General features: G+C 46.1%; 2 protein-coding genes and 1 non-coding gene across 4 annotated transcripts; 1 reads left to right on the top strand and 2 right to left on the bottom strand.

The window, feature by feature from the left end:
- Positions 1 to 443: 443 nt before the first annotated feature.
- On the bottom strand, positions 444 to 27,644 carry Hal (histidine ammonia-lyase). Its single transcript, XM_051206306.1, has 20 exons — positions 27,398 to 27,644; positions 26,791 to 26,851; positions 26,661 to 26,688; positions 26,290 to 26,364; positions 26,128 to 26,200; positions 25,956 to 26,022; positions 25,528 to 25,565; positions 24,662 to 24,787; positions 22,420 to 22,559; positions 20,497 to 20,544; positions 19,749 to 19,896; positions 17,335 to 17,430; positions 17,172 to 17,230; positions 15,697 to 15,777; positions 13,225 to 13,290; positions 12,936 to 13,101; positions 8,753 to 8,887; positions 2,642 to 2,750; positions 2,478 to 2,547; positions 444 to 807 (listed from the first exon to the last, which is right to left on the bottom strand). Exons 1-20 carry the CDS (start codon positions 27,642 to 27,644, stop codon positions 667 to 669), a joined length of 1,974 nt encoding a protein of 657 aa, XP_051062263.1. The 3' UTR covers positions 444 to 666.
- Positions 27,645 to 31,617: 3,973 nt separating this feature from the next.
- Lta4h (leukotriene A4 hydrolase) lies at positions 31,618 to 63,040 on the bottom strand. 2 transcript variants are annotated; one of them, XM_051206288.1, is made up of 19 exons: positions 62,803 to 63,038; positions 56,488 to 56,618; positions 54,565 to 54,685; positions 50,967 to 51,035; positions 49,429 to 49,533; positions 48,542 to 48,594; positions 46,555 to 46,627; positions 46,178 to 46,318; positions 44,357 to 44,380; positions 43,843 to 43,913; positions 43,301 to 43,412; positions 42,642 to 42,786; positions 41,892 to 41,995; positions 41,377 to 41,447; positions 38,285 to 38,339; positions 35,219 to 35,314; positions 33,302 to 33,384; positions 32,497 to 32,601; positions 31,618 to 31,950 (listed from the first exon to the last, which is right to left on the bottom strand). In XM_051206288.1, the coding sequence occupies exons 1-19, from the start codon at positions 62,959 to 62,961 to the stop codon at positions 31,833 to 31,835; spliced, it is 1,836 nt and encodes a 611-aa protein (XP_051062245.1). In that variant the 5' UTR covers positions 62,962 to 63,038; the 3' UTR covers positions 31,618 to 31,832. The 2 variants fall into 2 exon arrangements, with proteins under 2 accessions (XP_051062245.1, XP_051062246.1); XM_051206289.1 differs by lacking the exon at positions 33,302 to 33,384 and having other exon boundaries at positions 62,803 to 63,040.
- Positions 63,041 to 63,414: 374 nt separating this feature from the next.
- Positions 63,415 to 63,486, top strand: Trnad-guc (transfer RNA aspartic acid (anticodon GUC)). Its single transcript has one exon. It is a non-coding gene; the product is annotated as a tRNA-Asp (tRNA).
- Positions 63,487 to 113,299: the final 49,813 nt, after the last annotated feature.

The following is a 113,299-nucleotide window of genomic DNA, read 5'->3' as shown; positions in this document are numbered from 1 at the left end:
AGCTCCCCTTGCTCAAGCCTCTTTTCTATGATTTGGTTAGAGAAGGGGGAGAGGCTTGAGAACAGATTCTGACTTGAGGCATATTTGTCAGGTTATGGTATAGTCCAATCAGCCAAAGAAAGTCAACTAGTGGACAGTTTCTCAAGACAACTTTTTCTTTAAAAAGTTCACAAAAAATCTAATGTTTTAAAGAAGATCCCTCTGAATTGATTTTCTTAACTTTAAGAGTAAAAACAGACCTATGGAATTGTGGCCATTCTTAAGAGTAAGTAGTCTGGAGGGATGGTGGTGGCCCACACCTTTGATCCCAGCACTTGGGAGGCAGAGGCAGGCAGATCTCTTGTGAGTTCGAGGCCAGTCTGTTCTACAGAGTGAGTTCCAGGACAGCCAGGACTACACAGAGAAACCCTGTCTTGAAAAACCACTAAAAAAAGAAAAAGAAGAAGAGTAAGTATCCCATTTATATTGTCAAGAAAGAAAACAACTCAACCCTAAGACAGCCAGAACTCAAACCACAGCAACAAGAACAAGGCTCTTGGTTCAGGGACTGCACTGCTGCCACAGGTCTAACCAGAGCATGGTTGAAAAGAGATGAGTTCTACAGAACACGGCATCTCCTGTTCCGGGTTCAGGCATGTCTAAGGTGCCCGACCACAAGGAAGCCCACTAGAGATCGTCAGATTCTGGGATTGTGGCTGAATTCTTTCGCAGCAATTCCAATGAAAATGCAGTTGGAGAAAGTGGCCTGGATTCTGGGATGTGTTCCATTCTGTATTTCTCGATGTACGGTGCAGCAACTTCCCAAACCTGAGAGACAGGAGGGAACAAAGTCAAAATACAGACAAGGTTGTTTCCACATGCTGTGATGAAACATGAGCTTCGCCCCAAATCAAATCACTCTCCCTACCTGGCCAAACAGCTTGCTTGCTTGCTTGTATTTTGAGCCATTTGACACAGAGTCTGTGTCAATTAATTGCTTGATACATTAAAGGATTTAAAATACAAAGTTCAAAAGCAAGCTCACGTTGTAAAGGTTTTTTTTTTTTTTTTTAAAGCTGCTTCCTACTCCACAGCAAAACAAGCAAACCCACAAAAAAACAAACAGAACCTTGGCAGCTCAGAGCAAAAATCTGGATGGATGCTTACTCTGGGGCATGGTGGATATGACAGTGCACAAGGCTTGGAAGCTAAAAGGTGGCACAGTGAATTAATTCCCCAAGGTTGTGTTTGTTTCCATGGCCACAAGTATGCAAATACGGTCATAAGTACCACCTGGGATAAGCCAGAGTCACCCGAGAACTATGGGATGGAAGCTGAGTTTGCATACGATGCTGAGGCTGTCACACACATGGCCGGGTTTTCTTCTTCATCTGCCAAACTATTTTCTTAAGTCTCCTTTTTTTGGTGTGACGTTTCCCTTCTTTATGCTAATGGCTCCTGACAGCCAAGGAATATTTCCCATACTACGAACTCACAAAATTTACTCTTAGCTAGTGTGGTGGCTCCCGCCTGAATCCTAACACCCTTGGTTCTGGAATATTCCTAGGGAAGAAGATTTCCGTGAGCTTGAGGCCAGCTGGGACTGCTCAGGGAGTCCTGAGCTAGCCTGAGCTTCATACCATACTGCCTAAACACAAACTCGGAAAAAGAACATGCATTCTTCACAAGCTAGCCCCTCACAGACAATGTGTCCCCTCAAAGGTATCGAGGGTGCACTTGGAGATCAGAGATGTGAAGTTTAAAGGGCAAGTTTGTTCCCCCAGAAAAGAGTCGAGGCTCAAAGGGAATCAAGTAAGTCCAGGAAATGGGATGCTAATGACTCAAAGATTTAAAGCATTGAAAAAAATGTGTGAATATCTATCTATATATATATGTGACCTATATGTAAAAGGTATATTTGTATTACATACATATGCATAATCTTCTATATTAGACACATATAAGTATATATACTTATATATATATTAAAATATATACATGTATTAATTTGCATAGGACGTATGCACATTTTTTATGTATGTATTATTTTAAAATATGTCCCAGTCTCTTATGTATCTGTATCAATTAGTTAATATAACCAAAAGAGATAAGCAGTAAAGAAAACTATCTCGCCAAGCCAGGCAGGTGGAACCCTGGGACCTCACAGTGTCTTTACTTGCTGGTGACAGCTGTGGTAGTATCAACCTGAGAAAGGTATGTTGGCATGGCAGACAACATCTTAGAGAAGGTTAATGAGCTGCCACCCTCATAGTCTCCCCATGAATCCTGTCTCCACACTCCACTTAAAACTCACATCCACTTCCAATCCTTCCATAGTCAGGATCTAGGTCCAAGCTGAGCCTTTGGGGAACTACCTTGCAAATCAGCTCTCTACCTCTGTGTTCTCCTAGGAGCCATCAGGAGAGAATGGCTAAGAGGGCCACACTCCACACCCGGCCACACTTCACTTTTCCACAGCCATAGTGTAGTCAGCTTGCCTTTTGCTCCAGGAGTAACCTGTGGGCTGCTTCGATGTCCGGGGCCATGAAGCGATCTTTTATCCAGGGCCTACAGAGAAAGCAGATCAAGCCATCAGCCACAAACCTGCCTCTGCAGAGACCCACTGTTCTGGAAATGGGTAAGTTCCCATTTCAGACCTTACCTGACTACGGAGCGCACCAGGTCATACACCTTCTCCAGCGGAGTGGTCGTTTTCAGGGGGCGTAGAAACTCTATGCCCTGGCAGGCAGCAAGAAGCTCAATGGCCAATACTAAAACAGTATGGAAGCAACAGTCGGTTAAAGCCTGGCTTCATCCTCGTGGGGCTGAAACCACCTAGTGGCAACTATCAGGAGCCGACTACACAGACAGCTGGTTTTCCGTGTATTGATAAAATAGCCTTATCGCCATACTTTCGGCTTTTTGTTATTGTTTTGAGACAGGATCTCAAGTATCCCTCTCTAGCCTCCAACTCATTTTATAGCCGAGGATCCACCAGCCTTCATCTCCTAGTGCTGCCATCACAGGTATGCACCTACCTATTACAACCGGTTTATGTGGTGCTAGGTTCAAACCCAGGGCCTGTGCATGCTAGGGAGGCAAGTACTCTCCCAACTGAGCTACATCTTGGGTCATCATTAGTCCACTTACTAGCCATGCACTCCTTATCTCTGTGTTTGATGTCACATCCTATTGACAACCTTGTGAAACCCTCTGGGATATATTAACTTAGCATATCCCAAGCTAAGCATGGCTCCAAGTAGCCCCTGGGGCTAGGGCAGAGAACTCCCTGCCCTGCTATAACCCACCTACCTGATGCTCCCACCAACGTGCCTGGAAAATGCCTGGCTTGAGGACCGAAATGACCTAAATCTGTGTTCCTGGGCTACGGCCATTCACAGAATAAACCGTCTCTGATCCCCTCTGAAGTGAGAGCTGTTGCTTATGTTGACAGGGAGCATGAAGATAGTGGGCTTGGACCTGGGTTTAGATCTCATCACGGACATTGAGACTGTATCGCTTTGGGAACATTGACTTCTGCTTTCTTTGGCGGCAGATCTGTCAGATGGGACTACAGTGCATGCCTCCTTAGGGAGACAATACTATATCATTCTATCACAAATTAAATGAGTCACAAGGTCAGGAGAATGTATGGTACACATTAGTAACGTACTATGACCTCCAGAGAGCAGTGGTGTTGTGACAGGAACAGAGGAAGACAGGAAGTGACAGGGGAACACATGTTTGAAAGGTAAGCATGACACACTTAGGAAAACCCTAAACTACTACTTGTGACACATTTCGCTCTGCAATCAGCACACACCCCCGCCAAGTCTACCAACTGTGCAAGCTTGGGCTTTGGCACATCTGGGTGCATTTACACGAACCATCCGAACTGTGCAAATGGTTATTCAAGCACCCTGAAAATATCTGGTGAATCCTGGCAATGCCATCTAGTCTCAGGATTGATTTCACCTTAGTGGAATTCACGTGAATGCAAACTATCCGAAGCATGCAGCCTTGAAGCCTTCAATAGGCATGCTACTATCTTTATAACCACAGAGGTTAAGTACAGAGTTAGGGTGGCAGGAGAGGGAGGGAAATCCTAAGGCCGGGGAAATAAAATACACAGTTATGGAGAGACAGGCTGAAGGGACAACAATGGCAGGAAATATGGGGATGTCAGCAAACACTAAGGGCCCTTTGGGGGGGTCATATGGAAACAGTACAATAGAAGTTTCTTAAGATATATAATATATGCGCATCTATAATACACACATAAATGAAAGGAATATAAATGGAATCACCAAATAATGGGAGAGATAATGTCCCAACTGGACTTCTCATACCAGCAGGTGAAACTTCCAGTGCCAGGAACGGGCCACATCTAATTGAGTTGTTGGCCAAAGGAAGCCCTAAACAATTCAGGCCATTTCGAAGTCTACTGGTAACTTTCCATGAGAGAGAGAGAGAGAGAGAGAGAGAGAGAGAGAGAGAGAGAGAGAGAGAGAGAGAGAGAGAGAGAGAGAGAAGACACAAGCCCCCATCCCTAACCCAGATGCTATCTTTAATTAACAACTGCTTGCAAAGGAAAAATGAGTTTTCTTTAAGGGAACATCTGCTGGCTTTGCTTTGTTTTACTCTGGCTTGTTATTTGTTTTATTGGCCTTTCTGTTTTCTAGGGAGAGAGAAAGAAGGTGCCTTGTTGGATGGGTGGGGAGGATCTGGGAGGAGATGAAGGAGGGGAAACTATCAGAAAATACTACAGTGGCTCACAACCATCGATAATGAGATCTGGTTTCCTCTTCTGGCCTGCAGGCATACAAAGCACTGTATACATAATAAATACATTTTTAAAAATTTACTTTGAATTAAAAAAGACTACAACTGTCCTAAGCAAATAAATAACAGCTGTCCTTAGCTATATTGTAAATGTATATGTTCCTTAGATACATTGAAAACATTCTAGTGCTTTTACCGACCACTGGGCTAATTTAAGTGCATAGCCTTCTCTCTAGAATTGTCTTGACTTCATACCCCTTCCCTCCCTTCAGAACTCTGCTGCTCTGTGTTCTTAAAGGCATTCCCTTTGACCCAGTTTCCTTCCATCTTCCAGTCGCCATTATACTTCAAGTCCTCTTCCATTCCCCACGCAACTTCTTCATCAAGGCCTTGCAGCTGCACCTCATACTCCAGCTACCTCTCCACAGAGCACTGACCGCCAGTCACCCAGCAGCTCTTCCCTGAGCTCTGGTATCTGTCCTTGGATGTCCCATGTCACCCCTGTAATGCATCCTAAAACAACTTACTTTTGCATACCCCTTCCTTCTCCCTCACAACAGTAATTTACACACACGCGCGCACACACACACACATGCACGCATGCACACGCACGCACGCACACACACGCCTGGCCATATGCTATTCAGTCTTACTCATGGGTTCTCCTTCGGAGATACCATTTCTGGTCCCTTTAGACTTGATCGGATTCTACATTTTCCTCCTGTAACTCTGCCCTTCAGCATTTTGTTAATTACCACAAAGAGTTACCAGGTTGGCCATTGTCCGCTTCTCTGAACAGACATTGGTTTCTGTAAGGGCAAGAGATGGGTACATCTTGCACACTATGTTACATACTCTGCTCAAGTGGCAGGTGCCTTTCTACACTTCCCATACTCAGATGATGGTTACTGATAGTGAGAGGGCATGTGGCAAGCAGGCTCGCATCACACACAGCCAGCACTACTGGATTCCAGAATTTGAAGGTATTTGCTGGATATTTGTAAGCAAAACAAACATAAGTAACGAACCTGTTTGTAATATAGCTGGTTCTTACTTACTTGTTGCTGATTTCCCTTCCGTTTTATAAACACAGAGAGAAGAGCACTGATGAACTAGGCAACCATTTACTGCCACGCAAACATTTGAGCCATATATCTGAACCAGGTGCTTCTATCAATATGACCAAGGTAGAGGAGATCCTTGCCATTGTGGAAAGACAACCCAGCCTAGCTGTACCAGAGTCACTGAGCACTATCAGAATAAAACAGAACAGAACAAAACAAAGGAAGGAAAAATGCCAGCTGCTGTTCTAACTGGAGCCAAGGAAGATGTGTGAGGCATTTGGGCAGCTACATAGATGGAGCAAGAAGGGACCAGGAGTCCTTGGAGTTGGAGCTGCAGGTGATGTGTTTGCTGGCACCACGGGACAAAACTGTGGTTCTGGGATGGAGAGGGCACGAGAGAAGGAGCATTGAGAGGCAGATGCCAGATCTTGCCAGGCTTCTGGGCCTAAGGAAGTGGGGTGGATGTGGTTTTGAGTGCTGGAAAGTAACCGGCAAGTTTCCAGCTGGGGCATGGTGTGGTCTAAATATGTTTGCAAAAGGCTCGCCCTGGTAATGTGTGGCAACTGCATAAGATAGTAAGCAGAAGGAGGTGATAGGCTTGATCTGGTGTGTCTGCAAGACTGTGCTGATGGTTTAGATAGGAGAGGTATGGATAGATAAGGGCAACACTTCAGACTTTTGGTGAGAGCTATGTGTCCAGTGGGGAACTATCCAAGGTGTGGATGTTTCGATAAATACTATGATAGACCGGAAACAAGAGCAGCTGATGATATGGAGAAATGGGTGTCTTTAACCTCTGCTGGTAGGCACATAACATTGTGCATCTACTGTGGAGAGCCATCTCCAGCTCCCATACAGATGGGTGGAGAGCTACTGTATAGCCCAGACTACTGTATAGTCCAGACAAACAAAAACATCTGTCCCCACAAAAACTAAAGCCTATCAGCCAAAATGCACAAACAAACCTGCTTTTCCACCACGAGTGCATAAAGTAAGTGTGCTACTCAGGACAATTAAGCCGAAACAGAATCTCTGCCAGCACATGCTAGGACAGAAATAAGCCTTGAAAACAGTGTGCTAGGTAAAAGAAAAAGGAACACACAGCGCGCGGTTCCATTATAGCAAATGTCCACGGAAGAAAACATCTATAGGGACCTAAAATAGTGGCTGCCTAAGGCTGGGGGAAACAGGGAGAAGGGGGCGTGATGATCTAAAGACTAGGGTTTCTTTTGGGGTGAATATGTTCTAAGATTTACGGCTATTCAATTTAGTGAATCTACTAAAACCATTGATCCATACATTTTAAAGGGGTGAGGTGAATTGTAATAGAAAATAACTCGATAAGAAAATCAACTCACTTTATCTTTAGCCTATGTTACTCTTTCCTCATGTGACAGGGCTTGGGCGATTCTGTGATAGCTCGGGAACTTAAGGAGACTATGTTTAAAGGAAGGCTATTGTACTCTCACCAAAGATAAGCCGCGATCGGGAAGGCAGAGAGAGGGTGGCCTCACACAACCCTCCCAGTGATTTATCTCTGACATCTGGATGAATCTAAATCTCACTAAATCTTTCAAATCCATGTCACTACATCAGAAATGCCTAGGGAAAAGAAAACGTGGAAGCGATATATCACAAAGAAGCTTCCTGAACATCCATCTTGCCACAGGAGGGCTAGCCTGCCATCTTGCTGATGAGTCAAAAGCCAGAAGAGAAACAAGGGAGAGGGGATGACTTTACGGTAAAGGGAGCTCAGGATCAGGACTGTGGACTTTAAAACAGGGGCCGGGAAACCCCGTTGGAACAAACCCAATGGGATGAGCTGAGGCGCTCCAGCTGGGAGAGTCCGAGTTTGTATTTGCTGCTGATACCAGGGCTCAGCTGTTTAGTTTTGCTGGGTGTGTACGGCGTCCTGGATGAGAGGAAAGCGCTGATAACACGAGCTGAAGGAGGACGACGCCACATGTAAATGTGGATAGAAAAGCCTACACGAAGAGCTACAGACAACTAAGGAATGCTGAGAATGGGAGGAATAACCCTTCCCCACGGAGAAACACCCAACTAGCTGGCTGCCCGATACCCAACACCCCTGAAAACATACATACAATTAACACTGTACAGACCTGGCGGCTATACGCAGGAATATATATGTATATACATATATGCATGTAGTAACAATGAGAAAAGAGACCTTGAATTTAAAAGAGAGAAATGAGGGGTAGATAAGAGGGTTTGGAGGAGGAAAGGGAAGGGAGACATGCTGCAATTATCTCAAGAAAATATGTATTATTATTTATTCTTTAGACTGTGCGTGTGTGCGCGCGCGCACACATAGATGCTGGTTCTCATGGAAGCCAGAGGTGACAGATGCCTCCAGAGTTGGAGTTACAGGCAGTTACCTGACATAGGCTCTAGTAACTGAACTTAGTTCTCTACAAGAGTATTATATGCTCTTAACCACTGAGCGATCTCATCTCTCCAGCCTTGGAACTATTTGTATTGTAGAGAGAAAGTATATATGAACAACATGGAGATTTGCTTGAAAATAATTTGGGGAAAACAAAAACCAGGAAGCAGATGTTTGGGCTTTTGAATCAGTTGAGGCTTGCTAGGGCTCATGGTTCCTCTTCTCTTCCCTTTCAGATACAAACCAAACAAAACCCTGCCTCATTAGAATAAAGCTCTACAAGGAGCCAACTTATCTCTGCATGGCTGCTTAGTTCTTCTCTTCAGTAAGGGACGGAGTCGCCCAGAAAGCTCTTTAGCCACAGTCCCCTCTTCTCCCTAGTGTTTCTGGGAGTGGCCAGAGGGCCTGCATTTCAAATGAGTTTCTGAAGAATACTGATTTTGTGGGCAGTGATTCCATTCTGAGAATGACCCAGAAAACTAGTTTACCAGTGAGGCCTGCCTCCCAGTGCAGGCTTTACCTTGTTCGACATGCTCGATGACCCTGAGGGCCTTCCTGGCTGCCCATCCTCCCATGGAGACGTGGTCCTCCGTGGCAGCGCTGGTGGAGAGAGAGTCCACGGATGAAGGATGACACAGAGCTTTGTTCTCAGACACTGCAAAACACCAGGGCAGGTGAAGTAGCAACCCCAAAGAAGAAACGCTGCCGAAATGGTGCACGGCTCCCCCAAAGTGTCCACAGCGTGGGGGGACCACTCCAGGGGCTCTGGACCATGACCCCAGCTCCAGGTGGTGCAGAGCCACAGTGGAAAGACCGGTCAATGTTCTCCCAAAGTTCTCCTAAGATCCGGGTGAGTTCTGAGATAAGGTAGGGATGAGAATGTGAGAACGCTTATACTACAAAACCATGCCAAAAACTAGAAGCATTTGGCATGCCTGGAAGATGGGTGGGGCTGGGGTGGGGTAGAAGTGTGATGGATGCGTTCAGCTACTCAAGAACAACTTGCTTACATTGGGAGAAGAGCCACATTAGCATTTAGGGATGGCAATGAGAACCGATGCCCGGCCTGCAGATCTTGGGCAATACTGAGGAGTTGAAATGGTTCCAAGACCGTGCAAGTAGGTGTTCTGGCCTTGAAGGTGGTCTTCGTGATAAGCAGTGATGTCTAGGAAGTGAGGGGCACCTATACTGGGGTCTCTCAAGCTTGAGTTCCCACATTCGTCAATAATCTTGCTACATTGCAGACACTGAGTTTGGAGTAGGTTCTGAGTCCCCACGTGATGCCATATGGCATGCTTCAAATGCCTACTGACAACTATATCTTAATGAATGAAGACCCAAACTACCAACCAAGTTCCTTGTTCCCAGTTCTAGATGTGAGGAAAGGTCAAACTCAAAGTCTTTTCTCCTCTTCTGTGGACCTAGAAAATAGCTATGATGTAAGGCACTGGTTTCTCAACCTGTGGGTCGTGACCCCCGGGGATCAAACAATCCTTTCGCAGGGTCAGCCAAGACCATCAGAGAACACAGATATTTACATTGTGAGTCATAAAAGTAACACAATTACAGTCGTGAGGTAGCAATGAAAATAATGTTATGGTTAGGGGGTCACCACAACATGAAGAACTATATTAAAGGGTTGCAGCATTTGGAAGGTTAAGAACCATTGACATAAGGGGTCCTACCCTTCCAGGATCTAGGTTTAAACTAGGGGACCAGCTTTGTCCTGACTTGTCCAAGATATCTCAGGTTCTGGCACTGAAAACTGTATCCTGGTACAATAAGTGTGTTGACAAGAACCTTTATAGAAAGTTCAAACTTACAAGTAAGTGATGACTAAATAAATAAGTAAACGGAGCATCTTCAGGAAGAAAGTCTGTCTTCAGTGGCAGCTTACGAGGCTGAACTCATCCAAGCCTCCTTCTCCAAGGTCATAATCTTCTCTAGAAATCAGTTGCTGTTGCCCCATGACAACCATAAAGTGAGAGGTCTTTGTGTTAGGATGTACTTTGGGGACAATTTGACTGAGCAAATACATAATACCAGGCCAGGGGAGAAGGGAACTAGTGCATCTTTCTTGGTTGTATTGAGTTTTAGAGAGAAGCATTGAACAGGGAGGAGCCTTTAAGTCCAGCACTGGGAAGTCAGAGGCAGATGAATCTCTGTGAGTTCAGGTCAGCCTGGTTGACCTCCGAGTTCTCTGCTGGCTAGGGCTAGCTAGCTGGATAACCTGTCTCCCTAAAAAGGACTATTGTCAAGTGGAAATTAGTATTTAGTTAGTGCTCATGAGGCCAAGCAGAGACCCAAGACTTTGTCAGTATAATTAGTCCATTTAACACCCAAGGCAGCCAGATTTAGGATACAGTTATCATCACATGCTCTACGTGCAGCAGAGACCTGAGCAAGTATTAACAGATGAAGAGGCCTGACACCACACTAATTATAAATGGCAGATCTGGGGTTTAGATTCCACCGGATGCTTTTAATTAATCATGTTACCTAGTCCTTTGAGGCAGGATTGTTAAAGAAAATACAGGATGCTCAGCTAAATTGGAATTTGGGATGAAAAATAGCTTTTTGGTCGATTCTGTTGTTGTTTTGGTTTTGTTTTAGCACAAGTGGATCCCAAGTAATTCAAATAGAGATGGACATCCTACATTTTTGTTTGTTGAATCTGACTACTCTATTTTAAGATTTTGTACTGATGAACATAAGATTCTTGGTATCAACCAGCAGTCAGGAACAGAGAGAGTGGACTCCTGGGAACCCTGAGCAACCTGTCCAGTGACCATCACACCCTGCTAGGAGCCATGGCTGCTGCGGCACATCCAAGCCACCACCATGGCAATCACAGCCAGGACTCATACCCATAGCATCTGACTGGGAAGGAAGGTTTTTCAGAACAGTAAAGTAGTTCATTGTAAGAAATGGGCATGGTTTAATTGAGAAGAGTAACACCAAGAAAGATGTGCAGAGGCAGGAAAGGTTACAGGCCCTGGTGGAATCCAAGCCCCAGGCAGTCACTAGGTAGCCTACCACAACCATTGTAGACCCTCATTATACCGTAGAGGACCTCCATGCAGTTACCATCAGGATTACCAGAATAATGAGAGTTAGGGAAAGACTGAGGGATCAGAAGGCCAGGTCCAACAATGCCCATGCTGTTCTTGACAGAGCCCTCCTCCCCCTTTCTACATGCTAGAACTGCCCTATTCCAACCACGCTGTGCGGGAAGACTAGCTAGAGGGTGCTTGACAGCCATAGAGCAAGACAGCAAGGTAGATCAGTGGGACAGGCTGTGTTTGGGGTTACACACCGTGAATTCATGGGGGCCCTCATCCCGGGAGAGAGCCTAGAGCAGACAGCAATGGTGAGGGTAAGGAGAACCAAGGAGATGAGACCCAAGGTCGGTAGCCACCTCCAAGTGTTGCAACTTCAATCACAAACCAGAGAATCCTAAACCACAAGATGGCAAAGAGATGCGAGCAGGCGATCCGCCTACGGAGGACTCCTCTGGTTATGCTGAGTAGGGTGGGCCTGAATAAACAGCAGCTTATCAGCCGTTCTATCAAGCATTTTAGTCATCCAACAAGGAAAACATGGCAGGGCATTGCAGCAACAGGAAATAAAATGATGGGAGCTGGAGACCTTAAGGACTTGTTTTTTGTTACTTGACCGGATAAGATAGAACTGTCTGCCTTGTCTATGAAGCATGTGGTTAGATAAACACTTCTACCTAAAGATGTCTCTTTTGGATAATGACTAATATGGGTTTTGTCGCTTAGTTTATTTATTTACTAATGTCTGGTTTTTCTCAATATGCCATTGAAGATTTTTAACTTGTTCCACATATGGTTGAGATTTTTTTTTAAAGTTTCCTTTTTAACTTGTTCACAAGCTTACAACTTGATTTAAGTCACCAAACTGAAAGTACCTGTTACTAAAGTTCGTAAATAATGGTGGTGGTGATAAAAAAGCGTTCCCTGGAGTGCGCAAAGCTGGGTACCAATATGGCTGTATTTGAGTTCTGCTCTACATCCAACTACTGTGCAATATAGGGAAAGACACTTAGCTTCTGGGGTCTCCGATTACTCACCTGACCAGTGGAGCCAGCAGTACCTCCCTCCCTACTGGCATTGCTGTGACTGAGGAGAAATAAGCCAGGCAACTGGAACTAACTCTGTGCCAGGCATTGTTCTGATGCGTTAGTTACCTACTCCTTGCAATCTCAAGTCAGAAACCACCTACACTGAAGCTCAGTTTCCAGAAGGCTTGCCGCTTCTTAGAAGTGTTGTTTATATGTTTTGAGGGCATGTTAATCTAGTGGATAGAAGATCTCCGAAGTTTAATCATTTGGTGTGGCTCAACTTTTGCCATCAACTATCATCATCTCTGTCTTTATCTTCCTCTGATAGTTTTTGTGGAAAAAAGCTACATAAACGGAGTCCGGATTGCTTCCTCTGGGGCAACTGTCCATCTATGCCTCACCAGCATTATATTATTTAGGTTTTATTTTCTTGAAGAAAGTGTTAAGATTCAGCCTCCTTGCTGTGCTAGGCGTGAGGGGCGGGATGCCCACGAAAGTGGGGACACTTCAGAGGTCACTTGAAGGCAGTGGCTGACACTTTCAGAGAAACTTTCAGGGAAACTGGGCAGGCCTGTGGGGGGCAGACTTGTGTTCTGACTAAGGGTGCTGTCCTTACCCAGGGCTGCTGCGGTGCAGTGGGCTATCATGAATCCAGAGTTCAGCCCTCCTTCAGCCACCAGGAAGGCAGGCAGCTCGCTGAGGGAGGGGTTACACAGCCTTTCGATTCTTCTCTCACTAATTGCTGCAAGTTCATGGACGCCAATGGCCAAATAGTCCAGGGCCTGAAAGAACAGCTCAGTTCAGCTGGCCCGCATTGGAATGTACTTCCGGGGTCCGGAGCACCCCCAGGAAGCCTTGGGATGTACTTCCAGGTAGGAGCACGCACACACTCAGAGAAAGCTTACTTTGGCTGGGTATTCACCGTGGAAGTTCCCTCCTGAGATTGTCTCTCCTCGACTGGCAAAGACCATCTTTCAAAAGAGGTTAAGGCTTGAACATAGCACTGTTGGTCACGTAAAGGTAACTGCTACCTCCATCTGCTTATTTTTAGTATTGAAGTGGCAGTCATTGTACAGATATATAAAATGTCAAGTCTTCCCACAAGCAGTTGTTGAGAGGGACACACACAGACACACACACACTATACACATATCCACACCACACCACACTCTGAAGGTAAATTGTGTGCAAGTAATTTCTCTTGAGATCAGAGATGTCGACTCCTATAACTTTCCTAATCTGCCAATTTAACATTTGTAGTCAGAGGCTAAAACTATGAACATAAACCGCAGGCTTGAAATCAAATTCTATTTCCTCCGTGAAGCTGTGGGCACATGTTCTGTAGGAGAAGCTTCTAAGTAGAAGATTTGGCTGATAGAGTACCCATCAAAATGTCTGGAATAATCAGTGTGGGGACTGTTTCCCAACTCTGTCCTCTGAGATCTTACATGGGTGTTCACTAGCCAACGTGTCCTATAGACCCACTGCAGTGGAAGGCAACTTTGGACTCATGGAGGGTGATCACCCCAGTGATAGCTCTAGTCTGTCACACACTTTGCTTAAGCCGGGAAGCACGAAGGTAAAGATAGTAAAAGACCCTCCATCTTGGTTCTGCAAGCTTATGTTTTTTCTCTCCAGGCTATATAAACAACATATTTAGCTATTCATTGCCAGAGTTTGCATCTGTGGCATGAGCCAACCTCTGAAGGACAATATTCAGAAGAAATATGTGTCTATATTGAGTGTGTGCAAGGTTTTTCTTATCATTATTCCCTAAATAGTACAATAAAACAACTAACTTATGTAGTGCTTACATTGCATTAGGTGTCACAGGTAATCTAGAGAGGACTTAAGAGCATACAGGAAGAAGGGTGTAGGCTAGCCACAAGTAGATTAGGGACTTGAACGCACACAGATTTTGCAATGGGAAGAGTGTCCTACAGCCAACCCCCCATACAGACACAGAATTCTTTCTGCCCTCTGAGTTCCTACATCGACTGATTGCTGCTCTAATTTAGAAGTTAAGCATGTTGTATTAGTCTCTTGTTTCCCAACCTTGTTGGTTATCAGAATTCCACCAACTCCCAACTTCCTAACACCCAGTATATTGCACTGAGTACTCTACACTTGTAGTGAAACCCAGAGAAGTCTTTTCCTTCGAGGAACATCAGTACTAGAGGCTCTCCCAACTATCTGAAAATTCATCTACAACCAAGAGTCTATTATTAAGAAAGTAGGGGACTTTGGGCCAAAGTTATGGCGAGGGGGTGGGGATTAAATACAAAACAGTCATCTACATCCAGTAAAGTCATGTTACTCTCTTCCCTTTAACTCTTGAGTTGCCTTTAAAGGTCTAACTGTGGGAGTACAGCATCGCCCTTGGGCCACTGAGGAACAAATTCATGAGTCAGACCACACAGCACGCAGGAAAAGCACAGTTCCTTCTGGGGTGAGTGAGACTCATAACCCCAAGGATTATCGACTGCCGGTTTGAACTCACCCTGAAGCGATCACAGAGAACATAAGGTGAAATCCTAAAGTAGGGCTTGCAAGAACAGCGCACTCAGACGTGGGGTGAGCAGCCCGCCCCGCTGCTGGGTGACCCGCTGTCTGTTCAGCCAGGGCCATGAGCCGCCTCCCACAGCTCCCTCCTCAGCCTTTTCTCTGATAGTGAAAAAGAGAGCAGCTGTGGAATGGGAAGGAAGGGTTCTTAAGAGGCAGCGAGGCCTCTGTGAAGACTGCACCCTGACTAATTTTCTCAGCTTCAAAGGAAAACCCCCCCCTCACAAAACCAGAACACACGCTCTCTAGGGGAAAGTGACCCTGCTGATGGAAGTAAAGCGCCCTCCATAAAGAATGAAGGCATTTTTGCTGCTGTACAGATACCTACACTGTGGCCCGAGTCAAGCCCACACCAGAAAGAAACCTGAGGATGCAGAAGCCTTACGTCACCAGAAATATTTTGATGTGTTAGTCGGTCGTTTTCTGCTCAATGCATCCTGTATCACTAGACCCAGGCTGCCAAAGGGAAGACCAGCCTGGAGCCTGCAGAAGCGAAGGCCAGACTAGGAGGCTCTAATCACACCCTCGGCAACTTCCCCCAGTGGGTTTTCAGTCAGGGTCTTGGTGAAACGTATCCACAAATGCTGCTTTAATCTTTTATGGGCCAATTTTAAAAGCATAGCATGCTAGACTCAAAACCTAGGAATCAGTTCACGTGTCTGCTTCTACCACTTACCAACTCTGACAGAGAAGAAGCCACCAAGTGCTCAGCCTCAGGGACTTACTCATCTGCCTACAAGACAGACTAATTCAACACAGGTCCTAACACAGCCAGCTAGAGAAGACTTCAAATGCATAGAACATTCAAAAGATACAGGGTTGTCTGTAGCACTGTTCAGTTCTGTAGTAATGATGTCCTTCACAAATGCTATGGTATCATTCACCACACCGTGGACCTAAAGCACAATGAAAGTTAGGTATGTGAGTAATAGCCAATAAGAATGCCAACATCGTCAGGCTTTTCCTTGTAACCACCTTGCAGTTATGATCAAAAAAAGTATAATTGGTTCCTTTAGGAGATGAAGACAACTGGTAAGTTCTCAGTAAAGCAAATTAGAATAAATATATTAAGACAATACATAACATAAATACAGAAAATCTATTAGACTGATAATGCAAAACATTGTGATCTAGGAAAAAGTGCCAGCCCTAGCCACTAAGAAGCACACTTGCATGCCAGCGGTAGGTTGTAGGCAAGTTAGGTTTCTGGTTGAAACAGAGATTTGGAAAGTACACAATGGAAGGTACCTTTCTGTTCATAAGAAGTAAGTAAGATACTCTAGGCATCTCTTGGACATGATTCACAGAGATCACCCAGATGGTACAAGGGTCTGATGTCACGAATCATAAAATCTCACATTAAAGATGCTCACGGGGAAAGTAGCCACCTTGCACTTTGCCCCAAAACAGCTGTGATACACTTTCTGGCTTCTCCCAGAAATCCAGGAGAGAAAGATTTAGTGCTATGATCTTGGGTAAGGAGGGTACTGAACCCTGTTCATCAGGTCCTGAACGCAAAATGGGAGAAAGCACCAATTTCACAGTTGGAAAAATCCAGCGAATTAGTATTTGGAAGACACCAATAACAGCGATCTTCATCTGGAGGCAGTCATTGCTCTTAGAGTATTGGGGGCTCTTAAATCAGAACTTACTCTAATGGTTCAGTTAAATTTGGTAATTCTTCCCCATAGAAGTTTTTGAATTATTGTTTAATAAGCTCGTCAAATAGGACCAAGGAATTTACTCTAGGGAAAACACCCTTTTATTCTCTTGACTAGAACTTGAGTGACAAATCATTTCTTGAGATGATTGTAATTGCTCATCAGTCAGATTATGTAAAAAAGCTGTACCCATTTCTTACTTAAGGATTGTCAGAGATTCACTTATAATGTTTTATATTTGATCATAGGATGAAGATGAGGTGCGCCCCTCGGGCATTTGAATTCTGAAAGACAGGATTCAGTGTTCACTTTGCTGTTAACATCCCTGACTGGCTGACTGTAATTTTTCTCTACAGGAAGAGCCAGTGGGACTCTTCAATGCTACTGAGCCATTATAGTACATCAGCACAGGATGTACTGTTCTGGGAAGTCTAGCCAACCCAGCAAGAAGTTGATAATGACAGGAGAAATATGAAAGTATAAAATACACTATTTTTAACAGTAGCAGCAGAGAGATTTGGATTACATTTGGCCATAGCATCATTTTCTAAAAACCGTCCCCCTTTTCTATTTTTTCCCTCTGGATTTGAGGAAAGAGCGTTTGTTGTTCTCCCGATTCTTGACTTTACCTGTGGACAGCAGCGTAAGGTGTATGCATCCTGGACGCGGTCACAAAACCTGTGGCTTTCTGTGCAAGGACGGGCGGGGGAAGGGAAGAAAACAGGCAACACATTACTGATCTCCCCCAGGCACACAGCACCAGTGAGCCCACTCAGACAAACTTGTCCAGACCTGCGATTTCTGATGGGTGGTGATCTGAGTCCAAGAGTGACCGGAACCGAAAAGCAACTTCAATTTGCCCGCGGTGAGGGCGGACAGCGTGGATGTCTAGAATTGAGGAAGGCAAAACAGTCTGAGCAATTCTGGTATTAGAACGAATCCTGCACAGGGGGTGTAGGATCATCCGTGGTGCTGGCAGAATCCTCTAGACTCCTGGGGGTTCTCACCCAGCCTGCAGAATTAAATACTTCAACCCAAAGGTTAAATTTTCCTGTGTGTGCTTGATTGTCTCTATTGTACATGTTGGAGTGCAAACTGTTTGCAGAACACACTTAGAAACTTAATTCAAGACCCCAGGCCCACCCTGAAAGGAACTAGACTGAAGACCACAGAGACGATGCATAGGGGCTGAATTTGATCGAGTCATTTTTGGACATTTTCTGCTCTACTTATTATTAACATGGAGCCTTTGTCATTCATTCTGACTTCCCAATTTTCTTATCAGGGCAATTGTATTCTCACTCCCTCTCTCTTTCTCTCTGTATGCATACACATGCATGTGTGTGCATGTGTGTGTGTGTGCGCCTGTGTATGTGTGTGTGTATGTGTGTGCATGTGTGTGTGTGTGCGTGCCTGTGTATGTGTGTGTGCATATGTGTGTGCGTGCCTGTGTGTGTGTGCATGTGTGTGCGCCTGTGTATGTGTGTGTGTGCCTGTGTATGTGTGTGTGTATGTGTGTGCGCCTGTGTATGTGTGTGTGTGTGTGCGCCTGTGCATGTGTGTGTGCGTGTGCGTGCCTGTGTATGTGTGTGTGTGTGTGCGCCTGTGTGTGTGCGTGTGCGTGCCTGTGTATGTGTGTGTGCGTGCCTGTGTATGTGTGTGTGCGCCTGTGTATGTGTGTGTATGTGTGTGCGCCTGTGTATGTGTGTGTATGTGTGTGTTCCTGTGTATGTGTGTATGTGTGCGCGCCTGTGTATGTGTGTGTGCATATGTGTGTGCGTGCCTGTGTGTGTGTGCATGTGTGTGTGTGCGTGCCTGTGTATGTGTGTGTGTATGTGTGTGCACCTGTGTATGTGTGTGTGTGTGTGCGTGCCTGTGTATGTGTGTGTGTGTGTGCATGTGTGTGTGTGTATGTGTGTGCATGTGTGTGTGTGTGCGCGCCTGTGTATGTGTGTGTGTGTGTGCGCGCCTGTGTGCATGTGTGTGTGTGTGCGTGCCTGTGTATGTGTGTGTGCGCGTGCGTGCCTGTGTATGTGTGTGTGTATGTGTGTGCGCCTGTGTATGTGTGTGTGTATGTGTGTGCGCCTGTGTATGTGTGTGTATGTGTGTGTGCCTGTGTATGTGTGTGTGTATGTGTGCGCGCCTGTGTATGTGTGTGTGCATATGTGTGTGCGTGCCTGTGTATGTGTGCATGTGTGTGTGTGCGTGCCTGTGTATGTGTGTGTATGTGTGTGCACCTGTGTATGTGTGTGTGTGTGTGTGCGTGCCTGTGTATGTGTGTGTGTATGTGTGTGCACCTGTGTATGTGTGTGTGTGTGTGCGTGCCTGTGTATGTGTGTGTGTGTGCATGTGTGTGTGTATGTGTGTGCATGTGTGTGTGCGCGCCTGTGTATGTGTGTGTGTGTGTGTGCGCGCCTGTGTGCATGTGTGTGTGTGTGCGTGCCTGTGTATGTGTGTGTGTGTGCGCGCCTGTGTATGTGTGTGTGCATGTGTGTGTGTGTGCGCCTATGTGTGTGTGCATGTGTGTGCATGTGTGTGTGTGTGCCTGTGTATGTGTGTGTGTGTGCGCCTGTGTGTGTGCACGTCTCTGTCTGTCTATGCATGCATGAGCACATGAATTCTGAGTGTATATGATGTATGATGAAAACCAGGGAACAAGTGTGGATGTCATTGCTTAGGCTCCGCCCACCTTCTCCTCCCCCTTTGTTTTCAATATGAGACAGAGTTCCTCACTGGCCTGAAACTCATCTAGTAAGCTAGGCAGGCCAGTGAGCCCCAGGGGTCTGCTTGTCTCCATCTCCTGAGCTCTGGGATTACAAGCACACACCACCACACCCAGTTTTTAAAAAGTTAGTTCTGGGGATTGAACTTAGGTCCTTGTACTTGCAAAACAAGTACTGAGCTCTCCCAATCACCCCCACCCCCTTGTTTTTAAAACCAGAGTTTCAAGTCTGACTCCTAAACCAATGCCTAGTTTGGCATGTCTGGATCACCGGGTGACCCGGGGCATGCCACTTAGCTCTCCAGGTCAGTGTCTGTCTTCAGAATACAAATGTTACAGGACTGAGTATGTCAGAACTCAAGTGAAACTGTGACAGTACTGGGTATACTAGAAGCACCTGGGTCTTCTCGCTCTCCCCCTCCACCTCTGTCCCTAAAAACCAAGTCACCCTGGTTGAATGAGTAACCAAACAGAACCTGCTGACCAGTATCGAAGGCTTTGGTGGTACCCTTCAGAACCTCAAGGGTCAAGGCAGCCACAATGTCAGCCTGCCGGGCAATGGCGATGGCTCGTTCTACAGCTTCACAGCCCAGGGAGGTGATCATCTGTGTGCCATTAATGAGTGCCAGGCCCTGTGGAGAAAGGAAGAAAAGTTTCTTGCAGTGTTCATTGTAATGAACCCACAGACAAGCCGATCTGATATCTTCTGCTTTTGTAGGAGAGAAATGAGCCAGCCAGCTGAGCTGGGGGTCTGTGTGTTTTCACAAGTGTGGGCCAGTCATGCATGTTCGTGAGCTTGAGTGGCATCATATCTGGACTCATCAGCACAGATCTGGCCAAAGGGTACCTGATGACTGTTCCCAAAGAGACAGTTGTGTGACCACACAGTACAGAACTCATGTAGCATCCTCAGGTCTCTGTGTTATGTTGTTTATTAACTTCTCACTATCATAGACAAGACATCCTAAGACCATCCTGGTCCAAAGTTAAGGGGTTGACTGAGCAGATCTTATCAAACTCCTTAGAAAATTATATTTGAAATTCATGTTCTTAGAGAACCCTCAGGGACTTGTGGCATGACTAGTCTTAAATATTTCCTTCAGTGGGCAACTGTTAATCAACACATAAGCTGTGTTTATTTTAAGGAACACAATAAGGCTGGCATTCAGGATAAAAAACGGTGCATATATGAAGGTTTGTTAACACAAACAGCGTTTTCTTGACTGACTTACCTCTTTGGGTTTCAGAACAACTGGTTTCAACCCGTGGGCTTCTAGAACCTGTTGAATGATTAAAAGCATGAACATGGTTATTACTTGAAATACAAGCTTATTTTTCATTTTATTTGGAGCCCAGTGAAATACTTTCAGTTCCAAAGTTTGTCTTATAAAACATTATGCCTACATAAACGGGTTCTAGCCAGGTTCTTAGGGCCAGCACCTCTACTTCTTTAGTCAGAAAGTAGGCTTAGTGTTTGGATAACTTGTGAACTTTTGAATCAAGAACTCAGTTGCCTATAGAATGCATTTTGCTTCAAAGTTCCTCTGTGTTGGGCCTCAAACTTCGAGATTCACCCAGCTATACCCACTTGCAGTTAAGACTGGGCTCTGGGCTGCTTGTCCATATGCTTCTGAATCAAAAGCATGGTCCCCAATCTTGTCCTCCACACTGTGTCTGCACCCTCTGTCATCGACAGACCCTCAGAGTAGGGCTTGGAAACAAATGTGTGACACCAAGAAAGAGGAGATTATGACATCCTCTCAACTAGGTAGAGCCAGAACCCTGAGAGCAAGGGGACAGACATGCTTTCTCTCAAGTAACGGGGGTGCTGTGACACCGAGGGTCCCCTGGAGGGGACGGGAGATGAAGGTAAAGCAGGAGAAGGCAGACTGGGGTCACTTCGCTCTGTCCATCTCTGAGTCTGGGTGCTTCTCTCTGCAGGGTGTTGGGCCGGGCTGGGTGTGAGCAGTAGAGACTGTCAAGCTCAGGGAAACCAGGCCACTCATAGGCTGAACGCTTGAGGACATGTGGAGGACACACATAAAACATAACCACTTATGTGTGGTGACCTGGAAAGGAGCAGAGTTGATTCCTAGAGGAATCCTAGCAGGAAAAAATAAATAAATAAATAAATAAATAAATAAATAAAGGGAAGGTGTTGAGCCATCTGCTAAGCCCAGAGCACATTCCAGCTGCAGGCTAACTTGAGTGTCGGCCATGGAGAGCCTTGGGTAGGAAGGAATGTGGGGATCACATGGAAAATAACACTGGTGAAACCACACTATGACTGAATTTTATCCTAGAGAGGAGCGAAATGCTAGAAGTTTAACTAGAATGTGTTTGGATTTGATGTTGACCAAGGTCGGGCTGGCTGCCTCCATGTAAAGGTGGTTAAGGAAACGTCCACAGAGACAGAACCAAGATAGACTGCATAGGAGAAAGATGACCTGGAACCTGGATCCCCAAAGGTCGATCTAGTTTCTTCTTCCTTCTTGGTTTTCTGTCTTTTTTCTTTTCAACTCTTTTTTATGTTCATCGGTGTTTTGCCTATGTGTCTGTGTGAGGGTGCCAGGTGTCCTGGAACTGGAGTTACAGACAGCTGTGAGCTGCCTTGTGGGTGCTGGGAATTGAACTCAGGACCTCTGGAAGAGCAGCCAGTGCCCTTAACCGCTGAGCCATCCATCTCCAGCCCCCGTCCTCTGTCTCTTTCACTCACTGTTTGGGTACCGTTCATACCTGCTCATGGAGGACAATTCAAATGATGTGGTAGGCTGTTCAGCTGAGCTTTGCTCATGAAGAAAACACCAAAACACTGTGTAAAACATGCTGCTCTGAAGAACTCATCAGGGAGAACAGATGCACTGTCTTGAGGAACTCAACTCCCACCTGTGAGATAAGCTCCCCAGTACAACTGTGACCTCCCCGGTGGGCAGCAGCAGTCTTGTGAGTGCAGAATAAATTCCTGAAACTGAAAGAGTAACTATATGTTCCTGTCTAGGCCCACATATCTTGCATGCTGCCAGGGGAATGCGGAAGCCACTATCCTTTCCTGGTTTGACGCCAAGGCCTGAGTTGTAACTGGGCAACCATGAAGGCTAAGCGACGGGACGCGTGTGAGGGGCCCCCTATGCATGAGGCCCCTGTGTGAGGCTTACATATTTAGCATCAGCCCAGCCACTCTTTGGGGACCACATCTTCCCTTCTCCAATGAGTCCCAGGGCGAGATGAGAGAGTGGCGCAAGGTCCCCACTGGCTCCAACAGTTCCTTTCTCTGGGACATACGATAGGCAGGAGGCTGCAGGAGAAGTAGGCATCCGTTAACTCAAGAGTGCTTATGCCATTTTGGTTATCTTTGCTCTGCCAGTGAAGACAACCCTCACTGCTGACAGGGCCCAGAGTCGTTTTGTAGCGTACAAATCAGGGAATGATATTTTCTCAGGTGCAACTAATGTTTCAGAGAAGCCAATGAGCCGGGAGCTGGTTCACGCCTTTAGTCCTAAAGTCAGGAGGCAGAGGCTGGTGGATCTCCCAGTTTGAAGACTGCCTGGTCTCAGCGAGTTCAGAATAGCCAGGGGCTACACAGAGAAACCCTGTCTACACACACACACACACACACACACACACAGAGAGAGAGGGGGGGGGGAGAACCAGCTGAGTTGTTATGAAAGAAGTGTGGAGGGAAGAAGAAGAGAGAAGAAAATAAGAAGGAAGAAAGGAAGAGAGCAAGGAAGGAAGGAAGGAAGAAGGAAGGAAGGAGAGAAAATGTGTTTATAGGGGGCAGGCATCCAAAGGGAAGGACATGGTGCTAACCCTGCCGTGACCCAACTCCTAGGATTCTACCACATTCTATCTCAGAAACGTAACCATAAATTAGCTGTTGATCATCACATTGTGGCTTTTAAGAGCAGAAAGTTAGGAATCATCAAAATACAGAATTAAGGGACATTTACGTGATTCTATGTAGTCATTAAAAACTGTTGGAGAATGCTTAAAAACTGTGTTTACTTTTAAAGCCCATGGATTGTTCTAGAAGGACATGGCACACTGAAGTACTACTAACAAAGTTCTTTAACAAGAAATTCAAAAGTAAAACTCCCTCTCTCCGTCCAGTCAGTTGCCACCCTACACACTATGTCTACACATGCATACACATGTGCTATTTTTTTTAGAAATTTCCCCAAAGGTTACCCCCAAAAGGGAGGCTTCTGTTTGCCAAAATAAAGTCCTGATGGTGTTTGTTTCCACAGCTGTTGCTAAGTAATGTGAATTAGACACATCAGTGCCAACCTGGGCTAGATTCCAGACTATAGCTGACCTGGGGAATTCCCAGAGCAACAGAAACCCAGACATGCCTTAAACGCCATCCATCATAGCACAGGTTGGAGTTCTACTGTCTTGGGTTTGAGGCTTGGGGTGGAGCAGAGCTTGTAGATGGGTACTGTGTCACTATGGATCTGTGTAGATAGCCCTATGGCCTGTAGACTGTGACCTTTACTGGTCAACGTGCCCCCCATGCTGTCTGCATAGGAGCTCAAGCATCTGGTCTTCTCTGCATGACTGTGAGACCTTATTTCTTGTATGTTTTTGGTTTTTGAGACAGGGTTGCTCTGAAGCTTTGGAGCCTGTCCTGGACTCGCCCTGTAGACCAGGCTGGCCTTGAACTCATAGAGATCCATCTACCTCTGCCTTCTGAGTGCTGGGATTAAAGACAGGAGCCACCACTGCCCTACTGAGACCTTATTTCCTTTCCCATCCCTTCCCCCCAAGGATCCCTGGGGTTCCCATTGATCTCATGTTTTATCCTTTGCTGTGTGAAGGGACAGCTTCCTGAGACTTTCAAATCTGGCCTCCTCTTTTAAAGGACTGAGTTGTGACGCATCACAGCCTATACCACAATGGCTTCATGGCTAAGTCAATTATTAACCTCTCTACATTTTGACCTACCTTTTTACGAACTTAAATTTCCATGTGCAAGTACAACTTGTCCCTCATCTGGGGGGGGGGGGGAGGACATTAGGAATTCAGATTCCCAGGTACCAACTGGAACCACTGTCTTAGGATGGACATAATCCAGGAATTATGTTCATGGATGATTTGGTGCAATATCTCTGATCATATATGGGCACCATTGACTAGACAGCTCTGTGTAGGCCTCAATGTACTGGCATGTTGGTGGGACTCATGCTTATCTTAAAAGTTACCACAAGATGGGTTGGCATTTATGGGACTAACTAGAGCTGCCATTGTTGCTACCTAAAAACTGGTTCTCCTTCTGGCCAAACCCGTTTTATACTCATCTTGGTTGTTTTCTAGTGTCGGCAGCATCTAGTCATCCCAATCGACTTTTGGGGTGTGCCCACTTCTCTGAAAGGCCAAACTAAGGATTCACTGCCTCACCATTAAATACTTCAATAACTTGTTTCAGGGTCTCCAAGGAAATCCCGCTGTATCCTTTGGCTAAAACATTGATCCTCAAAGCCAAGAGCATCCGACACCTCTCAGGACTGAGTGGTTTTCCAACACCTACAAAGCAGAATTGTCATTTTCTTCAAGCAACAACAAATCCCTCACTCCCTGCCTGCCCCACCTTCTGAAGCTTTCCCCATCATTGCCATTCTTCCCCTGGCTTTCTGAAGCTAGATGGTGCTCCCCGTTGCCTGTCTGGATGGTGCTCCCTGTTGCCTGTCTGGGTGATGCTCCCATTACCTGTCTGGATGGTGCTCCCTGTTGCCTGCCTGGATGGTGCTCCCCGTTGCCTGTCTGGATGGTGCTCCCCGTTGCCTGTCTGGATGGTGCTCCCCGTTGCCTGTCTGGTTCCTCAAAGCCTTGTCCAGACCAAGGTTCTCCTTCTCAATTCCTTCCTTACAGTCCTCCAGTGAACCTCACCTGCCCAAATGCCTTCAGAATACCTTAGAGAGGCCTTGGCGAAGGCTCCTTCGGTGTGATGGGCCCAGGGCTCATCCTAGTCCATGTCCCAAATGCTAGCCTTCATTCTCTTCCCTAGATGAACCACTCTCTTCATAGGATTGGATACATGCTCCTACTCAAGCCCATCCCTCCACCAGGCCCATCCTGCTTTCTGAGTTGTAGCACGAGGCTGGTCTGGGCTGATGCTATATGCTCACACTCCTGGGTCCCCAGTACCCAGCCCTTGGAGTGCATTTGGCACATACCAATTGATGTGGCTGGTAGCACTATGCTAGTCACCCACATGATCTGCCGTGACTTAGCAGGCACCCAGTATTGTATTAGGAAAAATTTACCTGAAGAATGGGAACGAACTAAGTTGACCTGAAGCTCCCTGGAAGAGAAGGATGAGAACCCTCTTAGACACCCTGGGTGAGCATGCTCCCTCAGCTGGGATTATAAAGGAAACAACAGTAAAGTCTTTAGATGGGCAGCCCCATGCAGTGACCGAAACAGTAGGCCTGGTTCTGTCAGGATGAACGTCAGCTATCATGCATACCAGCTGTTTATGTTATGATTCACAAGGGTAGCAAAATTCCAGCCACGAAGTAGCAAGGAAATAATGTTATGGCTGGGGTCACCACAACATGAAGAACTGTGTTAAAGGGTAGCAGCTTTAGTAAGGTTGAGAACCGCCGGTCTAACGTGAGTGCTCAGTGACGTGATCTCCGTGGATGGGAACTCTCTAAGTTGGGGCAGATGGGTGATGGGTGCACAGACTTACTGCAGTTTGTGGACGGGGATTACAGTTCTGGCAAATTTCCCAAAACCTGTGGTGATGCCATACACGACTGAAATAAAAAACAAGCAGACACCCACATGATTAGACTGAACCAAGGCTTCATTCTTAGGTTAGTCTGTAAAAATAATGTTGGGGCACCCCGAGAAAAAGATACCTGTTTGCTCTTTTATGATGCTGTCAATGACTTCCCTGGACTGTTGCACTTTCTTCTCGGCGGTTGAGGTGAGCTAGGGAAGCATTGGCCAGAGCGAGCATGTGAAAGTGTTGCACGCGGGTGGGAATGGAAGGGACTGTCCTTCTCCCCCATCCCACACACCTTTATCTTGTAGCGTCCCTTTCCCAAGTTGACCAGATCCTCGGTGCTCAGACTGTCCCCATCTAAGGCAATGTACTGCACAAAAGGAGTGAATCTCAGTGAGCCAGGGGTGTGGGGGGACCCTAAGGGGTGGCCCTGGACACAATCTGACGGCGACAAAGCTATTTTATTATTGTTGTGCTAAGAACACGCCCGGCTTACAAGGAGACCGGGCAAGGAAAGTCAGGAAAGCTAGGCCAGGTCCCCTGTATACCACTCTGCCCTTACGTGTGGTATTCGCTCGGGTTGCACCCTCTCTTCTTGAAAGGGGAGGGGTATTGTGGTACCAGACCTCGCCTTCCCCACAAAAAGAAAAGTAGCTTGCAGCTTACCCTTTCAGGCTCCCGGTATTTGCTGTATCTGAAGCCAGGTAAAGGATCGTACTGGCCGCGTGGAAAAGCCCTGTCCCACCATGGCAGGCCCAGCCCCCAGTGCTGACCAAAGCCGAGTCACAAAGGATACAGGAAAACGCCTTCTGGCTGCGAAGGAATGAAGTCTGGAGACATTACATCGCCTTCAATGACTGAAACAAGAATGGGAAAGAGGGGGCCTTGCAGACCACAGGGAGCCACATTTGGGTGGCTGCCAGACCCAGGAATGGCTCCTCGGTGTTCTGAGCTTGCATTGCATAGCCATGGCTGCTGACTTCCTACATTTATTTCCCCACGGCCCGAGCATCTTTATACAGGAAAGCAAAAGGCAGACAGGTAGGCGAGGGACATCGGTGGAAGATCAGTTCTAGTCTGCCCTCACTCCCACTCTGGCAGTCACTGCTTTTAAATCTGAAATGTCAGCACCCCTGTGCTGCTGGCTGAGCCTGCTGAGGCTTACCTGATGGCGGAAGGATTCTGTAATTGGCAAAGGGATTCAGCCTTGGGTTCAAAGGCAGACTCTTGTCCCTTACCACCTGCCTCTCTACATCTATTGCGGGCTGAGGATAAGGTGGATGAGAACCTTTAGCTTGAGGTTCCCCAAGTCGAGTACTCAAGCCTGTTTTTCTCCTCATTCTCCCTAACACGAGGGCTACTTCCTCCAGGCAGTTCATCCCGTTCCCCTGCGGGCCACTCACCCACTTCGACGAACTCATTGTCCTCCAAGGCCACCTCCAGCAGGTCCTCGTTGTCCAGCAGGCCCAGGCCCTTGCAGCGGCGCACGAGGAAGCGCACTTCATCCACAGAGGCAAAGCCACCATTGTCCGGCTTATTCTTCATGTAGCGTCGCACAGCTTCGCGGCCCAGCCAGCCTACAGTGAGCTTCCCGTCCTGGCAGGGCACCGCCAGCCATTCCCCTCGCACGTGCACCGTGTACCTAGGCATGGCCCGGCTACTCTAACAGCCCCTCTGAGCAACAGGTCCCTGCAACCAAGTGCTGGCTCCTGCCTTACTGGGGAGCCTTTATCCCTTCCCGGGGAGGGGAGTGCCTGCTGGGGTGTGGTTGGCAGGGAGACTGAGCATGGATTTTCAAAACACACCCCTTCCCTCGCCTTTACTCATTTACACTTTGAACAAATATTTATTGCCGTCTCTGATGTTCCTTTGGCCTTTTGGGAAGTTGAACTGGGGGCTGGGGAGAGGTATCTGGGTAGGCGAGGAGCCCACCTCCGATGCGATGCAGCCCTGCAGGCAGAAAGAGTGAGTTCTGAGCTCTGCCAGTACTCCTCTTATCTAGGGTCCCAGTTCTCTCTCCCTTTCTGAGTTCTGCCTTGAGAGCTGCTCATAAACACCATGTTCCCCTCTACAGGGAATTACTCAATTGGTAAAACACATCCTCTCGGTCAACTGTGACACCCGGGAGTGTGGCAATCCTCATTCATTTATTTATTGAACCCACGGACACACACGTGTTGAGCAATGCCTCCCCGGACACGGTTTTGTGCTTCTGAAGCTGCCACTCCACAAAAGAAGGCCAGAGCTCATTTCCAAAACTACAGGTGTGTCTAGCTGCATGAGCAGCTTGTTGCCCCGGGGTGAGTGATTTATCAGCTTCTTTCCTCATCCAAAGGCAAACTGTTTACTGCTGTGCTTTGCAGCATCTACCGGGAATAAACCCGGGCTCTGTGATCTGTTTGACTTCTCTGGGTGTCAGTTTTCTCACCAATAAAATGGAGACAATGCTACCTATCCCAGTGGGCTGGGAAGACAAAGTGAACTAACTCATGTGTGTCAACCCTAGGATCAGTGCCTGCTGATTGGGAATGCCACAGAATTACTCACAGGGGGGGCTTGGACATTAGCATCCACTCATGACCTCAGTTCTTTTGGGAATATTCCGTATCTTGGCACCCTGATATCCCCAATTTAACTAACCTTCTTCACTGCAAATAGCTGCCACCCCCGTCCCTACCCAAGCCCCCCTCCCCCCAGTGTTAAGGAAGGGATGCAGGGACGCTGATGGAGTGAAAAGGGACTCAGAGAAATGAGCTACTGTGGCAGCTCAGAGAAATCCGACCATTCCAACAGAAGCCCTGGCCCGTTTCCATTTTAGAACATACAGTTGCTTCTGCCAACACCCACACCTGAATCCGGTATCTCACCCTCAACCTAATCCGAGTGTGTTCATCACCCCGACTGCGCCCTGCAACTGGCAACATCAGTTTGATAGAGACTTACGGTTACCTTCAGTTCCAGTATCCCAGCTTCAGGACACGGCCCTGACCAATTCATCTCCTGCCGGTGAATCCCACTTCTGGCTAACCCTTTCTTCTTCTCTTGAACCCCGGGGCTTACGAAGTTACCCCCAATCGCTCATGTGGTCATACTTAGCAACTTCAAGGTCCTTGGTGAGCCTGAATCTATGCCTATATTTGGGATTAACCCATGCCCCAGGTCCTTATGCTGGACTGTCAGCTGCTCACCCCAGCAGACTGTTGTAACATGCAGACGATGCGCGGCCCCGCCCTTTGACTCATGCCTCCTGCAGGGAACTCCCCACATCTTCCTTTCTCCTCAACTTGCATCTAATTCCCAGACACACGTCTCAGACTTTTGCATTTCTGGGAAGACTGTGGTCCTTAGGTGTGAGCCACCGCCATTCTTCCCAAGTCCTTCCAGAACAGCTGGTAGGTGTCAAGCTCTGTGCCAGGTGCTGCAGACGAAATGAGGTCCGTTCACACTCAGGCAAGAGTGAGAGGCCCAGCTACCCCCAAACTCCTGGTGCTCCTGGTAGGCCCAGATTTTGAGTAATTCCGAGATGATACCAGTTTCTGGCAATTTGTCACTCAGCCACTTGAGGGCTCTGCACACAGGCCCCAGACATCATGGTGGCCAATTCGTCACCCTTTCTTCTCATACTCTCCAGTTTCCTTTGCTTCGTGGATGACTGCCACTCTATTGTTTCTGCTGAGAATCTTCTGAAACCACCTAAGGCTAGGTAAGTGGAATTCTTTTCCAGCCCATGTTAGCATAACCAGTCCTTTTGTGTATGTGCTTGCTTTTTGCATCCTTTAGAAACTTCCTACCTTTTAATTCCTCTGGTGATTTTGTGTATTTGATCTGACACAGAGACAGCTCGGGACATAACTTAACAGCTGAACTTGAGCCAGTGCGCGAAGACTTCCTTGGTCTTAGGTAAGTAAACCTGTAGTGGGATGTGTCTTTGGCGCCCTCTGCCCGTTCCAGAGAAGAACTACAAGAGAGGCGAATGAGGGCAAACAGGATTACAAGGCAGCATAGGAAACCCGCCAAGGGAGCAAACTAAGACCTGGCAGGAATCCAGGACGGGGCAGGACGCCCGCACCATCTTTGGGGTGTTCTTAACCTTCGCATTTTTAAGGGGTACCCAGTGATGATACACACCCACCCACGCTTAGACTCCAAGACAACACTCCTCCCTTTGGCTAGAGTTTATTTGACCAGGAGTGGGCTCAACTGGAGAATTTGGAATTGTGCTGGTCCATCCATGCATAACACAGGGCGGGAGGGACCCACAGTGCATTGTGGGTAAGGGAGGCACACAAGACAGGAGGGCCGATGGCGTTGTGGTGCTGTCTGGCTGTAAGTCTTAAATATTCCTCAGCTCTTACTGACCTGGATTTTGTACCTGGCAGCTGAAACATCCTAATGCCCTGAGGTTCCCAGGGCGAGTGTGGAAATGGCCCCGGCCCACCGAGCAACACTGGTTCAAATTCAATCATCTTTCACTATGTGTCCCCACATGCCATGCCATCTGTGACAGTGAAGCATCTTCCTGGCCACTGAGGTGACGAAGCAGGCTGAATGCTGAATGGACAGGGAACCCTGGGAGGAACTTGTTCGGGGCAGCCCTGGCCTTCTGACCCGGGAGGAGCAGGGGACTGGCTGGAGCGAGGCTGGGGAGCACAGGCTCCAATCCTACTAGAGCTTACACGGCTGGAAGGAGAACCTATCCCATCACAACCTGCCCGGGGATAAGCAAATCCATGTGTTAAAAAGTAGAACTCTGAGCGGGGGGTGGGGGCAGTGCGGGGGGGTGGGTGAGTGGGGAGTGCGGGGGGGGGGGTAGGGGGTGGGGGAGGAGGTGGGGGAAGATAATGCAGCTGACAAAAAGCTTGCCTTGCAAAGATTTAAGTTTGACCCCAGAACCCACGTTAAAAGACTCAGTGGTGTCACATGCCTTGTAATCTCAGGGCTACTGAGGTCAAGGTAGCTGATCTTTGGGGCTTGCAGGCCCAGCTAGCCTATTTGTCCAGTTACCAGTGAGAGACCCTGTCTTAAAAAAGAAAAAAATGTGGAGGGTGCCTGAAGCCTTTGTACATGTGTACACATGTATACCTGCATATAGACACATGCACGCACGCGCGCGCGCGCACACACACACACACACACACACACTTTTAAAAAGCAAAATAAAGGGCTAGGGTCAATAGCTCAGCTGTTAAAGGCTAGGCTCACAACTAAAAGTTTAAGAGTTTGATCCCCAGCACCCATGGCTGTCTCTCTACCTAGCCACCAAAAAAAAAAAAAAAAAAAAAGTAAAATAAAAAGCAAAACACTGGTCATCTGATTGTCTTGGTCTGCTGGCAAATTCAAGTGCAAAAATAGTCAGTACGGTAAGAGAACATTAATACAGCGTTAGGTAAGTAATGTGTCCAAAATATTTTGTAATCACCCTGAAAAGAAAGACAAACCTAATATAAAAACTTGAAACTCCTATTGGGTGTGGTAGCATACACCTATGATCTTTGCACATGGAAAGCAGAGATAGGGATGGCAAGTTCAAAGTCAGCTTGGGCTATGGAGTGAGATCGCGCCTCTAAATAAATATTAAAACTTGTGAATAAAGTTGAGTAAGGTTTACAAAGAATATGCCACATTATTTTTAAAAGGTAGAGAATTTTAGTGAAATCATAAGAAAGTAATAAAAACAAAACAAAACAAACAAACAAACAAAAAAAAAAAACCCAAGGAAGGAGAGTTTAAATTACAACGAGAGCATTTTTAAATTTTGTATTTCTTCATAGGTTGGATTTTAAAAAAAGAAAAAGGGGGAGGGAGGGAGACGTCTTATAATCGGCACCAATCAGGTCCTTAATCCACTTTCAAATCTTTCCCCACCAGCATCGCAGTCACGGGATGCATACAGGCTTTATGCTCTTGGTAGGTGCGGACGGCTTGACCATGAGATTTGTCAAAGGCGGCAAGATCCCTGCAGAGAAAGGAGACAAAGGGGGAGATGGAAAGAGGGACAGGAAACTCGTGTCAATACCGAGGTTAAGTTAAAGGTCACGGCAGAGTAGCTAAGAATCACCCCAGTACCAAACGACACTTGACTCAAAGAGCTTGCTTTCTGTGAAAATTTCTTTGTATTTAATTTTACACACCTCCTTGTCCCTGCTCGCCAAATTTTCTGCTTTCTGAAATCTTTCTGTGCATCTAAGACTGTCTTGAGTTTATTTCCTTTTCATCTTGCCTAGCTCTATAGTAGCTAATCACAGATCATGCTTCTGTAACAGCTGATGACAAACATTATTTTAAAATTTCAATGGTCACAAGTATCAATTCCTTATTCATGAAAGTCAACTTGAAATAACACTTAAAATTATGCTATAGGTGGCATTTTGCAACGTTATTTTTCCCATTAGGCAGCACCAGGTGGTGAACCTAATGGCCTCAGGCATTTAACAAGAAATGTCTTCCAATTCTGCTTCCTACTCCTCAGGTAACTATGAGGTATGGTCTCATTTGGCCTTACTTGAATAAAGGTCGAGTAAATTTCATCCTTCCTTGTTCAGTTGCCATTTTTAGAGCCAAAGGAATGGCTTCCTCCCATCTCGATTGAATGCAGAGCCGTAACCATCTGAAAGAAGGATTTTTAGGGGTATGGGAGAGAAGGTGAGGAGGAAGGAAATGACTGGTACTCCTAAACATTCCTTATGCTGCAGAGGTGACAATCCCATTATGATCACATTGTACACTTCTATACCATCATTCCACACCTGCACACACACAGCTAACAACCATGTTATAATTGCATCGTGCACTTTTACACCATCATTCCACATCTGCACACACAGAGCTAACAACTGGAGAAGAAAAGGAGGAGGATCTGGTACTTGGGAAAGATCAAGTATTAGGCTTGGCCTACAGAAGTGTTTGTGTGGCTTATAAAGTCAGTTTCTGAAGGAAGTAACTTTGATTAACCCTTACACTACAAATCTGAATTAAGGGTGGTTGACATATTACAGAATCAAAGGTTTCTAGCCATGCCCATTCAGAGTTGACTTGGCTACTTGGGAAAGGAACCCTATTTACCACTGAATTCTCCATTCTAATTTTTTTTTTAAGTTGAGGGTAGCTTGGAACAAGGTCTAGCAAAAAGATTAATATCATCATGTTATACATCACAACTATCCTTCAATACACTACGATTATCAGTGTAGCTGGATGGGACAAGGGATTCTCAAGACTCAAAGGGCTCTCAGGCTGTGCTCTCCCTTTCTCCATGGTTTAAGCTAGCATTCTGCTTTCTTCCACAGAGACAAGTTAAAATGATGTACCTGAATCGTATTTCAGAATTGTTAATGGCATTGAAGTTGTACACCTCTTGCATGCGCTTTATGTGCCCCAATGGGAGAGGTGCCTAAGAGCAAAATGAAGAAATATGACGGATCATTTCAACAGGATTCCCTGGAAGAAAGGAGCTGGAGAGAAATTCTTAGCCATGTTAAAGTCCTAATACCTTACAATATACAAGTATGCTGGACAAGGGTAAAAGAAACAGCTGCCCACTAACACAGATCTCTAGCAACTAATTCCTGAACAGGATGTTCTCCTGGGGACATGGGGACAAGCTACTTTGTGGAGAATGTAGAGAAACAAAGACTTTCTAGATCGTTCCAGAATCCTTTAGTGTCTGCCCCCCATCCTACATAGCTTATATTTATCCCACTCTTTAGATAAATCACATTTCCTTACATTTTCGTCGCTGGTTGCCGTTGCTGATTGGCTTTATCTTTGTCTACTCCTCTAAGATCACTTTTAGATCACCTATACCCTTCTCAAATGGCTGCCCTTAACCTTTCATATCACAGACCCCTTTGGGATGAGTAATGTGGACTCTTGGCAGGGTGGGGTGGGTGTATTGACCAAATAAATGCGAATGCCTGGATATAATTTCAGGGAACACCTGACCCTCCTGCGCTCATGTTAACCCACACTAAAGGGGGAAACAAGTTTGGAAAAGGAAAGGAGATGAGTTCAATTTGGACAGACAGAATTTGAGATGTCTACAGGGAGGTGCTGCCCCCTGCCCCACCCCCACCCCGTTGACCTCCTTACCTGACAGGGCTGCCTATGCACCAGCCACCTCCATTCTCTCTAACCTCTAGGCCTATTCCAAGTTAGTATCTTAGCTCCCACCTGGACATTTCAACTCCCAACCCTCGCTGCTAGGCCAGCCAATGAAGGGCACCTCCCACACACCACTACTGTTATTTTGCCACACCCCTTCCCACTGGTCCAGGCTTTCCTCTTCTCCATCCTAGGTCACATCAGGAGCACTACAGAAAGCTATACAGCTGATGCCCAGTGCACTAAAGACAAACTCTCCCTTACTCTACGGCCTCAGTATCGCCTGCTAGGTCCCACGCCAACCCCAGCGTAATTTCCCAAAGGAAACTACGGTTCAAATCCCCACCCTTCTCTGTGTCCTTGGACAGCAGATTCCCCTGAAATTCCATGTATTCTTCTGGTTCTCTGGGTCTGAACCTAAAATCTACTTGGATTCTTTCCTGTCAGCCTCCAAACCCAGAGAGGCAAAAGACACGGCATTTTGTGCCGTGTGGTCTCTCTCTTCCCGCACCACTAACTCTGCCCCACCCTGCAGCCTTCACGTCCCCTGCTGGCTCATTTTCATAATCTAATCTGATTTTCATAAGCTAATCAAAATGACTCTCATTTTAACCCCTCTGACCGGCCAGAACAGAATCTAAGTTTCTTGCCTTAGGATTTGATACTTATTACAGATGATGCCCCTGGGCTCTGTGAATGTCCTCACCCAGCCCTACCGTTCGTTTAACTTGAAGGACTACCCGTCTGCTAACACCAAATCAGGTCTCACCCCTTGGGAAGTCCTTCCTCCATGATGACCCCTGTGAGAACAGAGCCTTTGACTAATCCCTTCCAAATGGCATCTAGAAGGTACCTCCTGTTATTACCAAGTCACACACCTTCCCTTTCCAGTGGCCTGTAAGCTTTCTAGAACAAGGAAGAATCTTCCTTCACATTTTGATTTGGCACAGTACTAATCACATAATAATGCAACAAATGCTTTAAAACAATTATTTTTAAGTGGACTATGTAATTTCTTTTCCCACGAGTTTCCTCATGAGTAGTCCCTCTGTGCTGGGGACAGCACCCACACTGAGCCTCTGCGTCCGTCCACTTTCAGCCCCAGCGTGGGAGCTGGTACTCACCTTCTGAAGCACTTGCGCCAGGAACTCATTCAACTGATGGGACGAGAGATCTTTCAGGTCCGAGATGCTGAACGAACTTAAGTCCTCCTCTTTGGCCTGAAATAAACGTTGCCAGGTTACTCCTGTTCAGGTGTACTTTCACGATATTGTTAGTCTGACATCAAAGTGACAATTAAGAAAAACAAATAAATTTACATCTGAGCTTACACAATCCAGCACTGAGTTACTACAGCCTAAAAGGCGGAAGATTCCTAAAACCCACGCTCCTTAGGAAAAGACAGACTATGCACAGCAGGGATGCAGGGGCTGTCACCCTGTTTTGCTTTCCAGACATCGTGATTTCCGAAGCAGAAAATATCACGTAAAGCGTGCCAACTCGCTAGTAAGTCAATTGATAAAGAGGTGACATTTTATAGGCCAAATGAGAGTGGGGTCGGTGCTCCAGGGACCTCTCAGATGTGTGGTGGCACACATCCATGGATCACTTGTTTTCTATGTTTCTATTCCTTTGTATTCTGACATGTGTACGTGTGTGCATTCCAGTACATGTGGTCGTGTGTGTGTGTGTGTGTGTGTGTGTGTGTGTATGCGCACGTTTGCACGCGCACACACACATATGTGGAGTCCAGAGGTCAGCTCTGAGTGTCTTCCTGCTCACTCTCCACTGTTCTGAGGTGTGTTCTTTCATTCAGTCTAGGTAGCGAGCATATCCTGGGGGTGCCCAGCTTATCCTGGGGGTCCCGTCTCTGCCTGCCGAGGGCCAAGATTACAGGAGCAGGGCCACCATGCCTGCCTGTCTTTTATGCGGGTGTTGGGCATCCAGATTGGAGTTCTCACACTTGATCGGCTGGTGTTCTAGCCACTGAGCCACCAGACCCCCTATGTATTCAGTCCTTTAATATTTGGGAAGACCAACCAAGAAAGTCACGGTTAATGTCCGCACCGTTACCAACTCTGTCTGTCCCCTGTGATAAATGTTTAGAACCGCCTGTCTCCCTCTGCTGGGCCCAAAGCGGTAGCAGAGCAGAGAACAGCAGCGTTTCTCCAGCACCGGGCAAGCGGGACGGATCTTTCAAAGGTCGTAAGAGGGTTCCAGGAGACTCAGGGTAAGGATCCTGGCCCTCACTCTGGAACATCTGCGAGCTAAGGCAGGTGGAGTGTGCCAGAGTGCGTGACCAGCTTTTTCTCCTGGACCACAAATAGTTAAGCCCTTTGAAACGGTATTAAAATCCTTCCAGCTGAATGCAACACCACTCTGGGTAAAATAATCACCGCTGCCAAAGTATGTATGTGCACAACTGATGGGAGGTGCCATTATGTGTATACGTTTCTCATATGTATATATGTTTCTCATATGTATATATGTTTCTCATACGTTTCTCATACTGGTTAATAATAAAGCACTGTTGGCCAATAGGAAAGGAAGATAGGAGGGACCAGGAGACAAGGAGGAAAGAGGAAGTAGTAAGGAGGAGCCAAGATGGAGAGTCGGGAGAAAGCAGTATGCCGCCGGCTCCCCGGTAAGAGAAATACATAGATCAGCAGAAATGGGTTAATAATTAAGATAGAGCTAGCCGATAAGAAACAAGTAACCGGGCCAACAGAATTATATCTAATACAGAGTCTCAGTGTATTAATTGGGGCTGGCGCGGCGGCGGGACAAGACCAGCGGCGGGAGGAAAAACCATACACCTTATACACAACCAACCAGTTCTCCATAGAAGACTTCATTCCCATCTTTTCCTTTTGAGAAGCAGCGGTCAGGGAGCCCCAGCCAACACCCAAGAAACACGAGATGGACTGAAACTCAACTACTCTGCCTCTGTTTGGACGTGAGTCTGCAAAGAGCTTACAGTTTACAGGATTTCAGGCGAGACAGCCTTCCTTTCCTTCCGTCTGTCTTTTCTGCCTTCCTTCCTTTTTAGACAAGTTTCCTGATGTAGCTGGCCCTGAATTCACAACCCTCCTGCCTGTCTCCTGCGTGCTGGGGATCACAGGGGACTCACAAGGCCAGGCTAAGTTAGAGAATAAGTCAGTGGTGTCTGGCTTCCTTTCCTCCTTATCGTTCTTGTGCTGTTTTCTTCTCGTGGGGAACGTGCACTCACAGTCTGACCCATCCCCATCACTGGTCCTGGCTCCTCCCCCCCCCCCACATCCTAGACTAAGCCATCCAGATGTGCTGCTAAGTCCCTATGCCAGCTGTGCTGGCATGATAGGCCCTCAGCACACAGGCTAGGTGATAAAAGGGCGCCGAAGCAGAAGACAGTTCTGTGTAGCGTGGTTTCCATGGTGCTTCTCAACGAAAATCTGTCACCCCTCCTGGACCCCAGAATGCCCCCCTCTACCTCTCCTGCCCTGCTCGGTGTGGGCGGGGGCCGCTCTGTTGAGTCCATAACTCCATCTGCCTCTTTCACACGCTGCTCACCACTCAGCACAAAAGTGATTTGTGCAGAAATCTAATTTCTTTCACTAAACTGCAGATAACACAAAAAAAAAAAAAAAAAAAAAAAAAAAAAAAAAAAAAAGGCAAGTACAGTCCATCTGTGTTTCCTTCTTAGTGTGAAGCTCAGAGTTCTGCATGTGGAAGAGTGCCAAGAAATGCCAGCCAAGCAAACTTTAAAGATACATTTCAGAGAGCAACATCAACACTTGTTGCAATTGTTAAGTTCGCTCTTGTTCTTGTTTCCATCAGACTACGTGGCCAGTTCGTCTTCCTAGGCATATGTTTCAGTACAAACACCAGTCTGGTTCCCCTAGGAATATATTTTAGTATAACTAGGAGGAAACTCCTCTTTAGGAAGTTTTGTAGAAAGGAACAACAGCTAGCAACCAGCAGGACCTCTTAGTTCCACAGTTGGCTTTAAACACTCGCCCACGATCACTCAGATTTACCCATAGGCATTTAACGCACATCTCATGAGTGATGAGGGTGAAGACAGATCAGCCCAGGGAAACAACTTTCACAACCACGATGACTCACAGTTTAAAGACACCCCCCCACACACACACACAAAGACATCTTTGTACAATTGAGAAAAGAGTAGAGAATCATGCATCACTACTTACAGTGACCCATCGTTGACTTAAGGCGATGCAAGCATTTGTCAGAGTCATATCATAACTGCAAAAAATGAAAAGACAGTAATGACTACGTTTTATAAACAAATCAATCCTCTAGCACGAACGCAGTTTTATGCTGTATGAAATGCTTAAGACTTTAAGTTTTCTTAAAGATATAGGGTTCCTAAGTGTTAGGAGCAGGACGTTTACTTGGCTTATCTAAGAATTCCCAAATCCAAATGGGTACCACACTGGATAGCACGTAGATAAAGCTCTGGCTGTCCTTCACAGTGAACACAAAGCATCTCACATAACTGTCACACACCCAAGAAGGATGTGGGATAGCACTAGCTGCCTGGCAACAGTCCCAGGTACTCACGACAGCACTAGGGAAACCCTGTTCCCGCTCTCAGGGCTTTTATGTTGGGTGGTTCCAAACCTTTCATCACCCAGCAAATCTACAAGCAGGCCAGGTAACAGGCACTGTTCCAGATGTCACACTTGAGAGTCCAAAGTCACCACGTGAGAACCTCGTCCCTTTCTTCACAGAAGGCGGGGTTAACCATGAAGCAAAGCAAGCTATGTCAGTATGTGTGTGCACTCCCAACTTGAATGTCATTTGTGCAAATGTCCCTCTGTCTAAACAGCAAGCCTCTTTGCCATGTTTATCAGTGACTGCTGTTGGGTTTTTCTATATTATTCTTCTGTTCTTTTCTAGGGAACGAACAGGGAGCCCATCCACCATTCTTTCCAGTCCATTCTTTGTCTCTGGCAGTAAATAATCATTGTAATTCGCTGCCTTTGGACCCTGGTAGGAAGTACATACTGAGTGCTCTTATGTTTGAATCTGAAATGGCCTCCAAAGCCTCGTGTGCTGAAGACTTGGTCCTTAGCTGCTGTGCCATTTAGAAGCGACTGGATTATAAGGATATTAACTTCATCCATAAATGGATGGGCTGTTAGAAGGGGAGGCCAAAGTAGAAGTGGGTCTCTGTCTCTCTCTCCCTCTCTCTCCCCTCTCTCTCCCCTCTCTCTTCTCTCTCTCTCTCTCTCTTTATCTCTTCCGCCCACCCCCCCCAACCACCTTCTCTTGTGTTCTACTTCATCACAGACAGAACCATGACCCCAGACAGAAATATGGCCAAACTAGGTCTTCTCAAACCATGTCAGGAATTTTGTCCAGCAAAGGCAGCTGAGTAACACCAGGGCCAAGCACTTTATCTTCAGTCAGGCTGTGGACTGAGGCAAGGGAAATCAGAGGCCCTCCACTGCCCAGGCTGTAAGACACCTCCTTAGCACTGATTTCTTAAACACCAATTCGGTAGGAAAGGCTTGGTTGATGTCTTTCTTAGTGTTCCAAAACTTCCTTCTAAGTATGACTAAATGAATACGTTAAGGATTAGCTCAGGGACAAGAAATAATTCCTCCTCACAAGAGCCCCAGGAAAAGTAACGTACAGACAGAGTCCAGCCTTGCTCTCATGGTGTGTACAGTGGAGCAAAGGCAACAAAGTTCAGTCACACGTGCAAATTGCAAAGCTGCAGGACACGGTACCAAGAATCCCTCAAATGCAAGATCTGACCTGCAGGGAGAGGTTAAGAGACACCTCCTTGAGGAAGCAGTTCCTACGCTGATGTTGGAATTATCATGTAGAGGCAAGTGTGTGTGTCTGGGTACGAAGCTTGAAGGAGTGTGCAGGGTCTGAGAGACCCTAGACTACCAGCCTGACCGAAGTAGAGGGTGTTGGATGTCGGGAGCTACACAGTCCCTATGAAAGAAAGGATTTGGCCTCAGTCCAAGGAAAGAGGTGCGCCAGAGAAGATGGCTAATGACTGGCACAGTCGTAGGTTTTTAGCTATTGTTTATTATGACAGGGTCTCTCTAGTATGCAGCCCTGGCTGTCCTGGAACCCATCCTGTAGACCAAGCTGGCCTCCAACTCACAGAGAACCACCTGCCTCTGCTTCTCTAGTCACACTTGTGTTTTTAAATGTTTATGCCAGCCTCTCTGTACACGCTGGTACAGAACGAGGCCAGGAACGTCCAGGGCCAGCCTGGAGGCAACAGCAGTCTTCCAGGAGGGAGAGCTGATGTGAGGAGGCGTGGGAAATGGGTTGGACCAGATGAGCCTGAGAGACATTTAAATACACCGGATGTTGGGAGCACTGTAAAAACCAGAGGATGTGTGAATCATCCCATCTCTTACCACCACACTCCTGGTTGCCACCTTTACACTATCTTCTCAACCCCAACTCTCAAGAAGCTTCTCAAACACATATGGCCACCACATCTTTCTGTCTCCCTCAGATTCTGATGCTCACTTCCCTACATCTCTTGAACTGGGCCGTTTAGTGGGAGAGTAGCTGGAAAGGACTTCTTTCCATGACTCAACGGAAGAGCAATCGAGAGCCGGAACACTCATCCTCACACGACCCCTGAAGTCTGCAGTGCAGCTCCCTGATTCCAGGAAGGCATTCAGTTTAAAAAACAGGGTAAGGTTCCAGGGTTTTAATGCTTACTACTTATGAGTTATGCTATCTTAACACTGGTCACCGCCAACTCCTAAGTTGTAATGATATAAGAATACAATACTTGTAAAAATGCTAGTTTTTTCCTTAATGAAGGTGTGTGTGTGTGTGTTAGAAAGGTCTTACTATACAACTCCAACCGGTTCTGAGCTCATAACCCACCTGTCTCCTCCTCCTGAGGGCCGGGTCAAGAGCAGCCATCACCCCTAGCCTTCACAAAAGCTTTAGGAGAACAACTTATTCTGTCCTTTAATCTCTCTCCACCCTCATGTGGGGACTCTACACCCATCACACCCAGTCATTTCAGCAGACCTGTCTGTAACCATGGAAATGGCTTTTGGCTTCAGGGGACGAGTCCAGAAATCTAAGCCCCTTGCTCTTTGCTGGCTGTAACTGTACTCTGAAAGTGTCAGTGTTAGGTGTGTTCAACCTGCGGCCCTCAGGCCACGTGTCCCCACCCCAGACAGCTACGCATGCAGCCTAACACAAATGCAGATGAGTGTGTGTGGCAATAACAGAAGGATGAATACCCTCGGATTAGGAGGAGGATGTGTAAGCACCGAGTACTTACTTTGGTTTCACTGGAGGCAGGCCAGGAGAATAGAGCCACGCATTCCAATCAACTTGATTGAGAAGATCCACCTGTAACAGGAAGAGCGTCCAGTCAGTAACAGGATGACTTTTCCTCAGGTCAACACAAGCGAACAGATGAGTGACTGAAAACAAACTTGAAAATGACCAAACACACAATTCACTCTACTGTGCCACATCAAGATAATGTCTAAGTCTCATTACTTTTAAAATTAATATTAAGCAACAGATTATCATCATGTCTTCTTCTGGAATACAATGTGACATTCTGACATATGTAAACAATGTAGAATATATATAGTCATTACTAGTATGCTGAAAGAGAAATAAAACATTTTTGGTTGTGAGCCTTAGCCTTTAACGACTAAGCCATCTCTCCAGCCCAAGAGAAATAAAACAGATAAACAAAATCTTGTAGCAAATTCTGAACCCGTGGTATGATTACATAATTCAAGTATATATACTGGGCATTAAAAATAAGAATTAAAAACCAACCTTATCTTTAAAGTGGGAATACAGGAAATCCTTCCAGTCGTCAGTGGTTACACTCTTGTAGGAAAATTCCTCAACATAAGCCTTTAAGAATCCCAGAAACACCTCTAGGAGTAAAAGAAAAAAAAAAATAATAAAGAAAGAAAGAAAAAGAAACCACTCTACAGAAAGGCAACTTTCTGAGGATGACTGTTTTAATAACCACAGAACGACTGAGAACACTCAGGAGGTGGGTGGGTTGCAAGCTGGGATAAAGCTTCCTGTAGGTGAATTTATCTCCATGCAATCTTGAAGAATAAAGAGAAAGGATGATCGCCGGTAGCTGTGGGAAGTGAAACCCACAGGTGAGTGAGAGTGACTACGGGATCCCTTACTTTGTTACTGAAAACTTTGTGTGTGTGTGTGTGTGTGTGAGATTAACTGCTTATCTACACCCAGAGTAAGATCTGGAGCCACACATGTCAATCTACTAATGGGGTGACCCTGGGGAGGGCATGAGATCTCTCATTTATCTCTCATAAACTTCTGGATGATAGGAAGTTTGCCGACGAGTATACAGATTTAGGGGTTGTGTAGAATATTATGGATAAAGGCAACAACAGAAAGCAATCAGCAGAATGAACTGGAAATATGAAACAAAGAGAAACAGTTTGAAATGCATCTCTGCTCCTCACCTCACCCTCCAAAAGAACAAAACAAAACAAAACAGATAAACAACAACAAAAACCTACCCACCAGACAGTGTCAACTTACCTGGTCCACCAAGAAGTTGCTCAAGGTAGAAGAGTAAGGCAAACCCCTTCTCATAGGGAATGGAAGAATAGGCTACATCGGGGTCTACATCCTTCAGGTCAACCACGAGCTTGGTGAAGGGGTGGGACTCCCCAAAAGATTTTATCTGCAACCCAATGAATAAAGTGCGTGTTCTCATAAAAAGAGGGCTATTACTATGCCAGCAAGCTGGCCAACAAAGTATTTCTTCACCCAGGGCTGTAACAGACTTTTAGAATTTCAGCTTCAGGCCTAGAAACACAGAATGTTGCTATTACTTGTGGAGTCTAACTGTAAGAAGGGCAAGGTGTGTCTCTGAGAGCTCTTGCCAGTAACAGGGTTTACTTTGATGAAAAGACTAGAAAGATTCAATGCTTGAGCTACAAACTTAGATCTGGGAGAGAGCATTTAAAACTTCACAAGTATGAAATAATCAGCCATGTCAATTGATGTGTTCCTCAGCTCCCAGTTTGGAACAGGTCTGGAGTGGCATGTGTCAACCGACCCATCATATGGTACCTGCTTCATTTCCCACAGCTGTGCTGTGGGCCCCTTGTTGCTTTAAAAAAAAAAAAGACACTATAAACCCAGTTTGTAATGACTATTCAATGCTGGAAAATTCTTCTAAAAGCTCATCTTACCGTATTCTGTAGTTCTCCCCATCCTCCCAAAGCATGGAAATGTCTGAACTTTTCCCCAAACAATCGTCCGCAAATGTGACGCTCCAAATAGACAGTATGTCCTTCGTTTAACCTGGAAAGGTGGGGAGGACATGGTTGGTCTTTTAATCAAGCAGGTGTTTTCCTTTGGTCTTCCTGGGGTGGGGTGGGGGCATACATCGTGGCCTGCACATCTCAGTCCCCTGCTGCTTAGAGGAGCCCGAGCAGTCACCCAAGGCAGCAGCAAGCCCACCCAGCCCAGGAGACAGCAGCACAGAAAGCTAAGTGTTAATTTTGTTTTTAACAGGGTTATGCGTTAAAATGAAGCAACGGCAGAAAGGTAAGCAGCAAGCAAGAATAAACCGCACACCTAGGCTGTAACTAACACCATGGAGAGCTGAAGAACTTTTGAAAGCTCTGGGTATCACAGTGACGGCAGGGAAGAGAGACTGTGCTGGTGGGGGAGGGTGCCCGGAGCAAAAGGAACAATAGCAATCAACGTAAAAAGGAAAAATAAATCGTACCAAAAGTGATCCCAAGTTTTGTTGGTCACTAGGTTTCCTGTCCAGCTGTGAGATATTTCATGTGCGATAACCTGAGGGGACAGCATTAAGTGATTAGTAGGGGACAGCTCGGTTACCTCGTCCCAGAACAAGTCCTCATTTAAATCCTTTCCTTTACACTCACATGACTCGAGCTTTTTAAAAGCATACTCAGGGAATTACTTATTTCAGGGGAAGATGCAAAGACCAAAAACGTATAGAATACTTTGAAGGATTAGGAACAACTACCACCAAGAAAGAAAACCTAGGAAATATTAAATTAAATGAACATGTAAGTCAATTAAAATATTTCATACACAGGAAATATTTGTTTTTATGATCATGTGTCATTTATATTTGGCTAAACTTTCCTTTAATCTATTAAATCTCATTGCTAAGCAAGAGCACAATGCCAGTTTTATTTAACAAAGAAAACTTCCAAATGATACAGTGGGTAGTTTAAAACCTTCTTGAGGGTTAAGAAATTTCCACTTACATTGGAGAGTGACTTGTCACCTGCCTACAAAAAAAGAGAAAAATAAAACCTTAGTACTTCTTCCATCATCAGATTGCAGCTGAATGACACCCACTTTACATCTCAGATGCTGGCCTGATGGGTGGACCACTGTCTACTGTGATAACAGGTTCAAGAGACGGGGGCTGAGACAGAGAAGTGGCCGGGCGGTGGTGGTGCACACTTTAATCCCAGCACTCGGGAGGCAGAGGCAGGTGGATCTCTGTGAGTTCAGGCCAGCCTGGTCTACAGAGTGAGTTCCAGGACAGCCAGGGCTACACAGAGAAACCCTGTCTCTAAAAACAAAACAAAACAAACAAACAAACAAAAAAAACAAGTAGAGAAAGCAAAAGTAGCACTCTTGTTTTCTTTCCCTAACCACAGAAAACATTTCAATACCAGTAAAGCCAAGAGGTTTCTCTCTAATTCCAGAGAACACTTCTCCATGTCCAGCTGGTATATCTATCCCTTTCTATCTGTCTTACTCCGTGTGTGTGTGTGTGTGTGTGTGTGTGTGTGTGTGTGCATACGCATGCATATATGTGTGTGTACATGTGTATATGCACACATGCACACTCATGAGGAGGCCCACAGCTCTTCCACGTTTTTCCCTTGAGACAGAGTCTGTCAATCAAACCCAGAGCTCACTGTTATGGAGCGTCTGGGTAGGCAGCTTGCTCGGGCATCTCAACTCTGACTTCTGAGGCTGGAACTGTAGACAAGCGGCACTGGTGTGGGTTTAGGAAGTCTGATCTCTGCTCCACACAAGGACTTTAAGCACTGACCAAACCACTATTCCCTCCTTTCTTATAACTCACAACACAGTAAAGAAAATGTATAGGGCCCAATGCGTTCTATGGTGTATGCCAGTCTAAGTTACTTAGTTGCTAGTAAAGTCCTTCTTTGATTCTCAGTAGGATTCAAGTACTTACCAGATCTGTAAAACAGTGATACGTGGTAGGCTAATCTTCCCCTAGATGCTGACAATGAGTTTTGGTTTGACCAGTACCTGTCAAGTATGAATGTGGCTCCTTTATCTAGACACATAATTCATCAAAGGATTGCTGTTGCTACCCTCAACATTTCAAAATACCCTGAAAATAATATCCTTTGAAAAATCAAATTTCGATAACCACAACCAGTAATAAAATTAGAAATGGGAGGGGGAGAGGGACTGGAGAGATGGCTCGGAGGTTAAGAGAGCTAGCTGGCTGCTCTTCCTGAGTTCAATTCTCAGCAACCACATGGTGGCTCACAACCATCTCTAAAGAGGTTTGGTGCCCTCTTCTGACATGCAGACATACATGCATGAGGAACACTTTATACATAATAAATCTTTTTTTTTTTTTTTTTAAATTAGAAACAGGGTTATAGAAACAAGAAATATGTCTTAAAAACATTACTAGAAATCTAAGGTTTTTCCCGTGTGTGTGTGTGTGTGTGTGTGTGTGTGTGTGTGTGTGTGTGTTCATATGTGAACATGTGGAAGCCAGAGGACAACCTTAGCTGCCATTACTCAAGTACTGCCTACCTTGGATTTTGAGACAGTGTCTTTAATTGGCTCCAGGCTCATCAAGGAGGCTAGAGTCACCGGCCATTGAGCCCCAAGGATCTGCCTGTCCCTACCTCCCTAGTCGAGGGTTACAAGTGTACAACCGTGCCCAGTCTTTTTACATGGCTTCTGGGAGGTCACACTCAAGTCCTGTACTCGTGCAGCATGCACTTTACCCGCTAAGCTACACCCAGCCCCTCATCTAGGTTTACATTTGACATCTCCATTTCAAATGAAGAGATATTTCTCACCAGTAGAGTCGGAGTCACGAATGTAAGGCAAGGGTTCTCCATGCCGCCGTAAGGGAAGGATGGGGGCAGGACCAACAGGTCGTACTGCCCCCACACATAGGGCCCTCCCAGATCTTCTGCAATTTTAAGCATAGACTCGGTCTGAAAAATGAATGTGTACACATCTTCTTAATGGTCACAATGGTAATTTCTTGAAAGCGCAAATAGCTTTTTGGGAAGCTTTTGAGTTAAGAATCTTTACTGAAACGGTACACAGAAAGGAGCAACTGAAAATGCTCAGGGCACATGCTTGCATTATTCCTCAAAGGGATCACAGTGCTCTCAAACCTTAAGTCTCCCGTCTACCGTAATTATTAGGAAGGCTATGTATGACAAACCTCAGAAAATTCATACGCAGATTTTTCCACCTGCTCCTTCTCGGACCACACCAGAGTTCTTGGACCAATTTGCCTACAAAATGAAAAAGCTTCATCAATAATAATAATCCAAGTCAATTATTCACCAGGTTCTAAGAAGGACCTAGACATCTTATAATAATAAACCCTTACAAGGTAAGACTGACTGACCATGTGCTCCCCCAGAGGGGTAAGGTCAGAGCTTGAGATAACCTGTTGTTAAACACACAGCAAGAGCTTTATCTGTTACTCTCCATGAGACACAGTCCAGGTTAAAGGGAAACTGAGACATGACATGCCCCTGGGGTTAGCTTCCTGGCTGTGTGCTAAGACCTCTGGGGATATGGGTTACTTTCTCAATCTCACATTGCAGGAAACCCAGTCAGAGATTGAGCAAAAACACTAATAATAGTAACAACAACAACAATGATAATCCTTGCTTATGCTGGACACCATGTTAAGAAACCAGCAGGAAAATCAAGAAACCATGGTGACTTCATGTTCAATGAAGTACTGGTCAGCAAAAGGCACACGGTGCATGACTCCAGTTATATAAAGTAACTAACACAGTCACATGGCAGGCATGGAGACGAGACAGTGGATCCCAAGGACTGGGGTGGGGTGGCTACGCCCAAGGGGGACATGGTTTCAGGCCTGCAAGATGAAATTCAGCACATCTGTTTCACAACAAGGTCGCTGTATTTCACATCACTGAACCCCACTTAAACACGGCTAAGACTGTAACAACTGTGTAATTATAGAAACAAAAAGAAATCATAAATTATAACTATGCATCATCACTTCATCTTAAAATCTGGTGACACCAAACCTCCAAAGAAGGTTTTACCACGGTTTTCTGTCACAGGGACAACAGTCTCTAGAATATTCCTTCTGACTTTACTCTCCTGACATTCACTGGGCAGACTGAGTATCTGCAGAATTCATTAAAATACAAATCTTGGTTTAGAAGGCTTGAGAGAAGGCCCAATCATTTGCAATTTTTACTTTTAAAATATTATTGTGTGTGTGTCTGTGTGTGCGTGTGTGCACGCGCACGTGCGTCCACACATGTCACAATGCACACATGGAGGTCAGAGGGCAACTTTGTAGAGTCGAATTTCTCTGTCCACCCTTACTCCAGGGATGGAACGCAAGACTGCAAGGCTTGCCTATAAGAGCCTTTATCCAGATTTGTATTTCTGTGAACTACAGGTTATGCTCTGTAGAGCGAGCTGTGAGTGATACCTAACAAAAATTTAGGAAAGGTTCACAAACACACATTATGATGAAAGTTGGAGTTTTCTGATAGCCATTAAAAATAAATAAATAAATAAATAAATAAAAGAAATTAATTTCAAAAATATTTATTTCACCTAGAAGATCCAAATTATTATTTAAACACATAGTCAGCATAAAAACTATTAATGAAACATTTTCAGGTAGTCTTCTGAAATCCAGCCTGTATTTTTACCTATGGAGCATTGCAGTTTGGACAAGTTATGTTTCAAATATTTCATGGTACCAGTTTCAGACAACACGGTTTATTCTACATGGGCTTAAAAGGAAAGAGACATATCTCTGCACTATTTGTAAGATTCCAAGGGTTTTAGAGATCTTCCTTGTTTCACGAAGCTACCTTGGGAGCTGGAGAGGCAGAATATAATTTCAAGAAGAAGGAAATGGAGACCATGAGACATGACTTGTTCAAGCTCACATCTGATTCCTGTTCTCAGCCTACACGTAAGACTGTGCTCATTTTACATTCGTAAAATTTACCATGCAATGTTAAAGACTTCATAATGAAAATTAACTTGTCTACAATTTGTAAGTCTATTTGAATTTCTCTAAAGCTGTCAGCCTGACATCTTGTGCAGTGTACAATGGTCTACCCATCAACCCTGCCAGGAGTTCAACTTGGCTGTGGTCTGACCTTCTTCTCACAAACCTCAAAGTTTGTGCACAAGCTCACCTGCTTTCCAAAGCTCCAACAACTAATGCAATCAGGTAGCACGGAATGGGAACCTAGAGGAGACACACACAGGCACATGCTGCATCAGTGGGTAGAAATGGTGTGGGCCAAACAGTTCGGTTTTAAAATTAGGCAATTGTCCTTTAAATCTCCAGGTGTTACTATGAAGCAACTTGCCTTTGGTCCTTCTCCAATAGTTCAAAAGTATGATACAAAAACACTTCAAAACATCCATTTCCCTTTTATCCTACAGAAGGGAAGACTACTAACATGCAAAAGCCAGGGCTGCACAAATTTATACATACAGTAAGCATTTGCAAAAAGTAACTGCCAAGGACCAGATACTTCTCCCTCTTATTTTTGGATTTTTGTTTTCTTCCAACTTGTAAAACATTCCCCCCCTCCACCAAATTCCTTCATGTTTTAAACCAGCAGATGCCAAAGCTATAACACAGGGGACCTGTGAAGACAAATTAAGAAAACACGTCTCACAAATCTACAGACAGGTCCATTCTGTCCACTCAAGGTCAAAGATACAAGTCCAGGTCAGTCCCAGCTGTGTCAGAATTCTAACTTACAGGGCAGTGACACTGTTCTTTTACACTGACTCCCCCAATGACGGATACTCTAGCCCGTCACAGTGCACACAGGGGTGAGGAGGCATCGAAGGAAGAAGAACTTCAAAGCAAGCCTCCTAGGACTGCATTCAGGAAGAGCAATCAGGTGCTCCCAGCCACGCCCACCAAGCAACCTTTCCTGAAGTGCGACCACAGGGAGGAGGGGCTGCTGTTTAAAGTCTACGGGGTTTCCAGCTTCCCTGGTCAGGAGCCGGGTCTTCGAAGTTCACTACCAGCTGAGGCCACACATAGACACTGCTCTGCTCTTACCCTCTGGTTGAATCTGTATATCTTCCTGCTGGGGTCTTCTGGGTCAGGCCCTTCACCGTCGCGGATTGCACTCATGAGAGCTACCAGTTCTTTCGGGACAGACACCTAGTCCAAAGGGGGAAAAAGTTACTTCTAATCATAGAGTTGGGGGCGTATGCATCTTAACCCAAACATGTAAATGGATTTTATTTACCACTTCTTGACTACCTCCACAACACACACACTCTAAACTTTAAAAAGCACACACATGTGAGTTTTGTAAACAGGACTGGCAACATGTGAAACCATCCTAACCATGAAATGCGATGAATCTTTCCACTGACCAGCAATACTAAGAGCACATCTGGAAGGGAACTACATTAGAACACCAGTCTTGTTGGCTACTAACTGTACGGACTTGGCTGGGTAACTTCTCTGAGCCTCAGGTCCCCATCAAACATGGGCAAAATGTCAGAGGTTTACTGCAAGAAAATCAGTAGTAAAAATGAAGAGGCCAGCAGCACCATGAATGAAAATGGCGGCCAACAACTTCCATGCCCCCAAAACAAACTCCAAAGACGATATACTCGTGGAAGGGCAGAGGATATGGCTTTGGCCATCTTACTTTTAGAACCTGGGGATACAAACAGTATTTTCAGAAGGGGAGCAACTACAACGTTGCCTGGAAACCATGAAACCGTTTTCTTCGGAAATCACAAAACAGAGGGTCACTGGTGTGTGTGTCCCTTGGCCCTGGAATCCTGAAAACCCCGAGTGTTAGTGCTCTAGCAAGCATACCCTAGCACAAATTTGACACGCCTGTTGTTGCACGGGTCAAGCCTCCCAAATACAACACAGACAAGTACTGAACAGAGCTCTTGAGCCAGAGTCAATCAGCAGAGGCCGGTTTCAGCTGCCATCATCATTTAGGTAATGTCACTCAGAGCGTGACAGGCGGTTCGTGACCACCATTCGGACTTGCCCAAGGTCACACGATCCGGTGGCAGAGAAGAGTCCAGAACATGAGGTCCCGTGCCTCCAAGTGTAATACTCTATAGCACTGGAAAGGCAGTCTGGTCCACGGAGAGACTGGGGAATGAAGCAGCTCCCGTGAGTAAACACGGGTTTTCATTTTATTTGCTTGGTCTGAGGAGAGCCAGTCTCTGGATTGATGCTCATTAATTATAATCCATCCCCCACTAAAAGGAGGAGTACCGTACCAGTGACCAAGGGGAACCACACACGCGCGCACGCACGCGCACACACACACACACAGACACACACACACAGGTCCACAGATGCTGCCAGGGGCATCTACACAAGGGTGCCATGGCTGCAGAATGCATTTTAAGGAAAAAAATGTCTTAAATTCTTATTTTTAGAATTTTAATTTTTTTCAAATGAGAATAGTATGATTTCCCTTTTTCATATTTAGAAATGTTTAAAACTACCTTTTTATTAGTAATTCAAAGTGAGGTCCATAGACTCAGTGGGCACCGATTAGAATACAGTATTTCCATCTCTGAAACTTGGCTCGGTTATCAGTTTGTGACGCCTACCTCTGCGGTGTAGGTTAGCTTCACAGACGGAGTGTCTTGGCACGGGAGGGCGGCTCTGCAGTGAATGGCCTGGAGGGAGAAAGATGAGAAACAGCTACTCCCTTTTCTCACAAATCTACTTATGTAGAAATAATTAAAATCACAGCACTGACTTTTGCATATCTTCTTTCTAAAGATCAATATAGTATTTGTATTTCATGGGATCTTTTAGAGTAGCAAGAAGAGTTAAAAAAAAAAAAAAAAAAAAAAAAAAAAAAAAGGTCTGTGATTTAAAACAATCAGATGTCAGGGCTGGGAAGCTGGCTCGGTAAGGAGAATGCTTGTTAGGCAAGTCTGAAAACCTGAATTTAGATTCCCCAATACCCATGGATTTTTCATTCTTTTCTCCCTCCCTCCCTCCCTCCCTCCCCCCTCCCCCCTCGTCCCTCTTCCCTCCCTCCCCCCTCTCCCTCCCTCCCCCCTCTCCCTCCTCCCCTCCCTCTCTCCCTCTTCCTCCCTCCTCCCTCCTTTTGGTTATTGTTGTTTTGCTTTTGTAAACCAGGGCCTGTTGCACACTCCTGTAACGCTGGTGCTGGGGAGACAGAGGCAGGAGGGTTATTGGACCTCCCTGGCCTGTCAGTCTAGCCAAGTTGGCCAGTTCCAGGTTCAATAAGACACTTTGTATCAACAAGAAATAATAAGATGGCAAGAGACAGAAGAGATACCTGATGACAACCTCTGGCTTCCATGCACATGTAAACAACACCCCCATGCGCGCACGCGCACACACACACACATGCACGCGCACACACATACACACCACACACATACCATACATATGTAAACAACACCCCCACATGTACATATATACACCATATACATATGTAAGCAACATCCCCTCTACACACACACACACGCGCACACGCGCACACGCGCACACACGCGCACACGCACGCACACACGCGCACACGCACGCACACACGCGCACACGCACGCACACACACACACGCCTCTTCTTTATCGCTGGTGAACCTTTACAATCCTATTGAAACATGACATAAACTGTTCAGCACTGTTAACAGTCACGTAGACAGAGAGACTCACAGGAGCCCTGGGGGAAAAGCTCTATTGTGAAATGAATCTGTAAACTTATCACACTGTCTAGGTGTGTCACTAGGAGCATGAGCCTCCCCAAGGCTCTAAAAGCCCTACAGTAAGCTATTGGATTCCTCACCTTCTTCAAGAAACCCATTTTCTCTAGTTAGAGTCTAATAGGACGCCAGTGTCCTCAGGGAAACAGCTTGGAGACAGCTATTGTCATTTGCAGCAGACTTGGGAGGGAAAAACAAGGAAAAAGCGAGAGAGACCAGCATTGCTCAGGGACATCGAGACAGACCTATTCTTACACGCTCTGGAATGTCGCTCTGTGCCCACATCAGCCAGTCAGAAACATGATTCCAACATGAATGGCCACAGAGTGGTCTGCAATTGTGTATGCTGCCATACAGGAAGCCAGGCATCCTTAGGGCACTGTGTTTAAGGGAGTATTTGTACTAACCCCTCTCTGAAGTGCTAAAAATCCTGGTCTTCCTAAAATCCCCAGATGCTATTAATATATTTTCTTTAAAAAGTGCCATCATGATATCTAATATATTGTATGTGTTGATTTGAACGATAAATATAAAAATTTGAAGAACTTCCCAGACTCTACTGAAGCACGATGTTTGAAAATGTCATAGCTAGCCAGGCATGGTGGCACATGACTTTAATTCCAGCACTTGGGAGGCAGAGGCAGGAAGGAGGATCTCTGAATTTGAGGCCAGCCTGGCCTATAGAACGAGTTCCAAGATGGTCAGAGCTACACAGAGAAACCCTGTCTTGAAAAACAAAGGAAAATAACAGAAAACAAAATGTCATAACTAATACTTGGCACGTTAATTTTGAAAATCAAAGTAAACTATACACACACACATACAAGAACACATAACAGTCACAACACACCAACAAATAGATGTCAAGTCTCTCATTCCGAATCTGGAGGATTCCTTAAAAACACAATCTTGAGGGACTGAGAGATGCATTAAAAAGCACTTGTCACTCCTGCAGAGGACACAGGTTCAGTAGACAGCACCTACATGTCAACCAATAACCATCTATACTCTAGTTCCAGAAGATCAAACATTCTTCCAGTGTCCATGAGCACTGCACACAGGCATACGTGCAGACACAACACCCATCCACATAAAATAATAAGCAAAGCTTTAAAATATATATAATACTGGGACAGAGCACAGCCAGACGAATGAACCGGTTCTGCCTCTTGAAGCAGTTTCTCAGAACACACTGCTTGAGCTTCTCACCAGGCTGTGGACAGGTGGCTTGGCAATCCAGCGGCATTTTTATACTCTTTTCACTGGGTAAGTCAAACTAGGGTAAAGAAACAGCTGCAGACAATAGTCAACTGCAACAAATTCTTAATCTACCCAGACTCTGCTTCCTGTCCTTCAAACTGCCAGGAAAAGCCTGGGACAAAACACTTAAAATTTACATTCTTGGGATTTACACGCATGACATTTCTGTTAGCTTTCCCATATGGACATTTTATGAGAAATATTGACTGAAAAATCAGCTATTAGGAAGTGATACAGGGCACATGGTTTGTATATTCTTGCCTAAGACTTTTTATCTTTTTCAAGTCAGTTTTTTGTGTTTTGTTTGCTTGTTCTGGGTGGGTGTGTGTGTGTGTGTGTGTGTGTGTGTGTGTGTGTGTGTGTGTGTGTGTGTGTGTGTGTGTTTTGAACAGGGTTCCATGTGGCCCAAACAGGCCTCTGGTTAGCTATATAGTCTTCCTGCCATCTTCCTGCCTCTACACATTTACCAAAGCTGGGAACCCAACGCAAGGCTTTAAGTAGCTATAGTCCCACCCTCTTCCAGAGAATATTCTTATATTAAAAAGCTATTTCAAGTAAGAGCATACAAAGTAAATATGCTTAAATCATGCTTTGTTATTTTATATATTTTAAATTAAATCTGAGCTCATGCAAAATATCTGACATGATGCCTGGAAACATGGTAAATGTTTAATGAGGGGCTTTCTTTAATCATAAACGATTTGATTATTTACAGAATTAGGACTTTTTCTTCAGAAAAGCTTTCTATTTATTCTTGTACTAGAGTATCTTTAATTGCACAGGATTTGAACTCTAGTTTTAAAAATGGAAAGTAGAAGTATTTGAAACTGTGTCATTTAAAAAGTATATTTAGTATGTTTTACAGTTAGGAGTTCAATCTTTCAGGATCCTCTTTTTCTCTAGGGGTACTTCTGCAACCAAAACACAGCTTTGGCTTATTAAGATTTCCTTGCATTTTAGGGCCACTCATTACATCCCATTCAAGGGCAGGGTGTATTCTAGATGCTTGGGGAGTATAAATAAACCTTAAATACTTCAATTTAGGTAAGTCATTTCCAAATCAAAGAAATCTGACTTTAAAAAACTGTACTAATAGCAAGATATAGGTGTGAGTATACGTTGTCTTACATACTACAAGACAAAACAGTGTGTCGAATGAGCCCTGCATTGCGGGGAACCTCCCATAAGTCTCTGGGCGCCCCTTTTACCTGGCACTGACTGAAGAGGTACGGGTGCTGCTTCCCAGAAGTCTGTTCAGGAGTGAGCCACTGAAGAGCAGAGGATGTGGGAGAGGTCTCATAGGAAATTTCTACAACAACCTCTTGATTTCTGCAGAAACAAATGCAGACATTAACAGAGTGTAATTACACCTCACAGAATTTGAATCCAGGATGCACACAGGAAATAGCATAAGCAATTTTATCCTGAGATCTCACTGACTTAGACTGATTTCCAGAGACACAGCAGCTTAAGTGAATCTGACTCTTACTTTGATACCTGAATCTCACTCTGTCTTACTGATGAACACACGATGGGAGCTAATACCAGCCAAGTGGCCCACAGTGGGTCATGCACTTGGTATCTGAGACATGATTTTGTCTTCTATGGCAGTGGGAATGTGAAAGAACCAATTTTATCACCATGACTACCTCGGCAGCACTGAATGCCAGCACGTGACCAGGGCTGCTCTATGACAAGGTAAGTCACATCAAGCTGTAGCTGTAGAATCTAATAATTAAAATAAAAAAACAAAAAAAAACCTCTTTCCCTTCCAGTTACAGAGAGTGATGAGCAAAGGGGTCAAGACCAGGCTGGAGAAACCCACAGAAACTGCTGACCTGAACAAGGGGGACCTCATGGACTCCAGACTGATAGCTGGGAAACCAGCATAGGACTGACCCAGATTCCCTGAACGTGGGTGTTATCTATGGGGCCTCTGATAGTGGATCAGTATTTAGCCCATTCCACATAGAGAGACACTTTCTCAGCTTAGACACATGGGGGAGGGCCTAGGTCCTGCCCCAAATGTTATCACAGACTTTAAAGACTCCCCATGGAAGGTCTCACCCTCCCTGAGGAGCAGAAAGAGGATGGGCTGGGGTTTGGGGGGGCAGGGGAGGATGGGAGGGTGAGGGAACTAGGATTGCCCTGTAAAACAACCTTGTTTCAAATTTAAATTAAAAACAAGAAAAAAAATCTTTCTCATAGAAATTTGTACTTAATGATTTTCACTCTGTGATAGACTAGAGGAAACAAAAACTGGCTCCTCACCCCCCCCCCAGAGTGATAATGAGGGAGGAGCTGTGGAGACACAGCCTAACCCCAAGGGGACTGAAACCCTGACTCCATCACTCACAGACTCTGCAAACCCGGGCGGACGATGACCAGCCTCAGCATGCCACAGTCTCTCCACATGTAAAGGGTTAACGGGGCTGCCTCCGAAGCTGTGTCTGAGTTCTCCTTCTCTTTCTTAAAGGGGAGGAGAAGGCATAAAGGTACTGGAAGGTGGGCGTGCAGCAGCACCCTTGCTTCAGGCTCATAGTTTCTACTCTCTCTCTCCCCCAATATCAAGGGGTGAGGTTTATGCCCTGCCTGATGAGTCTGGCTACTATTTCCTTAAACGAGTAACTTTACTTCTCTCCCAGTCCCCTTCCTCATCTGCAAGTGCAGCTTCTAGGGAGAAGGCGGCTTAAAGAATTAGAGATGGTGCTTAAGCACTGACATTAAGACTAGTTCAAAATTGCCGGGCATTGTGGCACATGCCTTTAGGCCCAGCACTGGAGAGGCAGAGGCAGGCGGGTCTCTGTGAGTTCGAGGCCAGCCTGGTCCAGCAGGCCCCACCACTCCAAATACCAGTGAAACGATGGCAGCTACAGAAGTCATTCCCTGGTGTCCTAGTGACCAGTGTCTCATGCTCTTTGTCTCTTCACTGTTTTAAGAACATATCATTCTTTCACCACCAACACCAATATGAACAGGTTACAGAAATGACTGCCAATCACTACATATAAGCAAATATTAGTAACACAGGAAAGATGTCTGAGTTATTTTAAAATCTATTTTACCACTATCCAGTCACACACAAAAAACAAACAAACAAACAAAAAAACCGGGAAGGCAGTCAGTCATACTTGCTCAGCGCGATGGGAAGAGAGATTTCCATCGGTGACCCTTTGTAACCTTGTCTTTCTCCAAGAGTGTATTTGACTTCTTGTCCATTGATCACCACTTTCTCTATTGTAAGGTCTTTTGTATCCAAAGTCTAAAATCAAATCAAATGAGAAGGAAATAGTTTTATGCATCAGAAGAAATGAATACTAGGCACAAGTTTACTACAGTAAGTATAAAACCAGCCACTTACAGAGAGTGAAATGCGGAGTGAGACTAAGAATTAAAGGCATATGATAGTTTTAACTGTCAGCTTACTACAACCTAGAATTGCCTGGGAAGAGGATCTCAATGGGGGACTGTCTAGATTAGTTATTGTGCTAATGGTGGTGGGAAGAGCCATCCACTGTGGGTGGCATCATTCCCTGGGCTTGGGCTCAGAACTGAATAACTGCAGAGGGGGCTGTGGGTGTCGCTGCTGCTTCAAATCCCTGCCTTCCCTTCCCAGGGACGATGAACCCCCTCTCCCTTACACTTGCTTTGTTAAGGCATGCTATCACAGCAATAGAAACGGAACTGAAACCAGGAGTCAACGGCAGAGAAGGACCCCTATTTCCCCACACGCTACGCAACCTGAAAATTTTAGTTTTGGGACTTCTACATAATTAATTCTGGGATAGTCACATACATTTTGGATTCCGAATAAAGGCAATCTTAAGTTAAAGTGCCTTTAATTCTGTTAAATGTTAACCTGCCTCTTATAAAAATCTTCGCCTTTGATTTAAATTTCTTTCACTGACTCAATTTAACATATTAATATTTTACTCTATAGTCTCCCCTAGAAAACATACAGTCCAACTCCTACAATATACATTTGTAAAAACCCCCCAGTTAAAGCAAACGTTGGCACTCCATGTACAACTACTGTTGAAGAGCTAAACAAAGGTCAACCTTGGAAGGCAAGGCTGCCCAGCTGAGCCTGCTGATGATCAAGCAACCACAGGCTCGCACAGTGGCCGATTCAGGGCCCTGCCTTGGGCACAGGCCGCTGCCACAGCAGGTCTGGGAGTTTCTACCCATGATCTCTCTAGAAAGCAGACGCTTTCATCGTCTCTCAAACAGGTTCTTATTCTAGAGTCCCCTGACTTCTTCTGCCAGCACCCTGTTGCCCAACAGCATAAGCCATAAGCAAGCCTTTCACAGGACTGACTCTGCCCTTCCAGTTACTAACTGCTCTGCCTTCCTTCCCTCCTATTTTAAAATCGAGGGCAGCCTAGGATGGCTGCTTCCCTGTCCTCCTCTTCGCTGGCTTTCAGAGCCTTGGCCACTGGAAGGGAGTTCTTAGTCCACAAGATCTTTCCTGGTAACTCGACCTTTGTTCCCTCTATCTCTTGTGGGCTTCGGCACTTGGCAGAAACCCTGCCTGGATTCTGACTCCCTATGGAACTGGTTCTCTGACTCAATGCTTCTGCCCCTCTCTTCTCTTTCATTCCCGAACACACCCACAGCCCAGTGTGAGCTTTGGCTCTTTTCTTGCAATATCCTTTGCTCTCTCTCTCTCTCTCACATTGCCCAGCCAGACTTGTTTGCTTTTTGAGATACGGTGTCATCTTGACTAGCCTTTAACTCTCAATGTTCCTGTCTATGTGCACTGAGATTACAGGATGTGCAGCCACGCCCTGCTCTACTCTTTTGCCAGCTGTATCCTTTCCCCTGATGGTACCTGGACACCTGTACCTGCCTGATTGGCACAACCGCACGCAGGCAGTACCTTCTCACATTCAGTAGGCTTCTAGAACTGACACTACCATTGTGCCCCCTCAGGCAGCCTCTTCCTCCGACATCTAGATTCTCTTACTAGAACTCCTCCTCCAGGTACCAAATGTTTGACACAACCACAAACTGTTCCCACTTCCCTATCCCAGAATCAAGAAGGCTCCCTTCTTTAAACTGTTTTTACACTTTCTGTCTACCACCACCACCACCATTGGTCCTAACTTGGCAGTCAGAGCTCTATTGTATCTCACCTTACCCAGCTTCCAAAGCTTTTCCCCCTGTCCTTTATAAGCCTGGAAAGAAAAGGACTGGAAGTTAGGATGCCTAGGAACAGCCAGTCCCTAGTAAGCTCCAGTAGGCTAACGGCTGGCAAGCTCCGAAAATCACAGCGAGGTTGAAATGTAGCTTAGTGGGTCCAGGTCTTTCCTATCTTGCTATAAAGTCGTGGGTTCAATCCCTGGCACCATATAAACCAGGTGTGGTGGTGCACGCCTGGGATGCCAGCATTTAGGAAACAGAGGCAGGAGGATCAGAAGTTCAAGGTCAACCTCGGCTACATAACGAAGGAAGCAGAGGGGACACAGAAAGAAATGTCACAAGGGTAATCTCTAGATCTGACTCCCATTTCTCTGACACCAGCAACTCTTATTTGGGATGGATTTCCATCCAAGTTTAATTTCCTTTCTTTCTAGTTAGTGCCAAATGTGCTCTAAGCATCATCTGCTCCCTTCTTTCCAATTTTGTGGTACCCCGATTACTTCAACTGGTTCATCTTCTCTCACACTTGCATATTCAGAATATATGATTTATATCTTCACAGGTATTCCATTAGTAGCCATTCCTTTTGTCTCTTTGTGACCTAAAGCTTCTTTCTGAACATCAAATTGGTTTTAAGGTTATCATTTGAATATCTACTTTTATTGTAGCCCTTAAAAACATAAAAGATGGATTAACTGGGTCATTTTCCAATAGAACACACTCTATCTCCTGTGTTGCTAAGCTTTTCCAATCTGCTCAGAATCAGGAGTTATTTATTTATTTACTTATTTTTATTATGTATACAGTATTGCCTGCATGTATCCTTGCTGGCCAGAAAAGGGAATCAGATCTCATTATAGATGGTTGTGAGTCACCATGTGGTTGCTGGGTTTTGAACTCAGGACCTCTGGAAGGCCAGTTAGTATTCTTACCCACCGAGCCATCTCTCCAGCTGCTGGAGTTGTTGCTATGGCTTCTTTTTGTGAAGCCACTTTTAGATCTCTTGACTGTTCTAACACTCAATGACACCATTCAAATGACACTGCACTATTACATATGCCTGGGGATATTTAAAGAGACTCTTATCCGGGTTCATACCCTCATGGCTCAGCTCAGTACCCATGAATTTACCCATGAAGCAAGTTCTAGACCAAAACAAGACAGAAAATGCAATTTTAAGCTATAGAGCCCATCACAAACCTCAACCTTTATTTCCAAATATTCTAAGAAATGCTCTTTCAAATTTCATTCACATTAACTGGATATTTGAAGAGTTAGAATTAGACCTTCCAGCCAACATTTATTGAGCAGCAAATAGTCACAGAGCCAAGCTATCTAGACAGTCACAAGACTCTGCCTTGCATACAATAGCAAGCTTCTAAGGAAATGATTTAGTATATGTCACAATGCCCCTCTTTAGACAACACACACAAAAAAGTTCTCTACTCCAAAACAGGTGAGATACAACATACAGTAGTCATTTTGTCTTCTGCCCAGGTAAGTTTTGCTGCTAAGTTCCATGGTAACTTTACAGCATATTTCTTTTGTGTCTTCCCCTACACTCTGCTTTAAAATCTCATTACACTGTTTATGTTAATCTTATTTTTCCTGGTCCTAAAGATGAAACCCAAGGTCTCACACACGCTGGAAACTCTTTACCACAAAGCTACAGGGCCATTCTACCCATATGTTAATCAATTCCAAGTTATTTCTAAACAATAACATGTTTGAAGCTAGGCATGGTGGCGCACACCTTTGATCCTGCCACTCGGGAGGCAGAGGCAGGTGTACCTCTATGAGTTCGAGGCCAGCCTGGTCTACAAAGTGAGTTCCAAGACAGCTAGGACTACACAGAGAAACCCTGTCTCGGAAAACAACAAAACAAAACAATGACAAAAAGCAGGTTTGAAGAAGGAAAGGAGTATGGCTCTGTACTATATTCTATTTTTTTAAAAAAAAAGCTTATCCACAGAGAACAAAACAGGAGTATATGGGATGAAACCAAAATCAAAACGCAAACAAGCTTGATATGATTTTCAGCTCGGCTCTGGAATTCAGTAGAGCCCAGAGGCTGCCCAGCAGACTCAACGCCTGCCTGGGCACTCTCCATTCCCTGGTGGCCGACCTTGCCCATGACACAAAGCCCTCAGGGCCACTAACTAAAGAACACCTAAACGAAACAGGACATTTTAAGATAAGAAACAAATGCTTGGACGTTACAAATTGTGAATAGCAAGGTTCAGTGTAACCCACCTACAACTGGAAAAGGATTTTAGATAGACGGGAATTAGTCCTCTTAGAGGGACCATTACATACCCCACTTCAGAGACTTCAAGAATGAAGTAGTAAAGACCCACCTTCTTGTCACACAGCGCTGGCACAGGGCCAGCACTGGCCGGGCATAATGCCATGACACCTTAGGGATACAGACAGCACTGATAGCCATGTAGCCCATAGGCACTGCTTTCCAATTGAATTTGTTCCACTAATTAAACTCTTCAGTGTCCACAGCATGCCAAGTGCCAAACCAGGAATCTGAGACCCAGATAGGAGAGACAGTTTCTTCCTACCTTACATCTAAACCAGGAGTTATGGCTCATGCCTGTAATCCCAGCTCTCAGGAGCCTGAGATAGGAGGATCAAAAGTTTGAGGCCAGCCTGGGCTGCATATTGGGTTCAAAGCCAATCTGAGCTATAGAGAGGACGGGTCTCAAGAAAGGAATTTCCCAATCTACTGAGAGAAAGAAACAAGTTAACTTTAAATAAATATAAATAGTGCCGAGCATTTGGTCTCTGGCTGTTGTTGTAAACAAGCAAAACAATTATAAACAGATGTTACTTTCTACTATAATAACCTCTTTTACAGAAAGCCGAACATTAAAACCCCAGCCGCTTTGCTAAACAGATAGGCCAACCAGAAATCAAAATGTGAAAATCTTACTTTTCTAACGACCAGGGAAATGAAAAGAACAGATAAGTTTTAAGCTTGGGACATACTGTTAAATACTTAAAGCCTTCTGACTCTGGCTTTCTTTTCTGGGCAGAGGTGGAGCTTTCTATCTCTACACAATAAAGGGTGGTGTAAGGTCATATGGATCAGTGATAAGCCAACAAAATTAACTTTCTTTAATAAAAGGAAACTGAATCTAAAGAGTAAACTTCTGCCCCGCAGAAGCAAGTAGATAGGTACTTCAAGACCAAAGTGCAGTTTGTAAGGAAATAGCTGCCTTCTTCTAATATAAGGCTGTAATTTTTCTTACAGTATTGTTAGTAATCATATGTCAATACAAGAGTTAAGTGCCTTATTAATCAAAAAACCAAACAAAAATATTTTCAGAGGCAAAAATCACTACTTCTTATCATCACTTCTAATTCTCTAAAGTATTGACCACATTAATTTCACTCCTAAATTCCAGCCCGGGTTGCTTACTGTTGTGGGTCAGAAAAACCACACAACACAGCTAAACACGTCGTCTAGCTAGCAGGCTGAGCATAGCTGGTCCTGTCATGTTCCTCTTATTTCTAAAATGCTCTTCTATGAACCCCCCCCCCCTTTTCAGGGTAAAAGTTCGATCCTAATACCATCAGATAACATAAGAACACTGGCTATAGATATGGAACAGATCAAACCATTGAATATTTCATGATTCTAAACGAGTCTTTATTCAAATGGTTAGAGGGTTTATAGAAGTACATTTTATAAAAAGTGCAATAATGACTTGCTCCTTATTGAGTCATCCTTAGAAAGCTAGACGGTCTCACAGGTTCATAAAGTACTAGAAGATAATGGTGATAAGAAGCAAAGGCAGGCAGGGCCCTGAAAAGCAAGGGTTGCTTACAGAACAGAGACTGCAAGCCTCCAAACAGGGTGGAAAGGGCAGGGAACCCCAAGGGGGCGGGTAGGAAGCCCCAAGGGGCTCGAACCACAGGATATGGAATGTGTGCGTACCCTATCCTAGGGGCTGGAAAAGTCTGGGCCTGGGGCGGGGTTGTGAGACGCGAGTCAAGGAAAAGGAGCCACGGCGTGCAGGGGTAGTCGGCGCTGGGCACTGGGATGACGGAGGGGAGGACGCAGTAACGCAGGGGTGGGTGAGGGGCACAGTGTGGAGGGGGCGCTAGGATGTGCCCGGGAGAAAGGGGGAGAGCGGGAGGAGGAGACCATTCTACGTGGAGGGTGAGGGAGAGAGTCCAGATGCAAAAGCGGGGCTGAGGCAGGGGCTCGCGGGACGGGCAGCGGTCTCGGGGCTCGCGGGGTGCAGGGGCGGGGAGAGGGAGGAAGGAGAGCGGCCCCGCGGAAGCCGTACCAGGCTGCGCAGATTATCCTCCTGAGACTGGACCGTGAGCGCGGCGGTCCCGGTCAGCGCCCGGCGAGCGAAGTCCACGCTGCAGCGCAGATGGAGGTGCTGGGTTCGGCAGACCGAGGCCGGGGAGGCCAAGGAGCAAGTGTCGGCGACCTCGGGCATGGTTCTGGGAGATGCGTCGTCCGTCGGCCGGCACCCAGACGCTCCGCGGGCAGACTCCCACCGCGAGCCGGAGGACGGAGGGAAGCGCGGAGGGCAGGCGGCGCGGTGCACGCCGGGAAAGGGAGGCTCCGAGCCTCCGAGGAGCCGGGTGGAGTCCAGGGCGGAACTACCAATCCCATAGTGCAGCGCACGCAGGCTGGCGCTAGACAGCCTGGGATTGGGGGGCGGTGCGAGGGGAGCCGAGGGGCGTCTGCTGCAGGGGAAGGGTGGGTTCAGCCAAACGATGAGTGGAGCGGAGACAGCGAATGAAACGTTGCCATTTCAGTTCCGTTCAACTGCAGTAAAAGCCACGATGGCACCACGAAATGCAGGGACCATCGACATATAGCTCTTGAGGGTGGGGCTATCGAGAATAGATAAAAGCCCTATCAGAAAGGCCACCGTTGTGCAAATTCCTCGTTAGTATAGTGGTGAGTATCCCCGCCTGTCACGCGGGAGACCGGGGTTCGATTCCCCGACGGGGAGGCACGGAGTTTTTTTTTTTTTTTTTACGACCTTGTTCTTTGATAATCAAACATTAGTTTCCTCATCGTTGTCGATTTTCCTGCTCCACTTGGCTATTTCCAAGCAAGCCCGAAGTACGAAAACAGGAATAAACCAGCATTACCACCCAAGAAACGAATTGTGAAATGTGCGCTGACCACAGGGGCCTACAGCCGTGTTACATCTATCGCAGCTCCTCTGTAAAAGGCAAAGGAGGGCTGAAAGATGCCTGGCATTTTAATTTAAAACATCTTTTTAAAGAAGACCTGAGAAATGAAAAATAGCCTGTGTCATTCAGCAAAGCAGGTCCCACCAGGTTAAGTCTCTGAAAAGAGATTGCAACATTGCAAACATTGTATATTTTGAAAGACAGGAAAACTCACCTCTTCTACCACTTCCCTAAAAGATTACAAAGACTTTTTTTTTTAAATCACATTCCCCTCTTGCTTCACATAAACTGTCTGCAAATGCTCAATGTAATTTGCAGATATTAAGTGCATTCTGCCACATCGGGCTGCCCAGAAAAGAACTGGGGGAGGGGGATCTCTACCCAAACCAGCAGTTAATGTACGCTCTCCTCCCAGATGCTCCAAAGACCTAGCCCAGTGTGGTGTTTGGCTTCAAGGCAGGGCCCAGGGAGCACAACACATTCAGTTCTGAAGGGACTAGTATTACCTCTGTGGGGAGGGTCAGGAGCACAGTAATGGAGGTTAGGGCACCTGAGGGAGGCGGGGCTTGAAAGAGCACCTTCTAGGCATTTAGGTCATGCAGTTAAGTTCTGACCAACGGAATGTGAGCAGATGGTCAAATATGGTTTCTACGGAGTATCCTTCCCAATAACAATAACCAAAACCGCTAATCTGTTCTCCAGAATGTAAGACGTACGGGCTACAGATCTAACTGCACATTATAGGATAAACTCGGAGCAGTGTGCTGAGCGAGATAGAGAAGCACAACAGGAGAAAGCCACCAGCTAGAGATGCCCACATCCCTGGGACCATAGAACCCTCTGTTCACCAGCTAGAGATGCCCACATCCCTGGGACCATGGAACCCTCTGTTCACCAGCTAGAGATGCCCACATCCCTGGGACCATGGAACCCTCTGTTCACCAGCTAGAGATGCCCACATCCCTGGGACCATGGAACCCTCTGTTCACCAGCTAGAAATGGCCACATCCCTGGGACCATGGAACCCTCTGTTTACTAGCTAGAAATGACCCACATCCCTGGGACCATGGAACCCTCTGTTCACTAGCTAGAAATGCCCACATCACTAGGACCTTGGAACCCTCTGTTCACTGCTTCGAGTATCTTTTGAGAGAGAAATACATGTGTTTGCTTAATTCAGTGTTAGTTTTGGATTTTTCTGTCATTCAGCTAGGAGCTGGTCCTGGGTGTGTGTTAGTTTCACCTCAGCATTTGCTGGCGTCTGTCATTCTGCCAGTGTTTGGGGATGGGATGTACTGATTTTGTTTTCAACTGAAAAAATTCTTCACACAATATATTTTGATCATGTTTTCCTGTCTCCCAATCCCTCCCAGATACTCCCTACCTCCTTAGCCACCCAACTCTATGTCCTCTCTCTCTCTCTCTCTCTCTCTCTCTCTCTCTCTCTCTCTCTCAAAACAACAAAGTCAAAACACAAGAAACCCCACCAAAACGAAAAAGACCAATAAGACAAAACAAAGAAAAAAAAAACCATAAAGCAAAATGAAACAAAAATATCAGTGAGTTTGCTTTGTGTTGACCAACTTATTCCTGGGGATGGAGCCTATCCCAAAGTGTGGTTGATATACCCAGGGAGACTCTATTGTAGAAAATTGATTTTTCCACTCAGCAACTGGTATCAGCTAGTTTACTTTCATTTTATCATGGGCTAGTGGGTAAGTCTGAAAAATTATCACACTAGTCTTCCTTCTTTCGTGTGTTGTCTGACTGAGCATTCTTTGAGGTTCAATGACCTTACTTCCTTGCTTAAATCTTTTAAGATCTCAAGGAGAGTAAGTTGAAAGCACTCCTACAAACAGTCCCATACCCACTTGCATACAGGCAGCATTAGTTGGACTCAGTGGGTTTTATATGAAGAATATAAAGTTGGCAGGGGAGAAGGAAAGAGAGACTCGGGAGGGGTTGAAAGTGGACTGTTCAAAATAAAATGCATTCATATCAGAAGAAAAAAATGAATAGCAATGATAATAATAGACTTCCCAAGATCTCACCAATGTTGACATGCTGTAATGTTTTAGCATGCAATTTATATTTGGTTTTCTTTATCACTGTGACTGTAAAACCTGAGAACAACTTAAAGAGGGAGGGATTTATTTTGTCTCATGGTTTCAGAGGGTTCAGTCCCGGGGTGCTTGACTCTGGGACCTTACACAGAACATGGAGGCAGCAAACACATGTGGAAAAGGGAAACAGAAAGAAAGAACAAGATAGCCCATGTACCCACCACCAGTGACCTAATTCCTATGTCCCACTTTCTAAAGTTTCTAGAACTCCCCCAAATGGTTTCACCAGCTGGAGAACAAGCTTCTAACATAGGAGCCTTTTGTAGAGACGCTTCTCATCGTAATGCAATCCAGGAGTTTGAGCAGATGAAAGTAATATTTTTATTTTATTTATTATTTTTAATGTGAATTGGTGTTTTGCCTGCATGTAAATCTGTGTGAGGGTGTTGGGTCCCCTAGAACTGGAGGTGCAGACAGTTGTAAACCACCATCATGTGGGTGCTGGGAATTGAACCCCTGTTCTCTGGAAGAGCAGTCAGTGCTCTTAACTGCTGAGTCATTTCTCCAGCCCTCAGTAATATCTGTTTTGAAAAAAAAAAATGACCTATCATTCACAGTCTACAGTAATATACTGTGTGCTTTTCATGATTTTTAATGTTTTATTAATTTATTTTTTACATTCCAACCCCAGTTCCCCCTCCCCTCTCTCCTTCCCCCCCCCACTCCCCACTCCATCTGGTTTTCATGATTTTGAAATGAAATGTTTAAATTCACTGTTCTGTAGTGTGACAGATTGCTATTTTTGCTTTGCATTTCTTCCCCCCCCCCCCCCGAGTTGAGAATCCTGGTTTGCTTAGATTTGACTTGGAAAAAAATGTATCAGTACATCTAGATTTCTCCATTGAACATTGTTCAAGACTGGGTTAGCATTGGAACACAGTGGCTTTCTGCCTTATAGAGTCTGGCTGCCCTCTGACGGAATCTTATTGAGATGCCTCTTTCTTGCGGAAATGCATCCCTGCTTTACACCATACTATTTAAGTAACTCAGCTTCCTACATGCCATGTGTATATGACAGAGACTGAGCAAGTAACAGAAACCTGCAGGTTGAGACACAGCTACTGTGCCAGGCTTTTTCTTTTGGGTCACCAATCAGCTCCCAAATCAGGGCAGAGAGACTTATTGTTTATGAATGCTTGGCCTTATCTTAACTCTTGTTTTAATTTGTTTCTCTTTCTCTGCATTTTGCCTCAGGGTCTTTTATCTTTCTTCTGTGTGTCCTACTCTGTGACTGCTGGCCCCAGTGTGTCCCTCTTTGTTCTTTTGAGCCTAGATTTCTCCTCCTACTTACTCTCTCTGCCTGCCTAACTATTAGCCCTTCAGCTTTTTATTAGACCAGTCAGGTGCCCGAGGCAGGCAAGAGGAAACAGCAGGACATCTTTTCATAATTAAACAAATGCAGCAAACACAAATGTAACACATCTTTACATTGTTAACGCAGGCAGCAGAAACATAACACACCTTTACACAGTTAAAGTGATATTCTGCAGCAGAAACAAATGTAACACATCTTTGCCTAGTTAAAGTAGTATTCCACAACATTCTGCTGCTTGTTCAATAGAAGTGTTTCTGGTTGCTGGATGACAGAAACACTGGCCAGAGGCCTTTGGATCCAGTTCCTGTTTGCCTTCCCAGTTCCAGTCTTCTCCCTTGCCTCCAAAGCCCTGTGTCCTCTGACTGTAGTTAGCTACTTGCTCCTTCTTAAATGCACAAATGCATTTCTCCTCACGCTGTGCTTTATCTTGCCAGGAACATCTCCCCCTCTTCCCAGTCTCCAAATCCTTCCTGGAAATCTCCTGGCTAGCAACTCTGGGTAGTTAGGACCTGTGACTTTGTAAAACAGACCTGCCTTACACCTGAGAGGTGATGCTAAGGGATTCATCTAGCTAGGTGATCCTGTTCTTAAATCCAAACTCACCGATGTATCCCTGGAATGGCAGGCGTTGTCAGTAGCTGCTAGCAAGAAATGGGCCAGGTCCTGAGACAATGTCACAACTTGTAGGAGCAAAGGTGGAGAGCCACTGGAAATGCATTCTAACAGACCCAAGAGATGAGAGCATTTTAATAGGGAAAGCATAGATTCACACTCTGCAAATATCAGCTGTAGGCAATAGATGTAGGACAACATATTACGAGAATGCCTGGGGTAAGACCTAGGAGATAATTAGGTCCCTGCTATCCACAGTTAAAGTGGATCGTGGATTGGCTCAGCTAATGTTCTGACAAGTTTCCCTGGAGACAGAGGCAGGCAGATATTCAAGCACTGCTGTAACATTTTCTCAGGAGTATGGGGCACTCTTTCTTTGTTCAGGGTAACGGGTATTAACGGAGGGTCTCACTGGTCTCTGCCCCCACGTCACCATCAGCCTTTGTTGTTAAATTTAGGACATCTCAGAATTGTTCTTCTATCATATTTTACAAAATATTTTTCTCTGGCAGCATAGAAGACAGGTTGAAGGGGGTGTTCACTGAGAGGTATAGGCAAGGAAAAGAACATATTTCAAGTCTGCCTTCCCTATTGCCCCCCCCCTTTTAGACAAATGTGTGTCCTGTTTCGATTTTGTAGCATGTTGCTGATAATTAGAATAGAGAGAACAGTTCTGATGAGGAAACCATGGAGGCTTGGACTGCAGTTCCGAGTGGCATGGACGAGTGGCTTTGAGATAGGATCTCTGCTCAGATAAGAGGTGGGGTGTAAGACAAAGGGAGAGGTCAGGGGTTATGCCAGACATCGGCCTAAGGGACCAGGAGACTGTAATTTGATAAACCAAGATGGGGGTAGGGAGCCAGGTGGTGCCTTTAATCCCAGAGCTCGGGAGGCAGAGGCAGGTGGATCTCTGAGTTCTAGGACAGCCAGGGCACACAGAGAAACCCTGTCTCTAAACCCCCCCCCCACCTCCATTTTTTACATGGTAAGTCTGAGGTGTCAATTTGTCACCTGCGTGGAGATGCTGAGTAAGGTGCACATGCTATCTGAAGTGATCTGAAGAAGCTGCCATATGTACAGGAGTTTGCAGTCGACTCTCCACGGGTTGGAATGTCTCAGGTGACTGCAGGGAGATGGAATGTTGCTGACCAAGTTGTCAGTTATCTTGGACCTTCTTTGGCCCATTTCAAGGACTGCTGACCGTCAAACCCAGTATCTGATCGAGCATTTTTGCAACCACTAGATAAAATTTTTGCAACATATACAGAGATTGCGAGGCCTCTGGCTTGGATAGCATCGCAGTCCTCTAGAGGTTTTTGTGTTTGCTACGCTCGGTGACACATGATTTCCAGCACCGCTTTCCGGAAGTTGAGACAGGAAAGTTGAAGGTAGAAGGCACATCGAGAAAATGTCTGTCTCAAAACAAATCAAATAAGCAAATGTAAATGAATGGGACTGAAAAGATGGCTCCGCAGTTAAGAGCATTGGCTTGGCTGCTCTTCCAAAGGACCCGGGTTTCATTCCCGGAACCCACATGGTGGCTCCCAGCCATCTGTAACCCCAGTTCCAGGGGGTCCTACATCCTCTTCCGGCCCCTGAGGTCACCTGGCATGCACGTGGTGTGCAGACTTGAGCTCACCCAGACACAACAAAAGTAATAAAAAATGCAAAGGAAACACACAAGAAAAAGATCCCCAGACTTTGCTAAAGACACCTGAATCCTACAGAATCCCTGCCTCCGTGTAGTCACACTACGTGGTGATTTCACCTGCCTTCTTTTGTGGCTGTACAGTTTACATAACTTCTTTCCCAGAAGAGACTCATCGTGTGTGACCTCAGTTTGCGTTCTAGAGAATGGCCATTCATATTAGCTGAGAATAAACTGCTTTATTTCAGTGAAGTTATTTATTCATTTACTTATTCGAGACAGGGTTTCTCTGTGTAGCCCTGGCTGTCCTGGAACTCACTCTGTAAACCAGGCTGGCATCGAACTCAGAGATCCGCCTGCACCACCACCACCTGGCTCAGTGTAATTATTTTACACAGACTATGTGGCTTCTGAGGGCTGAGTATAGACGGGGATTGAGGAGCTCCCAAAGTCCTTTCCTGCACCAGGGATACATCCTGGTTCCACTGTCAGAGGTCCCTTAGACTGCCCAGGCTTCCTAACTGAGACCCATGTACAGGGGGTCTGAGTCAGTCCCATGCTGGTTTCCCAGCTATCAGTCTGGAGTCCATGAGCTCCCCCTTGTTCAGGTCAGCTGTTTCTGTGGGTTTCCCCAGCCTGGTCTTGACCCCTTTTCTTATCACTCGTCCCTCTCTGCAACTGGATTACAGGAGCTCGGCTCAGTGTTTAGCTGTGAGTGTCTGCTTCTGTTTCCATCAGCTACTAGATGAGGGCTGTGTGATGACATGTAAGTTAGTTATCAATCTCATTATCAGGGAAGGGCATTTAAGGTAGCCTTTCCACTGTTGCTCAGATTGTTAGTTGGGATCATCCTTGTAGGTCTCTGGACATTTCTCTAGAGTCAGTTTTCTCTTCAAACCTATAATGGCTCCCTCTATTATATAGTCTCTCTCTCTCTCTCTCTCTCTCTCTCTCTCTCTCTCTCTCTCTGCTCTCATCTATTCATCCCTCGACTCAATCTTCCTGGTCCTACATGTTCTCTTCTCCTCCCCTTCTCCTAGCTCCCTCTTCACTCACTGCCCCCACCCCCAATTCCCAATATGCTCAGGAGATCTTGTTCCTTTCCCCTTCTGTGAGGGACCTTTTATGTCTCTTAGGTTCCTCCTTGTATCCTAGTTTCTCTGGTGGTGTGAATTTTAGGCTAGTGATCCTTTGCTCTATGTCTAAAATCCACATATGAGTGAGTACATACCACGTTCCTTTTTTTTTTTTTTTTTTTTTTTTTTTTTTTTTGTGACTGGGTTACCTCACTCAGGATGGTTTCTTCAAGTTCCATCCATTTGCCTGAGAATTTACTCAGGGGAACACTAGTTATTTTAATGAGCCAGACTGGCCTCAAACTCACAACTCTTTGGTCAGATAAGCCAGCTGGTTTGTCAACATTGCTTTGTTAATTTGCCTTGGAGCAGAATCATGGGTCCTACCATTTCTTTGTTATATATTGACTGGGACAGGAATGGACCCCAGGAGTAAGGCCACTCTAGGAAAGGCATAAATAAGTGAATGCAGGTCTGGTGTTGGAGTTTCGAGGCAGAAGTGAGCAACAGCAAAGATTGCTGTGAGTGGGTTAGTAAAGATGGCGATGGGACAGAAAGAAGATGGCAAGCCAGAGAGAGAGCCTCCCCCATCTTCTTAGAACACAAACAGGGTGTCAGGGAAGTATGGACAGCAAAGGCCATCCTGATATGGCTTCAGGTGGGAACAAGGGACATACCATTGGGGGGGTGGATAAAAATCATATGTGGGGAAGAGCTCACTGCTTACTGAGTTGTGTCTAGGCTCTAGTGTTTTGTGGCAGAGGAGTCTTCTCAGCCCTGAAATCCTGTGGTGAACTGAGGCAATTTCTAAACAGTGTTGTAAGAGCAGTTTGGTTCCTCCTGACTGCTGATAATAAATCAGAAAAAGAAAAGGTGAGTTAAAGGAGAAATTAGAGCCAAAAAGGAACCAGAACTTATAAGTGAAATAAACATTCTCAACTCTATATAACGCAAGCCCAGAGTTTTGAAGAAACTGCTGTGGGTTTGGTTTGATAAGGAGGTCACTGTGAAAGTGACACATTGTCTCACTCAGGCATCTCAGCAGCAGCCAGGAAAGACAATGGGACAATACTAGCAAAAATGGTACCGGCTGGGACTAAGGGGGGCAGTGAAACCAGAACAGGATGAGAGGTCAGTTTGTGAAGGACCCAAAAGCACCTGTAACATCGCCAGGCTGCCACCCCCAGAGCAGATCCAGAATGTGTACACCCCTGGGAACGAGCCTGCCACCCCAGCTTCAGAGGCCTCTGCCACCTAGCAGTCTTGTGGGAGGGGTCCTCACTGAGAGCAGGGAAGGAGGTACTTCCCAAAGCTGAAGGGGACAAGGCCACACCAAGGGATGCTATTGTGCCAGTGACTCTGGGAGGTGGGACCAACGCCTTAGAGCATCTATGAAGTCAGAAAAAGTTATCCCTGAGTTTTATGGTCTACCGGGCTTATCCCCACCCTCTTCCCTTCTCTTCCCTTGCCTCCCCTCCCCTCCCCTCCCCTCCATCCCCTCCCCTTCCCTTTCCTCCCCATTTCTCATACTTAGAGTAAAGAACTGGACTTTTTTTTTTCTTTTCTTTTCTTTTCTTTCTTCTTTTTTTTTTTTAACCATTTTATTGAAAGCGAACAGAACTTGTCTGGGTGCACAGCTGGAGAAGAGTGCAGAGGACTTTTGCACAGCTGGAAAGGAGTTTGTTTCTGGATGAGTTCCAAGTCTCCAAGCATGCTTGATTTAGATCCCATTTTGATGAGACCTGAGAGCTAGATTTTGAGACTGTTGGGGTAGAAAAATGTTTGTGTATATAAGAAAATAATGGATCTGAGGATCCTGTGGGCAGAATGATATGGACTGAACGAACTCTGCATCTCAGTTTTGTAGTACGTGGGAGCTCCAAGATGATGGTTTAAGGATGTGAGAATCTAACCCTGCTTCTGTGAGATCAGAAAGGTGGTACCCTGCATCAGTTCCCTTGTGATAAAAGCAAGGGAGAACTGCGCTTCCTCTCTGCCTAATGAAAATACAACATGAGCATGATAGCCAGGAAGGGGCCCCTCTGCAGACAACGCATCTGCCAGCGCTTAGATCTTTGCCCTCCCGGGCTCCAGAACACTGTGAATAAATGTTTGTTGTTCATAGCAGCCTGCATGGACTAAGATACTCACTTCTGGCTAAGATATTCACTTATGTTTGTCTTCCAGATGTGAAACTGGGGCTTCGATTTGTGAAACATGATCACAGAATGTTGAGTTTCTCAAGAATCCATAGGTGATTATGAGCCTATGTGGTTTATCCCGGGACCTGGGAAAAACTGGTCCCTTGGGGAAAGGCAAAGGGATGGTAAACAAACTACAGTTGTACAGACATCTCATAAATCATGCCTATGCAATAGGTCAGGCACACAGATAAAACTGCAGATTTTGTATCTTAAGCCATCACTCAAGAGCTTCCTGTGTACATGTTTCCATCATATAGTGGAACCTCCTCCTGAACCAATGTGTAAAGCCTGGGTGAGCGATTGACAGGGGAAATATTCCTGACAGACAGCAAACTAGAAACAAAAGGCAAAATAAAAAAGAGAACTCACATTTTATTCTGGTCTGAGTGTTTTTTGTCCTTCCCAGATTTACCCACTGAACTCCTAACCCCAGGGATAGGTATTGAGAGGTGGTACCTTTGGGAAATCATTAGGTCAGCAGGGTGGGGCTTTCATCATTGAAGTTTGCATCCTTATGAAGAAGCGCTGTCCCTCCATCATGTGAGGATGCAGAGAAGGTACCAGCTAAGAGCATAGAATTGGCCTAGGACTAATTCTGCTGGCAGCTTGAGCCTGGACTTCCCCAGCCTCTGGGATGATAGGAAATACATTTCTGTTGTTCACATGTAGCCTACGCCATTTGGTTTTGGAAGCCCAGATGGGCATTGGCACACTCCCAGGCATATTTCCAAAGGAGGATGGATCCTTTGCATGTTACACAAGACGCCTGTCCTCATTGAGGCTCTAGGTCTGCTGTGGCTTGCGATCAGTACAAGGAGGAACTGGGGTTTCCTGACCCCAGAAGTGGAGGGACTGAAAGCAATCTTTCTAGCCTTTGGGTGATTATTAACCTTGAAAAGTGGCACACCAATTCCATCAGATCTTTAGTTACACAGATCAGTCCTGATTTGGTAGATGGGAATTGCAAAATGACACAAAGGAATTGGGACAGTCATTAGAAGCATTTGGAATACCATGACGTATTATCAACCTTATTTTAGAGAGGTAGAAACTGAGGCTTCGAAAATGAATATTTATCTCAGATCACTCAACTTGAACAAGCAGAGGTAGATAGGGCTGAAAGCCAGACAAAGGGACCCCAGACCACATCCTTTTATTGCACAGCCCTGTACCCTGGCCTCAACCCAGGCTTTTGTTCCCCCACCCCAACTTCCTTTTCTCCCTACTGCATGGAAAATTGCAAATGAGATGCATTTCCTTTCACCGAGACCATTTCAAAGCCATTGTTATTTAGGGGAGGAGGTTGGAGGAGTTCCAAAGATTGGATTGTACAGAGAACATCTGGCCATGGTCTCTCACACATGCACATGTAGGGACAAACTATAGCCCGACCAGGAAGAGCAAGACCATAGACCCCACCTCAGAGCCCAACACTCCTAACATGAATACAAGGCCCAAGAGTTCGTGTGCACAGTCTCTCAAGCTCTGTGTAGGATCGTTCAGATTGTGTTGTCACATGGAAACCAGTGGGACAAATTGAGCAACATTTTGTTCAACTATGTCTGTAAGAGTAGACCTTAGGAAACCAGCACCAGAAAGAGAAATGATAATTTCATAAGATGTGCTACTATGAGATTATAAGATGACTGTATACACACACACACACACACACACACACACACACACACACACAGTGCTATGAAGGAACTGAAATGTAAACTATATATGATGTTTTGGTGTTACAATAATCACTAGGAAACAAGACTATGCTATTCATTTGTTTTGATTCCTCTAGCCAAATTTGTTGTGTATTGCACCAAATTATTGTAGGCCATTATTTTAGACTAGGTCATAGCCTGCATTAATTAACAAGCATACTTACTTTGCTTTATTATACACAGTTATCATTTTTAGTACTTTCTATGTTCTAAATGTTCTGGACACATCAGCATATTTGTTAAGTAACATAGGAATAGGCATGCCCCTGTAAACTCAACACTGAGGCCGAGACAGGAGAATTAACTATCATACCCATGCTAGGCAGGAACTCAGTATGCAGCCCAAGCTGGCTTAGCACTTGTAGCAATCCTCCTGCTTCGGTGTCCCAAGTGCTGAGACCAACAGGTGGGAATCCAGCTTTGTGTGAGGAGGGGTAGGTGGAGGGGTGTGTATGGATGCGTGTAGGAGATTGCACGTGCATGTGGAGCCTGGATGTTGCTGTCTGATGTCTTCTTCAATTGCTCTCCACCTTATTTTTTGAGACAAGGTCTCTCACTGAATCAGGATCTCATCTTTTGGCTAAACTGGCTGGCCAACGAGCCCCAGGAAACCCTCATGTCCCCACTTCCTCAGTGCTGGGATAAGCTTTTTACATGGGTTCTGGGTCCCAAATTTGGGTGCTTATGCATAAGCATTTTACTGAATGAGCTGCCTCCCCAGCCTGGCTCAGAGCCTTTCTTTAAATCAGGCCTTGCCTGGCACAAGAAAGCAGAGGTCCCTCTTTTTTTATGATTCTGCCCTGGCGGTTTTCACCACGAGACCCGCCTTCACCCTCACTCTCACTCCCCAGCAAACTTCTGCATCTTTTTAAACAGTCAACTGGAGATTTCCTTTCTATGACCTGGCTACAACCCTGGGTGCTTTATTGTTCACGCCTTGTTCTCACTGTAGAGACAGTCAGTCTTTTTTTTTTTTTTCCCACTTCTGAGCATTAAATAAAACCATCAACATGTTGGCCCGAGGCCATCTCTGTACTCTGAGTTTCTACACAACAAACAACCGACGGTATATAAATAAACTGGAACCTAACTTAGGAATGTATCTTTGTGACGGACAGCTAGCTAGTCATAAGCCAGGGCCTGGCAGTGAACTCATCTCGCTGTACCCAGGTAAGCTGTGTTTCTTCTTTCTTAGTCCCCGAAAGCGAAAGCTCGCAGCTGGCAGGGCAGGGCCAGTCTCTCCCAACCTCTCCTAACTCTTCACTGCCCCCTGATTCATGGACCATTCTTTGCTCAGATAAACAGTATTGAATTGCATTCGCCTCAAGTTTTCAACAGTAGCTCCCAGTCTGGTTCCAGTCTCCCTTCGCTGGTAACAGTGATGTGGCCCACATCCCTACTTGGGAGGCAGCTCACATGATTCAAGTCGAGCCAAGGAGAACAACAAATAGCCACAGTTCAGAAGTGACCATGTGAGCCACCGCTGTCTAACTGTGGTGACTCCTGAGTGGCAGACGGAACAGAAGTTGAAGGCTGTAGGATTGAAGGGGACAGGTGCTGCAGATTTAATATGGCAGCGATACAGACAGGTGGGCGGTGCAGTGGTTAGATTAAAGTGAGGCGCCGCCCTGTTCTGAGTGTGTGTGTGTGTGTGTGTGTGTGTGAGTGAGTGTGTATGCGCGTCTTTGGGTAAGTTTCTCTCTGGCAGCCAGCGCAAATCAAAATTTTGTTTGGCTAGCTGATTGTGACCTGTCTAAATCACCCAGTTTTGTTTATTGCAAAGGCAAAAATCAAATGTTATCAAATTAGGGGCTCACGCATGTACAAGTAAGAGAGATAACACAGAAAGCTAAATAGCTTTTTTTTTTTTTTTTTTTTTTAAATCACATTATAAGTTGAGGTCTTCACACCAGGAATAGTGGTGCTTAAGTCAGTCAGCTCACAGTAAAGGCTGTGCTGCAGTATAGAGAGCATAAAGGAACACCAGCCATAGCAAAGACTCCAGGCCAAACAATCTAGGAAACAAACTTGTCCTGGCCTTCGCTAAGTACCAGCCAAGATGGCACCCCGGAGGAGACCCATGGGCTCAGCACCCACTCACCAGCTCCAGGACTTGGTGGCAGGGAGGAGCAAGGACCCTCTTAGTCTCTGTTGTGCCCACAGGATTCCTCAGCCTCCAAGGAAGTGACTCCTGACTGCAAATGCAAAGGGTTTTTATTGCTAAGAACCAAACCGGCTGGGACCTCACTCTACTGGGAGAGTAAGGCTCCCGCTTACAATTGTGAAGGGTTTTTAAAAGGGAAAGGGAGACTTGAGACCACCAGTCTCAGTTCATACAGTTTCCAAGGTTACAGACATTTCATAGAGTACAAAGTTTCTTTACAAGGTCATCGTGGATCAAAGTGAATAGTAACTGTCATTTATTCGGGTAAGATTGATTAGCACACCTGCAAGGTTAGGGGGCTTTTCTTTCTTTTTCTCTTTATCTCCTGAGAACAGTATGTGGGCTGCGTACTCTGTAGTCAGGGAGTTACCTACTGGCAGAAATTCTTGTTCTCTCTAGTTTTCCCTTCTTGCCATAAGCCCCAATTTTATACCTTTTGGTTATTAATTTTTCCATCACAGACTCCTGCACAAAACTTGGTGGCAGGGAGGAGCAAGGACCGTCCTCGTCTCCTTCCCACAAAAGAAAGCCAAACTCTAGTTAAGCCCCAGACAGCTGCTCTGAGTCTGTCTCCGAGGCAGAAAGGGGGCACCAGATGCTTGGCTCTGAGATTCCCGCGCTTCCGTTCCCGGTCCTCGTCACTGGCCTGCAGGCTCCACGGATACACAGTGTCAGCCGAATGTGGGCTCTGTTAGCTCTCGATGGTGAATCAAACCAGAACCTAAAAGGAGTAAGCGCCATGCTGCCATTTCCCATCACCGGTTTTGTACACAACTCCTTTCAAGCAGTCACTTTGTAATAAAAGGAAACTCCCTGGTGAAGGCTCTCCCACCAACTGCTTGTAAGTTGGCTTGTCAGCTGGTTGGTTGACTTGCTAACCTCTCAGGACCTTGGCTTTCTCCTGTGTGAGGCAGAAGTCATTGTATTTATGCTAGAGTCTTGTACTAGAGCTTAAATAATTTCTCTATGCAAAGCCTGGAGGAGCCCATGTATGTAATACCAGCGTTTGGGGGACTGAGATGGGATTGCAAATTCCAGGCCTCCCTGGATTACATTATGAGATCCTGTCAGAAAGAAAAGGACAAGGGACTAGCGGGGGGTGGCGGAGAAAAGGAAAACTGGCAATGCTCAACAATGAAGTCAATGGCGCGTTAATCTGCATTCACCAATATTAGTTAACGGAGTGCCTTGGCCATCCAGAACTGTCAGTGAACAATGGATGAGTGAATAAGTATGTGGCCACTAGATGTCACTAGAGCATCACTTGTTAGAACTGAGCTAAAACAGAACCAACCATTGCCCCTGCAGGAAGAAGGGAGCCCACCCTCTTCAGGCCGCTCCCCACTCCCTCCCGTCCTTCTACCCTCTCCTTCCTGTCATGGACATGTCCGCTTTTCTCCACTTAATACGTATTTCTCCACGTGAGCCGCTAAGCAACTTAAACACACTCATTTTCTCTCAGTGACACAGGCTGGAAGTCCGTTGTCTTAGTTTGCTTTCTGTTGCTATGATGAAGGCTGCAACTTGCAGAGGAAACAGTTTATTCCCTTCCACCATGAAGGGAAGTCCAGGCCGGAACCCAAGGGAGGAAGCTGGAGGCAGAATCTCAGGCTGAGGCCACCTTACCCAGAGGTAGCACTGCTCACTGTGTTCTAGGTTCTTCCTAGGTCATTAACCAAGAAAAAGCCCCACAGACTCGCCCACGGGTCGGTCTGCCGGAGGCAACCCCCAGCCCAGCCCCGCACCCCTCCAAGGCATTTTCTTAATCGAGGCTCTCTTTCTGGATGACTCCAGATTGTGTCAAGCGACATCAACAACAAATCCATGGTCAAAGGGCTAGCCAGTATGTGGCAAGGCCTCCTCCTGTTTTGCTTCAGAAGTCACCTTCCCCAAGCATCCTCACAGGCCTTCTTAGCTACACAGGGAGAGAAAGAGACCCTTTCCAGTTTTTCTTGCTCCTCTGGGAGAACACCATCTCTGGGGGCTTAGGCCGTGCCCTATGACCTCAGTTAACCCTCACAGCTTCCCAGAAGGCCCTATTAGACTGAGGGTTAAGACATCCATTTATGAGGCAGTCCCAGTGTTCACCTGTACACCTAGTCCTTGACTTCTCACAACTCCTGACGATGTGCTTTCTCTGAGTTATTCCCTGTGAATCCCGCCATGCTAATCTCTCAGTCTGGGTATGGCTTTCCCAATTAGCTGTGTCGGTCATCCACAGAGGAATTCTAAGAAAACCATCACGTAACAGTGGCACAGATCCCCGTGTTCTGGCAATGTCGAGGCGAATGGCAGCTGTCACGAGGAGGGGAGATGTGGCTAACTCACACAGGAGTGTTGGTCTCTTCATTTCCTGGCGCCTTTCCTTTTCTCCTCCCTGTCAGTCTCTCTGGGTTCCCCCCTTCCCTTGCCTCCTCTCAAGCTGAACCTTTGATGCTGATGAAGGTGCTATTGAATTCCCCAGTTCCTCTGGAGGGTCTGAACTTCTCTGGGAAACAGATAATTCACTCTATTTTTGCATCTTTAAAACAGCCAGACTGAGACACGCAACAGATCAATGGTTCTTTTTCTTTTCAGAACAGTGGTTCTTAACCTGTGGGTCTTGACCCCTTTGGGGGTTGAATGCCCCTTTCGCAGGAGTCGCCTAAGTCCATCGGAAACATCAGATATTTACATCATGAGTCCTAACAGTAGCAGAATTACCGTTACGAAGTAGCAATGAAAATCATGTGGTTAGGGATCACCACAACATGAGGAACTATGTTAAAGGGCCGCAGCTTTAGGAAGGCTGAGAACCACAATAATAGAAGGGCCCTTCTCCATGCTTGCATTATCCCAGCTTCATCCATCTTAACCTAAGGGCAGAGGAGAAGAAATACGATGACAGCGTAGACGACTGTCTTACTATTGAACACAGGTGCAGTGCATGGTCCTGTCCTTTGCTGTGTGTTGCGTTCAGTTGTCAAAGCAGCCTTCTCATCTCCTAGACGAGAGAACTAAGCCGTGGAGGATGTGGTGGAGATTCCCACTCATTCCTGGGTTTCCATTTTCTCTTCTTCCCTTTAATCAGTGCAAGTCCCTTATTTTTATCTGGCACGTCCCTCCGTTTCCTAGTCTCCCTCACAGTTTCGTGCGACCACGTGGCTGGAGTATGTCTAGTTGGAGATGAGTAGAAACGACACCTACAATTTAGAGTTGTGTCCCTAGCAAGAGGCTGCCTGCTCCCATGTCCTTCCTCTCTCCAGTCTGGGTGTGGATTTTGCGGCAGCAGGCCAGCTTTGACCATGAGCCGCATGCAGGTCAGGAGCTGCAGAGAAACACCACAGAGGGTGCCTGATCCCTGACCATCTTAAGGGCAAAGCTGTGTGCCTGCCCAAAGCTACCCTAGATCGAGTCCACGGGTCCTCCTCTGTTTTCATTGACTCACCAAGTTACAATCATTTAGTAGTTGCATCCCCCAGAACCCTAAGATACTCAGCTTATGACTTTTGGAAGCCCACGTTTGTGGTTATTTGTTGGAGAAGCAAGAAAAAAAAATAGTATAGGTCATATGATAGCCAGGGTTCCTTCAGGAAATGGCTGGTACACGGGAGTTTACTGATAAAAGCTTAGTAAGTCTTTCACAGGGCTGTGGGGAGGGTCTGGGTCACAAAACTCTGTAAAGAAATCACAACAGGAAGCCAGCACCAAGTTGGGGGCAAAGAAGGGGGTGGGATTCTGGGGACCCCCGGGAACTGGGGGCACCTGGAAGAGACATGAAAGGCGGTGTCTTCTTTTCCTCTGTGAAAAGTTGGACTCTGCATTGAAGAAAACCCTCGAGGGGTCTGTTATGTACACAAAGGACTAGTGTGGAAGAATTCTTTATTTCTGCCCACAGTTGAAGGTCCACCATGAAGGGAAGTCCAGGCCGGAACCCAAGGGAGGAAGCTGGAGGCAGAATCTCAGGCTGAGGCCACCTTACCCAGAGGTAGCACTGCCCACGGTCTGCTAGGTCCTTCCTAGGTCATTAATCAAGAAAAAGCCCCACAGACTCGCCCACGGGTCGGTCTGACGGAGGCAACCCTCACTCTCCCAGGCATTTTCTTAATCGAGACTGGACTCCAGATGAGTCCAGTTTGTGTCAAGCGACAACAACAGCAAATCTCTGTTCAAAGGTGGCACACTCCTTTAATCCCAGCATTTGGGAGGCAGAGGCTGGCAGATCTTTGAGTTTGAGGCCAGCCTGGTCTACAGAGAGAGTTGCAGGACAGCCAGCGCTGTTACATAGAGAAACCCTGTCTTGAAAAACAAAAGAAGTCTGTTCCTCACCTTACTCACAGTTGGCCCTTGGTGTGAGGTAGATGGAAGAGTCTACAGATGGTCCTAGTGTATATACCACCCCAGGGTCTGCGAGGCTGAGGCAGGAGGTTGAGTACAAGGGCAGCCCGGGTTACAGAGCAAAATCCTGTCAAAACAGAATCCAGAGATGACCCAGCCCCAAGATACAGCGGTACAGTATTTTCAAGCAACACACACACATCCTTGAGTAAACGTCAGTCATTTCTAGATGTCTTATCACCCCAAGCATATTTAAATATGAAAACAGTTTATGAAGTGAAAGAAAAGGGTCTCTCTGCGCGTAGTACATGTAACTTTTTTCTTGAATATTTCAACCCTTGTTAAATCTCTAAACAAATGTGACAGACTGTGTTAACACTTGACTTATAGAGGAACTATAAAGTGTCTGCTTGTCCCTATGGCCAGATATAGGTGGCCATTCCCAGCCTCTCTTGACGTAGGGTATGACTAGGTGAATGTAGGTTTTGGCTGGTGAGAAATGGTTTCAAATACTGAGTCTCATGTCCAGATCCTGTTTCAATAAATAAACCAGTTATTCTTTACATTCCCCAGGCTCCACTTTTTTAGGAACTGGGAGGTGTTAGTGATAATCCAACTCTAAACAAATCCATGGCTCCTGGAAAAAACGGCAGAATAACATGACAGAAGACCTCCACACATGGAGAGTGGTTCTCACGAAGAAAATGGATGCTTTATAATTTGAATCACTGATTTTTAGTGTTTTTTAAAAAGTAGTTTAAGTTGTGTTCTTATATGGAGTACTTTTCTAGGGGAGCATTTTTTTTGTCTGTGCTAGTGCACACACACATGCTATGCACACACATTCTAGTGCACACACACATGCTAGTACATTCACACACACATGCTAATACATCCACACAATGCTAGTGCATTCATTCACACACTTGCTAGTGCATACATACACATGCTACTGTATTCACACACACGCTAGTGCACACACAATGCTATGCACACACATACTAGTGCACACACACATGCTCGTGCATTCACACATATGCTAGTGCATTCACACACACATGCTAGTGCATCCACTCATACATGCTAGTGCACACACAAGCTAGTGTATTCACACATACACGTAAGTGCATTCACACACATGCTAATGCATTCACACACATATGCTAGTGCATCCACACACACATACTAGTGTATTCACACATACACGGTAGTGCATTCACACACATGCTAATGCACGTATACACACATGCATGAACACAGACGTACACATTCACATGTGTGCACCACAGACACACATACAAGGAGAGAGGGAGAGATTGTCCACCCAAAGGTTTCTGTGTCTGTCTGGAACAACGACTCACATTTTGCGCCCATGAGGGACTTGACCTGAGACGATCGTTAAAGTCTGTAAAGAACTCAAACTTGATTTTTTTTGAGATATTACATCGCTAATTTTATGCTTATCTTACCCAGAGACCTCTTATGAAGCAAACAATTAAATTTCGTAGCATTTAAGGCAGTGATTCTCAGCTTGTGGGGGTTGTGCCCCCATTGGGGATCGAACCACCCTTTCACAGGGTCCCATATCAGATATTTACATTACGATTCATAACGGTAGAAAAGTCACAGCTATCAAGAAGCAGTAGAAGTAATTTATGGCTGGGAGGGGAGGGGTCAGCACAACACGAGGGGGCTGCATTAAAGGGTCGCGGCGTTAGGAAGGTTGAGGACCACTGGTTCCAATGGCCGGCTTCTTTCTAGGTGTTGACACTCTTACCAACTCATGTAGCTTTCCTGCCCACTTCTTAGCATTCCCGCCAAACTAACCCGCATCTGTCTCCCAGCTTCCACCGATACTGAGGAACTTCTAGGTGAGGTCTGCTGGGAAAACTGCAGCTGTTGGCCCCTGTCGCTCTTCCTGCTTCAAGATTAGAATCGTCACATTGAGCCAGTGTGACGTTGAACAGAAGGCTCAACAGTCAAGAGGTCAGAGGGTAGAAAGTTGTGTGGGGTGTGGTCTGCAGAGGAGATGACCGGCGTGCGGGCTTGGAAAACCATTTGTGTGCCAATGGCGCCCTCTAGTGTCTTTGAAGCTTCCCATGCATGGCTATCTGAGGTCATTCCAGATACAAGCAGTTCAGTCCTTTGCTTCCACTAAAGCCTCACCCTACTTCTACCCAGGTGTGTTGCCGGGGCACTCCCCGAAACCACGATGCTCACGCTAACCAGTTTGTGAAGCCAGAAGGTTCTTTAGATAATCTTGAAATGAAAGCAAGGCTACTCCAGGAGGCAAGAGCAAGCCCCGCCCCGCCCCGCCCCGCCCTTCCTCCCTTGCTTTTCCCCTTTTCCGCCCTCCACTAAGGAAGAGCCAGGCGAAGGTGAGTCTCTACGTACTTCCTGCCTGCAGGGGCTTCCTACTTCTGAACTCATCGCAGATCATTCACCGCAACCGCTAATCTCCTCATCCTTCCGGAAGTATTTCAGAGAAGCAATAAGACAACCAGCAGCCCCCCATTATCCCACTTCTAAACCCCGTGACTCTTAATGCCCCCTTGAGACAGTGACTCATTTGCACATGGCTGTTTAACCCTTCCTCGGAGAACACACGCACACGAGCACGGTCGCATGCACAGATGTGCAGGCTCACATGTATACATATGCACACACCTTCTATAACCTGATTCAAACAATAGACAATCGGAGACATCGCAGCATCCACCATTTTGCCTTATTCCAGGAATAGTGGGCCATGCCTGTAATCCCAGCACTTTGGGGGCTCAGTCAGAAGGAATACCACACATTTGAGGCCATCCAGGGCCTGGACTTATGTGTGAAAGCTTGCTTCAAAAAACAAAATAAAAATTTAGAATTTACAAACTGAAAGGTGGTAACATTACCCAGTCAGGCTCCTTATCTCCCCAGGGCATGCTCAACCTTCAGCCTGTGGATTGCATGATGCTAAGGACGACTATGAACATGATCCAACAAAAATATGCTTAAGATATTACAAGACACAGTCCCCACTTTAAAAACCTCTGCTATGTGTTTATTGAATATGAACTTTTTAAAATCTCAATTATGTGTTTTTCCAGTGTGAACTTGAATGTCATCTTCACGACACAGTGTCAAAAGGTTGGAAACATGCTCAGTTTCCAGACTGCCCCACATGATTCTGAATCAGGGCACCCCGATTATGTCTTTACTGTAGAGTTGTGTTAGGGTTTGCTCCTGCCTAGTGAAGATATGTTGGGGAATATAATTAGAGATGTGTCGCATTCTTTTATGCTGCCTTTGTTCAACTCTGTGAAGCTGTGTTACTTTGCCTGTCTAAAACCCCCGACTGGTCTAATGAAGAGCTGAACAGCCAATAGCTTGGGAGGAAAGAGAATTAGGTGGAGCTTCCAGAAGAGCTAGGAGTGGGAAGAGAGGAGGAGAAGGAGACGGAGAGGGGGACACGTGGGGCCAGCTACCTAGCAACACAGCCAGCCACGGAGTAAGAAGGAAAGAAAGACATATAGAATAGAGAGACAGCTCAGTCATTAAAGGCTAGGCTCACAACCATAAATATAAGAATAGAGAAAGATAAAAGTCCAGAGGCAAAACCTAGCGAAGGAGAAACGGAATAATTTAAGTTAGAAAGGCTGCTAGAAACGAATTGAGCTAAGGCTGGGGGTATGCATAAGTAAGAATAAATCTCTGTGCATTTATTTGGGAGCTGGGTGGCAGCCCCCCAAAGGGCAACGAGTAAAAAAACAAAACAAAAAACCTAACCAACTACAGAGGTACGTTTACTCAGAGCCCTCATGAGTAGCTTCGCTGATACCCAAGCAAAATGCCCACAGGCCTCGGCACAGTGGACAGCAACTTTCACTTCATGAAGCATGGCCATTAAGATAATTGTGGGTCCAGTGTGTACTAGGGAACAGAGCTGCTTTGTGTCCCATGGTGACTGTACCCACGGGGAAGCTAGAAGAGAAGGTTCTGTTTCTCTTGTTGTTGGGTCAAACTGCATTGTGGACAATCCCCCACCCTGGGCAGAAAGCCTGTAAGTCATAAAATATCAGGGCTGTTGCTCTTGGATGACTGTTTTTTACATTTATTTATTACATAGACAGTATTCTGTCTGCATGTTTGTCTGCACACCAGAAGAGGGCACCAGATCTCATTATGAATGGTTGAGAGCTACCAGGTGGTTGCTGGGGATTGAACTCAGGACCTCTGGAAGAGCAGCCAGTGTTCTTAACCTCCGAGCCGTCTCCGCAGCCTGTACTTGGATGATTTAACATGGATGAAGCCCAGAGAATAGAGCCTGACATCTCCTGTGTGATGCCCACAGACCAGATATTACCCCTGTGGGGCCTGCACTTTTATCAGAGGTCTGCTCAGTGAAGGGTAGTTCAGCTCCGGGCAACCCTGGCAGCTCCAGCTGTCCCTCCTGGTTTGTTCTTCTTGATACGTCCCTTTTTGGGGTAGCTCCACAGCTGACTGCCAAGTCTTCTTGAACAAAGCGGGGTTACCCCTCGCAGGCTTGTCCCTCCCCGGAAGCTGCTGGCTTTGGATGACCCACGTTGGCAGGGAACGAATACGTGAAGCTGAGAGCGAACGGGTACTAGGGAAACGGCTGTAAGTAGGGCACCGGAGGAAGTGACAGTGGCCTCCGAAAATGTGGTTGTACCAGGTTTTATACACAATAACAAAGGTTGGCTCCTGTTAGGAGAAAGTCAAGGGTTGCTTTGAGAAGAAATTGACTCCCTCACTGGACAGGGAGAGAGATGGCCACCTCCCCAAAATGACTCATTTGCCTCCTCTGAACCCAGAAACTGAAGACCAATTAAGAGTGTTTTTTTTTTTTTAACCTCTTCTCTTACTATATTCCCCAAGAATGTGCTCTGTGACTAAGTTCACACCCTACCCTCATGCCTGCCAGTGTAGTCACAGCCCTGTGGCCCCTGCACTGTGCCTGGCACGCTTTGCTACACAGTGTGTCCTCCTCCGTGGATCAGGGACAACTGTCACCCTTGCAACGGTCTTTGCAGAGCTCTGGGCCCGGACAGCCTTCCGTGCTATGAACCACCACACGATGTGCTTTGATTTAAGACAAGAGTTCTGAGTTTCCTTTTCTTCACCTCTCCTTCTGACCCACAGGGCCCATGCTCATCGTTTTTGAAGACACCCGGCACATATTGACTGCTTCATGGCTGAGGCGTTTCCTCTGGAGGCGTTAGAACAAAAGAAAGTGCCAGAACAAGAAGTTGCGGTGGGCTAACGTGTTCCTTTTGGATGGGGTTGATTGCAGTGTGGGCGTCATCTCAGGAAAAGAAAACGAAATCACTTTCCCCACCAAATACTGCCCCAGATGGCAGGCAAACAGCTTCAGGGAAATACTGTGCGTGGAGGAATGAGGAAATGACAGGAGATATTTGCTGCTTGGGTTTTTCTCTCTTCATGGCCCCGGTGCAGAGACCAAGTGGGCAGAAGGGCAGCAGAGTGTGAGCTCTATTGCACGTGTGGGCTGTGTGGGCTGCGGCCACGATTCGTCGGTGAGCCACGGGGTTGCCTCTGGACTAGAGAGACCTCAAGGCTTACTTATTGTAGCACGACACAACTTCTTTTTGAGGGGTTCCTTTGCTGGCTTGGTAACTGACAGCCACCAGGGCCGTGTGCGCAAAGTGTGTTGAGGGGGGGGTGTCCATCTCAGGCCTCGTCCAGTGTGTGCCTTGAGGTTTCCTGCCTTGCAGCTGGAGCAAACACCTCAAGGCTAGGCCGTAGCTTAGTGGTAGAGCACACTTCGGATGAGAAAGAGAGATGAATAGCAAATTAGGAAGCATAAATGGGTAGCACTGTCAACAGTAAGGTCTCGAGAGTTAATTATGTATTTTAAGGGAAAGGGCATCAGTGTGGGCTTCCTTTCACTTCTACCCTCTGTAGAAGTTTCTGGAAGCATCTGTACTTGTTAGGATTGCCAAAGGAAATGCAAGACGCAGTGTTAAATTCGAATTTCTGATAAAGAATAAATACTTGAAAACGAGTTTGTCTTAATTAATTTTTTATTTATATGCATGTTTTATTTATGCACGTCCTTGTACTATGTGCATGCCCCGTGCTGGAACAGGCCAGAAGGAAGCGTCCGATCCTCGGGGACTGGCGTTACAGATGTGGGTGCCCAGGTCCTTTGGAGGAGCAGCCAGTGCTCTTAACCACACAGACTCCTTTCCAGTCCCATGGTTTGTCTTTAGAATTGACCAAGTGACTTATATCTGTGGTATTTGACGAATGGCCAACTCCAGCTAACTAACAGGGGACTCTGTCCACATCGCTGTTTCTGTCTGCGGTAAGAACACTCACCGTCCACACTGCTGATCCCTGCAGTTAGTCACCGTGTTGTGTAATAGATATTTTAATCATATCCCTCACGTCCAACTGAAATGTGTGTGTTGACCTACACCACCTCAGATCCATCCTCTGATGGCAACAGCGGCGGTAACTTCTGCAATGGACACACACAGTGGCAAACAGTCTACCTCATAGAACCTTCCAGATGGAAATAGGCTGCAATCTGCTGCAGAATGAGAGGTGCTAAGCTCAGATCAGTCCTGGGAACCCGACTCTTAAGAAGACTTGGGTCTGGAGGGACTGGATTGTGTTAGCAAACTTCTCCGGCAGCCTGACCGTCCTGATTTTGCCATTTCCTCCCACTTTTGTTCTGGGTTTTCTCAGACAAAAGCAAGCCCCGAGAGAAGGAGGAGGTTTTGTAAATAACTAGAAACTCTACACAACTGCATTGTAGTCCCTGAACTGAAGCTCGACAACCATGGCCTCAGCGAAGACCTGAGCTCAAGTCGTGCCCACAGAAAGGAAGGAACTATGTGCTGGCACCTAACCCCTGGATAAAGCAGCTGAGGAGGGCGCTCAGTGGTCAAGGCGCTTGCTGCCTAAGCCCAAGGGCCAGAACTCTATCTCCAGAGTAAGAATAAAAAACCAGGCAGACCCATGCACACCTGTAATCCCAGCGCTGAGGAGACAGAAGCAAGAGGGGCCTTGGGCTTGCTGGCTAGATCTTCTAGCTGAATCAAGGTGCAGGCGAGAGCTGTGTGTCAAAAAAGAAAAAGGTAGAGGGTGAACGAGGAAGGCACCTGATAATGTTCATCTCCTCACACCTGCACGGTAAGCCCCCCCCCCCACATGCACAGAGAGACACAGGTACAGAAAGAACACCCTTCAATCTCATCAAGCTCACTTGCTTAACTAGCTACCCTAACGAACGCAAACACCTCCACCAGAGCCTGGCGTGGCGGTCCTGTGCACTTCTCCCTTGGTGGAGGCAAGAGGCTGGCGTGGTGGTCCTGTGCACGTCTCCTTTTGGTGGAGGCAGGCTGCCAGAGCCTCTGACACACACAATACATTGGCTTCTGCTCAAGAAAACCCAACGTTCACTGCCAACAATGTCCCCACCCACCACCATCGCTGGCCACCCCTTCCTGGAAAATGTGATGGAGAGAGGGAAAGTCAGCCAACCTCAACACCACCTGGTCATGAAGCAGACCGGGATGCTGGTCCGGAAGTAGCTCTGGCCCAGTCCACAGACAGAGCCTCAGGGTTGTGCGATGGGCGGCAATATCCTTCTCACAGTGCTAGCTTCCTGAGGGGCAGTGGAGTCACCTTTGTTGGCTTGGGTCTCTCTGACCTCAGATGACATGGGAAATGGAGGCCAGTGGGGGACATTGGGAGGCTGAGCTATGAAATGCCACCATCCGGCATAGGGTAGGACATATTGTCCCTGAAAAGGGAGGCTGCTTCCCACCACACCTAGCCATTGCAAACCTGCCCAAGGGTCTTAATAATTGTAAAAGAGTTTGGAGACTTAAAACACATTTTATGTATGTAGGTATCTTGTCTCTGTGTACGACTGTACGCCACTTTTGAGCTTGGTGCCCCCTAGAGGCCAGAAGAGAGAGTCAGACAGCCTGGAACTGGAGTTACAGACAGCTGTTAGCAGCCACTCCTGTGCTGGGATTGAAACCTGGATCCTCTGGGTCTTAACAGCTGGGACATCTCTTGAGCCCTGAGGAGACTTTTTCTTTTTCGTTTCTTTCCTTTTTTCTTTTTAATAAGGGGGCAAGTGGCTCCAAAAGCATAATCAGAAATTTGCTTGTTCAAATGCATCATGCTGAAAATTCCCAGGGACCCCAGCGGCCACTGACCGAGAGTTGGGTCCTGATGGAGGCTCACTAATCAGAGGCCTTGTAAACACAGGTTCTCAAACACTCTAAGTTGTATTTGCCTCTTCAGAGGCTCCCAAATCCCACAGGAAGGAGGATGCGGATGAGATCTGGCTCCCCTCAACATGGTCCGGCAAAGACTAAACACCCCCACCATATAAAAGTCTAATCAAAACAACTGCTTAAGTAACAGAACTATAGCCCAATCCACCGCTGTTCTTCCTTCATACACACTGTTCTGGGGGACATTTGGATTATGGAGATGACATCAGCGAGACCCCGTTCTTTCTCTCATTTCACGGTGAGTCCTCTGTGTGTCACTGGCAAATTTCTCAGCCCCTCTGTGTTAGTCCCTTGCTTCAGCGCCACCATCAGAGAGGCATCAGGTGTCTCCGGACACCTCCAACTTTAGCTATGCTTTTGTTAACATTCCTTGTGGCTTTGCTCTGGTTTGAATGTTTTCTTAGAAACAGCATTCACATCTGTAGTTATGAGACAATGCATTTAACACATGACTGCATTCAGGCAATCCATTCCACATGAGTTGAATTATGAACCTTCCCCCCCTCCCCACCCACAAAAAAAAAAAAAAAAGAGAAAGAGAAAGAAAGAAAGAAGGGAGGGAGGAAGGAAAAGATATAAAGAAAGCAACACAGTAAAGTATTGACTTCTGGTACTTCTGAGTATGGTCTTACTTGGAACTAGTGTTGTTATAGATGTGATTAGTTAAGATGAGATCACTATGGATAAGAATGGGCCCTTAATCCAGTATTACTGGTAGCTCTATAAGAAGACAGCTGTGGAGAAAAAAAAATTATCAAACTGACTCACTGGGAGAGAGGCACATAATGGCAAAGATCGGAGAGTTGTAGCTTCAGATCAAGGACTGCCATCAGACTAGCAAGAAGCAAGGAGGGGATTCCCTTTGGCGTTCTCTGGAAGCTTGGTGCTGAAAACACCTTGATCGGGGCTGTTCAAGCCTTTAGAAACAGCATGTCCCTATTGTCTGTGATAGGACCATGTATCGCATAGTGACGATAACACATTCTCAGCAAATGGGGTGTTGGTTAGTGCTACGCTACTTGACACACGCTGGAGACTTTTGGAAAGAGGAAACCAGCTGAAACAACGCCCTCATCTGATTGGCCTGTAGACAAGTCTGTACGGTATTTTCTTGATTAATGATTGGTGTGGGAGGGGCCAGCCTACTGAGAATGGGTGGCGTGAAAAAGCAAGCCGAGAAATCCGTGCTCCTCCATGGCTGGTGCTGAAGTTCCTGCCTCCAAGTCCCTCTTTGAGTTTCCGCCTTGGTTTCCTCCATATTGGACTGTAACTTGTAAGCCAAATAAACTCTTTTCTCCCCGAGTGATCATGGCATTTTATCATAGCCATAGAAGCCTAATCATGACGCATAGCTGTTTTCATTGTGTAGGCACAATCAAGCGTGTTCACAAAGACTTAGATGGAATAGGCCAGCCACTTAACAAGGCCAGAGAAGCAGCAACGTAAGATGTATGAAGTTGCTGCTGCATCACACGGTATCTGTTTTTAAATATACAAGTAGAAGGAGCTCACTATAAAATAACAGTAAAAAGTTAGCGTAGTAAATACATAAACCAGTACTACCTAGTCAGTTATCATTATCGAGGATTATGTGCTATATAAAATTATATGGGCTCCACTTCTCTTCGAGTGGCATTGCAATAGATTTACACATGCCAGGCTCACCACAAATATGTGACTGATGCATTATGCTACGATATCAGCTGGCTTTGATGTCGTTAGGTAAACACGGCCTTTCTTTCTCCATCACAATTTTATGGGGCCGTGCTCTGGGTATCTCTGAGTGGTTTGCAAAGGATTGATTCTCCAGCCTGTAACACTACTGGGAGGTGGTGGAGCCTACGTGGTTAGTTAGCAGAAAGTAGGTCGTTAGGGATACACCATATCTCCTCCTCCTCTTTATTTCCTGGCCACAGGCTCCTGCCATGAAATTCTATGTGGCACAGGTCCAAAGGCAACATGGCTGAGCGATCATAGCTTAAAATCATGGTCTGAAGTAAATCTTCCCTCCTAGTAAGCTATTTGTCTCTTTGTCACAGTGTTCAAATATGCCATCTCTCATTGCCCAGAACACCATGAGGCTGTGGAGGGCTGTGCTGCAGCCATAGTGGGCCAGGGAAAGCAGGTATTATGTCTACTGTGTTCCCTTCTGTACCCTCAGCATCCAACTCAGTGCCCAGCTCACAGTAGATGCTAACAGACATTTGTGAATGAGAGGACAGCAGCCACGTAGACTCACTTTTGAGACATGAAGGATTTCATTCCGATGACAGTGATTCCTGAGGTTCATCGGCATGCTTCTCCTCCGGGGACAATACCTTTTTAAAAGTTATAACAAACGGCTGGAGCAATAGCTCAACTGTTAGAAATATTTGCTGCTCTTCTGGAGGCCCCGGGCTCAATTCCTAGCACTCACATGCTGACTCACAACCATCTGTAACTCCAGTTCCAGAGGGTCTGCTGCCCTCTTCTGGTCTTGTGTATTCTTGCATGCACATGGTACCTATGGAGTCACACAGATACATATATACACACACATTAAAACTAAATAGCTATTAAGGACAATAGTTACACAAAGCAAAACAAACAGTAGAACCTTTCTTGGCTGTCCTTTTCCCAATATTGATCAATAGGAGGGGCTCTGAGGAGCCTGAAGGAAGTCTGTTGAACTCAAAACAAAGTACCATGAAGGCTACCATATACAATGGTTAAATTTGTTGTCAACTTGATGGGATCTGGAATCTAGGAAACCATCTCTGGGATTGTTTATGAGAGATTTTAGATTGGTTTAACTGATGTGGGGAAACCATTATTATTATTATTATTATTATTATTACTGTTATTATTTGGTGCTTTGAGACAGGGTTTCTTGGTGTAGCATTGTATAACAGGCTGGCCTTGAACTCACAGAGATATGCCTGCCTCCACCTCCCAAGTGCAGGGATTAAAGGTGTGTGCTGTCACTGCCCAGCCAGATATATCTATATATCTATCTGGCATTATGGTCTCACATATATTGACTGTAGAGAGCGGTGTGATAGAGGTGGCTCATGTAATGATTCTGCTCCACATAGCCATTCAGGGTGGCGGGGTTCTTCTGCCCATTGGCTCTGATTGCCAACCTGTGTCCATAGTAAGACCATCATTCAAGTTACACTATTTAAAAGCATCTATACCAATTGAATCTAATGCTAAAGAATAGAATTTACCTTGTGTCTTTTTTCACCTATGTGTGATGCTCATGTGTGTATACATGCATGTTCTACAATTATCATACTGTTTAGTATTCAGATATTGTCAGACCTCATGGGTGACAGAAGGAAGTTGCAGACTCCCAGCTCTAGAGGCAAGAGTGTCCCCATTAGGGTGGCCAGCTTCCCCAAATGTCTTTTTTTGGTTTTGCTGTATTGGCCTCACCATATGAGCCTTGTCTTCCCCTGAAGAGAAGTTCTTCCTTTATCTTCTTCTGCATCCTTTCTGTGATCCCGGGGTTCACCTCTGGATGGCCAATGGACCGGAGTCTCATGTCTGCTCAGGGTCCTTTTGGCTCAGGCAAAGTTTTGGTGACCCTGGCAGTTTGGAGGAATACAGACCCAGTGGTTATTTTCCTTTTATATTAACTGTATAAAACAATAGATTTTATTATTAGATTTTCATACACATAGATAATCTACTTGGATCATATTCGCATCTTTGTAACATTGCTTTCTCTTCCCAGGCAGTGGTCTAGAACAGGGATTTTGTAGTGTGTAATTCACTGAGGTATTGTGTGTTCACAGCATCATATCATAGATTTGTGATTTATGATTTGGTTTGATGTCTGACTGTAGATGTTGACCTTGATCACATGGCTAGGGTCAAGTTTGTTGAGTAAGAGTCCTCCCCTCTCCTCCTGTCCCTTTCTCTCCCCTCTTCTCTGTTTCAATACCATACTCCGCACAGGGTTGCCATTATGTATAGCTCACACCAAGAGGAAAATTATGCCTTCATTACTTTTTGAGCTGACTGTATTGGCTTGCCTGTGTGCATGGAAGATTCCCGGACCCACCCCCAGTCATTCTCCACCCCCTTCTTATCTTTCAACAAGGAGAGGGATCCCAAGGATGCCCTTCCTGATCTCCTACCCATCAGCAAAACATTTTCACTTACAACCTCAATCTTTTTGTTGAAGAATAGGCATTTTGGTCTCAAAAACGTCAGCAAGGACCTAATTTCTAGTATAGTAAAGGTGGCCCTGACTTACTGAGGCCTCACTTGATATGTTTCACTTGAGTGCTAGACAATTTATAGAAACCATCATTGAATTTTGATCTTTTTCTTGTGAGTCCTCAAATTTTCCTTATTTTTATCCTTTGACCATTTCGTACACATTTATAATCACTCTTCGTAATCTTCACCCTCCATTATCCTCTCTCATGCCCCATCTTCTCCAGAAATCCTTTTTCCCAACCATTCACCCTTCTTTTATGCACGTGAGGCCAACCGAGTTTAGGTAGAGTTGCGTGCATGAGCATGGGCTGGTGTTAGGTACTGGAGTGTGGACAACTTACCATTGGCTCTATATGTGCCACTAAGGAAAATGATGTTTCCTCTACAGGCAATATCAGCTATCAATAGACCCTCAGGGAAGGTGGAGCTTCTTGGGTCCCTCCATCATCCACGTTGACAGGCTGACAGGTCCAGTTTCACAGCTGCAGTGAATTAGGAGGGCAACAGCCATGCCGGGTCCAGGAGACATCTTTTTGCTGTACCCCATTTGAATTTTGATTTTTTTCTCGGGATTCTGATATGCAGTATCATACTCCCTCATGGCGCTGGGTACTCAGCAAGTCATAGCTCATGGCCGTCCAATTATAAAGCTAAACAAGCAATGCTATACCGCACATTGTATTGCTCAGCAGTGACATTCAGCACTTAAGAGTATTGAATGCATTTTCAACCTGCAATTGATTTACTGGGACACAATTTCCTCGTAGGTTCAGGAATATCTCTGTACTGTTCTGAGTATTGAATGAACCTTACACCATGGATAACTAATTCTAGTGTTCCTCATAAAAATACAGTGTACATTTTAAAGTTAAGCAATGTGAGTGGAGCTCCCTGAATTTTTATTTTGGCAGTGCAAAGGATTGCTGAGACATCTAAAACCCCATTGGCTGGCTTCACAGGTCATAGCTTTCAACTGTGCAGAACTCAATTCTGCCTTCCTTGTGCATAAGTTTTGACCCTTGTGTGCCAGGAAGAGATTTCTAGAAAAGTATCTCACTGGATATGCATTATAAGGTGCTAGAGATGCATAACTAACTCCCAGCTCTTAAACAATCCAAACTTGGTTTTATACACCAAAGGATATGCTGTAGGTCGTAAGAATTGCAAATAATTGTGGGCTCTTAGAAGCATGGGGCACAGGTAGTGTTCCAGGTGGAAGATGGGAAGGATTTGACAAGTCCATTTGTGGAAGTGTATTTGTGCACAAAACTCCGGAGTTTCTGGAGGGTAGAGGTCAAAGAGCCATGGGGAAGAGCAGGAACGGGGATAAAGATCACAGCTTCCAGGAAGCTGTCACAAGAATATCATACCTGGAAACTAAACCCATAATCCAGATGTGAAGTCTAGGAGCTGGGGGGAGGGGTGGGGAAATCATGTCCCAGGGAATGAGGTAGCATGTGAGGAGAAACGTACTCTGTCAGGGGAATGGTGTTCCTAGCAAGTTCGGAACACATATGATCCCTGACTTGCTAAAGATCAGAGGAACAAGGCAAGGCAGTGGACAGTGTTTTGGTGTGCAGACCCTGGGGTGGGTCTTGATTGGTTTAAACCTATGTTGGCATTTTATGACCCACAGCTATAATGATTGGTTCAGAGCTGGACATGTGATACTAGATGTTTCAATCAGAGGCCCAAGTCTTTCTTTTTTAAATGTTATTTTATTTTTAATTATGTGTATGTGTGGGGATGCCCTTGAAGTCCAGAGGCATTGGATCCCTCTGGAGCTGGGGTTACAGGCAGCTGTGAACTACCTAATGCAGATTCTACAAGAGTAGCCCACACCCTTAACCCATCTCTTGGGTCCCAAAGAGTTTCATGTAATAACTTAGGGTAGGTGCTCTTATTCTATTAGAGGTGAAGGAGGTGTATACCCCGAGACTTCCAGTTCTGGCATGAACTAGCCTTGCCATGAAGCAGAAAAGAACAATAAAAAGGAAAGACAAGTCTTTAGTGACATGGTGTGTCCCTATGTCCATCCTCACCTAAAGTCTATCCAGAGAGAATTTAGATAAATGAGTCAGCTTTCTTCTCTGTAACCTGACACCCGCTGGACGGCAATCTGTCACCTGTGGCCAGGTGCATCCTGGCCACCTGAGAGGCTTTCCTGGAAATGATGTCCACCACTCCAAGAGCAGAGGTTCTCACCACCTGCTGGCTTAGAAAGCAGGAAATGGTCACCCTAGAAAATCTGAACAACATTTGGAGCTAGGGGTTGCAGGGTTAAATCACCTTCTCTGCAATAAAAGGTTGCCTTCAGAGCATGTACTGTCCCAAAGACTCTCGGACCTAGAGGAATGGGTCCCAGGAACTGTCAGAGCAGCACGCAGCACACACCTGGTCTGGGACCATCTCGGTTGGAAAGCTTCCCCTGCTGTGAGGGTCAGACTTCTTGCAGCATGGGGATGCTTGCCCCTGGACACTGTGGTGCTTTGTCACCCCCTCCCCGGCTGCCAGACAAACTGATTCTGAATACAGTCTGCATGAATCCCAGCCTCCAACTTCAGCACTGGTTTCCAAGAACCTTTTATCAGTTTACGATCCTTACAAGACGGTTTGGGCTCATAGTGAGGAGGACAACTTGTGGAAATCAAATTGTCTGACCCTCCCTCCGGGATCCATTAGGCCAGTAAACCCACACAGGGTCTCGGGCTGATGTTAGCTGACAGACACAGACACCTTTGCCTCATCTGCAGAGATAGTTTCCTGTACAGGGGCCTTGCTAGCCTGATCTTGAGAATGACTTTAGTGGCTAAAAACCATTAGCAGCCTGTGGCCAGACCACTGAGATTTGAGTCTTAGGCCCACTCGGTACAGGCTGCCTAAGTTACTTAACTTCCCCATGTCTCCTTTTCCCCCGTTATAAAATGATAAAATGGCATCTATCTCTTAGACCTGCTTGGAAAGTAAACGAGCTATGTATGACATGTAGTCTGAGAAACGGGCCTGGCGCTTAGTCTGGGCTGTTGCCACTAACATCAATGTACTGTGTGTCTTTAACAGCAGAGAGTTATTTGTAGAGCCCCGGAGACCAGAATCAAGACACCAGCAGGTCAGGGATCTGGTGAAGATTGTCTTTCTCTTGGAGAAAACAACCTTTTCCTGTATGTGGAAGGTAGACAGCTCATGGGGTCTTTTTATAAGGTCAGTGACCTCATTCATGACACTATACCCTCATGACCTAGTCACTCATCAAGGCCCATCTCTAAATATAGTCACATTGGTGATTAGATTTCAATTGTGAATCTGGGGGAGAGAGACTGCAGGCTAAGCATCTGGGGGGGGGGGGATGACCAGGATGGGATGGGACCCATGGGGCCAACAAAGGAACCTGGCGGACATTCAGCGACAATTAACTACCGTTCTGCCAAAAGTCTACAAAAAATCCTACGCAATGGAGATGCCAAAGGCAAAAACAAGCTGGGAGAGAGGCAGGAAAGGGCACACAAAGCAGAGTCCATTCACCATCTGACAGGAAAGGGGATGTCAGGGAGGCTTTCAGCCAGGCTCAATCTTCTATCCCATCCCCCTTGGCCCCTGCCCTGTCCCCCACCCTCATCTCCCGGGCTGGACCCAGAGCCGGAAGCGGAAGTCGGGCCATCCACTTCCTGTTGCTAGCAAGCCTTGCTGCAGCAGTGGTGTGGTTTTCTTCAAGGTCCTTCTAATAATAATAATAAGACTTCCCTACGTCTAAACTTTACTTGGTGCTTCCAGATGCCTGTCATCGCTCTTTATTCCTCTCCGCTCTCTGAGCCTCACAAGAGAACCGGGGAGCCATCTTCCCCTTTCTTAGATGAGGAACGCAAAGTCATGGTCATGGATTCTTTTTTTCTTTCATTCCGTATGCTTCCTGCCCTGTTTCCCCACCTTTAAATTAAAAATTTCCGACAGTTTTATACATGTATATAACATTCCGACCTCTCTGCCCACACGCTTTCTTAGGTCTCTGCTGCATCTCTATCTAACCCCTTCTTTTGCCTGCTAGCTTCTTTCCCAGATGCTCAACCTTTGCTTTGATTTGTGGCCCTTTTCATTTAAGTGGGGCCACCTGTGGGAGCAGTGGATCGGAGCCTGGTGAGGTCACCAATGGGTACACAGTTGAAGACAATGACTCCCTGTCTTCCTGAATCTATCAGTAACAAATGGTTAAGCTGGGAGGGTTACCTTCCCCGAAGCTCCTCTTTCATCCATGTCTGACTACGGACGGACCCTATGTGCAGACTCAGTGCAGGCATCCGTAGTTGCTATGGGTTCCTGACTGCAATGGGTGTGTCTTTCCAGACGATGCCATTTGTAGCCCTTATCCTTGGATTCTGGCTCTTACATTCTTTTTGTCCCTCTTCCCTGAGACCCTAGGTGGAGATGGAGCATATGCTTTACTCAGGGGCGAGCACTCATCGACCACTTTTTCTCAGCACCTCGTGTAGCCAAGAGTCTCTGCATTCACCACCCTTCACAGAAAGAAGGACTTCTGCGATCAAGGCTGAGAGTAGCATATACCTATGGATAAGAACCGTAAATCTCTAGAAGGCAATTTGGTGCTATGTTAATTTAGCTAAACCACAGTATTCTGTTCCCTCCTAGGACCTATGACTAGGGGTTTTGGTTAGGTTTATGGTACCAGGCATAGATTTCCTCCTGTGGAGTGGATTTGAAACCCAATTAGAGAGCAGCTCCTTGCCCTTAGGACAGTCTTTGTGCTGTTGCACAAATGGGCACATCTTAAGTGGCAGATTGGACTTGTTGTTTGCGAGATGCACAGCTGGACAAGACAGATGATGCCTTTTCTCCCCCAGCAACCTACACAGCACCTTCCAGCACTGTGAAAGCCACTTACTCAGCAGGAAGGAAGCTTCCGGCTCAGCTCTAGTTTGAATTCTCTACACCATTTCTATGTGTGTGTGTGTGTGTGTGTGTGTGTGTGTGTGTGTGTGTGTGAGAGAGAGAGAGAGAGAGAGAGAGAGAGAGAGAGAGAGAGAGTAATAGTTATTGCATAGTTCTAGTAGGCAGCAATCAGGAGAGGGAAGAGCCTGTAATGTTTTGTGGGTGTGGAACCTTCCTGATCATCACCTCCTAGAGAAGTATACTATTCCTGGCACTTGGGTCTTGTTTTTGTTTGTTTGTTTGTTTGTTTTGTTTTTTTGTTTTACCCAGAGCATCTAAGGAGCAACTTTTTCCAGCCAGGCAAGGTATCTCCTTTCATACTGTTTCTTAACAAAATTATATACATGCACATGTGTGTCTTGTTTTTTATTTGTATGAGTGTGTGCCACTTGTGTACAAGTGTTTGTGAGCCACCCCAACATGGATGCCTGAACCTGAACTTGGGTCTTCTGGGAGAACGGGAAGTGCTTGTCACCAATGAGTCATTTCTCTACTCCCAAATTATAATTTTTTAATTTGGTTGCAAAATCTCCCACATAGCTTTTCTTATACCCTTCCCCCACTCCCCGTTCTCCCCTTCCTCTGATTAACCCTTCTTAAACGTTTGCATCCTCACTACCTGCATCCCATGATCCCTCAACCCAGAAGACAGCCCCTCCCACTGGCCTTGTTCTGGTTCCTGGCTCTTACAGCAACCCCACATGGAGCACACAAAATGAGCAACGAACTGCTAGGCTCTACATAGGAGGGAATATGCAGCGTCTGTTTTTCTCTTCCTGGGTTACCTCCCTCAATATTATTTTCTTCCCTTCCATCCATATCCTTCAAATTTCATCATTTCATTTATCTTCGCAGGTGTACGTACCTCAACCCCATTCATCAATGGATGGACAGACAGACTGATTCTCCTCCCTGCCTATTGTGACTAAAATGGCCATGAGTATGTATGACATGAGTAAGTATCTGGGCAGCAGGCTATACAGGCCTTTGAGTTTATGCCCAGGAGTGGAGTAGCTAGCTGGTCATATGGTAACTCTGTTTCTGGCTATTTGAGGAATCGCCACACTGATTTCCATAGTGGGTGCGTCAGTTTACCGCCCACCGACAGTGAGATAGACTTCCTCTTTCCCTACATACTTGACAGCATATATCTTCATTTGATTTCTCAATGACAGCCATTCCGGCTGGGGTGAAATGGTGTCCCCAGGCAGTTTTAATTTGCATTTCCCTGGTGACTAAGGATGTTGAATATTTTTAGAAGTGTTTATTAACCATTCTTATTTTTTTTTCTTCTGCGAATTTTTGATTCAATTCTGTAGCTCCTTTTTTTGAGGTGGGGGAGTTGGGTTGTTTGTTCTCTTGCTGTTTGGGGTTTTTTTAGTTCTTTGTGTATTCTTACCCGGTCTCTATCAGATATACAGGTGGTAAAGATTTTCTGTAGGTTTCCTCTTCATTCTATTTGGTTGATCATTTCCTTTGCTGTACAGAAGACTTAGAGTTTCATGAGATCCCATTTGTCACTTGTTGGCCTTATTTCCAAAGTGACCAAGGTTCTTTCTGTTTAGAAAGCATTATCTATGCCTGTATGTTGTAGCAAACTCCATACCTTCTCTCCTAGCAGTTTCAGGGTGTTGGGTTTTATGTTGAGGATTTCAATCCACTTGGAATGGATTGGGTAGAGGATGAGAGCCAAGACACTCTACTTCATGTGAATATCCAGTTCCCTCAAAACCATTTTTTGAAGATGCTGTCTTTCCTCCAATGTGTGTTTCTGGTGTATTTGTCTGGTGGCTGTAATTGCATGCACTTAAATCCTCCTCGATGAGGTTTCCACCAACGTTTTGTTTTGTTTTTAGGCTATTGTGAATGGGATTTCTCCCCTGATTTCTTTCTCAGTGTGTTAGATGTTGGTATATGCCTTAGGGTTTTTATTGATATAAAGAGACACCATGACCACAGCAACTCTTATAAGGAAAACATTTAATTGGAGTGGTGGCTTGCAGTTTCAGAAGTTCAGTCCATTGTCACCATGATGGGGAGCATGGTAGTGAGCAGGCAGATATAATACTGGGGCTGAGAATGATCCATCTGGCAGGCCACAGGAAGTCAACTGAGACACTGGGCAGTATCCTGAGCCTAGGAAACCTCAAAGCCCACCCCCACAGTGACACACTTCCTTCAACAAGGCCAACAAAGCCACACCTCCTAATGGAACCACCCCCTATGAGATTATTGGGGCCAATTTCAAACTACCACACTATATTTAAAAGTTAGTTTTTGTTGTTGTTGTTAACTTTGAATCCTGTTACTTTGTTGCAAGTATTGATTAATTCTAAGAGGTTTTTTTGTTTGTTTGTTTGTTTTTGGGAAGTGGGCCTTTGTATGCCATTCAGGCCTTCTTACTTGCAGTTTCAATACCCTGTTTTTGCTTTAACATTTTACTTATGAGATGGTGTGTGGAGTTATGATATGGTGCATGGAGTTATGATATGATGTGTGGAGATTCTTCACTGGTCTGTTTGTCATCCTGTGTGCGTCTTATTTCCGATTTAGCACCATTTCTTCTAGAACTGGGAAGTTTCCTTTTATGCTTTTACTGAAGTTATATTCTATGCCTTCGACCTGGAATTTGCCTCCTTCTTTAAGGAGCATATGTAGATTCCGTCTTTTCTTGCTATAGCAGAGTTCCTGCATATCCCTTCATGAGTTTTAAATATTTTATTATTTTTTTGATTGAATATCCAATTCAAGCTTGTAGTCAAACCCAAATATCCTGTTAGTCAGGCTTTCCACTAAAGTTGGTTGTTTTGTTTTCTACTGAGAATTCTTGAAGTTTTCCTCTCTAGCTTTGTTTCACTTTGGGTATTCCCCAGTATTTTTATTTCTTTATTGCATTCAGTTTCCTGAATTGTCCTTATTATTTCATTCAGTCAGTTGTGTGTTCTTGAACTTCACTTGGGAGTTTAACCCCATCTTCTTTAAAGTTAATTCAAGTGCTTATTCATGTCCTCTTTGAATAACTCTTTGACTGTGTTCATTGTTCTTTTGAATTTTGTCTTGTCTAAATTGTTCTCATGGGGAGACAAACATTATGGGGTTGATATTCTCTATGGAAGGGGCATATCATTTTGGTTTTTCATATTGCTTACATGTTCGTGATGAGGACCTGGGCATCTAGAGTTGTTACGATACTTGTTGTGTATTTTAATACAAATTTCTATTTCACTGGGCCTGAGTTCTAAGGTGAGGTTAGTGGGCTGGGCAATTTTGGAAGCACATCAAGGGGATAGAGCAGAGGGGATTGGGTCTCTTACCCGGACGGAATGGGAGGTTAGTGGGAGCCCTGAGGCAGGGAAGCAGGCTAGGCATGTTGGGAGTCTGAAGGGGGCATGGCTGTTATTGGGGCCAGCCCCATAGGCTGGATTCCTGGAGAAAGTCCCAAGTTGCAGGGGATAAAGCAGAAGCTAAGCCATGTTGGTATCTTACTAGGAGCCAGCCATTAGGGGTCTGCATATATTGGTACGGAGTCCTGGGGAGGAGAGACAAGGTGTTGGAGAGCCTAAAGAGAAGGAGTTGTCCCCACCTGGCTGCAGTCAGCAGGAGGTCCTGGTCCTCTTTGATTTTAATTTTTTAAAGTTTTTTTAAACGTAATTTATTTGTTTTTACTTTATGTATATTGTTTTGCCTGCATGTCTGTGTGAGAATGTCAGATCTTGGAGTTACAGACAGTTGTTAACTGTCACGTGAGTGCTAGAAATTGAACTCGGATCTTCCAGGAGAGCAGTTGGCACTCTTAACTGCGGAGCCATCTCTCCGGTCCCTGACTTTTATTTTTGAGATAAGGTTTCACGGGACTTTTCCTGGGGTCATGTAAAGAGACATCTACTTATTCCAGATAGAAGACACTCATCAAAAAAGGGATCCTAGCCTGGTGGTGGTGCACAACTTTAATCTCAGCACTTGGGAGGCAGAGGCAGACCGTTTTGCTCACTGTTTCATGGGGGAGATGTAACAGCTGGGGCTCCCTCAGCAGTGGTACAGCTTGCAATGTGACTGGTTCAGCTCAGAGATCAGGAAGTTGGGAATTCAGACCGGAACAGCTCCTGGCCATTACCCTCTGCCCAGACACTAGAGGCTGATGCCCAACGTCTAGGCTACATGTCTCAAAGATTCCACAACCTTCCAAGACAGCACCATCAGCCCCTGTCTCAATGTTTGCCTGACTTAGGGTTTCTGTGACAAAACGCCAGGACCAAAAAGCAAGCTGGGGAGGAAAGGGTTTATTTGGTTTATACTTTGATATCTCTGTTCGTCATGGAAGGCAGTCAGGACAGGAACTTACACAGGGCAAGAATCTGGAGGCAGGAGCTGATACAGAGGCCATGGAGGAATGCTGCTTGCTGGCATCCTCCTCATGGCTTGCTCAGCCTGTTTCTTATAGAACCTAGGACCACCAGCGCAGGGGCGCACAGCCCGCAAATGGGCTGGGCCTCCCCACATCAATCACTAATTAAGAAAATGCTTTACAGGCTGTCCCACAGTCCGGTCTTGTGCGAGCATGTTCTCAATCGAGGTTTCCTGCTCTCAGATGACTATAGTTTGTGTCAAGTTGGTGTAAATCTAGCCAGCACAGCATTCAAACATATCAAGCCTGTTAGAAACACCACCTTTAACTGATTCACTGCTTTACCCAAGCAGGAAGGACAGGTGTGAGGATTTGGGGTGGGGGAATGTGCTCAAATTCTCAATTAAAGTTCCTTCAACCGGTTGAATACTTCCTTTTGCATTATTCCAGTATTTTTTTCTATGTATAGCCATTCGCATATGTACTTAAATCTATACTTGTGACAAAAAGTTAATCCATGGTATCAAAAATCCCAAGATAAGCCGGGACTTAAGACAATACAATTCTCAGCTGCTCTGGATTCTTGCACCTCAAGGGGACATTTAGCCAAGTTTCCAGGTTGGAATTGAATAGGCTTGTGTCATTCTGTAGCCCTTGTGTGAATTTGTGGCAATCTCTGATCAGTGGAAGTGGCCAAGCTATGGCCCAACCCAGGTCTTCTCGGGGATCTTGTATCTAGGTTACTCTGTGCATGGCAGTGTCCCACATATAGATAGCCCCATGTCAAGGCCCGGCAACACCCCTGAGATCTTGTGAGTGGCCAGGAAGAGGGGTAAGTCTGGCAGATGCATGGAGTGCAGGAGGGTGGAGCCCAGGCCATGGAGGGGACAGCCACCACAGGCTCCCTACTCCTTCAGACTCTCACCACGATGCTCCCATCATCCGGTCCCTCCGTGGCGTCCCTCACTGGCCTGCTGTGTCCACTTGTCTTCCTTCTTCCTCATGCCTCGATTGCCTGGGATGCCCTTGGGACAGAGGAGGGGCAACGGAGTCTTGCCGAGATGACTAATGGACACACATGACCGGCAGACATGTATGTGGGGGCTGCTGTATGCACCAAAGGTGGACAAATAACACCACCGCTATCCCAATCTCCACAACAACCCCTTAAGGGAGAGTCTAGACACCCCTTGGTATGATGGGAGATGTCATTCTGTAAATATGTTTCTCGTGTTGGTTAACAAATCTAAGCGAAGCAGTCTCAAGAAAGCAGATGGGTAGCAGGCTGTGAGGGGCTGGCACCTGACATGCAACAGGATGTGTGTGGGACAGGTGTATCCGGTAAAAGCTGGGCAGAGACCCCAGTCTCCTCTGAACTTTGACCGTGGGCTCCACTTTCCAGGCGTCTCTCCCTGAGTTCTTGGGCTGACCCGGCATGACCCCTTTGTTCACAGGGTTGAGTAGAACTCAGAGAGGTTGAAAGATGTGCCCAGGCAACACTGCACAGCTTAGGTGTGGCAGAATGAGGATGTGAACCTGCCTGTTACAGGGCATGAAAGACTGTACTTTCTCTATAGCCACCATTCGCTGGTTATGTTCACTGAAAACCTACTGTGTGAAAGATGCTATGCCAGTTACCTTTGACCTTGTCAAGCGGATAGTCTAGTAGGAAACCAGATACTCCATCCAGTATTATAACTGGGAGACATCTCCTACCCCCGGAGCCCATGGTAAGGGCCCTGAGCTTACGACCCTAGCCCAGATTTGGGAAATCAGGGGAAGCAATGTCTAATCTGAGGCTGAGGCTTGAGAGAGAGGGAATGGCTAGGAAAGCAGAAAACAGAAAATCACAACAACCCACAATTTTGCCTGTGAAACCAGGTGGCCTGCTAGTGCCCCAATATTTGGGAAATCGGTTGTGCTGTTTGTGGTCTCTGATGTTCTGAGTCCCCTTCCCAGGACAGTCCCTATGGTGTCCTTAGCTGTTGCCATCTCTCATCCTGAACTGCTTTCAGTTTTCTGTATAGAATTCAATCTGATCTCTGTTTCTGTCATCACATACTTGAAGTTATTCTATTAACTGGAGAACTGATTTTGATGGAGGGAGGGGGGTGTCCTAGGGAGGGATGCTTTCTGGAGTTGGGTTTCCTGCCCTACTTCCTCCCTGGAGCTGCAAGCAAAGTCCTTTCTTTGTCTAGCTGGGAGTGTCCTGCCCACCTCCACAGAGAAGCTGTCTTCCCAAGAGGAGCTGGGAAAGTCCTCTCTACACATCAAGCCTCTCTCTCTCTCCTCCAAGCCAACCTCCATGACAGCTGACAGCCGTTAATGTTCCTAGTTTACAGGTGAGAAAACAGTAACTCCCCCAAGCAACGATGTTGGGAATCAGAGGCAGACCCATCTAAATCCCCAATCTTTCTCAGCTACTCTGTTCTGTTTTCTACTGAGCTGGGGATGGGAGGTGGAGAACTGCCCAGGAAGGAGATATAAAGAAGTCAAAAGTCCCCAGAGGCTAGGTCCATAAAAGAGTATCAACTTCAACAGAGACATTCGTTTCTGATTCCCTCCCCATGTAGGGTGAATGCTTTTTGCATGTCCTTCCAGAGTGAGAGAATTAAGATTGGTTATGTCCATGCAGACCCAAGACAGCCTCAAACACACAGGGGTTGTCCATGAGAGCAACATAGGCCACCCAAAGGTGGCCTGGTAGGAGGAAAGTTGGAACCCACTGGGGTCTACTAGAGTAGAGGGTACAGGCCTGTGACAATTCTGGGAGAAAGCCTTGCATTTCTTTGATAACTGAGCAGTCTCTTGGGAGAGAAGACAGGGAAGCAAAAAATGAAGACAAAGGAAAAGAGATGTTGGGAGGGGGGGAGGCAATGTTTGAGTCAGAGTGAATTTTGTTCACTGAAGCCAGAAGCTAGATAAGTTCAGAAGTGTCCAGGTCTCAGCTTAGCTCTTTGGAGTGCTTATTCCGAGTCAGGGATATTAAGTACGTGGGAATTCAGTGTCTCTAACTATGATCAAGGCCTTGTTTTCAGAGTCTAGGATCCCGGGCAGAACCGTTATCAAAAGCCCGGTTGTTGCAAACTCTGACCCTCTTCCGTGGGTGGGTCTATGAGCGCCTTTGCTTGCAGACTTGCTGACATTCACCCAGAGGAAAGCAAGGAACAGGAGCCCCGCCTTCAGGAAGTCCTGAGTCCAGAGCAGCAAAACCATACTTCCTCTTGCCTTCACTCTCAGGGGCCCCAGAGGTCACCGTGGGCTGGTAAGCCCTACCCCCCAACCCCAGCGGGCCAGGCTAGAGCAGCTCAGATCCCCTCACCCCACAGCCAGCAGCCCCACGCTGCAACACAGCCACTTCTCCAGCCCACCTGTCCCCTGTGGACTTGCTACTCCTGGCCCTTCTTCTCTTAGAGACAAAGGAAACAAACAAACAAACAACAAAAACTCCCATGGTCACAGCGGCAGATGCGCCCGGCCCCGGGAAGTACGCTTCTGGTCCAGGGATGACAGGGGGTAGTGCAGTTGGTGTTCAGCGCTGGAAAGAGGAAATCCTCTTTGACATCCAAAGCAAAGATTGTGAAGAACGGCGCCCACCCCATGGTGATGACTGGCCATCAGTAAGCTGTGATTGCCTCGTCTAGTCCTGGCTTCTAGGTGTGCTGGAAAGAACAAATAGGGTGGAAACGGATGGGAGCTCGAAAGGTTAGGTGTCTGAATAGCTAAATGGCGCATGTGTGGTCCACAAAAGTCCAGGGATTCCAATTAGCAGGGCTCCTGTGGGGACAGATAGAGCAGGTGGAATGGATGGACCTTCATTGGGAGCTGATCTGTGGGTCCTGGCCAAGAGGTTAGGAAGTTAGGTTTAATGTTTGCCTATCTTAGATTTAAACTTGGTACTATAAACTCCAAACCCAGCTTTTGGGTTCTGTGGCCCAACCCCTACTACCCTCAAGCCCAGCCCCGGCCACCCCCATGCTCACATTATCCAAATTCTAAAATCCTGTGCATTTTTGCCTTTCATGTAGTCGGTAACTAATTACCATTTCCTGGGAATAGTCACCTCAATTGGTGAGAAGTTTGGAAATGTGACAAGCCTTTTTGGGTTTTTTTTCCCCCCTCTAAAGTGGGATCAGGCAGTTAATTGCACCAGCTATACAAAAGGCAACGTGTCTAATTTCTCACCTTTGGGACTGTCAGATCCTGTTCCGTTCCGATGGGGACTTAATTCATGCTGTCAGGGTTACCGTGGAAGATTCTGTATGCAGCTTTAATTTGAGCACCTGTGTGTGGGTCCCGCTTTCCCTGATCTCAATGGCTCTTGATTAGGGTCAAATTTGCCTCTGCAAAGACATTTGGCGATGCCTAGAGACAGTTCTGGTCCTTACCATTTGGGTAGGGGAAGTGCTCCTGTTGTCTACCTAGTGGGTAGAGACCAGAGATGGGGCTGAATAAGCCATCTGTATGTGAAGAGTCGGCCAGGCCAAATGATGCAGTGCTGGGACATGAAGCAAGAAGAGAAACCGCAATGCACTGTGAGGGGTCAGGGGAGGTTAGGAAGACCCGCAGGAGGCAGCCTGGTGTCAGGAAGAAACCCAGGCGCTTCATGAGCAAACTGCACCGATAGACTTGCTACTTTTGATAGATTCACTAGCCCATTTTAATTAGTTCTCGATGGTGAGGTGTTTTGCTCCTAATGATAAATTTTCGTCAACCCAAAACTCACCACCGGAAGCCAGGACTTGCCTAGTTTCTGAAGAGATCTCATACATTCATCAGTTCAGAAAGGCCCCTGACTTATCTATCACCTTGCAGCCCTGAATGGTTGAAAGGAAGCTTGGCATTCCAAGAACAATGATAATGGGTAATCAGTAATAGTCTTGGAAGGGTTATTGATCATCTCTTTGCAAAAATTTATAACCTGTTGTGGAACATAGACTTTTGAACCTATTACAGATACACAATGTAACTGTGTGTGTTGTCTTCCTTTTCAAGGTTGGGTTCTTACTAAGCAGCTCAGGCTACCCTCAAAAGCCTGTCCTCTGCCTCTGGAATGCTGGGATTATAAGGGTACACCACCACTCTTAATTGTATTAGTTTTATTGGAATGTTTGAAGTACTCAGCAGACCCCTCTTCGGTTAGTTAATTTGCAGTCAGCTGAGGGTAAGATTCTGGGGCCCAATTTTACAGCTTCAAACATAGTTCTGAGATTGTTAGCTAAACAGCCCTTTGAGAATTATTCTCTGTGCCTCAGTTTCCCTGTGAGAGAAATGGAGGCCTGCTATGAGAATTAAGTGGTTTAACCTTGGAAATTGTTGAGGTCAGTATCTAAACACAGTAGAGGCTGTGTTGGCTAGCGAACCTATCAAAACTAGCAAGTCTATCGGTGCAGTTTAAAAAACAAAAACAAAGCCTTAAAGTTGTTAAGACTGAGTGGAACCAATCAGAAGCAAGCTTCCCACTGTCCCACTGTATTACTCTGCAAGTAATACAAGGGTCATAAAAGCAACTCCACAGCTTAAAAGTACAACAAGGATTTCAAGCCTGCTGCCCCAATAAACCAAATACCGCTTTTAAAGGTGGGGGGGGGGGCAAAGCATTCTTCCTTTGCACACCAGTGCTGGCCCCTGGGGAATTAGCAAACTCACAAAGGCCACGTTCATTTGCAAGGAGCCTCCTGTCTTCTAGCTTGCTAGGGCTTTTGAGAGGACAGAGAAGGAGGTGTGGGGAGGTCACAATAGGGCTCATATCCTGCACAGCCCTTGCCTCAATCCCAAATCATAGCAGCTCCACTCAGTCAGCTTTTCATATTGGCTTTTAACCCAAGATTACAAGTTCTGGGGATCTGGGGGTCCAGTGAGGCTTCAAAGCATTTTTACTCCAATGATTGTATGACTTCTTTAAGATTTTTGAGAATCCCAAGAATCATTACTAGAAAGCTTATTTTATTTTGAGAAGTTCTCACTGGGTACCCCAGGCTGTCTTCAAACTTACCAGCTCTCTGCTTCAACCTCCCATCGAATGGGATCCACATGTACGCTGCAGTACTCAGCTGCTCTTGGACATTTATTAGTGCATCTTACTTACATAAAGTAATACATTTTGTTATGACACTTGTTTTTTGAGACAGGGTTTCTTTGTGTAACAGCCCTTGTTGTCCTGGAACTCACTCCTTAAACCAGGCTGGCCTCGAACTCACAGAGAGCCTCCTTTCTCTGTCTCTTGAGTGCTGGGATTAAAGATGCGTGGCAGCACCACTCAGCATGTACTTTCTTAGGTTGTCCTTTTATAGTGTACTTTGCTCATGTTCACCCATCAGTGCCCGCCAAAGCAGTGCGGAACTCCTCATAAGTTAGTCATAAAAAGCTCGGCCTATGAGCCACACTGTTGAGGCTCTGTGACAGACCCAAGTGCCAGACTAGGAGGGGCTCTCTCCTCACACCAAGAGTTAGCCTTCGTCTCTGCAGCAAGAGGAAGTCTGTGAGAGCAAAGCCATCGTTGCTGAGCAGCTCTCTCTGAGCTAGAGGAGTTCCTTGAACCTTTGATTTGGTGCTAAATTCTCATCTTTCCCAAAGAACAAGATGAATCACTTGAGTAGCCAGAGGCCCTGAGAGATGGCTCTGTGGTTAGGGCACTTGCTGCTCGCTCATGCAGGGGACCTGCTCTCGGTTCCCAGCACTCACAGAAGATGCTCACAATAGCGTGTACCTCTAGTTCCAGGAGACCTGTCATCCTCTTCTGGACGCCCAAAAACACATAGTAAGAGCACAAAGGCAAGCAGGCACTCATAAACATGTGTACAATAAACAAATCTTTAAAAATGCACTGAAAAGACAAGTTTTCTCAAATAGGTTTTGCTACTTTGAGAATATACTCAAAGTCACTGAATTGTATACTTTATATAGGTGGATTACACAGCATATGAGTACTATCTTAAAGCTATTATATGAAGAGGAGACATAAAAGGGGAGGGCAGGGGGGAGGAAGGAGGGAGGAGAGGGGAAGGGAAGGTAGAGAAATGACTAAAGCCAGAGCTGTCATGAACAATGTCATGGGATGCTGAAGCGGCAGTCTGGGTATGGAGGGCCTTGTAGGCCACACAGATGTGACTTTCACATTCACCAACTGGGCCCATTGGAGGGGTCTAAGCGGAAGTGTGATACAGTCTGGTTATTAAAACCACATTGTCTTGCATGGAGCCCGGGCAGGAGTCAAGGGCCAATTCTAGACTGGAGCACTCAGGCTTTCCCGAAGGTCCTGTAAGAGGTTGCATGCAAAGCAGCGGTGAAGACCACCCTCCCATCTGCAACCTCATCCCTCTCTCTGTGGACCATCCTCACATCACAATGCTCTCCACCTTCATATCTAAGGGGGAAAAGGTCTGGAAACGTTAGCCAAGCTCACCACCAGATGGCTATCTAGCCCATTCTCTGCTTGGTTTGGAAATGGGACAACTTGTATTAAAGTGATAACTCAGTAGACAAAGCAGGTACTTGCCTTGTGGGCATAAGACCGTGAGTACAAGCTCCAGACCCCACTGAAACAAAAACCAGACTTGCAATCCCAGTGCTTGGGAGGCGGAGGAGGGTAGATCTATGGGGCTTGTTGGCCAGCCAGCTTAGTCTACATATGAGTTTTAGGCCAATGAGGCGCCTTTAATCCCAACACTTGGGAGGCAGAGGCAAGTGGATCTCTGTGATTTTGAGGCCAGCCTGGTCTACAGAGTGAGTTCCAGGACAACCAGGACTGTTTCACAGAGAAACCCTGCCTCAAAAAAACACGAAAACAGCAACAACAACTAAAGTGAATGGCACCTGAAGAGTACCTCCTACCATTGTCTTCTGGCCTGCCCGTGAAGATTCCCCACCCACACCCACCCCCCCACACACACACACGCACACGCACACGCACACACACACACACACACACACACATTTGGGCCCCTCCTCCCCTCACACATACACACAAAAAGAAACCAGGCAACTCTACTTTTTCACTGCCTCTTTTTTTGTTGTTCTGTTTTTTTGAGACCAGGTTTCCCAGTAGCTACAGAGCCCATCCTGGAACTTGCTGTGTAGGCCAGGCTGGCCTCGAACTCACAAAAATCTGCCTGCTTCTGCCCCCCAAGTGCTGGGATCTCAAAGGCATGCACCACCACCGCCCTGCTGACTGCCTTGTTTTTATTGCACGAGACACTTGGGAAGGGTGATTATGTCACAGGAGTGAATCTGAGTCCCTTGGTGGCAGCCATGTTGCTGCAGTGGAGCCCGGAGAAATCCGCATCAATATTAACATGCAAAAGAAGCCAGCTGACAAAGAATAGAGATCCGCCCCCATTCAAAGTCTAGCACATGGAGATACACCAGGGACGCACAAATATGGGGCAGGTAAGTCTTACATAGATGGCCTATAAAGGGTCGGGAGTCTCTGGGCCAGAGGTTTTTGAGCTCAGTTCACATGCCTCTCACCCTTTCTAGGGATCACTTTCCCTTCCTCAATAACTTGTCTCTATTTCCATTTCTAACCATGTGTTCCTTGTCCAATTCTGTGGCCCAGAACACAGGAGCCTGGGAAGTTTCAGGGACGCCTCAGTAGCCCAGGTAACTTCCCAGGCAACACTCTCTGCCAGGGATGCAAGCAGACTCATCCCAGCAAGCTCGTGAGACCGGAAAGTCCAAAAGCGAAAAGCGGATTTTCTTCACGACTTTTTAGTCACAGTGCCACAGGAAGTAAAGCATGCACTTTCATGAAATGGAGAAAGAAATCTGCTGGAAGGAAGTATGCACGCTCACGCCCCTCACGTCTGCAAGATTAGTCACTCCCATTACCGCTCTGCAGGGAACAGCCCCTGCTGACAGATGAAGCTACTCAACATGACCAGCCTGAAAGTCCAACTGAGAAGTGTCCTCCTCACTGGTGTAGGTGTCAACTCTAGCCTGGGGACAGGTACCGTGAGCCCTGCTGCCCATCCAATTGTGGAGGCTCTTTTAAGGGCAAGAGGAAACAATTGCACGTTTGGATGGGAAATGAGTATTCACATGATTAAAAAAGCTGACAAAAACCACAAGTACCACAAAATCCATTAAAATAACACAGTAATTTTACTTGCTAATTAGTTACCTGGCACCCCATCCCCACCAATGCTGTGGGGGAATTCTCCTCTTGAGTGACACCAAACTTGGTTATTTTGGGGGATGGGAAGACGATCTGACTTTCTCCTTGTATACTTTCTTCCTGTCATGTCAATGGCTCAGAGACGCTTCTTCCTGTGTTGAGCCCCTCAGTGGCCATGTTTATTCAGCAGCATCTATTTCTACTTCTTTCTCTGTGTCTTGACAGCAGCTGGTCAAGCTGGCCAGCTCCATGTCCCTGTCCGTCTTAGGGTAACCAAAGAACCCAGGTGTCATTGTCGCTGAGCAGGAAACAAAGACACTTCCTATTCAAATCCTTCCTCTTAGGGTCAACGGCAACAATGGAATGTTCCAGAAGGCACCAACCTGAGCAGGCCGTGGAGGTAAGGTGTTTGAGAATTTGGTAGGGGCCTCCCTGTCCCACCACAATAAAGGGAGCCAGCGTTTTTAGAAGGCTCTTGAACTAGGGAAGGGACCAAAAAGCTCCAAGTCCACTTACTTCTCAGTAAATACACCTCTTCAAGACCCATCACTGACAATTCTGCCAGATGAAGACAATCTATGGGGAGACGTCTTTGCCCTGCTTTGCGACAATGGACCTCAAGCAATTTGAATTTTCCTAGGACTCTCCTGCTAGGAGCAGGAAAAGGCTGACTCTTGATGCATCCAGAGGAGGAACCTGTCTCCAGGAAGAGATCTGACACAGTTCTGACAACTTGTCAGAACACCTAGTGGGAGGGACCACACCTTGACCTGGATTGCTTATCTGTCTCTGCATGACTCTTGCCCTCTATTTAAACCTAAACCTTCAGGACACGGAAGATTAGGGACAGGGAGAGGGTGAAGGAGGAAGAGCAGGGAGGGATTGGACCTCTCCATTTCTCCCTCTTCCCAGGGTGACCGTGTGGGATAAACCCTGTTTTCACTATTGCTTGTCTCTTTAATTGGCCCATTGAGGACGAGTGGCTTGGCCTGGCTTATTAAGTCTGCCAGGGGCCCAGGCTTTGGCCCTAACCCTGGAAGATCACCATGAGTTGAGTTGACTGTCAGAGAGGAGGGTATCTCTTGTCCTTGTTTTCCAAAGAGAAGCCACAGCAGGCAGTGTCCACGGGAAAGTGAAGTCAACAGCTACATGCAGACTTTTACTTCTGTTACTCAAACATCCACTAGAAATCAAGTTACTGAAATGTAATGATATGATTGTTGCCTAGTTTTTTTGTTTTTGTTTTGTTTTGTTTTTTGTAAACTTGGCACAAACCATGCTCGTTTGGGAACACAGAACTTCAGTGTGAGAAAATGCTGCTGTAAGATTGGCCTGCAGGCAGGTTGATAGGGGCATTTCTCTTGACTGATGTGTGAAGGCCCAGCCCATTGTGGGTGGTGCCACACCTGAGCACGTGGTCCTGGGTTGTATGGAAAATCGAGCTAAGCAAGTCATGGAAGTGAGCCAGTAACACAGACTGGGGTTAACTCCTAAAGGCTCCAGATGAGCAGATGGTTTAGATGTCTAGAATGACTCTAGTAGCTCCCATTCCTCGGT

The sequence above is a fragment of the Phodopus roborovskii genome, unplaced genomic scaffold, assembly GCF_943737965.1.
Source record: "Phodopus roborovskii unplaced genomic scaffold, PHOROB, whole genome shotgun sequence".
Taxonomy (NCBI): domain Eukaryota; kingdom Metazoa; phylum Chordata; class Mammalia; order Rodentia; family Cricetidae; genus Phodopus; species Phodopus roborovskii.
Note: the sequence above shows the minus strand (reverse complement) of the source record. Positions and strands in the feature narration are given on the sequence as shown.

What these genes read in the sequence shown, in the direction of transcription:
- Hal (XM_051206306.1), bottom strand. Translation starts at nt 27,644, where the DNA reads ATGCCTAGGTACACGGTGCACGTGCGAGGGGAATGGCTGGCGGTGCCC. An exon ending in AGTTCGTTCCCATTCTTCAG is followed by an intron (nt 24,788 to 25,527) that starts GTAAATTTTTCC and finishes TCTGCTTTGTAG; the next exon opens with GTGTTGGAAAACCACTCAGT. An exon ending in ACAGTGCTACAGACAACCCT is followed by an intron (nt 13,291 to 15,696) that starts GTATCTTTTGAA and finishes CTCTTTTGAAAG; the next exon opens with ATGGTCTTTGCCAGTCGAGG.
- Lta4h (XM_051206288.1), bottom strand. Translation starts at nt 62,961, where the DNA reads ATGCCCGAGGTCGCCGACACTTGCTCCTTGGCCTCCCCGGCCTCGGTC. An exon ending in GTTGGAGCTTTGGAAAGCAG is followed by an intron (nt 46,628 to 48,541) that starts GTGAGCTTGTGC and finishes TTCATTTTGTAG; the next exon opens with GCAAATTGGTCCAAGAACTC. An exon ending in TAAGTCAACGATGGGTCACT is followed by an intron (nt 35,315 to 38,284) that starts GTAAGTAGTGAT and finishes CGTTTATTTCAG; the next exon opens with GCCAAAGAGGAGGACTTAAG.